The sequence below is a fragment of the Diplotaxodon limnothrissa genome, linkage group LG19 (genome assembly GCF_057381915.1).
Source record: "Diplotaxodon limnothrissa isolate DT_005_m linkage group LG19, D_limnothrissa_male_GT1.1, whole genome shotgun sequence".
Lineage (NCBI taxonomy): Eukaryota > Metazoa > Chordata > Actinopteri > Cichliformes > Cichlidae > Diplotaxodon > Diplotaxodon limnothrissa.
In genome coordinates, this window is record NC_140614.1 from 14,072,721 (window position 1) to 14,215,881 (window position 143,161).

Here is a 143,161-nt window from a genome sequence, read left to right on the forward strand (position 1 = left end):
TGCATGTCTGCGTTGTAAAAGTACAGCAGCCACATAGATGCGCAAATTCTAACTGCAAGGTGAAAGAGGTGACAACATGTATTTTGGTTAGAGAGGTAAATATGCATTATTTTATTAGGTGGTAGAGTTTGGGGGGGGTAGAATCCTTTGCAGAGTGAAGCAACTAGGATAGAAAGAGGGGGAGTTTTGTATCGATTATGACAATGATAAGCAGTTAATGAAATGGATAGGTTGTGGTTAAGGCGTGCTGGAAAAGAGACCTAAATGCTGAACACACAGGCAGGAAGAACTAAATGAATAGTGACATTTTTATAAATGAATGCAAAGGGGGGGGAAGTAAAACAAAATAAAAATCCAAACACAGAGCGAGAGAAGCATAAGAAATGAGAGACAGACACACGCGGATGGAAAAGGTAATCTGACACAGCTGGAAACAATCAAAGACAGCTGAAACCAATGAGGACGCTCCAGACAATCACAGAAGAGTGAAAGCAACAAAAACAGCGCAGCTCACAACAAACTACTCCTGTATCACTCCAGGCTCCCTCTACACATGCTGAATGGAAACTGCAATTAGTTCTAGTTGAACTGAAACATACGTTTTTTTGCATTTTTTGTGATGAAACATAAACTGCACCTAAAAAAGCCTCCAGGTGAGTGATAGCTAGAGGTAGACGTGAACAATAATTCAGGTTGAATGTATCTGTATATATGTGAGGGGAACCTGGGGCCCGTTCTTCGTACCTCGCTAAGTAGGTTAGCCGGATTAGATTGTTGACGATTTCGCGTGATCCTGGATCAGTCGGTTCCCCGAAGCTCATCCGGGACTTGCTGTCATAGCAACAGAGCCGTAAGCGTAAACCTGCTCGGGAGCAGGTTTACTTTATGTAAACAGGATTAGATCGCGGCCACTCAGGTATTTCCGCTTCATGTATACGAAAGCAACAGCGATATTTTACCACTGTTGTACCATAAATAAATAACATCAATGTAACTAAAGATAATGCAGCACTTGATCCTTTTATTGATGTCACACAGATACATACAGGTCATTTCCTAAAAAAGGGAAATGTACTATTAACATTCTATTACATGTATGTGATTATTACAGATGTAATTCATATTTCAGAGTAGTAATTGCAATTTACTTCGTGTAATCAAGATGGGAGACCACGGCTATAAAAGCGAAGGTGGATTTGGGAAGCCTGTTGCAGCCATGTCCTGTCTGTATACGCGAGCCACCCATTGCGGAAGGTGCAAGATTGATAAGGAGAGTCCTCAGAATCCAGCGTATATTGCGGGACAGACAGGATCCTTTAGCTCAGCGCGACAGTGTGCTCATTGAGAGATATCGATTTTCCCGTGAGGGTATTATTCACTTAACCAACTTGTTGACGAGGGGGTGCAGGACCACCACCTGTCTTTTTTTGCGCTGCCCTTTTCTTGGTTGCTGTTATAAACAAACAAACAGATTATTTCAGGGTCTCTGTCCAAGAGACGAAAAGCAATATAAGTGATAAATATTACCATTCTGTAGAATATTCTTATATTTCACTTTTACTTGTTCCCATGTTCTAGTGGGTCCTGTTGTGGCTCTAATGTGAAAGGGGATATAATATAACATAATGTAATATAATATAATGTAATATAATATTGGATAATATAGTGTGATATGATAAATCTACCCTACCACCTACTGGTGTTGGCCAGAGGGGCCGATGGCGCAATATGGCAGCCTGGCTTCTGTCAGTCTGTCCCAGGGCAGCTGTGACAGCTACCAGTGTGTGAATGTGAGAGTGACTGAATAGTGGCATTGTAAAACGCTTTGGGTGCCTTGAAGAGCGCTATATAGATCCACTCCATTATTATTGTTATTATTAAATTACTTACGAGTTTAATTTGTCAGCAACTTTCTGCCAGCCCTCTCTCCTTGCTTTTGCAGCCTTTGCAGTGTTCCCTTGCGTTTTAATTAGACTCTGAAACTCCTAAAATCCCTCACTCAAGAGTTCTTGCTCTGCTGCCGAAGAATACCGAGCGCGCTCCTTCGACATTTTCGCCGACCAATCAAAGGGTTGCCGATCAATGTTTCTACTATCGATGCGTAGCCCCTGTTGGGCCACCCAGTGATCTCACATTACTTCATCCAGCTATACTAATCGTCAACAACAGGTGTGTTCGGGGAACCGGATTAGCGAGCTCACGGTTAGCGCGATGATTTGATCTTGGATGTGTCATTTGATCTTGGATGTAGTAAGCGACGTACGAAGAACGGGCCCCTGGCTATCTTATAAACTTAGCCACTATGTTTACCTGAGAAGAAAGCTCCTGGTATACTGGGTCTGACCAACAAACGGCTCATTGGTTAGGCTGACATCATGTGATTGGACATTAAAAGTTGTTTAACCTGCCAGCTCCACGTGACACTAGTGCTGATCATTTTTTTAGTGACTGCTCCTCGCAACAGAGGAGCAGTCACCATGTCTCCTGCCTCATTCATGCTCTATCCAGGCAGCACGCTCATCTAAATGCAGTCCTTTCAGTAGTGAAATCACATCTTAAGCACGCTAACTCTGTTTGTGTATAAGGTAAGCAGATGCCCCTGATTTTTGTTGGCTGAAAATCTGCTCAGCCATGGTTCCAGAGGACATGTGCCTATGCATGCATACTTATTGATACCAAAAGACGACTAACACAAAAACAGCATCTCAAATAACCAATAAAAGGTATAAATGAATATCCGGTGATGATAAAAACAAGCTGTAAATGGCCTGTATTTATATAGCGCTTTTACTAGTCCCTAAGGACCCCCAAGCGCTTTACATATCCAGTCATCCACCCATTCACACACACATTGGTGATGGCAAGCTACATTGTAGCCACAGCCACCCTGGGGCGCACTGATAGAGGCGAGGCTGCCGGACACTGGCGCCACCGGGCCCTCTGACCACCACCAGTAGGCAACGGGTGAAGTGTCTTGCCCAAGGACACAACGACCGAGACTGTCCGAGCCGGGGCTCGAACCGGCAACCTTCCGATTACAAAGCGACCTCCTAACTCTTGAGCCATGATCGCCCCGCCCCTCGATTCATTCTAATAAGAAGTTGAAAAACTTGAATTCAAATGAAGCACAGCATATTTCTTCTTCAGTGTGTGTCTATGTCAAAGTTTCAAACTGTCTCTGTCATAAGCTAAGGCTATGGGTGCTTTTACAAAAGGTTACTAGGTGCACATCTATAATTATATAACATACAAGCATAAACTGACTAAAACGAACTTATCCTGCACATATTAGAAATAAAATAAAAGGCAGAATTAACTCAAATGTTCAAAAGACTATATTAATAAGGAGGAGTAGACTCGGTGCATGGATTGCTTCGGCTCAATCCTGCTTGCTCTACTATTGCTTGTCCTGGAAATATGCCGCTGCTCCCAGGATGCTGTCTGCCCATTGCAATAGCATTATTTTTATGATGTTTTTGCTACTATTAGCCCTTATTCCTGTAGATGTTACCTTTCGTGTTATTTTAACACTGCTCACAAGTTTCTGCATTCCAATCACACCTCCCCAGCCGATTTACTGCTGGTGTTTGACTACTGCGACAGCAAATAACAACAAAGTCCCATTCGCTGGAGAATATAGGGAGCTCTACATTTAGTATAGCTATAAGCATTTGACAGAATAAGTCAAAAATAATATCAAATATGTAATGTTGTGTCATTTTTGTGGCTTTGAGGGATTGATTTTGTTTCATCTTCATGTGGGGCTCTTAGAGAAAAATCTGACAGCATATTAGCACACATTAAGATAAGCCTGGTTGGATTTAATAAGCGAGGGCTCGAGAGGACACAAAGTTTGCAAGGCAGCTTGATTGCTATGCAGACAGATACAGCAATGTCTGTGATGGTTTCAGAATGTAAGTAAGTATTTTCAAGAAGTTAAGGTTTCCTTGTGTAGAGTGGGTTTTTTTTTAATGCATTCCCTGTGGTGAATCTTTCTGAGAGGCTTTGTATTTGGTGGTGGTGGAGGTCTGTTTTGTATGGATGGAGGCCAAAATGCAGAGAAAAAGATGTTGTTTCCAATTTATCTCCATTATTGTTGACATGGCTTCAGCAGAGCTCAGAGGGGGGAGAGGGTCAAACTATCACCTTTTTCTGCCCCCGAGCTCTCCCACAGCTGCCACCTCCATCCTAAATAATTACTGTCAGAAGCCCGTGTAACTTACTGCACACCCTTTCTTGCTCACGCTCATCAAGCACAAACCCAGACCAAGAACAAACCAGTAGAGGATGGAAAGATGTTGGCATTTCTAGAAAAAGCAACCCTCAGGCAGTTTTACCACTTGGCAGCCACTTTTGTAACGCCCCTGGCCAAACACAAAACCAAGGCCTTATTTAAAAGAATGGTGAGACAGCCATAACGGCAATTTCAAGGGTTCCCGGGACATAAAACATGCATTTATAGAGTCACCAGTCAATTTATAAATAAAATAAATGTTTAGTAACTTTGCCCCAAAGTAAGGTTCACTGTTACACTAAGTAGTAACATGCTTGGCTAGATCCTTCCCTGTTGGGTTTTTGAGGGGGTAGAAATGACTTTTGTGTTATGCATCAACCAGTTTGGCATTACATAATTTTCCCATAGTTTTCCATTCAGGATTCTTCCAGCGGTTTCTAGAAGAAGCCACACATTTTATAAACTGCTGACTTTTTAAACCCTCTTTCACTGTAGCCCAGGAAACCTTCTGTAAACTCCATCGATTTACCGAGGCGCACTTGTGTGGTGCTTGTGGCAGCTCTGATAATTACAGGCATGCTGTGGGGCGCTTGAACCTACTTTCATGAACGCATTAAAGCGGAGTCCCGAAAAGCCAGAGGCCAGGAAAAACCAGGTTTGATTTTTGGTCCTGCTTGATGAGATGCAGGACTTCCATGCCTACTTTAGTATACTGTCAGTACTGTTTTCAGAGGTGTGGTAAGACTTGACTGATGCGCAGAAGCCAGTCATAATGAGCCATAAACTTAGCGCGGGGCGCGTTAATCAGCTTAGAAGTTTGTGACAGCGCCTGAGAGTCAAATGGCGGGCTGCGCGGTAAAACCACAATGCATTATGAAATAAAGAGCTAAAGGCAGCCACTAACACAGTAATGTTATTGAGTTATTCCATAACAGGCTCAGCCAAATCCGCCTGCTGCACTTTGCTTAATGTACAACAGCTGGTGGCAGCTGGAGCCTGTGGCGGCCATAATGGATATGATATCATATCACAGTTCCCGCCCACTCTAACCTCCCATGATTCCTCATCTGTTGTCAGCTGCAGGAGAGTAGGGAGGGTGGCAGAATGAGTGGTGAGTGTCTGCAGCATAGATATCATCCACAGCTTTTTGCCTCTTCTTTTATTTATTTGTTTTTTTATTTATTTGTTTGTTTAACAAGAACAAAACATCGTAGCTGTCCCATTCAGTGTCTCTTTGCAGCATTCATCATATCCTTCATTTTTAAGCCTGACACCGTCATCATAGAAAATCCTAAATCACAATTTATATTCAAAGTAAAGAGTTCTGCTGATCATAATGTAAAGAAATATTTGACTCACGTGTTCATGTTACTGTGATCACAGCCAAGCAGGTTTGTTACTTTGCTTTAAGGTGGGGTGCACTAATTGTAAACATCAAATACTTTAGAGTACTACTGCATAAAGATGCAAGTGGAATTTCCTATATTAATGGAAAATTTAAATAAAACAAAAAAAACATGAAGTGTAAATGGCATGCTGGTGCATGGTTGTGCGATCGGTTGGTTAGCACTATTACCTCACAGCAAGAAGGTCCTGGGTTCAAATCCAGCTGTGGAGTTTGGATGGTTTGTCCAGGTGCTCCAGCTTCCTCCCACAGTCCAAAGACATGCATGGTTAGGGTAAGGTTAATAAGTGTACCCTGCCATGCATCCCATGACTTATAGGCTCCACCCAAACCATGACTCTGAACTAGGTAACTGGGAAAAAGTGTATGATGCAGGGAAGTGATGCAATGTTATGTATTGGATTAGACCCAGTTGCCTAATGCACGTAAATGTTTTGAGCAGCAGGTAATGAGTCCAATTTCTCTGTACAGAACAGCTTCAGCTCTAAGATGTTTGCTGGTTTCCTCACATAAACTGTTTGTTTAGGATCCTTCCTGACCTTTTGTGTTATATTGTGGTCAACACTTTGATTTGAATATTCTAAAACATCTTTATCCCACTCTGCTCTCTTTCCTAGGTCATCATTTTACTGCCATGTTTTCTTATTTATCCAGAAAGTGTCATCTGGTCTCTGTACTGACCATGAACAATATAAAAGATTTGACTCTGCATTTTGAAGCTGCAACATAGCTAGTAGTTAGATAGTTTGGTTACCCCAAGGTGGATCTGCATCTCTGGCTGGTATCAAACCAGCAACCTTTTACATAGCAATCAAACCATTGCAATATGGAACCGCTCCCTATATTAATATTAAAAAAGCATCTCTGAGTTAATATAAAGACTGGAGTGAAAAATGAAAATGTGAAAATCTACAAAACCTGAAGGTGTTGGTGTTGAATCTCCAAAATGCTGGTGGCATTCCTGTCCTTTAACATGACAGATATTTCTCCAAAGCCATTACTGCTGTAGCTGCTGTGTCATGACACCAACACCAAAGGACACTTTGTGCATAAGAAGGGGGCATCTAACAAAACAGAGTTAAACTACACCCGAGGAAGAGACCTCATTATTTTTCTCGTGTGCTGAGTGCAGCTGTCTCTCTTTGTGAACCACTGTTTATTTCACAGACAAGTATTTTGATACTTTCCTTTTGAATTTGCAGGTCTATTCAAAATTTGTAGCTCTTTACTTATGTTGAGCCATCTTGGCCCATATGTAGTACAACAGGCCTAAACCATGATACTACCACCGCTATCTGCACAGATGGGAGGCAAAGTTTCTTATGCAGGAAAAATGGATCATTAGCACTCAGCTTACAATATTGCTAACAGATGCGGCAAGACTCCAACACAAAAAACAATCTTCTGCCAAAAAGACACTTTTTTTGCTAGAAAAAAAAAGTTGTGTGAAACCTCCTGTGATTCCAGATGAAGATGCAGCCTTCCTGCAGTGAAAAGCCACAGAAAGTTTGAAAGTTAAAATGCTGACTCTGTGACTCAGTAGGCGACCGTGAGTCAACCTCAGCTTGGAAGTTTCATGATGGAGATCTGTGTGTGTTTGTTTGAAAGACTGCTGGTCTACTTTGCCCATCTATTCAAAGCCAGCAGACATGAAGTTCATCAGGTTGAAACTTCTCCATTCATGTGATCCCCATGCCGAATGAATTCCATCACTGTCGTCATGGTGTTGTCCTGGCAACCACTTAAATGCCTGTCATTGACGCTGCTGCTCAGTCAACAGGGAAAGTGAGCACAAGACAGAGAGTTGAGGTTGGGGGAAATGCAAAAGGATGGCAGGAGGAGGTCGAAAGGGGGAAAATGTGGAGTCGGAAATAACTCTGGGAGATTTACAGTAAATGACAAGATGAGAGTAAATATTTGATGCGAGCTGACCATTAAAACATTTTCAATAATGTAGGGAGCCTGCGAGCACTGGCTGACATGCTAGTGACTTATGCAGATCCTGTTCTGTTCACATGAATGTTGTCCCCACCTCTTTCCCCTGCAGGAATACTGGAAAAAAGCTGGGATGCACAGCAGGTACATGGTTTATTAATGATTATGACTCTATTTTTGGACTCTATGTGAAGAAGGATTGCCTTAGAGGGCAGAAAATGTCCGGATTATGGACTTCAGCTTATATCATGCAGGTTACATGGGTTTCATTCTTCTCCTTCTCATCGTTCATAATGCAGAAACATGAACAGAATCAAATTTTGCTTGCTCTTATAGCCAAATTGTCTTTCCTGTTACTTCTTTGCATTCCCCCCAGCTCCCAGTTCTTACTCATACAATCTCATAATGAAACAAATCTCTTTTATATTAATTTTTTGGCTTTGTTTTAGTTTTTCAACAGCTCACAAATGTAGCTACACATTCATATGCATATTTCACTTGTGTCGTGACATAAGAACGCCACTCTTCCCTCCCCTCAGACCGGGAGCTACAAGAATAATCCATTTGCACAGCAGCGGAGGGGAGAGAGGAGCGACCAGAGGGACCAACATCTAGAGAAAGGGGAAAGGAAAAGGGCTGTGAGAGAGTAAGGTGCACCCGCAGACGGTCAGAAATAAAGTCGTAGCTCATAAATGTTCTACACACAAACAATTATTAACTCAGTATTTGCAAAATAAGTAAGATGTTTGTGTGTGCAAAGGCCTGCATGGCCTCTGCTCTTTGATGAATCAGTGGATGATATATGACATGTAATGATGCAAGCTGATGAAAAAGTGAAACGCGAATGTGCTTCATGCCTGCAGGGAGCGCGTCAAGGGTGATGAGAGCTGTCTTTTCTATATGAGGCTACTGGAGAGAAAAAGTTACACTGGCTGATTCGATTTTGAGGAGTTTAATTGGGTTGTCACCTCAGTGGGGTCAGCGCCAGATAGAAAAAGAATCAGCTATAACAGAGAGGCATTTAAACCAAATTAATTCTAGCTGATTATAAACGTAATAACAGCTATGTGACTTGCATATGGCATAGATACAAGAGCATAGTTAAGTACACATTTGTTCTTGCATTTCCACGCCAGTAAACCGGAAGTTATAAATAAGATGCACAATAATTTGCAATGAAGTTAGCAAAGCAGGAGACATTTCTATATAATTAATCTAAGCTTGTACACTTTCACAAGTTACACAACAAATTAAAGCATAAACAACAACCCCTTAAGCCCAATTAACAGCCTGTAATGCATAACCATTTAAAAGCACCACGCTCATCATTTAATGTCGCAATAGTTACAAAACAGCAAAGAGTAAAAAACCTGTCAAGGTGCACAAATGGATATATGAACTCATGACACGCTGGGACTGATAAACTAATGAATGACTTCTTTCTAATTCCAAAGAGACCTGGGGGTATGAAGCAAATATCAGACACTTATCCCACACACTGTCTTCCTCCAGTGTCAGGATGAAGTGTGGAAGTAAACGAGCAATTAATAACCAAAACATTAGCTTGAAATTAGTTGTTAGTGCCATGACCTATTGCCTGTGTTGGTGATGTTCCAACAATGTCCATATCAATGGACTTTAATTGTGAGTTTTGCGACGTTTTAAAGCTGCACAGAAAATGCCCTCATTAGCATTGCCTACGTAATGTCTCTATCTGCCCCGTAATATAACTGACTGGTTGGTCACATCACGTAGGTGGTAGCTTTTAATTGTGTTGGCTAGAAAAACGCTTTAAAAGGCTCTGGCTTCATTTTGCATCACAGGCTTCTCTCTTTTACTATGAAACTAACCTATAAGCCGAACACTGATGCTGCACTTCAGACAGTGTCTGGGTTTTGTCACGTGTCAAACTCGAGGCCTGTGGGCAAAATACACCCTTTAAAAATTTCCTTCCAGCCAGCCCTTCAATTTAGGTTCTAGCTGTCAGCACACAGTCACATAGGTCCCATGCACCAAAATGACAGGCACACTTCAAACATACCTGCAAGTTAACATGCCTGTTAACCTAGAATGCCACCAAAAAGCTGGTGCTGAAGGGAGACAATCTCAAGAGCGATTTGAGACTCAGTATTTGATAACAGAGTGTAAAGTGGGACCCACAAGATATCTGTTTTCCAAGAAGGGAATTTATGCCAAGATATACAGCCATAAACACTGAACAGAGACTTAAAAAGTCACTGAGCTAAAGAGGCATGCAGCTACAGCAAGCTAAATCTCACAGTGATGGGGCTGAAAAGGATTTTTATGTGCAGTAAATTTTATGGCAAAAGGCCAGGATGTATGAGACAGGCAAATTTCTCCTTTTTATGTTTTTAGGTAACACTTTATAATATGGCCCATGACTATTACTATTACTATATTACTATTTTACTGGAAATTTACCAGAAAAACAAACAATATTTCCCAATCTTGCGCTGTTTAATATTCGTTATGTTAATTTGTAAGATTTTTCTACAAGATCAAAGTTCAAAATTTATATCTTTGTTGATGAAAAGGCGTAATGCTAGTAACTGTCATATTCAGACAGTCAAAACCAAAGTTATGATGGATTTGCAGCTTTGTTGATTGGTTGAGAGCTTTCTGTGGACTTCATTATATATGCAAAGTGTGAAATGGATTTTCTTGTCATTAAACTGCAGCGTACTATGTCTGGCCCTTGATGTGATTCTCATTTCCCAGTGTTGTCGTGGTCTGGGTGGTTTTCCACAGCATCAGCTCCTCCCCACTGGGTGGAGTCTTTGTTGTTCCTCACCTGATGGCAATCGGACCAGCAGTATTTATGACCGGCGCACTCAACTGGTCTTCGCCAGATTATCTGCCAACTTTAGTCAGTTCTCGGCCTCACGTCCGTTCCTTGGTGACTAATCGTGTGTATTGACCGTATCTCTGTTTTTTTTGTCAGCCTCTGAAAACCACCTACCAAGCTCTCCTGGATACCAGTTTGCTGCCACCGGTAATCCCTCTCCGTTTTGGAGCTGCCATTCTCTCCTGCCTGCCTCCCTGCATTGCATGCAGCACCCACCTGGACCTCTCCTGTCTCCCCCCTCCACGCAACCCCCACCTGCAAGCTTTGCCCGGGCCCGCCACAGTTTTCCCTGCCCAGTACCTGCACCCAGTTATCCCTGCCATCTAGTTTTCACCACAGTATTTTTCTCTCGCCTCAGACATCTAGTTTATGTTCATTGATTCTAGTCTGCACTTTCTGTTAGCCTCTGAGCATTGTAAAAAATAAAGTCTCTTTTCGTTACACCTCACCCCTGGCCTCCGGTTTTGAATCTGCGCTTGAGTCCATCCCATGTCCACGGGCCACTGCGCCTGACAAGTGTGGCCCTTAGTCAAACCAAGTTCGACACTCTGGGTTTAAGGCAGTATGTAAAACCGCTGCGTCTGTTTCCAAACCTCAACACCATTACAAACACCACTGATCAAACATGTAGTCTGTTTAAAATCCCACAACTCCCACACTGGCTTTCATCAGCACTGCCACATGACTGTCTGCGTAACTGCACGAGAGGCTCGGGCCAAAGCAAAGACAGGTATCTTTCCATTACGGCACTCTGCTCTCATTCATTATCCTCATCTGAAAGGTGCATCTTGCTATTGATTTCTCCCACCTGCCAAAAGCTTGGTGAACAGCTGCTCAATTGGACAGCCACATTACTCATCCTGGACACTTAGCAGATATCAATAATCAGCCGTTTCCCTCTTCTCTATTTGGAATAACAAGGCCATACATCAGGCCTAGCAGTCACTAGCTTGCTGCCAAACTGCTCGAGACTCCAAACTCTCTCAGCCCTTATAAGGTGATTCAGTCTCTGGTCGGACAGGGAAGAAGATGAGTCTATAGGTTGGGACGTTAGAAAGACACCCATCATTGAGAGCTCTTGTTTGTGTCCAGCTCTAAATGCTGAGATATTCAGCTCGTTAAGTTTTATTTCTCCCCATAGGCGAGCCATTACGGCCCTGAAACACCCTCTTGTTACACTCTGACACAGCAAATTCAGAAACACCCGTGCAAATGACACGCTCATCAATCAAGCTGAAGAAAGTGTCCTTGGCCAACCTTGAGTGTGTCTGTGTTAGTGCAGTGATGTGTGAGGGGGGTACACACAGGTGCGTAGTGAGTCTTTGTATTGAGCTGGATCCGAGCAGGACCCTCTGAAGATTTGAGGCGTTTAATGATAGCACTGGGACCGAGATAAAGCCAGTCAAAGCGCTTTGCTGCCAGTCATTAATTACTCCGGATCACGCTGACCTTGACGAGACCAGGGTCACACAGCCCATTACGAGGAGCGACTCGCCTCCACCCAGGCAACTTTCCCATGACACCCCCATAAATCTCCCTAAAAGAATCCCAGAGAGCATAAACCCAGGCTCCGCTGCACTGAAGACGCTTCTGTCTGCTAAACATAACTCGGCAACTGGTGTCAGTCAGCTTGATTTCCTTTCTCTGCCCACTCTCACACAACTGCATCATAAAAGTATTATGGTTTTGGTTACTTTTAAATTCAGGGAGATAATCTGACACCATGGAATGTTTCAGGAATGAGTCCCTTCGGGGCAAATTCTTAAGCGCATGAAAGAGGAGCCGCTCCACCATTAGCCAGAGTGACATCCATCATCAAATAGCCTTAGCAGTTCAACTGACCCTGAGGGTGCTATAAGCAAAAAATCAGCGCACAATGCACGGCGATCAAATCCACCCCTGCTGTTTGATCATCTCCTTGTGACATGTGCTTATCGCTGCAGGCATCTAGAGGCCAAAATCCAACCGTGACATCAATAAAGAGCTGACAATCTCATCAAATTATGAGCTTTTTTCTATCTTTTTTCTATCTTTATCTCACTCTCCGTAGGTATACGTATATAAAGGTGTCAATCATTTTTATTATGTTCAAGCAGATTATATTTCTGACAGTCCCGAGTGATGCCCGATTTGCTTATATGTTGGGTTACGCAGCGCCTGATCAAATGGTGCAGTTGGTGCCCTTGGCCCAAATACCACACCTGCTGTCACCCCTGTCTCTCCTGATGCTAAGAGCTTTATTGTGGACAGACGCTCAGGGTCTTCTAAATGCTTAACCATTGATCTCCACTCCCAGCTCATCACTGACCAATAATAACCTAGTTAGCAAGCCCCAGAGGGACATCACACAAAGACAGGATCTCCCTTTGGGGGAGTCAAATGCTCTTTTCTTCCCTCTGCTGTTGTTGAAGCAGGTGTCTTTCATATTGTGCTTGTCATAAGGAGATATACTTACACCATTTTGTTTTTTATGGATGGTATCTCAGCCTCTGACAGTGACCGAATGTATGAGAGAATAATATGGGCAGTAACAGTAAATCTTACTCAGCCTTTCACTCATTTTCCAATGATACCCAAACTTAAATAATGACCCACTGCACCTACTCTCTTACCTCACTACACTTTCCTCCCTGTCCCCTCTTTCAACCAATCAATCCCCGATCAATCACGCGCAATCGCTGTCACAGGACGAGCAAAGAGTTACAGGCTAACCATTCTGTCAGACAGTTAATGCAGACTCAACTGGGCAGTTTGGTCAAGCTAGCACAGATCAATGCTACCTGCCTCAGCAGGCCAGTGCAGATGAGATCAGCACGCACAGCCAGGCGGCTCTAGATTAATTCACGAGTCGAGGGGGAAGATGTCTGCTGGTATAGCAGGAGCTAATGCAACTGGGTTTCCAGTCTGATGATAGAGCTGTGAAGGCTGGCTTGAGGTCAAAGCAAAAAGGCAGGGTGAGATTTTGACAAGTGGCAGCCGTTGTCTTTGTAGCCTCGGAGTCGTTAATCTAATTAGGAGAGGGAGCCGTACACTGTTACATCCTTCAAGCTCGAGACTTCTAACCTCATTTACACAACTCACATCTGAGGTCTTAAGAGCAATCGCTCAAACCTACAGATAGACCAGACATTTAAACTGGTTTTAATGTAATCCTCTTCAGCTCCATATTTCTATTCTTGGACTCCATTAGACGTTGTTCTCTGGCTTACACTGAGCCTTGGTGCACCTTTTCAGTTCATTCAGTCTGTTTTAGAAGCTGGCACACTGAAGCAGCCATTAGAACAACATCAAACTGTAGGAGGTGTATGTTCAGATCTTAGCTGGCAGAAGCTTCCTATGTTTGATTTCAGAAGCACATAACATAAAAGGCATCATCACTCTAGTTTCTGTTTGAGTGGAATAATTCAAACGCACGTGTACGTACCAGGAAAAAGTCATATGCTCAGAATAAACTAAGACTGAAATGTGAATAACCCAGACTCAACAATTCACTTCTTCTCCTGAATTATTTAATAACTCACAAGGACTTTCGCGGTTCACAGGGATGTGCTTTTATGTAACCGTGTTTTGATAAACTGGACGGGGACAAGAGAGGGAATTGGGGGCAAGAGATAAAGGGGGCGGGTTATAAATAGGTCACTCACAAATACGCCGCAATGATGCTCCATGACAACCCAGCTGCAATGGCAGATGGATAAAATGGAAAAGTGGAGCAAAATGACAACCAAATAATGAACCGTGCCAAAGTGGAACAAGCAAGCAAAAGAGGAGGAAAGCATGCCACCAAGTCACCGTAACTGTACCCACACTTAGATGTCTGCGATGGGTGGGCACACGGGATAGGCACATTTTTACATAATTAATCCTGTTTTTACAAATGTTGGCTTATGAAAGTTAACAGTGGTAATAATCCTCAATTGGCAAACCTCCTCTTATGGGTTAAGAGCGTAGTTGATTGTGATTAAACGGCGAATGAGGAGTCAACAACAGAAGTGAGCTCCTTTTATTTTAAGAGGTGCAAAGTCAATGAATCCGACCACACGCGGCTCATTAAAGCACAATGGCCTAGGGTCGACTCTAGACATTTATTTATTTTTGCTGCAGGCCTTTTTCTGCACTCTGCCATCTCTACCATTCCTGCTGTGTGTGTGTGTGTGTGTGTGTGTGTGTGTGGTAAGAAGGGTGGGGTATATTGTTAGAAGTGGGCAGCACGATTTGACTTTTTGCCCCTGTGAGTGTGGCCATAGTTGAACCTGCAGTAACAACAGCTACACATACACACACACACACTTGGCAAACCTGCAGAAAAACATAGCAGACTCGGTATTACAGTTTTTGTGGGGACATTGATGAGCTTGATGTTTTACGGCTTCCACACGGATTAATAAAGAGCCATTTGCAAATAACGATCACTATTAATTTTCCAGTTAGTTTGACATGGTATTAGTCTATGACAGAGAGAACAACAACATGACCTCAGTGACATTAAGCTCATTATGTCTAGACAGAACTAAACGCCGCTGAACATCCTATTCTTCTCTGGATGAGATTAGTGTTGCATGGAGATGCGAGGAGGGGCGTGTCTGCCATCTTTTATTTCAAAATGATGATATCTAATGTCTGAGTCATGCGTAGAGGCTGAGGGGGAAACCCTCAAAGTTCTTTCTTCATCTCTTTTCTCTCTCTTCTCTTGGGCTCCCCTCCCCCCAGCCCACGCCGGGCAGCCCGCTGAGGCACAGCGGGCTGCCAGGTCATACTTAACACTAACCACAGCTTCTCCACAAACCTCCTCTCTCACCATCCCCCACCCGATTCTTAAATCTGCATTACAATGAAGATGGTAGAGAGGAAAGGAGGAGGTGGGGGTGGTTTGAGCAGCCGACGAAGAGAAAAAAAACTGATGGTGGGCTCAGAGAGAGTGATGATCTCACAGATTGGTCGAAAAAAAGCCCCACATAGCGGTTAACCCAAAACTGAGCTAATGAGTGTATCTGTGTGTGTGTGTTGGGTGTCTAGCAGTTGGGGGTAGATTCATTTGCATGTGGCTGCACGCAAGTGGTTGTTGTCATATATATTTCTTTGTGTGCAGCAAACAAATTGCACTTGTGCTGTCAGCTATTCCTGAGCAGCAGGGAAGATGTCCGTTTGATTTTGTATCAAAAGCAGCCCTTTTTTATGATATGCACGAAAGCTGTCACATAATATAGCTTATCATGTTTTATTTATCCACTTTCAGCAGTGTGTCAGCATGTCTATGCTTGTGCTCATGGGATTTCTGAGTGTCATAGGTCAGCTGACATTTTGCAGTTTTGACAGGAGGAGGTGTGGATTTGACTTTTCAAAAGCTTCATCGAGCTGCCTTCTGCCTGTTTTACACTGACAGCTTTTCTGAGACACACAAGGGCCATTACAGGAATAAAAAAACACAATAGCCCAATTTTTTAACATCTAACGCACAAGCCTAGACATCACAGGCTTGTGCCATGTAATGCCTATACTGCAAAAGATGACATGTAATGCTGTCAAAGCTTTAATACATAATAATTTTGCATGCTTGTCACTAGAACTTCATTCATTCTAAATTGTTTAGTGTTTAAAGTGATAAATTGTTGTTAGTAGGTGAGACCTTCTAATAAGATCCGCACTGTGACATTTATAGAGCAGGGTGTTTATTCACACTTGAGGCTGACACATTAAATGGTTGTCAGCTCAGCTGAAATGGTTTTCATGTCTGAACTTTATTTCCTATTTTCATGCTGATTACTGCTTGAAAAGGGGTTTCAACTTTCCAAGAAAGCCCACTTTTAAGTATGTAAGTCGCTGATACAGGGTAAATATAAATGTTGCTGAAGTCGTAACAAAAGCTCAGATTGCATTAAAATAATTGCAAGAAAGCCAAAGGAGACATGAGTATGGTACTGGGTCCGACTTGGGCACTAAAACAATGATTAGATTATGTGACAAACAAGCCATAATCTATGGAAGCCCGTTTCCGCCACTAAAAAAAAAAAAAAGATCCATAACTCAAAATTTCGAGTTATTTTCTCGAAATTTCGAGTTATTTTCTCGAAGTTATTATCTCGAAATTTCGACATATTAACTCAAAATTTTGAGAAAAGCAACTCGAAATTTCGAGTTCGCGCTGCCAATCAGTAATCTACGTGAATGACGTCATTTCCATGTTACCCGGAAGCTGAAGCCCTCAGCTACAAATGCTACAGCTAAGCTACCGGTATTACATCCAGTCGTGAATGCACAGATTGCTGAGTGTTTTCAGCCTGGCTTCACAAATGATGAAATCCCTGTGTTATTAGCTGAATCACATGGTGTTACTATCAGCAAACATACTTTAATTTGTTGGGATCCGTTTTTGAGTGCGCGGTCCTGCGCCATATGCTTCCGTGTAACAAGAAAGCGACCTCATTCACGTATATTTTTGATTGGCAGAGCTAACTCGAAATTTTGAGAAAAGTAACTCGAAATTTCGAGTTATATTTCTCGAAATTTCGAGATAATAACTCGAAATTTCGAGAAAATAACTCGAAATTTCGAGTTATGGATACTAGCTTTTTTTTCTTTTAGTGGCGGAAACGGGCTTCCATAATAATCAGTCACAAAAGTGCTGATTATGCACATATCCACAGCATCAAATAGGGCCGCTGGCATGGATAATTTATCCAAAAGGAGTTGTTTGGAGTGTGTGACGTGATGCACTGGATTATGGCATAAATTAAAGTGATCAGCCACTCCGAGTGCAACCCACATCACAAAAGATCACGGGGGAAAAAGCCAAAAGAAAAACATCAACTAAGACCCAAAGGCTGTCTCAAAAAGTCTGGAAAGGTTCTCATGACCATCCGTCCAAGCTCCTTATGGGGACTTCATGTAGCTGACACACGGTTAGCTGATGTATTATCTGCTACACAGTGATAAGCTACAGGTCTATGGTTAGGCTAATATAAACATATTAACACAGGGACAGTAATGCAGGATGAGGGTTAAACTGCTCTCAGCTAACATCCATGGTAAAGACAAACACCATCATATGGAAAGAATAAAACAATGAAGATGGAAGAAACTATTATGTCCCTGCATTGTTTGGGTTACTTCAGATCCCAAACGTAAAGAAATCTTTTGAAAGTTTTAAACAGCATATACATGTATCTTTACAAGAATGATCACTGAGTAGTTTTTGGAGAGGTGCTTTTGTCTAATCAGTTCAGAATCAGGAGTTATACAAACACAGCATTTACCAATATACTCTAAAATATAACGCTAGCGTGCTCATATGTTCAAGTTTGCAGTGATAGCCCTGCTAAGATTTATTTCTTATCACAACACAGTAGCATACAAACTGACAAATTTTAGCCCTCCAAGAGATTGCAGACCTGTCCAGAGTGAACCCTGCTGCTCGCCCTATGACAGCTGGGATAGGTCCCAGCCCACCTGGATGGATGGATCCGGTTAAGTTGACTGCAAGGATTTAACGGTAAATCATCCAGGTGTTGGTGTCAATGTCAATTGTTTTTCTTTTGGCTTTTTTGTCAATGTCAATGACATTCGGCATCGTAATGAATAAACAGTTAACTCTGCGCCTCCTGAGCAGTTTAAGCAACTACCAATAAGAGCTCATACTGATTGACACATGACAGGGAGGCAAAAACACCAGAGGGTAAACTAGGCAACCCGAGCCTGGATTATTCGCAATGCACATGCTTCCTTTGTGGACATCTCTTTGAAGTTAGCCAGCTTCAGCATAAATGTGAATATCTGCAATCTTATAAACCAAACCGTATTCTTTATGGTGTATCAATTGTACGTCCTGCTTTTGTAAATTACTTACTAATAAAAAATTAATTACAGACTCTGAAATGATCAACCTGGTCTGTTTAGGCTGATTTTCCTTTTGTCTCTGAAGCTTGGACGAGGAGAACAATCGAACCATAATGTGGGAGGGATGAAGAGGCAGAGCGGAGGAGGAAGAGCAGGTTGTGATAATGATGAATGAGATGATGGCACACTGACCTAGTAATGCAGCAGCTTCATTGCCAGTGGGGGTAAGCTGCCCTACTACTACTGTACGCCCCTGTCTGATACACACAGCCATTTTCCCTCTGCCTCACTCATCAAGCCTTTCTGCTCTCCTTAACCTCTCACCCTTTCCTCTTACTTGTCCTACCATCTGTTTTATCTCTCGCTCCCGTCGTACCTGCCCTGCATGTTATGACAACAGACAGAAACAAGGCACCGTTGGTGGAATTTGCCAAGAACGGTTCAAGCCTCGAGATCAGAGACAAACACAGGGAGACAATGAACAGGAGTCAACAAAGACAGAAAGAATTTATGATGAGGAAAACCAAAATAAAGCCTGGTGGGGAGGGTAGATGTTAAAAGGGAACCACGCTTAATTTCCCTGTAGTCACAGAGAGGCTGAGAGTCTTGCCTGCTTAAATTGTGGGAGTCATCTCAGATAAGCAAACCTCGGCAAAATGATAAGGCAAACAAACAAACAGAACGCCAAGGCCTTCCCTTCTCCTGCCTTTCCACTGAACTGTGTACCTTTGTAACATCGGCCAGAAATGTTGATAGAAGCAGCAGTTGCCATGGTAACCGACTCTGGCCCCCTGTCTGCACGCATACAGAAATGTAGGGTGGATTGGGAAGGGGGGGGAGTTTGTCGCGTCATGTCTGCCACCTTAGGCAGGGAGGTGTGTGTGTGTGTGTGTGTGTGTGTGTGTGTGTGTGTGTGTGTGTGTGTCTGAAGGGAAATCTACAGTAAACACATCCACTGTTTCTTTCCCTCCATTTTTAGAGCTTGTGTTGTTTTCCAGGCTCCCCCTGCGATGTGAACGACTGTTTTATCAATGAGGCGAGTCAAACATGCAAGCCTGGCTCAGCACTGGACATCCCTCCTGCATCCCTTCCTCCTCCTCCGTCTCCTCTGAGAGCCACTGCCAGACCCTGCACAAGCCCCTGGCCAAGATGGCTGCCATGTGCAGCTTTGTGGTTGCCTGCTGGTGAGGGCCTTTTTGCAGTCAATAAGCTAGTTGATCGAAATAATTAGCATTACAATGGGCTTTCTTTTAAGTCGACACGCTCGTATTCATGGCAGTGAAGAGGGCTGTGCACCTGATTGTCCTTGTAATTAGGTGCTTGGCAATGCAAATGCTGTGTTTAGGAGAGACATAAAATCGCATTTACAACTCGGCGTATAAACAAAGCCGCTTGGACGCCACTTTTGAGCAAAATTCAGTGTTGCATTAGCATTTTCGATGCTTTAAATAATATTATTTTCTACTCTGAAAGGTGCTGTACGATTGCATCAGTTATTTAGGTACTCGAGCTCTCAGCTGTGAGACAAACGTGAAGTAAAACCAAAGGAAAGCACACAGGAAACAGCCTGCACTCTTGTTTTTGTGATTTTGTATGCATGGATTGCTGACAAGCTGAGGAACCTTGGGAAATTACATATTCATCATGCTGATCTGCTCAAGTAATCTGTTCAAGGTGACTGTCATAAAGATAACTTTTTCTCCTCCCAGAAGCAAAAGGAACTCCAGAGACGTGTTTCTGATGCTGCTCCCTCGCTCCAGTCCTCCTCTCTCTCTTTTATTTTTTTTATCCCTCTCTCTTTCTAATTGTAATGCACAGTTGGCTTGCAGGGAGCGAGAGAGACAATGGGGGCTTTTTGGTGAGAACTCATCCCATGTCAGGGGATGAAAAATGGCCAGCAGCACAAACAGGGGCATTGACCGGCTCATTGGGGGGGGCACCACATTCTCGTTTTTCTCAAGGAAATCAGGACTTGTTATCATCACAGTGTGCATCCTACAAGTGTGCATGTGTGCTCTGCATAGTTAATAAATAGTAAGGCTTCCATGTCAGTGCCTTGGCTTTTTTTGTGCTTATTGCACTCTTAACGGCACCATTTTTCATTTTTAAATGGGTGGTTGGGGAAGGCCATTGCACCTCATTACCTGTGGGAGTTGTGTCTCTTTTCCGTTTGCTGAGAATGAGATGAGACGATTGATTCCACATTCAAACCTGCGAACCAATATAGAGTGACGAGCACTTTAAAAAGTGGGCAAACAGCCAGCGCAGCTCTCTTCACCCTGAAAACACTCCAATGTCACTTTTAAATTTGCCTAATAATTTATGTCCTGTTTTACCTCTGCACAAGTGGTTTCATAAGGACCCACATCCTTAAACTCTCATCATGCAACCGCAGCTATTGTTTCTTTTTTTTGTGAGCAGGGACCTTTACCTTTGGACAAAGGTATAGATGTAGGCTAAGCAAAGCCTTAAGTGCTAAGGGGGCAATGAGGCCAAGTAGGTGTAAAAGAAAGCATGCAGAGGATTTTAGAGGGAGAAAACTATTTCTTTTAAAGCTGAACCCTGGTGTTATAAGACCCGCTAACACTGAGTCTTTTCAAAGCAATAATGCTCATGTTTGGTTCCTGACTAGGAACCAAAATATTACACCTACTCTCAAGAACCTTTAGTGATTTCAGCCGTTTTGTGTGGGTTCTTCTTTCTCATTGCCAAGGCTTTCTCTGGCAATCAATTACACTCCTAGTACAGCTCTAAGATGTCACTTTGCAGTCTTTGAAAAGCCTCCCAGTCAGTACAGAGCGCCTTATAATCTTATGTCACTTTTAAAACTGCCGATCAACAGTCTGCTTCCTGTTTTTCACCTGCACATGCATGTCCAGTGTACATCTACATACAAGTAGAAAGATCCCTGTATTAACGTAATATTAAACTCTTGTATACACTTTCTTCTAATACCCAGGTCATAGTGGTTTGTCATGTGATACCAAAAAGAGGAGGGCCAGAGTGACATGCAAAGTCTGCTGGGAAACGCTTCAAGGGATCAGAAAACCACCTCAGCATTGGATTGAAACACAAGTTGGTTTGTGATTATATTTCTGTTTAACAAACAACACTGAAAGCATTCAACCTCTATTAAATACGGCTTTGTTTTATTTTCCTGTAACAGTTTGCAATTACACAATCTTATTAGCTACAGAAATGCAGAAAAAACATTCAGATATTGGATATTGATTCTATAAATAGTGAACAGGATTACATTGTGTACTACATACTAAGTAAGAGTAACGTCTCATACTTGGAAATAAAATACTCATTAAGGGGCATGCACCCTCTATAAGAGAAAAGAAGGTTAAATATATGTTAATTAAAATAATCATTACAATAATGGGAGTAGCTGTAACAATAGTTGTTGCTTCCACTGCTGATAAGACACTGTTATCAATCTGATGTAGGCAAGACTGCGAGGGGGTGTGAGAGCAGGAGGCCCAAAGGGGCAATTAACCTGCCTTTATACCCCCGCCCCACCATCTTTGAAAGTTTACAGATCAAAGTATCCCCAAAGTTTAAAGCATTCCTGTGTACTCAGAAAACCCACTTGCAAAAATCAGGCCAGAAGAATCTGGAAATTTGAGGTTTGTTTGAGTTTTTTCAAATTAAAGTTGACCTTTAAGTTTGTCACCCAGTAAAACACTTTTTTTTCTCCAGCCAGTGACTTTTTGACCTTCACTGCTTTTGAAATAAATCTGGGCTGACCTCGCCCCGCTAAGCTGCCTGACAGGGACTTGTTTGGATATCGTTCCTGTGCCGAGGACTCAGGGCCTCTTCCCAGTGTCTTTCTCATTTTTAATATTCTTACCTAAGAAATTTCTTATTGTTAATATAATTTTTACTCCCTTTGGTTCCAAATGCTTGATGCCAGACTGAACATAATTCCCACAGCACCACCTCACGGGTACACCTATCCTAGTGTTCCATATCAGAGCACTGAAAGGAACCACACAACCATAATTGAGCCATGAATCCACTGAAAGGTGAGACCGGGGGGGTTAAAAACATCATGTGTTTCTCTTTCTTGACTCAGTTTGGGAGAATGTATGGAGGTCGGTCAGGAGGGGTGGGGAGGTGTAGATGTTGAACCCCTCGGAGTGTGTTCCACTCTGGGAAGCTTGGCCCGCAAATGGCTGGGGATCATTCTCTGGGTGGTGTATGCATGCCTTGCATACCACAGCTGTGACATGTGTGTGTGTTTGTGTGGAGGGGGGTTGTTCTAGTGGGTGAACAGGGGGAACGAGACGGACCCACGTAGGGATGCTCTAAAAGAAGGAGGAAATCATAAATTGCACTTAATGAAGCAGGAGAAGGGGGCTCGGCGCCGTGTTTTTGTTAACGTGGGGTCCCATGAGGGATAAATGATGGGAAAGGAAATTTGACAATTAGGTTTAAAAGGAAGAAGCTGGTATACAAAAGCATGTATGCAGGATATAGAAGCTTTCCACTGGCTTTCATAACTCTTAAAACACATGACCCCTGACCTCTCGGAGAAAAAAAAACGCAGTGTCACTGCAGCGACCGTGGGATGCACGGTTCTAGCCAACGAGACCTCATTAATAGCCGACAGTCTGATTCACTGTCACGGTGTCTGTGTTGGTGACAAAGCAGCCCCAGTGCCATCTCAAAGTCTCTTCTGAGTGCGCTGCGTGTTATGTAACAGGTTTTCTCTTGGAAAGCCGGGCCCTGTCACTCAAATTCCAGAGGAGGCCATTAAAATTCCTCGCTTCTCATTGATGTGCTGTTGTTCTGTGATCATCGAGTTCTGCGGAGGGCCTCTTTGAGATAAAGGATGTTGCCGGGAGGCTGAACAGCAGATTAACGTGGGACAGCTCAGAGAGCTGGAAGTCCTAGGTTTGGAATGATCGAACTTTTTTAGAGGGATTCAAAATGTTTATCCATAACTAATGGCTTACTACTTCAACCATTCGGCTACTACTCTATTTACCAGATATTCAGTATGCTAGTGAACACAACTGCTTCAACTCCATATTTCTATCCTTAACTGACAACATCCACTGTTAGTCCACGTCTGCATTTTAGCTACAACTGTAACGACTCATCACCGCTACAGATGAAAAGGAACAGTTTTACTTGCTTGTGATGGAATAAAATGACTGAAATGCAGTGTGTTTACATGTTCGTGCTTATATGTTTACTCGTTTCTTCTTTCATCTAACTGTTAAAGCTGAATCTGTTTTTCATGTGTTTTGTCTTAAGACATATTTTATGTTCATTTTTCATCTTCAGGCACACAAACACTGATAAAAAATACTTTTAGTGTTGACCTTTATGCTACCTCTATTTTTTCTCACAGTTTATTGAATGGTTATGATTTACTGATCACGTCTTAGACATTATTTATTTGAGGAGAATATAATTTTCTATCCAATGGGTGTCATATATTAGAGTTTTTAATCAAAACAAGAGACACGTGCACATTTAGGTTTTCATTTCAAATAAAAGATAAAACGTCTTCTTTAAAATGCTTTGATGCACTTCTTTAAACTCCTTTATGTATAGCAGTGATGCTGTGCATGTACTCAGGACTTTTATTATTTCCACTGCTTGTTCTTACCTTCACTTAACTTTTCTGCTCACCTGTTCGGGTCAGACTTCTAAAACTTGTCTTGTTTTCCTGAACAGATGAATGAATTTTTCAATTTGTGCCAAATTATAAACAATTCACAAGAGAACAAAGTTTAAAATGTGTCCACAATCTTCCAGACATCTGAAGCAGCTGGAAAATAAAGTCTTGCTCATTCTCCAGCTGAGTGGCAGACTGTGGCAGTGACAGCCCGGAGAAGGAGGCCCATCCCCCCGCTGCAGATTGGACAAAGCCCGGCCGCCACGCCCAGGGGAGGGGTCTCCGGTCGATTTTGAGGCGCGGTTGAAATACTCACAGCCGTCTCCCTGACATCCTTTAATTTGAGCTCAGCCTCCGTGGGGTTCACACACGCTTAAGGGGGGGTCTTCTCGTTGACAAACCTTTGTAAGGGAGAAGGAGATCCTGTCGGATTTTCACCTCTGTTTTTTAGGCGGAAAGCTCTCACCTATCCCAGAACTGGATTTTTAAATCTCAAAAACTCGAGGGTTTTCTTTTTCGATTTTATTTTTTGTTCATAAAAACTAAAGGAAAGACAGAAATGGGAGCCCAGTTGTCCAAGGGTGGAGTAGCTGTTGAGGGCAAAGCCGCCGCCGACCCTGCTGCTGCTAAAGCCAACGGCCAGGTGAGTAAAGCGGGCCCGGTGCGCCCGAGCATCAGCGGGGAGCCACATGGCACCCGACGCCCACTGGCGGCATGGGTGCCGCGGTGGGGGGCTGGCGGTCGCTCCTTCGTGTCAGGGTTCGTTCATAGCTGTGGGGGGAAAACACTTAAAACTGAATTTAGCCTAAAATGAGGGCATCGGGAGACCTCCGGCTGGGCAGCCGTCGAGCAGCGCGCAGTTGCCCGCCTGCCTTTGTTAATTCCGCCTGCTGTCCCACTGGGGAGATTTACGCGCACATTTCACCCGAGAGCGTCGGATTTGGGTCCCCGTGTGAGTTTTGAGCGTGTTTTCTGTCATGAGTTGAGCGGATAGTCGCTCTGAGCGTCGAACAAAAGATGTGAGGCGAGCGGCGCAAAGGATGCAAATGCGCTCTGCTGGAGGCGCATTTTGCGGAGTTGCAAACAAAGCGCGTGCAGGCGCCAGTTCTGACCCCATTTCCCCCCCGGCTGTTACCCACACACAGTCTCTCTCTCTCACACACACACACACACACACACACACTGTGGAGTGGGTTTCCGCGTAAACTTTGAACAATTTAAATATGTTAGAAGTGAATTGTGCGTTTCGATTAGTGGTGTGTGACTGATCCGGTCAGGATACGCGTTATTACAGAGATGCCCAGATGAACTCATGTGACCCACTTCGAGACATGTAAAAACGTCCGTGTTGCTGCTGTTGGCGAGTGCGTGGACTGATTGTGGCTTTGTCTGAGCTGAAGCTGATGTGAGCTGTCTGCGCTCTTGCGTGGAGCTGGTAGATGTAGGATGAGAGCGCAGAGCAGGTTTCACGGGGATTCCTTTGTTCCCCAACTTGCTGGTAGTGTTGATGTTTTTGATGTAGCACTACTGCCCCCGTGTGCCAGCTCAGAGTAATACAGACAGCTGTTAAATCCCCCCCCCCCCCCCCCCCCCCCCCCCACCACCACAGTCAGAGCTGCTCTCCTGAAGAATAACATGGATTAACTGTAGGCATAAATGGGCTAATGTTAATGTGTTTACAGTGCGCTCATCTCATTATGCATAAATAATTCTTCGTTTCCGCAGGCAGTGTGTTTGCGTTGACCCACCTCCAGTGTTTTAATCTATGACTCTTTCTCTCTGCAGGAGAACGGCCATGTCAAAACCAACGGCGATGTTTCAGCCAAACCCGACGGGGAAGCAGCGGCCGCGGATGGAAATGGAACCGCGGAGCCAGCCAAGGAGGGCGAGACCAGCGCCGGAGACGCTATCGAGCCTGCTCCTGCGGCCGAGGGCGAGGCAGCCAAAGCGGAGGGCGAGGCTGCCAAGGAGGTCAAGAAGAAGAAGAAGTTCTCCCTGAAGAACTCCTTCAAGTTCAAGGGCATCTCGCTGAAGAAGAACAAGAAGGGCAGCGAGGAGGGCAAGGAGGAGGCCACCTCCCCTACGACCGAGGACAAGCCCGAGGAGAACGGCCATGCAGCCAAGGAAACCAAAGAGGAGACGCCGGCCACCGAGGCTAAAGAGGGCGAGGCCGCAGAGGCCGCTCCTGCACCCGAGGAAGAGGCCAAGGCCGCCGAGGAGGCCCCACCAACAGAGGCCGCACCCGCCGAGGAGGCCCCTGCCGAGGACACGACACCCGCAGCCTCCGAGGGCGAGGCCAAGGCAGAGTGACTGCACTCCAGCACGGCACCTGAACTGATTTTCCAAGATTAAAGTATATAAAAATATATATGAGAGACTCGTGCCACGCTCATAAAGTTATAAACAAAACTACAAAAGAAGACAAAGGATATATCACGTTTGCTGATTCAACCACCAGTTCACTGCCTTTTATTAGTTCTTCGACAGACGGAAACTCACCGGGCCCTCTCATGATGAAAGCGTTGGCTGGCGTTGCCCCCTCATGGTACACACAGGGACTGGCGTGCGGCGAAGGTAATGGATTGGATGTGGAGCGAATCAGGAATACTGACTTATTTTCCCAATTCATGGAGAACATCCTTTTAAACAGCGTGGCAGCCCTATAACATCTTATTTTTCTTTCTCATCTTTTTTTGGGATCTAAAAATTGTCACCGTCGGCGGAGCGGGGCAGACCATCTCCTTCACTCGAAATGACTGATATATGGACACATAAACCTTTCAGATCATCTTATTAATTTTTAGAATTCTACATTCCTATGTTTTACCCCCAAATTTCAAGTATTTTGTCATGTATAGGGAGGAGAACATCAAGGAGGGGAGGTGGAAAAAGATGTCTTTGTTCGTGCATTTTGGTTCTTTTTCTGGCTAAAACCACATTCGAGCTTCTTGAGTGTTGCAGTGTTCACATTTCAGAATTTATGGCGCAGGGGTTGGGATTGTGTACAAAAAAATGTGAGCTTTTTATCTGCAAACTGTCTCTGTAAATATGTTTTGGCCAATATTTTTGGTTCTCTTTATTTTGCTATCGTTTGAAGATGTTAATGGTTTTACTGTAACTTTTAATTAATAAGGGTAAATAAATGTTTGATCCCCTCTGTCTGTCTTCTGCCTTGTGATTCGCCAAGACCGGAAAATCTGGCTGCTTAAACCTGCAATCTGGACTGATTGCAGTACCACATATAGATGGGATACTATAAACTGGATTCAAACACATGATGGCATATTGACACCACATGAATAAATATCAGGTGTGCATGTACAGGTCATGACAGCAGTAGACACCCTGAGAAATTAAATTATTAACAAAAGGAAAGATTTAAAGCATCATTGTCATGCAAACATAACCTTAATGCAAGAGCTACACGACCTCATCTGGTCCAGTATGTGGTCATAAAGCATGCTGAGTCACGTGTAGCAAAGCAAAGCATAAATATACATATATCCTAATAACTAATTAACGTTAGGACGCAACATATGGGATACGCAGGCACTAGAGGCCATTTATTTGGCGACCCTCTAGTTGTAATTGGTGGTCTTTATCTCCCTCTGCTGGAGCGACTGCTGTACTGCAAGTGCCTGTGCCGCCTGTTGCCTTCCGGTTAATCATGAACGTTTCGTTTACACGTTGTTGGTGTTTGATGATAAATCGCAGTTGCAGCCTCCTTTTCCTCACAGCTTTGGTAAGCCTTTAACCACACGCACACACAGATTTAAACCGATCAGCTCGTCGAACATCGACGAGTCTACACAGTGGCTGCCACCCACTCATATGTCAATCAAGATTATCCTTCGCTCCTATTGGTAGTTGCTAAGTTGAGTTAAATTTAACTCAGCCCACTTTGTTACGTTTACTTTTTTTGTTTTTTTGCAGACTTTTTACAGTGAAAGCCGTATTTACTGTTAGAGTGGCGCAGAAACAAAAGCGAACATGGCGTCAAACGCTGCCCACCGTTTATCTATGTATCATGTTTGCATACTGGTCCCGCTGATGTCCAGACTCAGTAATATTCGTGCGGGTTCACAGACGAGGTGGCCGAGTGGTTAAGGCGATGGACTGCTAATCCATTGTGCTCTGCACGCGTGGGTTCGAATCCCATCCTCGTCGCAGTGAATGTTTTGTAGGTAAAACCTGAAATGGGTATTATTCCGTGTGACAGTTCGACTCGGATCCTTTTTTAACAACACGTTCCGTCTTGAAGTAAAGAGACATTTAAATTTTTTAAAAGATCTGTCGCCCTTTTTGGCTTTTTTGTTAAACTGCTTTGAAAAATTGGATGAAAACCGCATTACTCTTGTCTTTTAAATTCCTTGTGCAACAGGGGTGTCAAACATCAGGGTTGAGGGCCAGAACTGGCCCACCAAAGGGTCTAATTTGGCCATCTGGATGTCTTAGCAATGTGCTAAAACTATAGTGAAGTCATGTCTTTTTCTTTTTTTTTTAAATGCATTGCTTTCCTTTTATTGGGTCTGGCAACATTAAAGATGAGTAAAAACATAGTAAATGTAATTAATTTATAAATCCTGACAGGTTTTTAGTTACAAAACATGTAATGTGTCTATTTTCATGTGGATGCAATGATATTAAATACTGAAAGTAAACAGTTTAAAAGATGTTAAAATTTATTTTTTCATGCTGGAGTTTTTAACTTCATGAGCTGTCTGTGTTTCATGAAATAGAATTAAAAGTCTCACAATCATCATGAAATACCGCTGGTCACTTATTCGGGCAATTATACTGAAGCATTGCCTGACATACAAATAAAACTGTATGTAGTTCAAACAAATTTGAAGCATTATTGATATTAACTTTAACTTAAATGTTCATAAAGTGTGCAAATATGCAAATAAATGTCACATTTGTTCAATTTTGAGAATGCTGCTATCTAGTGGTAACATGTTTAAACTGTTATTGTTCCACATTTTGACTTTTTTTGCTCAGGTTTCAGTCAGATAAATATGACAAATGGTGTATTTGTGAAGTACTCTGTGTTTTTAATGAAAAATGAAACCTTTATTTGCTGTTTAAGCAACAACGCAGCAGCATTGTAGGATAATACTGCACATATACAGCTTCATTCCTGCAAAGAAAAGACAGCCTACACAAACAGTTTATAATCAGTTTCTTTTTTATTACAAGCAGATAAATATATCACTGTAATGTCAACAACAGCCTGTTATTTATATAAAAAATAATCTTGGACCACAGCATGTCATTCCAGCTGACTCATAGTCAGAGCAGAAGTGAGTGCGAAGATTAAACTAGAGATTAAAGTAGACATGTCTCGTAAAAATCACACAAAGACAGTAGCTAAGGTTCACACTCTCCACTTTAAATAGTAAAAATCTAATAACCGTAATTAAAGGTAAATTTTAAAACCTGGTGACTAAAGCTCATCTTAACAGGCCACACAGCAAAAATGTGTCTAAAACATGTCTCCCAGGTGTCCAGCAGATCACTTGTGTTTGCTTTCTAACCATTCCCAAACTTCAGCTCTGAAAACGGTTAGTGAGAGTCGGATATTTTCTTCTTTACTGTAAAACTTTGCTACCACCACCTGACAGCTACTCCGACTGACTTCTTTCCAAAAGTGGGATAAAAAAATGACTTAAGGATCATATTTCAAATTCTGTGGCCTTAACTTAACTCTTGGACCCAACTGCAGTAGTGGCCACAATTTGGATATCGCAGTCCGGCATTTTTGCCTGAAGGTCAAAGGGCCCAAGGCACAGTTTTTACACCCATCTGTTGCCATTTAGGTACCACCAGATTTGATAATCAAGAGCAAGCACAGGAGAAAAATCCATCCATCCATCTGCTGCTCCAAGCTAACCAGAGGAGCCCATCCTGTCCCTGCCCTTGTTCTAATCTCACCAGTGTGCCCCAAGGTTTTATCTCATGCTCCTCACTTAGAAGGCACCTACTTGGCACTTTAGTCTAATGGAGAGACCAGGCGCCTTTTCCACAATCTAATTTTTGGGACATAGATGAGACCATAGATGATGGTGGGAGTGTAGATCGATCAGTAAATCAACAGCTTTGTTTACATTTGGCATATTTTTCTGTTTAAGTATCAGAAAAGTCAGAAATAAAAACCACACCTGATGTTTTTAACTGGGGACAGACCTCCTGCCTCCATTGCTGCCCCGTGACATTACGGTGGCCTTATTAAAGCACAAGATTCAACCACCAGATGATGGCGCTAACAAAACGATAAAAATAGATGTGTCTATAATTAACACACATTTCACTGAATATTATTTTAATCTTTAGAATTGTATACAAAATTGTTAGATCTTTGTCAGGGTTGCAGTTTTACTGCAAAAACTGTGCATTAAATGCACCGTAGACCTCAGATCAGAACAAGCCGGGTGTATCTTAGTGTAAAGCAGGAATCTCAAACTCATTTCACATCCTGTGACACATCTTAAGTGTCCGAACCAGCCAAACACCCCTTTCTGTCAGTGTAAAGATGTTAAACTGCACAGTGCAGTTTCAACAGTGCAGTTTTAGATAGCAAGTGTTGTAATCTGCAATATTTACAATGGTGTGAGACAATTAATTAAATAGTCGTTTGCTGCAGATTCTTAAATCAATAACCTAAAATTAAATTCCATTTAATTCATCTTGTTGATACGGAATAACCTGAATGTTTGTCCTCGCATCTTTGTGACATAAACAGTGAAAAAATGCGATGTCGGACCGCTGACAGTCCTCTTCTTCAGCAGTGTTTTCTGGTCAGCAGCTCTAGGTGCCATTTCTTTAACGCAGCTGACATCATGAACGTTTCATATGCAGCTGGATGAGAGGATCATAATCCACAGGAACTAGGGATGGGTACCGGTATCCGGTGCCATTATGGCACCGGTTCTGTCATAAACGGTAGTAACCAGACCGAAAAGCAGCGCACATTTCGGTGCTTTTTTTTCCCTGAGATGTCATACACTTTGGATTCCAGCCAATCATTTTACCTTTGCGAGCGTAGTAGGTGGGCCCAGGTACGTACGTTCTTTTAGAGCAGAGCTACAGATTAGAAATGCCCAAGGCGAAGCGGTCAAAAGTCTGGCTGTACTTCACAGCAAAAGATGCAAACTCAGCAGCCTGCAACAAGTGCTTGAAGCTGATATTGTGCAAAGGAGGTAACACCTCGAATCTGATGAAACACCTGGCGACGTATAGCATTTTGTTAAAAGCCGAGAAATGCGCCGTATTTGATAGCTTGCTGCAAGAGCTCACACCGAGCACATCTACTGCGGGTGTGGTGCCTGTTATTGGACCCGGAGTTAGCAACATCCCCCAAAAACCCGAAGAATAGAGTCCTGGCCCCTAGCCCTGCCAGTGTAGCAGAAATGATGACGGATGATGATGCAGCAGCAGCCGTTCTTCTCTGCGTGAGTAGCTTAATGTTGTTCGTGTGTAATTTACGTTGAGTAGGCTAACCACGTTATTACATTAATGCAGGTAAGGTGAACTAGCAAACACCGTCGTAGTTACATGCGGCTGTCTTCTTGTTTGATGGCAGATACTCCCTTCACCCTGGCCAAAAAGGCTAAAATGACCAAAGAAAAAGTGGAAAACAGTTAAACATGAGAGGTTTTTGGACAAAGATTGTTTTTTCCATTGTTTAAGCACTGCTTCCAGCCAAGAGTGATACTATAAATCCCCTATAGCTGCAGAAAACTCTAACATTGTTATCTTTTTACAAAAAAACAGCTGAACATGAGAGGTTTCTGGACCAATTTTGTGTTCTCCATTCTTTAAGCACCGGTTCGAGCACCGTTTAAGCACCGGCACTGTTTCAAAAGTACCGGTTTGGTACTGGTATCGGATAAAACCTAAACAATACCCATCGCTTACAACCCTTTTTGATCAGTTTCAGTAGTCTTATTGGGTACTTTCTGTTCCTGTTGGCGAGCCATGATTGCAGCTTGCAGAATGCTAGAGTACTGTAGTTTTAGCATCCTTCCTCTTGCTTAACTCCAGCTCGCTGTCGGTCACTGTCGGATCTCTCCTGCTTCTGCACTGAGAGCGGGCTGGAGCAATGGTAGTGAGCTCGTGCTGGTCAGCGAAGACGAGCCTCTCGTTCTCATGTCGGATCTTTAATATTTTCATGATGCGCTTGCCGATGAGGTAAATCATTTCGAGGATACACATGAGGATGCAAACCGCACTGGAGATGACCATGAACAGCATGAAGATCTTTTTTTCCGTCGGACGGCTGATAAAGCAGTCAACGGTGTTGGGGCACGGCGACAGCTGACACTTGGACAACCTGACAGAAAAGAGTACAGCAGGTTTTAACGAGTTCAGAACAACACTGGTTCATTTTAATAACAGTAAGTTACCAGCATTACCTGGGCAGGTCATATCCATGATATAACTGAAACAGGATATAGAGAAAAGCTGAGTCAAATCCAGCTTTGAAGATCAAACTCAGCAGATACGTCCACCATAGGCCTCCTCTCTTCTTGCCAGGGTTGGCGTAGAGGTGCGAGCCCTGGTGCAGCTCGACATATTTCCTGTCCTTTCCTTCACGGAGTTTCACGTGAGCCATCACCATCAGAGACGGGCACGTGACAAAGATGAGCTGCAGCGCCCACAGGCGGATGTGGGAGATGGGGAAGATGTGGTCGTAGCAGACATTGGTACAGCCGGGCTGCAAAACAAAGTCGGGGTCGTAACTCGCTTAAGTAGCTCGTCTCACGTCTCAGATGGAGAAAATCAGCAAGAGCAAAGGATTTTTGCATTAAAGAGAAACTTGGAGAAAAGAAAGTGGCTGTATTTTTATTTTAGAGTACAGCTAATGCAGATAAATACAAACAGAGGGACTGTTGTGGTGTCAGAATGAGAAGCTGATGCAGAAGGTTTTAATGCCTCTGTATGACGCTAAAAACTGACGATGCTTTGAAACCAGTTTCTGCTTTTAGGGCATAAATATAAAACAAAAACAAAGTTTAAGACAAAAGATACAAAAAGAACCAGGTTAGTGAGACATGAAGTATTTTGCTTTTCTTTACTTTTTGCTTGCTTTCATTTATTTGAGAAGATATCCTATAATTATAATATGCTGTACACAATATGCTTTTAATACAAGGCTTTTAATGTAACACCAACACTAATTCAGTCTTACAATCTAATTTGGTAAATACGTGACAAATGAAAGGAAAAGCTCAAATAAACGAGTGACTGCAGAGGCTTTCACCGAAGTGCACAACTGAATTAACATTCAGTCGAGGTTTAAGGCAGGCATTGGAAATGCTGGGTAGGTTCTGTATTGATCGTGAGAGGAGAAGATCCCACTGATTAAATGGAAGACAAATAAATCGCAGCGCACAAAAGCTGCAAAACTGGCTCCTGTTTTAATAGGAACAGTGAGCAAAGGAAGGTTTGCCTTTATGATGTGTGGAAAAGTCATCAATAATTGTTTTGTGGTCACGTTCAGTGGCTGTGATGCTCGTGCATTAGTGTGAACAGTAAGGATAAACAGACCACAAGGTGAAAGTTCATAAACCCGTCCTATTGGTGGCATTTTTCGGCGCACCTGTACTCTGACAGGGAAGGATCAAATCACTACATTAGTGGCGTCCGGTGATTCTTGGAACACAAGAGATGGATTAACAGTATGAAAACGATGTGAGTCATATTTATGAAGTTACATTTGTTTTGTTCACGACCGCCGTTCATGTCGACTGAACTTTTTTACGATCACTTCGTTAGTGTCTTCCTGATGTTCGGTTCAACCGTGTTGTCTCGATGTGATATCTGTCTGTTGTTTTGACTTTCATCGTAGTGTTCGACTGTGTCGTGCTGCACATCACACACAGAGCAACACAGTCAAATGACATAAAGACTACATGCAAAACAGAGCGCTCACAACACGAGACCAAAGAGGTAAAGCTGCACTGACAGACCGAAGTCACTGCTGGGCAATTTTTCATCTTTTAGTTCATATGACAAAGTTTCAGCATTCTTCATTATATAACAGTTTCAAATTTAGAATAAAAAGTTCTGTATAGAGAAGACTGAAACATTATATCAGAAAGCTGCACTGAATTTATGTAGATCCCAGCCTGCCAACATATTGTGTCTAAGAGGGAATTTCGTCTTTTGCAGTTACCTTTGTTAGAAAAAGTTAGATGCATTCACTGAGTCATAGTACTTTAACAACGTTCTGAAAGAATTAAAAGTTCAACTTATGGGATAATATAATTAAATAAAATTTTGTATCCTTTAAAAAATATGCAGGATTACAGATTTCCTGCTACCGCGAAGGTCAAATACAAGGTCAGTATAGAGGTGAAATAGAGGCTTCATTAGATTTATGATGATACTTAATATATTTTACATTTCATTAAACTTGGATGAAGAGCAGAGAGGAAGGTTTCTTCAGTCCATTCAGGTAACGGGGTAATTAACCCTGGATCCCTCCCAATATGCAAGGACATGTCAGCGTATGTTTGTGAGTCGTCAGGAGATGAAAGGACAGAAAAAAACAAGTTCGTCCCGAAGACGAAACAGCTAAGAGCGAGCTGAGCGATGCAGTCACAGCTCGATTTGTGTGACCTTAACGTCTCATATGATGGCAAGGTGTGGCCATGGCTCACAGACATGTTCTGCCACTTTGAGATGTGTTGGCTACATCGGTTTCAGAAGCGCTTTGGCTGAACATCAGGATGCTTTGACAGGTAATTAACCATCAGGCACGATGTTTATGTGGGTGGAAAACAACCTTGTATGTGGAAGACTTGGTGAATCAAACCTGAGGAGGAGTGAAGCTGTTCTGGGCTAACATCTTTGTTTTCAGTTAAATTTCTTCACAGAAGCTTTATTATAATCCAAAATGACCCAATTAGACCATCCAAAGGCACTGTATGTGTGAGTAAGTCATTTGGTAGCTGAATCTTTTTCTTTAATCAACTGCTGGTTGGTGATAGTTTTCTGCATCAGTAACCAACACAAATTCAACTTTTGAGGACAGCTGACATTAATTGTCAGCCCATTTTCTTTTCATTTATCTATGCTTTGGACTGTAAAGCACATTCTTTCAAACCAAGACCACAACCACCATCACCACCTCTGAAGTGACTCGGGCAGGTTAACTTTCCAGTTTTAAAAACGTCTCTATATTGAGTGTAAATGTAGAAAATCAGTGGACCAGATTTCCCTGAAGGGCTTATGAACCAGTGCTGTAACATTCTCAACAACTCTTATTTCTCCCTGTCACTGAAAAACATTGGAAGGTGGGGTTAGTGACAGCCTTACCTGTCGGGTGTTACACACAAAGTCTTTGTTTTCGTCACCCCACACCCTCTGAGCTGCCACCACGAACACCAACACTCGGAACACGAACACCATGGACAGCCAAATCCGCCCAAACGCCGTGGAGTACTGATTGACTCCGCTCAGAAGATTCTCCAATCCTGACCAGTTCATCCCTGTCGCTGCTGGACTGGCCTTGGAGATAAATGCTCTGTGAAGAAAAACAAAAATACTAATTACCTTCCCTTAGATTTAGCTTTGCATTCTATTCTTATTCTCAAATTTGGTCTTGCTATCGTTAAGGATCAGCTGCAATGTGGGTCACATAAATACATGTCTGGGCTTGCATGAATTCATTCGTATCAGCCAAACAGGAGAGAGTACACATTTAGAAACACTGTAGGTTTGCACAACAGTACAACTGCTGATTCCCTTTAATGCCCAATAAATCATTATTTAGGCTTATTCATCTTATCTGGATCCTCACTAATGAAACTGCATGCTTCAGTAACTGTAACAAAATGTAAACAGTTAAAATAAAATAAAATAAGGGCCATAAAATGATGAATAAAACAAATCTACCGTTTGTTTGCATTTGCCTACATGTAGAAAAATATGACCACCACAATTTTATGTTAGTTTAAATTAGCTGTGACAGCTGACATCCTCTGAGATTGAAGCATTAAATCTAGGCAAACGTGCCAAAAACCAGCCACAGAAACAAGTCAGGCCCTGTGGACTTAGTTTAAAAACCCAAATTTAGAGCAGAAACAAGCACACTTAAGGCCAGCTCATTTTATTCTTTTCATAACAAATCTACAGGAGATTAACTTTTGTTTAACGCACCCATTTACAGTGTATACAAGGCTTAAAGTTATGTATTATTGTGGGCGTGGTTCCCTTGGTTGACAGATGGGTGCCTGCACAAGTGGCTAACGCTCTTTATCTCATTTGTCGTTTGTCATATTGGTGCCTTTTGAAGCTGACAAGTCTGTGTTCCAGTTTTATTGGTTCTAGTATTAGAACAAGTATCTGATTCTGAATGCATGCAGTTGACAGAAGCAGCTTGTTTATGAAGCAAGTGTTAAAGCAATATGGTCACATGTCCTTCAGCAATGTTTTTGGGCTGGTTAGAGCATCTAACCACTTGTTTACCTTACAAAATGTAAATGGAGCACTCAAAGTGATTTATATAACATGCCTCATTCACAAAAGCATTGTTTTTTGCTGTCTAGCTAACATTCACTCACATTCATGTTCCGATCGATGCATCGGAGAATGACTTGGGGTTTGTATCTTGCCCAAGGACATTTTGCATGCAGACTGGAGGAGCAGGGATCAAACCACTAACCATCCAGTAAATCTTTGACCTGCTCTAACTCCTGAAATGCAACCAACACATTTCTTTCTTGCAAAATGGATTATTGCATCTTTCTTAAGGACAAAACAAAGCATCACACACAAATGTGCAGGGAAGCTTGTGAAAATCTTGAATTGTATTAGAGTTATTGTGCTAATGCTTTTTTATTATAGACATTTGAGCTTCTCATATTAGAAAAAGACTCACGCTCTTCTCAGTTTGACTGTGTATGATGTCAGTGGCAGTGGATATACCCAATACGATCGTCACAGACACACTGCTCTGGCATTAAAACCTTAAAGGCAGATGAAATGGCTTGTTTCAGATAGAGGATAAATTCAGAGGCTGCCTTAAGGCTTGGGATAAGCCGAACAAGACTTATTTTGAGCAATGAATCCTCCAAAGTTACTCTGCTACGGTCCAAGAATAGAAATATGAAGCTGTAAATAACTGAAGGTGTTTCTTAAATATGTACACATATAATCTGAGCACAACATGACTGTATGTCTGTGTGATTTTAACACCTAGAGAGTCTTTTATTAACACTGTGCTCTTGGATTCTATGTGCTCACAGGTTATCTGTCAGTATCAACTGTCTGCATGTTTGCTGCTGCTGAATGACATTTATCAGTGAACACCCTAATGACATGCACCCCAGCTTATCTACGAGGCTATGGTTTCTGAACACTGTTCAGTGTGTGCAATCAAAGTGAAGTTTTCTGAACTCTCAGAGTTTCCAAAGCTTGCAAAGACAAAAACATGCTTTTGATGCTTTTTGCTACATTTCTGCTTAGATTTTTATGTGCTTCAGGCAAATGTTAAATGCAGAAATATAGGAGAAGAAGCTTAAATGGAAGGCGTGGGTGTATTCTTTCAAAGAGAAAAGGATGAACTTTCAAAGTACTGCAGTCGTTTAGAAGAAGGAAATAAAATCCATATGGTTTCTGTAACACGCACAGGCCTCTGTGGTTTCTGGCACAGTAGAAGGTCAGTCAGTGTTTAGAAAAGAGTTAAATATTTGGAATTTACGAAAGAGCATTGGCTCAGTTTGGAGGAGTTTTCTCTGTTAACACTTTAAACTCCAGATTAACTCCTGCAGCAGAGGCTGTTTATGTTGGGGTCAGTATTTTTGAATTGAAGGCAGTATTCCAGGATGAATTTCCTTTTTTTTAAGACAAATTAAATATTGTTTTAAAAATAAAGAAACTGTTAAATCTTTGTAGAAACGGGGCAAAAAGTATTTTAAGATTCAAACTAAGCAACAAAAAAGTCGATAATACAATGCATGTGTAAATCGTATTGTCATTGGGAGTGTACGGTCGACCTCTGACAAGCACAGACCAGCAAAACGGTGACCCAACTGAGACCATGAACTCAGGTATGGCCATTATTTTGGATGCTCAACACTGCTTACAATCAAACGTTTGACAGGTAAAATGCCACTAAGACACCTTCACCAAAACTTCCAGTTCAACCACTTTAACACCAATGGTTTACTCCTGGTGGATGGGAGTGGCATGCGTGGGAATGCAGGGAATGCAGATGTTCAGAGCAGCAAAGTGGACAGAAACAGGAAATAACAGGAAAAAAAACAGCACGAAAAGCACAGACAGTTCTTCAGTGGACATTTTTCACTTGAGCTACTTGTATGTTATCATTTCTGTCGTCTGCACAGTTAGCTGAACGATCAACCACAGCATAAGAGAGCAGCTGACATGCAGCTGGTTGTGACGCTGCCCCCTGGTGGCATTAATCAGTTATAACATGTAGGTGACAATCTGCAAAGCTGTCCATAGGCTCTACGTAAGACCAACACACAGCCATTATTAGCTAAACCATTGCTCTGACTTTTTGAGGGTCCAGTAGGTTTATGACATGTAGAGTAGCCAAATTTCATTCCCAGAGTGAAAACGTTTTTAACTTTTTATGAAATTCTGTTGCTTCTTTTTTCTCCAAAAGGATCATTTCACATTTAATTGTAGCTAAAATGACACAATTTATTTAACAATTGTAAAAAGAAAAAATTGTATTTAAAAATTGTATAACCATTTTTGTTATACAAAATCACTGATATCAGTATTTTAGCTGTGCGGAAGTGAAGAAAGGTTTGAAAGCTTTTTGGGACCTGTTGTGCTGTTGGACAACAGAAGCAGAAAAACATAAATGAGAACAGCTTTGATGGGATTTCAGCTGTATTTAAGTTTATATGAGCACAGAGAAGAGGACAGAAGCAAACAGCTTGTAATGTTAGTCTGTGCTAAGACTAAACTTAAAGGGATTTCCCAATTTTTGTGGGACAATTATTGTTTAATAAAAGGAATCAGTAGTGGTTTCTACTAATGCCACTGTGGACGTGCTTTGTTCGTAGCTTGTACAGTCTAGTTTAACAGTAGTGGACTGAGAAGCAGCTGATCGTTGGTGGCGGGCATTCTGACAGTTTGTCAGTGATGCAGGAAAGAACCAAAAGAAATACAAACGAGCCATCCCAGGATCCTCAGCAGCAGTGTTTTGTACCATAGACATATATTTGGTTACAGTCATGTAAGAGACTAAAGCAAAGAGAAAACCTAAAAGACATAAAGGAGGCACTTTAATAGAAACTTTATGTATCATCGGTGGCTACATGGAAAGTTTTTACTGTAATGTGAACCCCGCTCCACCACGCCTCGGTCTTTTTGATGAACCTAGAGTTGACCACCATTTTTTTCCCCTCATATTCTAACACTTAGTCATAACAAAAGGAAATGTTTGTTCCATAGCTGGTTATTATTTTAAATGAGTTTCCCTATTTTTCTAGCATATAAACAACTCGTGTTCACCTTTTGCATTACTTTTAAAAAGAACAAAAACATACTTTAGCTTGGCCAGGGGAAAAATGACAGACTCCTGAATACAGTTTCCATGTTTACCGCTCACTCCTGACTTTAGGATACAGTAAAATTATTGAAAACCAAACAGAGAAAGGAACTTACTTGGAAGTGAAACGCCACTTAAACACCCCGTGTGCCGACACCAGCAGGCGAAGACTAAGCACTGAAGGGAAAAGCTACTTTCAGCTTTTCAGCTCCTTTCTTTCCCCTGCTGCCTCTGTCTACTCATTCTTTCCTCAGAACGCCTGCCAAACCAGATTCAGCAGCGACGTCATGACAGACGCACACATGAACATCGGCTGTGTAGACTCCACTCCCTAGAAAACATGTAACCTAACACGTTATAAATAAGTAAAGCAACAGACACAAATTCTTCATTGAGAAGGAAGACAGAACATCCAGCTATGTCAAACAGAAAGCCTGGTGTGTGTGTGTGTGTGTGTGTGTGTGTGTGTGTGTGTGTGTGTGTGTGTGTGTGTGTGTGTGTTTGGGGGTTGAAGAGAGTAACTAAGAGAGAAAACGCCACACCCTGAATGCGGACAGCTTGTGGAAACTAATGCAAATATCCTCAGATGGCAAACAGCTTAGCAGAATCATAGTATATCAAACAGGGTTGGGAGCAGATTGCAGCAGTTTATCTCAACCTGTTTAATGATTGTGACACACAGTAGATTAACAGAAATCAGCCTGGATCTTTGATCTGGATAAACCTTTCAAGTTTGTGTAACCATGTGCGATAGGTGGCTAATCAAAACAGTTTACAGTATAGGAAAAGCCTGCTTTTTGCCCGTCTCATCCTCCAGTGTGATTTTCCATAATAAGTGTTAACTTTCTGTTCGGTCTGTCTGTGAAGGTTCTCAGTCATCGAGGTCATTATAATCTTAGCTTGGGAAGATAAGCGTCTGGACTTCTTTAAGTTTCTTGAATTGGTGGAAAGACACTCCCATAGGGCTTAAATATGAGACTCTCCACCAAGCTTCTCGGATGAGAGGTGAAATGTCTTCAAGAAACTTAAAGAAGTCCAGATGCTTTTCTTTCCAAGCTCCTTAAATTTCTGGTGTGACACTGGCATTTGTAATTTCATTCCTATAGCACATTGCATTACATGCAAACTCAGTGTGCTTAATAATAAAAACATAAAAACAGTTTGCATTTTCTGCCTGCCTCTGTTATCAGAGTACAAGCAACAGGGAACCCATATTCACTGCAGGTTTTCTCCATGTTGAACAAACCAAACAAAGATTTGGACTAAGGGTAAAATAAATTTTCTCAGAACAGAACAAAAATCTGTTTTTCAGCCCTGAAATTTCCATGTGGATATCCTCTTTATTTAAGACATTGTGAGGGCTGGAAAAGGTACGCTTCTTGAAAAAGGTCCCAAATTTTAGTGCAACCCTGTGTAGGTACTGTATTTTGGAAAAATAGTATATTGTATTACTTATGCTGAGATTACCAGAGTGAAATCGATTCTGAGGGGATTGAGTCGAAACCTTTTTCCAATTTGACAGATTTTATATGAAATAACCTGCATACAAAACAAATAGCAGGACATTTAGGTTTGGGGAAAAAAATGGTGTTGTTTTTTTTAACAGAGGAAGTTAAAATACATGTTTTTCTCTAATAAGTTATTTTAAAGGTAAAAAAAAAACTGTGTGCATGATCACATGTTTATTTATGGTTTTGTCTGAATACTGGTTTTCTGCAGGCCAGTTGATAGGTGGAAGGCTTCATGATAGCATAGGTGGCATAAAATCATATAAATTTAATGTTGTTGTTGTGAAATTAAAATAATGTGATGTTTCGATGCAAAGGGGGGGGTGAGGTGGCACCAATGCTTCACAGCAAGGAGGTCCCAGGTTTGAATCCAGTCTGGGGGTTTTCAACTTGCAGTCCAGCTTCCTCCCATAGTCCAAAGGCCTGCTTTGGGTTAAGTTATTGGGCTATTCTGAACTGGTCATAGATGTGAATGCTTGTTTGTTTCTATGTGTTAGCCCAGTGTCAGATTGGTGATCTGTCCACGGTGTACCCTGCCTTTTGCCCCATGTCAGCTGAATGGATGGACGCTTTTGTAAGGTGTTACAGGTGCAGACATGCTAAGGCTGGGTAATTTTAGCCTATTGTCAGTGATTGTTATGCAACAATGATTTCATAATACAGATAAGAACCCCCAGAGACCTGAGACCTGCAAAATTTACCTGTTTGGCAAGTTTGGCTGCTCAACTCTGGATCATGTAGGAAGAATTCACAGTAAGATCATGGTAACACTCATGTATTATAATGAACTGTATTCCAGTTAAATCCAGACGTGAATTTAAGTCCATACATACACAGTCTTAAACACTCAAGCCCTATCATTTGTCAAAGACCACATAGTACAAAATTATCTTAATAGAGCATTTTGGTCTGAGACTACTGGCTTATATCTAAAAGGCAGAGCCTTCAGACTTTCTAAGCTTATAATTAGGGCTGATCAGGTGAGTCTGAACCAACCCTGGGGGTTGGGGACTGGGGCTGCAGGATCGGCTTCCAATGATGCACTGAGCCTTTCTCTTCCTCTCTTTTCCTGATGTACTTATATGCTACTACTGCATGCCATCACTCTGTCGGTTGAGTTTTGTCCTCGTGTTCATAGCCTACCTGCCATTAACTCTTTCCTTCTTTCTTTCTCCTGACCACCCAGTCAGTTGACGCATATGGCTGCACCTCCCTGAGCATGGTTCTACTGAAGGTCATTTCTTCTTAGAAAGGTCTTCCTTCCCAGCATCGCCAAATGGGGACGTTTGATTGCTCTGTGATCTGGTTTTTAGCCTTACAATATAAAGTACCAATTTACCTGAACTAAGTTAAAATTTGTTATGTATTGTTTTGTATAAGACACAATGTTGAGGTAGAAAGGTGTCAGTTGTGAGGAAACACAGTGGAATGTGAATGGAAAAGTATGGATGGATGGAGGGAGAAGCATGCATGCATACAGTATCACTAACAGAAGAAAAGCAGGATTTGCTTCTGAACAAAAATCCACTTTTTACCTTCAGTTTTCTTGGCAAATGTGAGTCTGTTATCCAACAATAGTCCTAAGGACAAAAATCATCTGTTTCAGTTTTATAATCCCACTGTTAAGTCATCTGACTGTTAGGGCTAGATGCCCCGCAGATATGGAGAATGGTGATTTATGACAACTTTTCAGCATCTATTGGAGACCATAGACATACCCTAAGGAGTCAAAATCTATAGAAAGGGACATATGATGATGATGATGACGATGGTGAAGTACTTGCTCAGAGTGGTCATCTGATTGTTGAAATTCTCTCTGTATTATTGTAGCATCTTCCCCCACATTCCCACGCACACCCACTAAAAACAGACCTGCAATAGACACGTATTTATTATCAGTGAATAATAAGTCTGACCATATTGAGCCCACACACACTGATAACAACACAGCAGTAGAAATGATGACGCTGGCACAGTTTAACGTGGAGCTGGAGTCTGTTTACACACCGCGAAGAGCAAAGAGGCGGAGCTGTTACTGAGACAGTGAGCTCAGGTAGAGTGAAAAAAACAGCAGCTGTTCCTGTGATCACCATTAAAACCTTTACTGGGAAAAGGCTAGTGGAGTCCTTTGTCAAAGCACCTGATCAACAAACTGACACGACCAAAAGCAAACGCTGTAGCTGCTCCATCCACCGCTGCTCCGTTTGTTTTACGCAGTCAAAATCTGCAGTAAGAGTCCAGAAGTTGTATTAAAATATGCAGATGAAATGTTATTCATACAGCGTGCTGAATGCTGACAATAGCCGTCCTGTTTTATATGCAGCAAACAGGGGTGAGTATAAAGGGGGGCATTGGGTGTCCTAGACCTTATTAATTTCAAGGCTTTTGTAAGATTTTTAACACTGTAAGTGAAATAATATCAAATATTGTGTTAATTAAAATCCATTAATATTTAAAAATATAGAAATAAGATTTTTTCCACAAGCCAATAAAAATATAAATGGGCTATTAAACTCTGGTCCACTGACCTGATGGTTGTTAGGTTGGACACTGAATTATTATTAATATCTACACTAACATAGCATCTGTTTTCAGCAGCACTTGCTTCCTATTAAAGTCAGAAAGCCTTCCAAGAAGACAGAGTAAAGGTGCATTTCTATGCCTTAGTTTAGTTTGCATATATATCTTATTTTATTTGTGACTTTTGACTGTGCTTGAGATTATTTATACATTTTACAATTTAAGAAAATGTTTTCTTTTAAAAAAAATCTAATTTATTATGACATGTACATACAATCAAAGGGGTTTAGTTGTTTTTTGTGTTTTTTTGACAGATGTTATATGTAGTTAAACGTGAAAACATTGCAATTTCTAAAATGGAAAACAACGAGCAGTTCATTTTGAAAGACCTGTGTTTTTTCTCCTTTGAATGTTTATGATTGCTCATTAATAAGACAAAAATATTTCTTGTTGGATTACTCAGTGAATTGATGGAATAATTTATCGATTCATCGTTCACTAAAATAATTGCTAGCTACATCCCTAGTCTTTCCCCTACAATATAAAGCGACTCGAGGTGACTGTTGATGGCCTATGTGACAAAATACACCAAAAAAACAAAACACCAAAACAAAAAACATTCACTTATCCTTTGGCTTTTAAAAGTTGACATACCTCAGCTGTTCAGGCTCAGGTTACTTTTTTGTATCAGTGGGTAGATTTAGTCTGTAATACATGATCATCCCTTTGTAGATGATAAGCATAGGAAAACATACTGAAGAAATAAATATTAAACAATCTACATTTGGTTATGTGGGATATTAAAGCTACAATTTGTTCATCTAAGCCATGAGCTAACTCCTATATTTGTACTGTGTTGCTCTGCACAGGAGGAAACTTAAATTAAATATGCAAAAAGAGCAAGTCGTCAAATAAAATCAAACCAGTTAGCCATTATAATGGTCTATAATTAATGGTCTGTAATGTAATTGAGTTTGTGTTTCTTATGGATAAATATCCAAAGGTAAAGGAGGACGAGAAAATGGAAACTTGTTTCTAACAATTAAATGAATTAATAAAAAAATTGCAGAGAGAGGGAAGTTGAAATTTTGAGTTCTTTCAAATTGTTGACTTACTGACTATTTCTAAATTTCAAGATACATCAGATACAACACATTTTTTCCTAATTCACAAGGTGGTCAAATTGGAAATGAGAACATTTCTTCAAACACAACAGGTGCTGTTCAGTTTTGAGTAAGTGATTATCATTAAATTAAGCAAAACTCATATAAAACAACATAGTGTCATTGAGTTTGCGAATAATGGTCTTTCTTTTCATTTTTTTAAACCGGAACATGGGTCTTCAGCAGTTTTATTTTGGAAAGACGGTGACCGGTAGTCATCATGTCCTACGTTGCTAACTTGACGTTTTTTTGCAACATGTCTCCCTCGCAGGCTCTCGTCCATTATTAGAAGCTTCTGGATATTTTGTGAAACTGCTTCGTTTTGTAAGTGCTTTTGTTCACGCTGGGCGTTTCAAATCTACGCTATAGCCGTCGCTATTGTCCGGCTAATGTTTCGTTTGCTAGCAAGGTCACTTTACTCGCTGTTATTGAAAGCCGATGAGCGTTTTAGCCTGCTTTTTATTCTGCTTGTTGACCTGGTTTCTAACTGACCTGTCTTGCGGAGCATTTAATGACAGAAGGTGCTGTTGTTTAGTCCAGTAAGACAGTTTGTAAATAATATGCTGACATTTTCTCTTAATCTGCGTGTGTCATAATCGCTCTATGTGTGCCTTAAAAAAACAAAAAAGCCAGCTGGCTTCTCGGTAATTTAACTGTAACTGCCGTGTAGATTAATTTTAAACATGGATGCTCTCGTACAGGTATTTAAGTGATTAGCCTAGTTAAGTGTCATGCTTCCCGGTTTATTTTTCGTTTTTTTTTTAAAAGTCATATTGCGTTTGGTTATTGGAATATCAACATATAAGCTAAAACGCAGCAGCTGAAGTCATCGATAAATATCGACGTGTTTTCTTCTTATTCGCTGCAGGTTAGCACTAAGCTAACGGGCCGTTAGTCAGCCAGGACCCAGAAAAACAGCAGCAGCATCATCATCAATGGTGTGTCTACATCCCGGAGCCGTCACATTTTCCTGTGTCCGCTCAATGAACCATCTCCTCAGCTCTCATCACGGTGAGTATATCACCACGCCGCAGTTCGTGTTGGACTCGGGTAACCATATTTCCAGATAAATTACATCTGGGATAAGTTTAGGGCCGGCTAGAAACATTATGTGGGCAGCTTGGAGAAGGTAAGGACGGGAGATTAGCGCATCCAGCTGGTAACCTGTTTGTCTCTGTTCGTGTGCTGGTATCTCTGACATGAACGTCAGAATGATCTCTGACAGAGGTAAACAGAATAAACAACTTGGTTAGGCTAATATTAGATACACGTCTGTGTTTTAGGTTTGCGGTTTTACAGGCTGAATCATTTGTTCTCTGTAAGAGTAACACAGATGTACCATGAGATTTTGGGTCAGGTAGGAAGGTCAGACCAAGACAGCTACACCACTGAGTATTTCATATATCATTATTTGTCATCCCAAACTATTATCCAGATATCAGCTATCATGCACAGGTAGCTTTATTAGCTTTATTAGGTAGTCAATAAGCTTTATTTATGTCATTAAGATTGTTATGACTATGTTAAGACTACAGCTCTGTCTATAATCCTTCAGTATTCACAGTGGCAGTTCACCTATCAGTCTGCTTGATCATATGAAGGATAAATATCCTGTATTTTCTTTCCCAGCCTTCTAAATAGAAAAGGAAGCTACATTTTTTTTTCTGTACTTTTATGAGGTTGAAGGAAAACTCCCAAAAGTGCCTTAGTTCTAGACTTTTCTCTACAGGAGCACAACTAAATTCTCTAAGGTTTTCACACAAATGAATTGATATATTTTACTATATTTGGTAGTTAAATTCTCAGATATACTGGAATAGAGTTTGCAAAAAGTTCAAAACATAACCAAGCTGAATAAGAGATGCTACGTGAACTCGGTGGGCTCGGGGTTTATCCATCTGCTTGTAAAACTTGTAAAACACAGCAAGAATATCTTGATGCACTAAGGAAATGCCAAACTGTAAAAACACTCAAGACCGAGATCGCAGATTTCACTCTAGTGTTTGCATGGTTGTGTGTTCTCTCTTTGTTTTTTTTCAGTTGCTCCTCTGTCTCGTATCTTTGCTGGGTTTTAGTAGGGATGAGTCTATGTATCACTTTATTCTTTTATGAGCCACGTGTTTTTTGTGTTCACTTTTATAAACCATTAAATGGTTACAGGAGGACAAAGGGTGAAAATGTTGTGCACTCTGGTCTCATGACTTCATCTCTTCTTCATGTCTCGCTCTCAGGCTGCACATGTATGGCGTTGGCGAGGCTTGGAGGGGAGTTTTGCCAAGCCCAGCACCTGCTGCTTATTGTGGACAAGTGAAAAGGAGACGTCAGCTAGGCACACTCACTGCCATTCACGCACACAGGTGAGTGATAAAGGCAGGCGGTGCCTTCATTTGAAACTTTGAGGATAAAGTCTAGTCCTTGATGTGTTATCTCTACAGCATCAAAAGCTTTACTTCTACTGCCTGGCACCCATGGCTCCATTTTTGTACTTTTGTTAATCGTACCATATTAAAGCTTAAAGTCTTCACTTCAGTCTTAGAGTCCACTGTGGTGAAGATCGTCATGCAAATTCTTTATAAAAATGACTACTAACCATGATTTAAGGAATGCTTATTTTTTAAAACCAGTAAGTTTCTCCTGAAGGTGAAAGGGAATCAGCTGCATGCACAGCATGAATTCATACGCAATCCCTTCCTGAACTCGATGTCCCAATTTTTTAAAAAAAAAGCTGTTATGCAGCCAGAGCATGAAAAATAACTTGGTTCAATGTCAATAAAATACATAATTATCACACAGTAAAACAGTTCAGAAAGGTAAAAAAATGTCACTCAAAAAGGGGCTCAGTTAAACAGGATACAATGAATAACCTGTTTATGTTACAATAAGGAGCTTAACTATAAATGATGAGGTGGTAAAGATTTTCTGTATCCGTCTGTGTGGCAGTGGAGCTGAAACGACTTTGAGTGTTCAGCTGCATGTCCAGTAAAATGTGAACAGGACAGTCAAGCTAACTATCCACATCCGTTTACCACAGCCACAGTCCCATCAGCTGATGTAGGAATCCAATCAGTGCGTTGATTCAGATAACAGTCGCAAATTCCTTCAATGAGCGATACGGACGCGTTCCATCAGCTGGCAGTTCAGTATTTGCAGTAACATGGCTGGGATTGCACTGCAGAGATTACCATCTCTGTTTGTTTCCAAATGGGGCGATCGTGGCTCAAGAGTTGGGAATTTGCCTTGTAATCGGAAGGTTGCCGGTTCGAGCCCCGGCTTGGACAGTCTCGGTCGTTGTGTCCTTGGGCAAGACACTTCACCCGTTGCCTACTGGTGGTGGTCAGAGGGCCCGGTGGCGCCAGTGTCCGGCAGTCTGTCACTGCGCCCCAGGGTGGCTGTGGCTACAATGTAGCTTGCCATCACCAGTGTGTGAATGTGTGAGTGAATGGGTGGATGATAGGGGTGGGGGAAAAAATCAATACTGTGTAGTATCGTGATATTTTGTTTGCTAATAATGTATCGATACAGGGACAGCAGAAATCGATATTTTGTTACAAAAAAAGTTTTTGTAGACTGGAACTCTGACTTCAGAGCATGTTGATCCTTTTTCTGAGCAAGAATCCTGACATTGCTTGACTGTCCAAATGTGTTTAACTTGTTTTTTGGCAGCAATAAACATGACAGTTTACTTCTTTTAATTTAAGACATGTTTTATTTTAATTAAGTTTAAAACTTTTTATTTAATGTAAAATTATATTTTGTTTTAATTTACTTTCAAATTCTTCAGTTGCTGAATGGGCTGCATAGTTATCATAAATTGCATAGTTCAGAATAGCTATAATTGTACCAGATGATTGCATTCAGTTAAGTTGGACTAGACTGTAATACAAACCGTTCAGTTTGTCAACAATAAAACTGAAATGAGAGAAAGACTGAGTGTGAGACTTTGATATTAGATAAAATGAATATTGATAAAGTTTGCCTTTATGTACAGAATCTGAATATCGCAAAATATTTTAAGAAATTGCAATAATATCGTATCGTGGGATGTATGGTGATTCCCACCTCTAGTGGATGACTGGGGTCCTTAGGGACTAGCAAAGCGCTATACAAATACAGGCCATTTACCATCTCTGTTTGTCTCAAAAGTCCTGATATCACAGAAAATTCACTAGTAGACACATAAAAACTTGAATTTATAGAGACTTTAAAAACCATTTCATCACAGTAAAGCAGAAAAAATATATATATATATAAAAACATCTTATTTAGATGAGAATTACATTTAAAGTTTACCAGTAAATAAAAAGTCACAGCAAAGCTTTTTTGTTTTAAAGTGACCTAAAATGGCCGACCCTTCCTGTCCTCATAGGTCCCTACTGCCATCCCGTTCAACCCTTATGAAGAAGAGCCACCCTGCAGTCTGTGAGCTGTCTCGGAGAGAGGGGCAAGCATTGGTTTCAGCCTGGGAGTTTCCTCTCTGCTCTTCTTCTTTCCAGCTTTTCCTCTCCTCCTCCTCTTCTTCTTCTGCTGTGATTTGTACAAGTCTTCTCTGAATGGGCTAATAGAGTTGAAAGAAAAAGAGTTTAACTCTTGCCAAGCCAATTTTACTTTTACTTTATTGCCAAGGCAATTTACTTTTCTATTTCTCGACCAAAATTTTGTATTTTCGTGAGATTGATTTAGTAACATTCACTAAAAAACACAATTGTTTTTCTTTAAGTGGGAAGATTTTGTTTGTTTGTTTGTTTGCATTTTGTTTTTAACACTCAGAAGGGTTTTTCCTCAGACTCTGTTACTCCACTCTTTGAAGCACAGTACTTTCCAGACTTTTATTCTTTATTAATAAGCTTCTCTGGGTATAAAAATGAACCGGCCGGCTCCAGTGGAGATCTCCTATGACTGTCTGAGATTCCTCATCACGCACAATCCCACCAATGCACAACTCGGACGGTTTATAGAGGTAACACGTGTTTAAGATCTCTGCACATTTTCTCCTTTGGAAGACACAGAAGCAGGGTGTTGTGTTAAAATGTGTGATTTGATGTGTAGGATCTGAAAGCATTCGGAGTAAATACCTTAGTGCGAGTGTGCGCTGCCACGTATGACAAGACACCGGTGGAACAAGAAGGCATCCAGGTTCTGGTAGGTGATGCGTAGCAAACAGTACTTAGGCGGCTGTAAATAATCACAAGAGCAGTTTGTGAAGAGAGAGTCACACGTTGAGTTTAATGCAGCTACTGTCATTAATGGATTACGCCAGCTTCCAGTACCAAAGTCTAAAAACACACAGAACCTAAATCAAACAATAGAGTGAACGTCAACCACAAAGGGAGGAGTAAGAACATGATCTGCAGGGTAGTTAAAGGATTAATGAGCTGAAAGAAGAAAATTAACCTTCAGGTGAATGAGTTATGCATTTCACTGTCCTGCTGTGATATTTTCCGTGAATCCATGAATCTGTTCTCCCTCTTATCTGGTTCAGGTCATAGTTGAGTTGGAGTCTATCCCAGCAGATTACGAGTTTTTCAGTCTATTTTTCTACAGCTTTTAATGGTTTTTTACATGTACTGGTGTGAAGAGAGTTATGGAAAGGTGTGGGTTTATATATATTTTTTTTAATATTATAGACTTTGATTTTATTATAATGTCCCACTTCTCATCACTGCATCCTGATGTTTTCTGGTGAAATGTGGCTAGACCAGTACTGAAAGATATCCTAAAGAACCTGTTCTTTGACACCTAAGCAGCCAGAGCAGACGTACAAACTGCAGATTGTGCAAAGATGGATGTAGCCGTGCTCAACAGCTTTAAAAAATATTACAGTTTCCTAAGTTGGTATAATGTTCTGTTCAGTATGATGTAAAATGTGTGACCGAGGGCATAAACTCATCAGGAAGGTTTTTATTGAGGTGTCAGTGAGTTCAGTCTCTTTTTTTTTTTTTTTTTTTTTTTAAATTCTCCAGCATCTACTGGCCCCTTCTGGCCATACAACAAAGAATGAAAGTGTTAGGCTCTTCTACCTTGGCTTCACTTTTCAGACCCTATTTATGTTAGTTTACTTTAGTCTTACATCACAGCGTTTACAGCTTTAGCTGGTTTGCAAAGCTCATTCTTAGTTGGGTCTTTAAAGCACAAGAAAATCAATGTGTTATATCTCGCTTACAAGACCCAAGACATACCTGATGATTTCAGGTATATTTGTACAATGTTTGCAGTTCAGTTACCCAAATACTTAAAGTCTTGTGCTGAACACAGTTTCAGAATGTTTTTAAAAAACATAACTAATAGCATAACATTTTGGAATATCTGTAATAAATAATGATAAACAATTTAAATAGAATATTTAAACACAAATTATTTTTTAAAGAGAAAAATAATTTGTGTGTAAATGAATCCAATACAAAAAACCCCACTTGGTCATTTTAGTAGCTAAAGCAGCTTGGTTTTCAGACACAGCACATTATCCTCACATACACTATAGAACTATAATTATAGAAACGTCTCGTGCATTAAGGATGGTCACTAAAATAATTTAGAGGTATTTTAAAAACCTATGAACGCTGACTGGTCTGCAGTAAAACTGAGCTCAAGTTAATGCTTTACTCTTTTTCAGGATTGGCCATTTGATGATGGATCCGCCCCCCCAGACCAGGTGGTCGATGATTGGCTGAGCCTTCTGCAGACAAAGTTTCGAGACGAGCCTGGCTCCTGTGTGGCTGTGCACTGTGTAGCTGGATTGGGACGGTCAGTATGAAGCTGACACGTGATTTATTCTGATGTTTAGTACACAATAATTTTATATACAGCACAATGTGTTGTGCGTGTTTTCAGCTGCGTTTACTCTTCAGGTTTTGTTTGGTTAGTGTGTGTCTGCTTGATCTTTCCTACTTCTAAGCCTTAAACAGACAGCAGCCACTGTGCTCACACTTCAAGATAGTAGTTCCTATTTTGGTAATGAGCATAATATAAACAGTCAGTTTAACACACTTTAAGGATGACTGCAATAAAGTGACAGCTGACAAAAGCATTCATTTTGCTCTCGCTGTGGTAGTTTCAGTTATTTCCCACAAAAAACCTGCCAAGTAAGTCATACAGGTGTCAAATAAATCAGAGCTCTGGAAACCTTTACAACTGGCTGGCTTGTACTTGTGTGTAAGTTGGAGCCTAAATATATGGCAGTGTTTTTTAGCTGCAGGCTGCCCTTGGTGACTCAAAGCTCCAAATTGTCCGTCAGTAGTTGTCTTAGCTGCGAAGGCTACAAGTGTAGGCTCTTAAAAGTTACTGAGTTGAATTCTCTTGGAGGCAAATGATTAAACTAGGAAAATATCACCCCCAACAAATGCAACTGAGTCACCTGTTATAGTCTACCACCAGTCACATACAGGGGTTAAAGTTTAACTAAGGCTTCCTCTTGTTTGTCCTCAGAGCGCCCGTGTTGGTGGCTCTGGCTCTAATTGAATGTGGGATGGAATACGAGGATGCGGTGCACCTAATAAGACAGTAAGCTTTGATTCTGCTGCTCCTCCTTTTCTTGCATTGTATTTCGGAAACTGAGCCTAATGTCTCCTCCATTTTGCCAGGAAGCGCCGTGGAGCTTTAAATGCCAAGCAGCTGCATTACCTGGAGAACTACAAGCCTAAACTGTGTCTGCGCTCCAAAGATGCCAACGGGCAAAGCTGCTGTGTACAGTAGGACTCTTTGCAAAAAGAAAGTGGAGGTTTTAAAGTTTTTATTTCCGTTTCTTTGGTTTCAAACCTCCCCTGAACATGTAGCAAAAACCCACAAATACTTAAACAGAGATTTAAAAGCTTGTTTGTCTGTAATGTAAAAATAAAAAACCCCAATAAGATGTGATGAATAATGCAGCTGGCAGTGTGTTTGACAGTGTTCTATAGTCTGCAGCTTGATATTTGCTCTAAGCTAAATGCTGAATAAATAGAGGCTTGTTGGTTTATTGCACATCAATCCACACAGTGACTGAGAGTGATTTATTTATGAGTCTGTGCTCACTGATCAAATCAATGTCCTGCAACCAGAATGCCAGAAGAATTCAGTTTGAAAACACACAATATTTAAGATGAAAACATATGATGACATGTGTTCTCAGTGTGATGCAAATGTTAGATTATCTACTTTCCTTTTATGTCCCAAATCAGTCATAAGCTTCTGTAGAATAAACTTGTGTTGGCTATAAATATTTGGCGCTGACCTCCATGGAAGTGGACTAACATGTGGAAGAACAGTTGTTAACAAAGGAACATGTAAAGGCTTTGGTAGATTATCCTAGTAACTGACAAGCATTAAGAACATAATTAAAATCGTCCAAATATTCACATTTCTTCCACTGCATCATACACGTTTGTGGGCCAGTAAACAGTATGGGGTATTAATCTACCCGCTAACACTAAAGCGTGGATAATCTGCTCGATGAAAATCTGAGATCCACTCTCGGGTCCATTCAGACGCATTAATGTTCACTATTAGACGTTAGGGGATAAGTTAGCAACACAATCATTCAGATGATTTTAGAGCCAAAGTTCTTCTCATCTCTCTGATCAACAGGATAATCTCCCAAATACTTTATGTGTTCCTGTTGCAACAACCATGTAACGGCACTGTGGAGCCACAGTGGCTGCCACTGCAACATTACTGGCCATAGTTCTCATCCATCTCTGGCTCCACTTAGCTCTTCGGTCAGTGTTTGTAAGATGTATCTGGTCTTTGTGCCATTATTTTCTTATAGATTTTATTTTATTTGTTCCTTCCTGTACCCTGTATCTGTTTGTATCTGTTATTTATTGTTTCTTTGTGAGATGTTTGTCTGATGGATGGGGGAAAAAAAATCTTAGTCTTGGAAAATTAAAGTGTTTAGTAATCTTAACTGTTGGTTTTTGTATGTTTTGATGCAAAATGAGGCAATTTTGGCAGTCCCAGTGTTATTGTGACTTAAGAAAATACATTTTTTAAATTGTCTTTGGTATCAATTGATAAATTTGACAAATATTTAGAGTGATAGCCACATAAAGGAAACTGTAATCAGACCAAATTATCCGGGGGGATGCTGTGGTCCTGATCATTTCAGCCACACGTATTTTTTTTGTTTGTTTTTGGCACAAATATATTTAAGTTTAATTAAATAAACCCTTGATCAAAATGATATGCAGAAAATCCCTGCATTGTACGGGTTTAAAAATTTCAGACGTATTAATAATTTATCCTCACAAAGCTCTGGCCATCTTCCGCATCAGCTCAGCGGTTGGACTGTTACCCATGCCTGATTTCTGTGAACTCGCCATTGCACAAAGCGAGCCGGCCTTCGGCTGTGGTGGTGCTTGTCTGAGTGGAATCGCAGCATCACGTGGACCCTGTGGATGGCTGAAGGTTGATTGGTTTTATTGACTGACCTACAAAAAGAAAAACATGCACAGGAACTGACCTTGAACTGACGAGCTGCAGCTGATTGATAATAATCCACCAACCGTGAGGGCCGATTTATTAGGTACAGTTTACTAGTGACTACTGGGACTTTGACCTTCAGGACTGCCTCAATTCTTCATGCTCCAAATATGCTCTGTGGGACTGAGATTTGGTGACAGTGGGAGCCATTAGAGTACAGTCTTAAGAACTGTACTCTAATGGCTCTGTACTCAGTTGGTATGAACACTCTCAAGTGTGCTCATAAAGTGGGACGTGGGAGGGATCCATGCTTTCATGTTGTTTGTCTTAAACAACATGAAAGCATGGATCCTACAATTTGAACACTGGAGCTGTGGTGGTTCTCGCGTGCCTGGAGCGCTGGGACCCTCTGCTCGCACCGGGGTGGGCGGCCTTTACCAGGGTTGACTGCCTGTCTCCTCTGGGACTACCACTCCTTGGTGTGGGTGCCCCATCTGGGACCTCCCTCCTCCTGATGGGATGAGCGCGCAGAGACGTGTGGCCTTGCGTCTTTAGTACTCTTGGGGGCTGCGGATGGCCCAGTTCTCCCGGACCCATCTCTTCCTGCCTCTGGCTCCTGGGGGACGCTATTACAGCTTCCCACCTTCATTCCCAAGTATGTTTCATAACAAATACACACTCACACTCTGTCTCTTTCTGTCTCTCACACACACGCACACACTCTGCCTGTCCTAGCTTAGACATTGTCATACTGTGTACCACATATAATGTGGTACAAGAGGAGCCTATAGAGAATTTATAGAGCTAATCTTGGAAAAGCAAAATATGTTTGGCTCAGATCATAATTCTGATTGCAAAAGCTGCCAGACAGGATTTAAAAAACATAAATAAATAAAAATAATTAAGTAATTTTCACTGAGATTTAAAAGAAAAACCACAAGCTGCACTTTGTAAACCTTCAAATGCATTTAAAGCTTTGAACATGAAGGTAATTTCTGTTTACAAGTGATTGACCACATCACAGTAATAACAGGTTTTAGTTGATAAAGGCCTACAGCGTGTCAGAGGAAGCATTTCAATGAACTTAGGGCAGTAATTTAGTCGTTTATGACTTTAAAATGAGCATCATGGCTCATTGAGGACATAAATACATACACGGGCAGACAAATCGTCCTTGGCAGCAGAGGACAGCTCTGTGATAATCTGCTGAATTTATGGCAGCTGAGCATCTCTAAGCTCAGTGTAAGCTATATAAACTCTGTGTGCGAGTCCACGGCGTCCTATGTCGTCGTTTTTCCTTCTTCCCGTTTAATTTTGAAAGGGGATGGGAAATTTAAGACGGATCTTGGATTGAAAAAAAATATCTTGCCCAACAATTCTGCTGTTATAAAAAATTACAATTTTGCAAAACTGTAAAGTTTATTCAATATTTTAATTGATGCTGTAAAACTGTTTACCTAAATATTTTTATTTTTTTTGGTTAGGTCTGCAGAATGAGCTTAAAGAATCTCAGCTTTCAGACTTAGCAATTGAGACTCTTTATTCTGTATCCATGTACTCTCTTTCAAAGGACCAGGAAAACTGACTCCCGAGGTGTATAATGGACATGTTATTTCTTACATTAATTAATTAAACAGTCTGGCTTCTCTTCCAAGCGGGGCATCTGGTATTTTGATGTTGAACCGACACCAAAGTGTGATCAAAGGAGAAATGTGAAACCAGCCATCGTTGGGCTGCAGCAACAAGAGCCACCAAGTCAGCGGTTTGACTAAAAGTGGCTACATGTGCACAGAAGATGGCTCTAGTGGATGATCGCAGGATCCTTTCCATGACTGAAAAATCAATAAATAACCCTTTTCAGAGCAACCAAGCTAGAACACTCTTCAGGTGGCAGGCATATCTTGATGCACACCTACTGTGAAGATGAAAGAAAACACAAGCGATTCATCAGCCGCAAGAGCAGAAAAAGAAATGGAGCCAGAAGTTCTTTTAATGGTTGAAAATCAGATTAAGATGAAATCAGAGAGAAGAAATTAAATAAAAGGCCAAAAGATCTGAAGCCTACATCACTTTCTGTCAGACAGGCATGGTTTCTGGGTCTACATGTCAACTGAATCCTGATTGGTTCATTTTAAATCCAGGTTTCTGCCATATTTCTGCTCTCAGCTAGAAAACTTTACGCTATATGCCATAGTACATATATCTGCAAATTTACTCGTATAGTTCCATCTCAGACTCAACTTTGAAGTGTTGAGCCCATCACACATTTTATAGCGTAAACATGAAGAAGTAAATAATTTTGTTTTGACTAATAAAGCAGAGACATTGTAAGAAAGAGATAAACCTTTTAAAGGCTTATTTTATGGCAGAAACCTAGAATACCTAAGCTTAAAACAAAAAATTTAATTTGACTGGTGGTTCTTTACATGCAGTTTTAATGTTCTGGTGATCACTAAAATTAAAGTTAGAAAATACTTTACAATACCTTCCCAAACAAGCGTTTCTTATAATGATGACACTGGCTTTGAGAAGTATTTTTACTTCAGTTCAAGTTAAAGCTCAGCTAAACCAGCTATAACAGTATTTTACGGTTTAATGTGAGTACTTTTAAGTACCACAGTGCTTCATTCAGCACTGTACGTTCAGTGGAAATACAGGCACTGAAAAGTCCGAGTCACCGTGAATATACCTCCACATATTCTGCGTAGTTAGGCGAGTTTGCAGGAACAAGGCAGAAGGCACTCTGTAGTGTGAAACTTTTTTTGTTGCTCATGAGGCCGACAGAGGGCGCTCGCACTCAGAAATCAGATGAATTAACGCAAAATGATATGAAGCTTTACTTTAACGATTGTTCAGCCACCGATTTTTACTACAGGACTACTAGAAGAGGAGGAAGAGGAGGAGGAGAGCAGGGGTCAGATGGGAGGGATGATCAGGACGGCGACCCAGTTCACCCCGCAAACCAAACCGGACGACCGCCCACAGCTGATCAAAGGATGCAATTAGTGAGATTTTAAGGGTGATTCAAGTTTATAAAAACATCCAGCTGCATTTCCCCCTGGAGAGAGAGAGAGAGAGAGAGAGGGGGGGGGGAGGAAGGAAGGAAGAGGGAGGGACTGAGGAGTAGAGAGGAGCTGGAGTTTTAGGTTTCCCAAGCATCTGGATGTCTGGCAGGGAGAGACGAAAAAAGGAAAAGGGCTCGGATTTATGGAAAACTGTCCCGAAGCAAAGGTAAAAGGCAGAAAAAGCACGCGCAGAGGGGAGAGAAGAGGAAAATAAGGAGGAGAAAGTTGTTTTTCCAGCGGGACGGGTGCAGCATCGCAGCGAGCAGCAGGAATGTTACCGGTGAGTTTTCATTCATGAAAGGTTCCAGGAGTTTATGGATATGCAACTTCTGAACTGAAGAGTCGAGCTGAGGCAGCAGCCTGGAGCCTACAGCTTCAAACACACGTCAGACCCTTAGAAATAAGCTCATTTCACTCCTGCAATCTATGTCTGGATGAGGGTATAGTTTGTTTCAGTTCATTTATTAATTAAACATTTTTTAAACGTACTGTGTGCATTAATTTAAATGTGCCAAACCTCAATATAAATGCATGCTGAGCTTTCACTTGCTTGTGCAAGTGCAACTACTGATAGGCAGGATAAGGATAAGATAAGATAGGCTGGGATTGAATTTATTTATTCTAAAAGTTTGGAATTTCCTGTAACACAGCTGCCAAAATATTAAATACCGGTACTACTTCTAACAAAATAGTTGAAATAAGGCACTAATAGGTCATTAAGGTATTGATACCTAATAGAAAAAAAGAAATCAGATTCAGTGGGTTAAAGGCTAAAAAAATAAAAAATAAAAAATAATAAAAATATATAAATAAATATATATAATATATAATAAATATATAAAGCTATGTAAAAAGTTTTATTTCAATGCAACAAAGTGGCTCAATAGTTGGACTCAATAAAACTGTAGTTTTCTAATACATGAGAAGCTCAGCATGTAAAGTGCTGTGACAGTCCAATTTTTACCCTTGTTTTCCACTTAACTGTTTAATTTTCAAGAGCGGCACGAACTTGGAAACCAACGCACAGTTTAGGAAACGCTTTGAGCACTTCCCATGTCATCTCCAGGAATGTTAGCGGTGAATTTTCATTCAGAGACAAGGAAACAAAGAAATAACTAAACTGCTCAGCACTTCTCACATTCCTTCAACTTTAGTGAGTGCACGTCACACAACAGCCAATCATCAGCCAGAACCAACAAGACAGCTGATTATGTGACTGTATCCTGATATTTTTCACCATGTTTTTTTCCTAATATTTAAACATTCGTTTGGAATTGTGGGAAACATTTTTACACCAGACTTCATTTAGTCTGTTTGAGCCAGATGACTGCAAAGTGACTCAGTGCAATACTTCATGTAATTTTAGATTTTCTTCCCATCTCTGAGGGGGTCTAAGGGCACATCTTTCACCATCTTACAATGCTGTGATTGCAGCCATTTCCCAACTCTGTGAATGGAACTCACGGCCATTTATTAATGGTCACGACAGGATTAACAAATATGAAACTGAGATCGTGGTGCAACTGTACTGTTGCAACATCAGATGATGTTGAGGAAGTCATTGAAGATGTTTTTGACACTAAAAACTTTCCAACCAGATGAACAGAATCAAGTTTCTGTGACTTGGAGGAAAAATGGACATGACGACAAAATAAACTGTGGTTCACTGGTTTTGTGCTGAGATTTTCCACAGTTGTCCCAAATTACCTCCTATCAGTGTCTTCCTATTGGTGTCTAAGCAAAAGTCTTTTAACCATTTATAAAGCATTAACTACATCTCATTAACCCTTTATGAACAGCCTTATCATAATGTGGGTTATGCAGCAGACGCTGGAGGTTCTCTGTATGTACACACAGGAAATATCTGCAGTCGAGCGCAGAGTGCCTGAAGTGTTTTTGTACTGCCAGGTCCATTTGTGCTGGTTTTTGGTTAGGTGCCTGAAGCGGGGTCTGTGTTTAGCACCAGCTTGACACATTTTCACATTTTGTTCTAGAACATATAATCCCTGAAAAGATAAAAAAGTGCATTTTGGAACGGGTAGGTGCTTTACAGAGGGCGTGTGCTAACGAGGGGCATAATATTAGAGTCTTCTCATCATCCTGCTCTTTTCTGGTCCACTGATAGCGTTGCACTTCTTGCATTTGCATTTATATTTGCACTTCAAACATCACGACAGTGGCACAAGCCGTTAGCCAATGAGATCCACCCTTTGCTTTTGGTATCAGCTTTCAAAACACCAAGATAGTGATGGCGAAAACAGCCATCTTGAGGCTTGAAAATGAGACTTCACAAACTTAATGGGTGATGTGACAGTAGCCACCTCCATTCACTGTCTATAAAAAGCATCATCTGCTTCATCTACTTTGCTGAAGGTCCCGACCAATGTTATGTTTCCATTCACACAGTAGAGTTAATGTATATATATGTTTGCGTTCGTGCTTGTGTTGATCTGCATCTTTTAGAGAAAAAGTCTCAAATTACCAACCCTGAAATCGGTGGACATTAGTATTCCTGTTTCCCTTCCGTCCTTCCTCCCTCTATTCCCGTTTCTCTTTATCTCTCTCTCTCCCACATGACACATGGCAGAAAACACTACACCTCTTTGTGGCTGCTGTCAGCTCCAGACAATACTCTGAAGATATACAGAAGTGTTTACTCTATAGAGCGAGGCAGAGAAAGAGAGTCATAGAAGCCTGCTACTTTGACTTTTGACCTCACCCTGAATTTCCAGTCCTCCACCTCGGTTCAGGCGCTTTCTCTAACCTTTGATCCAAAGTACACCATCTCCTAGCTTGTTCTGGAAACCAGCCACTGTTCACTGTATTGTTTTGACAATTAAAGCTCTTTTGCCCTCGTGTCTCCAAACAGGGGCAGCTCACAAGACTGACACAACAAATTCAAAACAGAGCATGATATCATCTGGCAACTTCTTCTGAAATGTTGAGCAGCCGGCACATATTTTCCTGGGTACAGAGCCGGCAGCACTGCCGTCAGTATCTTCTTTTTCCACGAATAGCGAAGCTACAGAAATATTACAAACGCCGCACAATCTCTCATTTACTTTATTTTATGTTGAACTTCATGAAAAATTTTGCATCTTCCTCAGAATTTTTATTCAAAGCTTTAGCACAGAAAACCTATACTCTTACCTTAAAAGACTCATTTACAGCGCCATATTTTTGCTCAAATGCTGCTACTAGAGTAGCTTTGCATGATTCAGACTCATATATTGACATAGTAACCATTGGCGCTTTTGTTTACCTTATAATATGAAATTGAAAGGACAGAGTATAAGAAAAAGCTCAATAGCTTCCCCTTAAAAACATGTCTTTACTTAAAATGTAATGGTAAATACAGAGGGGGCGTGCCATGTTGTAGGCGTGCCATGTTGGTGACAGAAGTTACATGTAAACGTCACGGAGCAGAGTCATTTCTATTGGTTTAGGACGTTTATGTTAGAATTTAACTCTAAGTGCTGCTGGATCTAAGTTAAGTGTCAGAGACACACCTGAAATGCTCTAGGCTCTAAATATTATTTTATCTTTATTCGTGTATTTTTACCAGTAGCAAATTTAGCATTGTCCGTCGCTAATGTCTGTAATACATCACGTCTGGATTGGAAAAAACAACATTTTAAGCTTGGTGAAAATATTTGTAAATGGATCAAGTGGCTTTTTGCTTTGGAGTATTTCTTTATTTTAGTCAAATAACTGTGGTATTTTGTGAAAAGTTGTTATGCATAGACTTTGTAGAAAAAGAAAGACTAAAGAAAGTCCATGAAAATAAATGATTTATTAATACAGCAGCAGTGTATTGCCCCCCAAGTGTGAGAATTGTTTTGCTTCTCATTGAGCTGGTAGCTCATGTTTTACTCAATGCACACAGTCCCTATAGAGACGGTACTGACTGTTCTGTGGGTGTGTGGGTGAGGGGGTGTGGATAGTGAGAGTAGGGTGGCTGAAACACAAATCACCTTCAGCTGTCACTGTGGCCTACTCCCCCCCCCCCCCACCCACACACACACATACACAGAGGCCAAGATCTGGCAGTAGGGAGGCTGGTGTGACTCTGGGATTGTTTTTTGTTTTTTAATTTTTTGTTTTGTTATTTGTTGTTTATGCTCCTTGCTTTTTTTTTTATTTAGAAGCTTTATTCATTTAAGCGCAACACACCTTTAATAACCAGAGGAAACATTTTTGGATGCAATGAAACCAAGCAGCAACCTCCAGAGCTAAAGAACAGTCTGAGTTAAAATGCCAAAACATGCAGTTCCTGTAGTGGCCACTTGAGGCTGGCTCCAGAGTGAGTCCCCCACCCGAATTTACATATTTAACCCATATCAAGCACATTTACAGGTGGTACCACAAATGGTTTTGGCCTTTACAGACAGGTTAATCCTATCCATAAAGGCACCTTCTTAATATCACTCCTTCACCTAGATAATTGCCTTAGAGGCGTGGCCACATTCATTGACAGGCAGCTGGAGCCGATTAGCAATTTCTTGTTTTCATCTTCACTACTTTGAATCCTAAAACTGGACTTTCTCACTATATTTATGGTGTTAGTGTCTTTAAAATCATTTTTGAATTGAATTATCTGCGTGCTTCAGTTTTAGTGAGTGAAATCCTAGCATTGTATTAATCCTCTACCTAAGTTACCCAGACAGTTTATGAATGCTTGCGTTAGTCGATAAATTAACACTCCAGCCATTCGTCCATATCAGGTAACTTCTGGCTAAAAAGAACAAAGGAAACCCACCACGATGCTCCATGGAGCTTCTTTTATCTGGTCTGTGGTTAAAATCTCCAACTTTACAACAAAAGTGTTTTATCTGCAGAGGTTATAGCCTCTGCAGATAGTTTCCTACCTGTCTAAAAAGTCTACAGGTGGCTGAAGGACACCATAAACTGTATGATAGACAGACATCACACCATCACTTCACTGTGTATTGATGTTGTGGTTCTAAGAGTTGAGAGATTTGAGTGTGCAGTGTTCTCAGCTTTTCAAATTGTGACTTTGTTATCAAAGTCACTATGTATCCAAACAGAAATCACTTTTTTAAGCAGAAGAGTCGCCCCCTGTTGGCCTTTAAAGAGAATACAGACGTGGAAGCTACTTCCATCTTTACATCATCTGTTTACATGGTTTCATTCACCTGGATATTGGATTTAAGGGCGTGGTGTCCTGACACAGGCAGCTGTAGCTAATTGCTGTCTGTTAGATTTCACGTTGCTAATGGAAGCCACTGAACTAGATCTCTACGTCTGTTTTGTGCTCTGGGTACCTTTTGGAGCATTTTTAACGGTTTGCTTAATTGTATTTTTGAGTTAGCTTAAAATATGTCATCAGTCTGCCCTCAGTGAGCACTGCTCCATATCTCCTAGTTAAAGCTTTAAATCCCTCCAGTTTAACAGCAGGTGTTCCTTGAAGCTGCCTCTCTGGAGGGGCCGAGCTATTTTCTATTCAGTGTGCAACACTTTCCAAATTTTCTCCCCACCCACGTTGGCTGATTTATCCTTTCATGATTCATGATTAACAAGTAAACGCACTGTCGTTTGAAATATCACAGAAATTTAATTTAAGTTGTGTGGGCTGCTGCAACCAGCTGCTCTCAGATCTTCTTCCTGATTTAATTTAAGCTCCTAGACCAGAAAGATCTAAGGTGGAGGCAACAGTGTAAGAGCAGAAGCAGTCGCAGGACATGCAGAAAAAAAAGTGGAAAATGGTGCAAAACTTTGAAGAAAGGAACCACCTGCAAACCATTTCACTCCCCGGAGAACTTCTCTCCATGAACGACTGGTAGAGCAGATATAGGAACACTACAGTCCCACATCCCCAACACAGTCTATCATCATTCAAAACAGCAATGCAACAGCAGCCCAAACATCATCCAGTCACATTGGTTACATAATTCACAGGAAAATGACACACTTCCTGACACGGCCATTATGCTTGGTTATACAACTAATGCGGTGAAAGACAGACTCACAGTCTGTAAATACAAGGCCGTCTTTGTAGAAACTTTATATGTCGTAGGCATTCTGAACCATCGAGGCCTAGATTCAAATGAAATATGAACTTTCAGCTTCTTTGAAAAAGATGATGAGGAGGATTACATGGACTGTGGACCAGGCTATTTCTTGGTTGTTGGCATGCAAAGAAGTCATGCTCCCTCACCACCAGTCGCTTGGTCATAGACTGATGGCCCCAAAGCTAAATCAGCTGCAGTGTGAGGTCTGTTTTATTGTCTCAAGTGGTGGATTCCAAGTTTGATTAAATATCGCCAAAGTGAGTTTGATCCTTTAGAGATTTTATAGGGAAGAGAGGCTGGATTTCAAGTAACTCAGAATCCTATTCACGATTAATGGGGAGGGGAGCATGAGGTGGAGCGATGGATTAGTGTGGAAATGCAGGCATTTAACTGGCCTGCTGTGGTGAAGAGAGAGCTGAGCTGGAAGGTGACGATTTCTTCTTAGCAGTCCACTCTTAGCAGTTTCCTCTGAGATCAGCCTTAGACACTGGGTCAAGAACATCTGGTGGGATTAGAGCCACTGCTCCATATTGAAAGGAGCTGAGGTAGCATGTACATGCCTCCTGGGTGCGTACTATCTGTGCATACACGTCTGGGAGGACACCCCTGGGTAGACCCAGAACCTGCTGAAAAGATTATATATCTCATCTGTCCTGAGAAAGCCTTGGGATTCCCCGAGGAGGAACTGAAAAGCATTGCTGCAACCCCAACCTGACTTTGGTTAACTGAAAGGTAACGGAGGATGGAATTCCCTTTTTTGGGTTATTATTATCCTAGTATGATGAATTTTACTTTTTCCTCATTATTTTAAACAAAGAAATAATGAAGTTTGTAACTTTCTTGTTTGTTTTAAAGAAACACATTGGTACATTAGATCATCTAGAGGCTGAAATAAAGGTGAACCTGTGGCTGGATGTACGTACGTTCATAAAATTATTTAAACAAACATACTAAAATATTCTGATATTTACACACTCAGTCATGCAGTACTTGCAAACAGACACAAGTTAGTTTACACGGTATTAGCTCACTGAATGATTGTAGCTGTTTAAGAACTTATTGTAAGCACTTGTCCTTCTAGTGGACAGCTGGTGACAGCTGATAAACATGCCTCAGTGGTTTCTCATATGCCTTAGTGTGACGTGCAAACATGCACACTGCAGTCAGCGTACTTCCTGTAGAGCTGTAATGGACGAATGGTTGGAAAAGTGGGTGTGAGAGAGCCTGGTTGTCTCTGTTCTGTGCCTGTATTGTATGTTGTAGGTGGTTGTACATCACTGTCCTCTTTAGGAACTTGGACAAACATTTTGTGTATTAAATCCAAACTCATAGTAGATGTTCGTTGGTCTGAAGGCCCTGATAATACACGTGGCAGTTGCAGACTGCTATCATTTATAAGAAAAACACTGCCTGCTATGTGATTAAAAGTTAATCTTTCCACTTATCTATTAATGACACGTGTGACTGATGAAACGTCTTAATGATGCTCTTCACTTGAATTCGAGTATCTCTGAATATAACTCTTTAATCAAGAAAAGTCCTTCTCACTCATCACTGTCTGGCTCAAGTGTCTTCAGGCAGCAGCTGCAAAGGATTGTGGGGCATAAATATCAGTCAGAGTCACATGATAAATAATCTGTGTTGAAGATTTCTGATTACGCGTGTGCAAGAACAGGAGGAACAGTAGATTTAGTCACAGTGCATGTTAATGTAACGTCTCTTTTCTACTGAACTGTGTACTGATTTTCTGCCAATAGCTGCCGCAGAGACAGAGGGTATCTGTGTGTGTTTGAGCACATGCACCCAACATGTGACCTTGTGTGACAGGAACAGAGAGCGAGGGGTGAAGCTCTTCTGCCAGTGTACCTTCTGTGTCCTATCTGTGTGTGTGTGTGTGTGTGTGTGTGTGTGTGTGTGTGTGTGTGTGTGTGTGTGTGTGTGTGTGTGTCAGTGCAGTCATGCTGCAGCATATCAGTGCAGCCTCTCTAATCTCTGCCCTCCAGCTTTACCACTGCTGCTGCTGGACAGCTTCAATCCACACCACAGCTCAAATAATACAGATACGCTCATATTTCTGCAGATTTATAGTTTATTAGGTGGTGGTGTGGTTTCATTGTTATATTTAGGTGTTTCTCTTAAGTTGAGGTTTTTTAAAAATTTCACTTTGCAGTAATTGTTCAACAAACATTAAACTGACTGCCCGCTTTATTAGTTACACCTTGCTATAACCAACGTTTACCTCCTTTTTGCCTTAGAGCCGCCTTAATTCTTCATGGCATGGATTCAACAAGGTGATAGGATCACACAGCTGCTGCAGATGAATTAGCCACACATCCATGATCTATGATTTACACGTGTTCAAGATAATTTGAGCTTTGTGAAATGGCGTGTTTTCCTAGATAACCTAGCACCAGGATAACTGTGGCCATAAAGGGATTACGGTAACATGGCCAGCAACAGTACTCTGGTAAGCAGTGGAGTCTAAATGACGCTCAGTTGGTACCAAGGGGACCAAAGTCTGTCAAAAATATCATGCCATTACCACACCACCAATCTGAACAGCTGATACAAAGCAGTATAGAGCCATGCTTTCAAGTCATTTATGACAAATTTTGAAAATTATCCAATTGTTGGAGCAGAAATCAAGACTGAAACAACCAGGCAGTCTTTATGGTAAAATTTGTAGCCCCAGTTTCCAGTTCTTGGCTGAGAGGAACTGCACCCTGTGTGCTCTTCTGCTTCTGCATTCAGATATACTCTCATGCATACCTTGGCTATACTAAGTTATTTCAGTTACTGTTCTCTTCTTCTCAGCCTGAAGTATTCTGGTCTTTTTCTCCCGACTCTGGCATTAACAAGGCATTTTCAACCAGAGAACTGCCGCTCACTGATAGTTTCTCTTTTTCAGACCATTCTCACCCTAGAGAGGGTTGTGCAGGAAAATCCAGGCAGATCAGCAGTTTCTGAAATCCTCAGATCAGCCTGTCTGTCACCCCTAAACGTGACACACTTAAAGTCACTTAAATCACCTTTCTTCCCCATTCTGATGCTCTGTTTGACCATCAGCAGGTCATCTTGACCATGTCTACATCCCTAAATGCACTGGGCTGTTGCCACGTGATAGTTTTTTTTGACACGTGAATCACAATTGACAAAACTTGGAAGAGCTATTAGCTATATGCTTGGAAGGGCTAATAGCAGAGTGTTACGAGAGAGGGTTAACTCACAGAGTTGAGCTTTTTGTTCTTTTATAACCAGTTAGCTGAAAAGTACAGTGAGTGATAGACTTTATGCTTCCCTAATACGCAATAATTTACTCATTAGACATAAGAATTACTGCAATTACAGCAATTAAGTCAAATTAAAAGCTCATAAATGAGAAATTTATAACGTGGAACAAAGTCACATAGTGACCTCATCCTTTCCTCATCTTCTGATTTGCTCTGCTTCTGTGTGCATGATTTAAAAAACAAAAGGTTTGATCACATTGTCCTAAATAGAAAACATGTCATTCATAGTGCAACACCTGAGGTTATAAAATTCAGCTGTAGTTTTAATTCATCTAAAACAAAACTATCTGTGATGCAGCTGTACCAAATACCATCGTCTCGATGTCTCGAGTCCTCCCCGCTCGTACTTTGCTCCCCTCCTCCACCTGCATCCACGATGAGAGGGACAAGAATCAGGGATGGTCTTTGTTGTCTGTGTTCCTTCTTGGCTCCATCATCTATGTTCCTGTGCTTCCTGTCCTCTGCATCTAGCTACTTGATTTGTTTTTTTGTTACTTTTGTTTTAACATCATCTTTATATGACTGTGGTTAACAGATGTTCTTTAAAATAAAGCTCTGTTTTGTTTCCGTCAGGTCGAGTTGTATTTAAACCAACTGCAGCCTTTCACAGCAGCTGGAAGTTGGTTTACTTTTATCATGAAGAACTAAACTTTTACCTAAAACTGAATGGTGACAAGCGTCCGAGTTTTACAGTCAAACCTTTGACTCAGTCACCGACAAAAAAATAGAACCGCCCCCGTCATGCCAGATGTATGATGAACATATAACAATATCAGCTCACGGTCTACTCCCAACAACAGACACGAACAGAGTCTGGCCTTTCCTTTCTTATGGCTCATCTTCCTCACCCCCTCTCCTTATATTTACTGAAAGCCGACTCCCTTCCCTCCTCCCTCACTGACACCCTCTCTCACATTTGTATTCCCTGCTCCACGTACATTTCAAACACTCTCACCTACAGACACACTACCTTCTCTGTCTGACACCATCAATTATATATCTCACTCTCGCTCTCAAACACACACATGCACGCACACACACACACACACGTGTACACACGCTGGTGTGTGTGCTTCTGCTCAGTGATTTTCCAATGAGGCGTTTTTGGGGGCTGGTTTTGGAGCGGCTGGTGTTTCTGTCTGAAAACTTCAAACTGAGTAATTGCAGGAAACAGAAGAAGAAGAAGCAGCAGCTCCAAACCAGGAAAAGCAAACAGTGGGTGAGTGAGAGAAGAGCTCTACTTTGCTTTTTCATATATGTTCTTCTCAGTCTAACATGATGAAGTTAGTTGTGTGAGTTTTATTTAGTTTTTGCTAGGAAAGGTCTGGACGGAGTTTTCTGTACTTGAGTTTTGGGCCCTGATAGAGGCTAACGTGTTGTTTTAAAATGACTAATAAAACGAGCATTGATTGTTTCCTGCAGACACTAACACGGGCTGTTTGTCACCCTGGCTCACTCTTCCTCTATCTGACTTTCTGTTTTTTCCTTCTCTAATGCTGAAAATAGCCCGAGTCACTCCATTCAGCCCCACAGGCATTTCAGGAACTACAGCTCAATCTGCCTCTGTGTGTCTCAGTCACTGATAGCCAGGAAGGAACTGTCATTACTGTGAGGTCATTATGTTCACATGATCAGTGAGCACTAGTACAAGTGATTTTACTGATCCTAACATGCTGTCACGGTGCTTTTGAGTTTCAGATTCTTGATGAACATTTTTTTAGTTTGGGTTTATGTTATTATTCTAACGGTGAGTTCTGTTACTAAAGCTTTTATTCCTGATCTTTACATTGTGGTTTTCCTAGTAAGTTCTGGTCCCCGTGAACTTTATTATTATTCAAAGGTTGACTGTCAGTTCTTTTGGTTTCAGGCTGACTCTGCTTTAAATGCTTGCTGACATTAGGAAAGTCACTAAAGGTCTGTTAACTTTAGAGGTCTGCATGTGCACAAAGTATAGAGTTAAAGTTAGGACATAAATGTGCTGCTGCAAAATAGAAAATTGGAATTTCTGGTTTGTGATCTTTTGCTTTGTGTCACTGATACACATTTACCTGTAACTTCATTGGATACACCTTGCTTGTACTGAGTTGGACCGGCTCCTTTTTTTTCTTCCAAGCTTTCCTAATTCTCTGTGGCATAGATTCAACAAGGTGCCAGAAAAATTCCACAAAGATTAATCTCCATGTTAACAAGATTGACAGACAGACAGATAGATGGTGCATCATCCTGCTGAAGCTCTGTGGTCATACAGGGATGGACATGGTCAGCAACAGGTGCCCAAATTGTGCTTGTAGCCATGCTACCAAATGGTGAATCTACAATCCAATACAGCGCTATTATTATAACATGGCTGTAGGTATGATATATGGTACCTGGGACTTTCCGCCATTTTTTAGAAATGAAGAAGCCTCTTACATGGGAGGTGAAACGATATCATGAAACTTAGATATTTCTTAACAAAGTGGCTCACAAAATCTTTTTTTCTTTTCATGCTTCAGTTTGACACCATAATAAGGTTTTCAGTTCCAGGTAAACTGTAAAAGAAGACTGTAGTTTGGATGCAGGAGTTATGTGAGGACAGTATGTTAGACAGAGCTGGGACAGAATTTGGAGGTAAAAAGCTTTCTATTGTACGCGTCAGCTCGTGTTTTTATGCAGTGTTCATAATAACCCAGAAGAAGCTTTTGGAAAGTTTAATGCAGGACGACATCAGCGAAGTGCAAAACAGTGTTTGTTTTCTTCTCAGACATCGTGTCCAAGCCTTTAGCTTTAACGCAACATGGCAGCCTGTGAGGGATCCGAGAGCTCAGCTTTACCTTCATGCGATTGAACTGCTTCAGCAAATAAACTGATTTATTTATTTAAAGGATGAATTTGAGATCTCCTTTAATTGTTATGGTTTGAAATAATTTTGATACAAAATACAAATCATACAACTTACTTGCTTAGACCAGCCTGATCTGATTGTTTAACAGAAAATACAGTTTCATTTAAACCTTTAAATTATGCTTGAGTGAATCGTGTATTGCAGGATGCTAGCACCATAGATGAGCTGGAGGAAGCTCACCTACAGTATTTTACTGTTTTTACATTATGGCTTTGATTTTTATTCTTTGCTGTAGACTTGGTTCCCTCAGTGTTTTCCTCTCAGTTCCTCACTCTGTCTTTGGTCTTTGTATTTTGGTTTCTTTGCATCCCTTCTCAGGAAAGTCTGAGTTCAGATGAGCAACAGTGAGGTTTTAGTTCCAGAAAGGCTCATCAATCAATTCATCTTCTCTTTGTCTTTTATCAAAGCATCTGTTATGTTCCTGTCTGTGTTTGCTGCTTTGTTCCTGTTTGATTTTTCTGCATATTCAGTGTTCTTTTGATTCTGGTTCTGGTTGGACTTTTGTATTTGAGACTTTTGATCAGCCACAATAAAGGCCTGCCTCATTTTTTATAATGTTTGTGTTGTATCACTCGGCACGGTCCCTCATTTGACTTTCCTTTGTACATCAAGACTGTAGATTTGTAATAATTGAAACAATTTCTCGAGACACGCTTAAAATATTTAGATTACTAAAAGATCTGAAAGATATAACTGTTAATATGAGACGCCTGATTAATTACCAATAAATGACATTAAAACCAAAGGCCATGCTGGGAAATAAATGATCCCTCACAGGCCAAAGTTTTAGGAGAAACAGATTGTCTCACACCACGAACTTTCCAGTTTCACAATTAAAAACATTACAGGGCCACATGTAAATAAATAAGTGATCACACTCAGTCACTCGAAGGTCAAAATACAAGAAAATGTGCTGCAGACAGTGTTTCAAATACAGCATTTATTATTAGTGAAATTCACCGACAGCGTGTTTGCACTGCATTCGTCTTTGTCTGCTTTGTGTAGTCTTTTTTTATTAAATCACTTAAAGGAGAAAAGCACACTGGATGATTTGATGTTCTTTTATTGCAGCCGGCACCCCGTGAGTGTAACAAATGATGTTTCTGACCATGTGAAAAACATAACAGCGCTTCTGAGGCCACGATTAGCCTACTTTGAACGATTTGTGGACGAGTAAAACCCCTGGTGTGTTTGCAGGGTTTAGGAGTTTACTCGTGGGTGTATGTGTGTGTGTCTAATCCAAGCTTTAGAGCCCGTGTCTCTGCTCTGTCCATCTGCATGCAGCCAGAGATTACTTGACATGATCTGGGACAGGTATATAGAATACTGAGGATTAGTGTACAGAGTATACTTTGAGTGTGTGCATACTGTATCTGCACAGGAAGACTGTGTGTGTTTGTGTGTGTGCGTGAGAGAAAAAGAAAAAGCAACACTGAGATTAAAAAGTGTATATGTATCTGTGAGCGCTGTGGTGTGTCGATGCACTCCTATCCCAGATTACCCTAAATTTATCTTTCGACTGCCGGCTGACTATCTGGCGTGACATCACCAGTGACATCACTGACGATAACACAGGATGTCCTTTTCTGATTGACATTTTAATCTTTTGGCTGCAGAATATACAGGATTTGATAACAAAATTATTGAGAGGGGATCAGTACTCCGCAGATCACCTTTAAAATCATAAAGTGCTTTTTCTATTTATGTTAACAGAAATAAACGGACACTAAAATGAGAGTGAGCCCACGGTTCTCAGCTGGAACAAAGTGGAGTGCCCACCCTGGTTGGAGTTCAAGTGATCTGGAGTCTTGTTGATTGGTGACCTGGGGAGGAAGTGGCAGATTGGTGCAGCAGTAGTAAAGATGATCTTGCCCTCACCTATCCACAAGTTTTAGGTCGTGACCAGAAGAATGAGATCATGGATACAAGCAGCAGAAATGAGCTTTTTCCAGGGAAAGTCTGGGTTCTCCCTTAGAGATAGGGTGAGGTGCTCAATCATTCTGGAGGGGCTCAGAGTAGAGCTGCTATTCCACATTAAAAAGAGCCCGTTGAGGTCATTCATCTGACCCGATGTCTCCTAAGCGAGGTGTTTCAGGCAGGTCCCAATTGGTGGAGACCCACAGGCAAAGATGGAGGAGATACCTCTTCTTTGACTGCTGCCCCAGCGACGCAGACCCAGATAAGCAGGATTGATGGATGGATGGATTAGGCTGGGTTTGCCATTGTCATAGAGAGAATTGGCCGTGTGTGTTACTCTGTGTACAACCAGTTATGTGTCACAACTAATAGAGTAGGACAAGATTCGAAAACAAATTAAAGAGTCAGTCTTTACTGGGCCAAAAAGTAAAGAGGACGTCCATAAAAATCAGACAAGCAAACCCAACAAAGAGTATTCAGAGGCAAACACCAGAAAACAGAATTATAACACTAAAAAAAACTTCACATGGAGTACAAAGAGAATCTGCCACTGAAAGAGGGGAAGACACGCATTAAACTCACATTAAAAATGAAAGAAAAGAAACGCCAAAATAAAACAAGAAAAAGACAACAAAGAAAAACAGTAACTCAGGATTCAAAGTGAGACCTCACAATATTGATTTTGTGAGGTTATTAAGCTGAGATCAGTGTTGTGATGACATGGATGAAGGACTATATCATGCTTTTGTTGGACAAAATCTGCCCCTGCTCCTTGGTCACCTTCATATCGCCCAACATTAACATGTGTTGTTTTTTTAATACATTACTTTTGTATTAAATTTATTTTTCACTTGAATATCACAGCTGACTCACCTGTTGTCTGCACATAATGAAATCCAGCTGCAGAGGTGGTCTTGACTTCATACTGGGATTTTTAGCTTTGAATGTAATCATCGCTACCAGCCACAATAACTCCTTCAAAATAAGAGTTTAAATATGGCTGATAAATTAGTTATTTAATCAGCATTTGGAGATTGGTGATCTGATTCCAGCCAGTGAGTCATAGGAAACAATCTTACTGAGTTTGAGTCCATATAAAATAATATCTAAGTGATATTAACCTGATTTTTCTTTGATTGCAGGTGATCCTGACAGTTTACCTCAATGACACCCAGCAGATGCTAACTGAGGTCCCTGTCACTCCAGCGACCAGAGTTATCGATGTGGTGGAGTACTGCAAAGAGGCCGGTGAGGGGGAGTGTCACCTAGCTGAAGTATGGAACGGGCATGGTGAGTCCATTCATTGGTTGATAATGCTTATTGATTAGTATCACTTAAGGAAAGCAGCACATGCTGCAAATGCAAGACATTAACTTCATGAAAGCTTTAAAGTGGAGACACCGAATGCATTATTCAGCAGCTGCAGATTCACACACGGAGCTGAAAAGTGGCATCATTTGATCAGTGTCAGTGGCCCTTTTAGGTGCTTAAATTCTGTCACATCTCTGGTCCGGTGGTGGATGCTCATATTAAAACCAAACTTTCAAATAAGGAGGTCAGTGTAAGTACAAATAACCCCAGTAAGCTGTAAGCTCAGTTCTGCTCTGTTTAAGTCAGGTTTTCTGCTCTCGCCTCAGTGATGTCAAAGAGAGGGGATATCCCTAATGTATCCCTAAAACAACCCGCTATTCATATCTTCTGTTAACTTATAATCATAATCCATCCGTCCATCTTCCGCTTATCCGGGGCCGGGTCACAGGGGCAGCAGCCTAAGCAGAGAAGCCCAGACCTCCCTCTCCCCGGCCACCTCCAGCTTGTCCGAGTGAACATCAAGGCATTCCCAGGCCACCCAAGAAATATAATCTCTCCAGCATGTCCTGGGTCTGCCCCGGGCCTCCTCCCAGTGGGACATGCCCTTGAACACCTCACCCTGGAGGCGCCCAGGCTTATAATCATAATCAGTAAGAAATCTTGACCAAAGTTAGAAATCAGCCAAGACAAGACAGGATATTACATCTAGAAAATTAGCTGAACGGGACTGGACTATTCTCACAGTGCATCTCTTTATCCATACACTCGTCATAAAGAGTCCAGCTCATATAATTACTACTGGCAGTCTGTCTTTGGAGCATCGGAGCACTTGCATGATTATAATCTTGCATTAAGAGACAGGATAATCGACACGGCGTAACTCAGATCTGAGTCACTTGCTGTGAAGCTAATTATAAACCGAGTCAGACCTACAGTATGCTGCGGCTTCAGCTTGTGAAATCAAGAGTGCTGTGTGCTCCAAGTTTACTATATGAATAGACCAGCCCATCTCATTCACACACTGAGGGCGTCCATTAAAGCGTGGCCCACATTCATTCAGTCATAGCTGTCGACGCGGTGAAGCCTGCGCAGTAACGGCGGTGCGTTTGTGCGGCTTTGTGATGTGACTGAGCGGCCAGACAGGATATAAACGGCTCTAATACTACACCATGTCTTCGTGAGTGTCTGTGTAAAGCAGCACATAATAGATGGCGGCATAAATTGTGTGCCGAGTGTTGGTGCGTGACAACAGGCTGTGCCTCAAGGGCACAGCTGGCTTACTTCACTGTGAAAATATTGATTCTCTGGGTTTTTTTCTGGCTTCATTTTTCCACACTAACATTTGCATAAAAGGGTAAAAATAAATCCTTAAAGCCCCGCTCCACTCAGAAAGAGGTTTGGGGTTTTGTGCGTTTCACTGTCACTGTGCAGACAATGGTGATAGGTTGCTGTCTTGCATATGCTGCATATATGTTGCAAACCTTTCATGTGTGGCTTGATGTACAGCCAACAACAATACAGCTGCAATTTTGAATTCTTATTCATTATTCCAAAGCAAAGATTATTCATTCTCTTATAAGGAGCTTTTGCACAGTTTGTAAAAAAAGACATATTTTACAGTATCTATGTGTGGAGGATACGTTTATAGACAATTTTGGCCGTACACGACGTGCACAGGTAATTTTTTGAAACTAGTCAGTGAAATTATACATGTCGACCTGATAAAATTGTAAATGTGCTGTTTAACAAAGTAAGAATTCTGAATTATCTCTTTCTAGCTCTATAACACAATAGTGTGACGTTATGTAATTAGTGGGATCTTTGTCAAATGTTTTCTCACCCTTCGTCTGTTCTCAGAGCGAGTTCTCCCTCAGGAGTTGTTATTGTTGGATCTCCTTCAGCAGTGGGGAGCCAGGAGGCCCGAGGTCAGCTTCTACCTCAGACACTGCCCTTCCTGGACACAAGGTACAGCAAAACAAATACACATACACACTGAATTCATTAAAGCTCTCAGTAAAAACTACGTTTATATCCAGCTGTTGGTGTTAAACCAAAAAAAAAGGATTTGGGGGTATTATTTGAAGAGAACGTGGGAAAAACACAGTATAAGTGCTGTGCATGAGGTTTAGAGGTGAGTTCAGGGTCTCGGTCAGTAATTAGCCAGATAAGATGATTAGAGTTACATAATGGCAGGGGTGTGACGGCGAGGGGGCAGACAAATGCTGCTGAAACGCCAGGCGATATTCTGCCAAAACAACTCTTTGATATGCTGGCAGCCATAAAGAAGAACTTTGTGAAACCAGGCAGGCGAAATGACCCGATTTTCCCCCGTAAACTTCTTAATCAACGAATGAGCGATTGTGTAACGTTTGTTGAGAGTTACCGGCCAAAGCATTCATCAGCAGGCATGTACTGGCGTCACTGTAGCGCTGGTGTGTTTTTGTGCCTGCGTCTGGTGCTCCCCACAGGGACGGGACAACCTCACCACCTGCTGGTTCCCGTCTTGCCCCTCAGTCATTAAAAAGCTCAATTATCATTCATTAGAATCTCATTATTATCGTCTGTTAGCGAGCTGTGAAGTCTTTTCAGAAAAATGAATTAATCACCACCAAGTTTTTTTTCATCTTGGCTCAGCCCATTAAAGCTTTCTCGTGTCTGTTGAGATTTTTTCATTATGGTGTCTGGATCTCAGATTTTATCCAGTCGCAGTTCATATGCCAGGAGATCTGTGGTAACATAAAAAGAACAGCAGCTCATTTGGTCTGCTGCTGTGGAGCGCTTCTCTCTCCCTGTGGTCCGCCTGCTTCTTTAGTACAGATGTGGTTTTGAGCTGTGAGCGCACGTAGCTACAGAAAGAGTAACATCATCTGTGCTTGTAAGGGATGGATTTGTTGGTGCAGCCCCCTGCGGCAGCCAAACTGTCCCACACTTCTGCTGCCAGCTTGTGTTTGGCTCTGCACCTAATACAATAAAACAGCTTCTTAAATGAGCCAATAGCTCTCCATCTGCCCTCAGTGCCTTATTGAAGGTGCCTGTGGTGAGTTTGCACTTCCTGTGCAAGGATATCACTTTCCATCATCAAGACTTCTGTAATTAATCCACATTACCTAAAAATTATTGGTCCGTCCATGGAGAGCAAACTGGTCTTATTTGAATGGAACAGAGGTAACTTAATAGAAGCAATATGGCCCACAGCACAGATTGTATATGAGTGATGGATGTAACCAATGTGTGCTTGGTCACATCCATGGTCCAAACAAATATGTTTGAAAGAAGGATATAGGCTAACGTTTGCAAGATGCATGCACAGGCTGTGAGTATCACAGAAACACGACTAGAATTTCATTAAGCAGTTCGTTAGTTCAGGTTAGCATTCAGAAAACCAAATTATTTTTAGATATCTGTATTAAACTCCACCACTTGGTGCAGTCATTCATTCCCAACCCAGAGAAGCAACCCTCCTCACCTCAAAGGGCGCCATAGCTCATCATCAGACTAGGATACCTCCTGGATCCCTCTGAGGTGAGGTGTCTCAGCATGTCTGCTGAGTAGGAAATCCTGACACTTCTGGAGTGATTACATCAAAAGGAAGGTCTGAGCATTTCTTCTCAGACCGCTTTCCCGCGATAAGAGTCAGATTATGGATGGACTGATGGATCGATGTCCCACGGTGAAAACCAAAGTGCAGAGTACACAGTATATTTAGTTATTGATCTGCTTGATGTGAACTTTCTCTCTGCTGGTGCTTAAATACAATTTTAACTACTTTATTGAATGGGGAGTGCTGCTGTGGCTGCTTTATTGGCTGGAGGTGAAAGTTGGAGCTGCCTGGGATTAGCCCAGATTGAACTTGTCTCATTTGAGCTCAACTCTTTGAGCGATCGTGGCTCAAAGAGTTGGCAGTTCGTCTTGTAACCGGAAGGTTGCCAGTTCGAGCCCCGGCTCGGACAGTCTTGGTCGTTGTGTCCTTGGGCAAGACACTTCACCTGCCGCCTACTGGTGTTGGCCAGAGGGGCCGATGGCGCGATATGGCAGCCTCGTTTCTGTCAGTCTGCCCCAGGGCAGCTGTGGCTACAAATGTGAGTGAATGAATAGTGGGATTGTAAAGTGCTTTGAGGGCCCCGAAAAGCACTATATAAATGCAATCCATTATTATTATTATCTTAGTAGATCTAAGATGAATCCTGCAATTAATAGATTAAAAACAGATAAATACAGAGCTACATAATTACATGTAATTAAGTTATTTTAAGGTATTAGTAAGAGATCCAAAAATGTTGAATGATCAACATTAACATGAGTATAGATTTGTAGAGATGAAGAGGATCATCATCAGCATGCAAAAAAATATCTTGTTTGCACAGAATCTGTTTGAAGTGCTGTTGTACTATTATGGTTTCTTATGACCAAAATTGACAAAATTGATAAAGCCCTCTCCAAGTACAAACTCTTCTAAGACCTCAAATGAATAAGGCAACTCTACCCGATCAAAAGCCTTCTCTGCACCCATGGACATAATAAGCTCCTGTATCTTATTCACTATAGAAAACAGGATAATTATAATTTTCTCATGTTTGTAAGAGGTGCTCTGTTTTTAACTAAACCAGTCTGGTCTGATTTAACTAAGAGAGGGAGATAGTTCTCGAATCTTTTAACCAGGATTTTGGGGAAAGTTTTGCCGTCAACATTGGTTAAGCTAGTTGGGCGATAAGAGCCTCACTCGTCAGGGGGTTTATCTTTTTTGGATCTCAGGCTATAAAATTAACTTTGATAAAATCAAGAGCAATGCCAGTTGGTTTTATAGTAAAACTTCACATCCATCTGTTTCCCCTTTCTTCTGGACTGACTCTGAATTGACACCTTCTTGAGGCACAATTTGACCAGAGTGCAAAAAGAAAAAAAAAAAGGAAGGACCTTACAAGATGGATGAATCTGACAGCTTCATGGATGGGTAGAATAACTCTTATAAAGATGAATATCCTGCCAAGATTACTTTATTCTGTTCAGTTGTTACCACTATATATTTCTAAGATAGCAAAAGAGACTGAAAAAGACTTTTCTAAATTTATTTGGCAAGGGAGAAGACTGTGCAGCTCTCTGCAGAGGTTTATCCTTCCCTAACATTAGACATTATAATTGGGCATGTCATGGCAGGCTCATCCATGAGTGGCTTTACTGTTATCTTAAACTCCTTTTGAGAAATGGGGATGTAATGCCTTTGATTTAGTAGGAGAGCTTACATGTAGAAAATAAACCCAGCTTCAAAACGAAAGACAATCCAATTCTTCCAAACACAATGATAAGATGGCGAGATATAAACAGACATAAATTGGTAGGAAGGATTTAGTTACCCACATTACACCTCCTCTCAGCAAGAGAGATTTTCTCCCTGCTTGTATTTGGATCCTGGTGCAGAAAAGGTGTCAAACTAACAGCAGACCTGTTTGATGAAAATAACAAACTTATGACCTTTGCCCAGTTTCAAAATACCTTTGGCCTTCCTCAGAAAGATTTTTATGCATATCTTCAAATTTGTCACTATGTGACGTCGCAGGATTCCTGCTCACTTCCAGGCTCCATAGAAAATTATTGTGAAGTTTGCTTTAAATAAAGGTTTTATTTTGGGTTTTTACAACATCCTGCAGAAATAATATAATCACAATGCTGGGAATGTTCTCAGGATGATTTACAGAAAGCCTATGGTGAGGATATTTGGGAGGTTTAGTGTAAATGATCCCATTCCTTATTTCTAAGTAATAAATAAAGGAATTCAATATAAGATAATACATGGAAAATATGGTGTCCTGTGGTGAATCAAATACATTCCAACAGGTCACCCCCTAGGAATGTGTATTCACTGTTTTTGGGAATGCCCTTATATTTCCAAGTTTTGGAAATATGTAGTTAAAAGATAAGTGGAGTTGTAAAAAGTAAAGTTTGTAAAGATCCTGGGCAATTTTTATTGGGGCTGCCCAGTGATCTATGTGCTGACTAGGGATGGGTATCGTTTAGGTTTTATCCGATACCGGTGCCAAACCGGTACTTTTGAAACGGTGCCGGTGCTTAAACGGTGCTCAAACCGGTGCTTAAAGAATGGAGAACACCAACTTTGTCCAAAAACCTCTCATGTTCAGCTGTTTTTTTGTGAAAAGATAACAATGTTAGCCTTTTCTGCAGCTATGGGGCATATATGGTATCACTCTTGGCTGGAAGCAGTGCTTAAACAATGGAAAAAACACAAACTTTTTCCAAAAACCTCTCATGTTTAACTGTTTTCCACTTTTTCTTTGGTCATTTTAGCCTTTTTGGCCAGGGTGAAGGGAGTATCTGCCATCAAACAAGAAGACAGCCGCATGTAGCTATGATGATGTTTGCTAGTTCACCTTACATGCATTAATGTAATAACGTGGTTAGCCTACTCAACGTAAATTACACACGAACAACATTAAGCTACTCACGCAGAGAAGAACGGCTGCTGCTGCCGTCATCATCCATCATCGTTTCTGCTACACTGGCAGGGCTAGGGGCCAGGACTCTATTCTTCGGGTTTTTGGGGGATGTTGCTCCGGCTCCGATAACTGGCAACCCACCCGCAGTAGATGTGCACGGTGTGAGGTCTCGCAGCAAGCTATCAAATACGGCGCATTTCTGGGCTTTTAAAAAAAACGCTATGCGTCGCCAGGTGTTTCATCGGATTTGAGGTGTTACCTCCTTTGACAGTATCACAATCAGCTTAAAGCACTTGTTGCTGCTGAGTTTGCATATTTTGCTGTGAAGTACAGCCAGACTTTTGACCGGTCCTCCTTGGACATTTTTAATCTGTAGCTCTGCTCTAAAAGAACGTACGTACCTGGCCCCGCCTACTATCCTCGGAAACGTAAAATGATTGGCTAGAATCTAAAGTGTATCACAGCTCAGGAAAAAAAAAGCACCGAAATAAAGCACCGAAATGTGCGCTGCTTTTCGGTCTGGTTACTACCGTTTATGTCAGAACCGGTGCCATGACGGTACCCATCCCTAGTGCTGACATCCTTAAAGGAGAGCTTACATTCAACTGAAGATATTAATATGTCATAATAATTAATTATGACATATAAGGACAGATAAGTGGATCCCTTTTTTTCTTTTTGGGTGCAAAAAAAGGATTTTCTCTCTTTTTTTTACTATATTGTTATTGTTCTTTTTGTGAACACCAATTATGTCGTCAGTATTTGCTGTAAATATTCTCTATTTTGAAAATACAGTGTTAAAATAATAATAATGATTAGTATGCAGTGGACGGGAAAAGAAAGCAGATTTTCACATCCTGTTCGTTTATCCTTGCGATAAGGCGAACACGCGCGCTTCGGTGGTTAATTAAGGCCAAGGCTCTGTTTCTGTGTGTGTCAGTCACATGTCTGCCAGGTCACAGGGCTCAGCACACCCAGGTCCAGTTTTAATATGCTGTTTCAATATCTCTGCACACTTTTCTTTTCATTGTTCATTTATATGCAGGAAGTCAGCAGCCTTTGGAGCAGAGCTGGACCACAGCAGCAACAGCAGAAAGTGCTAATGACAAGGTTGGTACACACACACACACACACACACACACACACACACACACACACACACACACACACACACACACACACACACACACACGCACACACACACACATGAGGAACACGACAGGCCACGTTCTGCATCTCCAATTGGCTCAACCTCAACATCCAGGCTTTCATTGTCTCCTGAGATTTTGATTCTGTACAGTTACAGCATGTTTATACACACAGTCTATGTTTTGTATATGTAACTACAAAAAATATATATCATGCAGTTATTTAAGCATGACATATCAGAGGTTTTATTTCTAAAACTGCAGGATTCATACTGATGTGCATGCACCAAAAGAATATTCTGATTTATTAAACTGGGATTGTTTCTGTTCCTCTGAAGCTCCACGTTAGGTTCAGGTTTGTAAAATTTCATCAAAACACCTCTGTTATAAAATTTGAAGATGAGGACTCGGTGAAGAGCTGCAGCACACAAACAAACATCCACAGCTTTGAGACCATCCATGTCAGTTATGACTTCCTTGATTCCAGATAGCACACGGCCTCTTCAGGCCACAGCTTTGGGCTGTCTGTGGTTTAACCTGCAGCCAGTTTGGCATAGCGCCATCATGGCCTGTGGGTTTTGTCATTGTGAGGTTCAGGTTATTTCTCCTTGTTTAGCTTCTGTTTAAGGTTTTGTGTTTTGCTTGGATTTTGCGTTCTTTGAGTTATTAATCTTCTCCCGCATCTTCTTCGTCGTCATGATTAGTCTCTCGTGTTTTGTATTTAGTTTTACTTCTTTTGTATGTGATTAGTTTTAGCTGTGCCCCATTTCCCACCTGTTTCCTCTTCCATTGATTGCATGTCTGTGTGTTTGTATATAGCCTCAGTTTCCTGTTGTTTTTGTGTGTGTTAATGCCCTGTGTGTGCTCTTTCCAAGAGTTTGGAGTGTTATTTTTGTTGACTTAATTGAAGGTTAGTTTTCATTTACTTTGTTTTGTCTGCGAGTCCTGCATTTGGATTCTGCTTACTGCTAGAAACTGTGGCAAGAGCAACGACTGGAAAAGGAGGGAAATCGTGGCCTGTAAAGGTAAAGTATACTAGCACAGAGGTGACAAACATGCAGCCCGGGGGTCAAAAGGTCACCTGGATGTCTTTGCAAGAATGGAAAATGCAGTTTATTCTCATTTGTTTGTTTTTTTAATAAGCTGCACTGCTGCTCCTGGTGATGTCATGTCAGCAGTCTTTTGCATACATAGAAATATCTGGAAAGTCAATTCTAGATCTGAAATGGTTAGAACTCAAAATTCAAAGTCAACATGTTTTTGCTTTTGCAGATTCGCTGTGATTTGCAAATGTAATAATACATGCTGCTGAAATTAACTACTCGGGCTGTTTTTGTAAAATGATGAAGAAATGATGTAAGCATTAAAAGACACTTTGGTTATCATGCAGCAGTTTTACAGGTCCGGCCCACTTGAGATCAGATTGGACTGAATGTGACCCATAAACTAAAGGGATATCTGGCAATCTAAAAGGGTTAACCAAGCTTGTTTGTACCGCACATATTGGTGTTTCATGCATGGACCAATAGAGATACACTAAGTGTTTATTGGTGAGCTTTAAAGGTGGATTTGGTTAGTCATACCCTCTGTTTGCAGAAATGTTCCTATAATTTATTTTGATAGCTTTTGGGTTTGACTTTCAAAATAAATGCAAGAAATAATCCCAGTCAGCGAAGGATAAAAGACATCTGGCTCTTTAAACTTTCCTTAATAGCATTTAATTTGAGGAATACAAAATAAACCCCGTAGTCGCAGCGAAGTAATTGTATGAGTGTGTCTTTGTGAGCCAGTATTCCCACACGTACAGCACAATGCATGTGCACGTTTGCGTGTATGTATTTGTCTGTGTGTGTAGTGCAGCGGATTAGCCGGGGGATTAGTGACAGTGATGATTGAACTGTTCTACCAGGAACAACCATGCGAGCACACAAACACAGCACATGCACTATACACGCACACTGTAATTGCTGTTTATAAATTCACAAAGAGAAAAAAAGGGTAATTAGTCTTTTGTCACCAGCCTGAGTCAGTCCTTCAGCTAACCATGTTTTGCTTTGCCAGCGTGCCTTATCCTGTTATCTTGAGGTCATGCAGTAAAAAGAGCAACTGACCTCATGTTTGGTGCTTTTAATTTGTCACTAACAGCTATTTTGAACCATCCAAACCATTGTGTTTCAGCACAAACTGCACATTTGCTTTGTATATCTGGGTTAGGCCTCGGCTAGCCAGTCATAGACTGTTTTTGTGCGTATTGGTGGTGGTCAGTCTGCTGGATGGTTATCCTCTGTGTGTGTGTGTGTGGGTCAGTCAGTGAAGGTAGGATTAGCTTGGTCCCATGACATAACCAGGCTAAGAGGATTGCTAGTGAGCCAAACAGCTCCTCCTCCCTCGTCTCGTCTTCCTTTCACCTCACACACTCCTTCACACTCTTAAGGTCTCCGTGTTTCTTCGTCTTCATCCTTGAACATTTGCTTTAAAGCAAAAAGATCTGAGGCACAACAAGACAGAGGGGGTGAGTTTTGGTCCACTTCTTTTTATATGGGTGTGTGTGTGTGTGTGTGTGTGTGTGTGTGTGTGTGTGTGTGTGTGTGTGTGTGTGTGTGTGTGTGTGTGTGTGTTTGAAGCTACGTTGATGCGATTTCCACTTTTTTTGACCTTTTCACTTTAGATGAAACAGTAGAATAACTCCACCAAACAGAAGCCAATCTGAAGGTGACTTTGAGCGAGTGAATAATTGTGTATAAGCTTGTTTTCTCCTCCTTAAACTTCTGAGAGATATTCTCTGACTCTGGTTGCACTCACACACATTGGCTGGATACTTTACGAGCAGTTTGTCTATGTGTCAGGGTGGAGCGTTTGGCCGTGTGTCTCTCTGTGTGTCAGTGAATCAGTGTGGTTTACATCTTGTGAAAACAGGGTGTGGCTTCTTCTTGCTTGACTGTGTTATTTTGTCTGTGTGTGTGTGCGTGTGTGTATGTGTGTCAGCCTTACTTTGGGATTTGGAAGCGTGTCTCCGAGTTGGGGTGTAGCTGTTGGCGCTGTGTAATCATATCCAAAAGCGCTCACTCACTTACGCACACAAACGCACACCAGATGCTGTTTCTTGCCACAGGATGATGTAAAGATGACAGCGATGTGTGAAAGAGATCGGTGTGTAGTAGTTTTTAGAATTGTTATTCACTAATGAATAGTGATTCATCCTTTAAGTTTTTGACTGCAACAATCCAGGATAAGTGAGTATTCCCTGTTTTCTTTAAAAAGTAGACCAGACTTTGTCATTCTCCGTCAAAAAAGGACAAATACACGAGCTCCAAGAGCAGCCTAGTAAAGTCAGTCGAGTAAAGAATAATTTATATTTGATGGTTATATTTTACAGATTGTAGTGACATTTTTTACCTGTATTTGTGGTTCCTGGATGATGATTTTAGTTGTGATATTTTCATCTACGCCACAAGGTTTTCAGTCTATCCATCATTACGTGTGTGCACAGCTACAGAGAAAATCATGTAGAGTTTCATTTATGCCTCAAACTGCTCAGATTTTTTTAAGTATTTCTGAAGACTTTACCACAACAGCTGGATCCACATGTTTGATTTGGCACAGATTTATTGTTATATATTTTAGATGTTGGATGCCATTCTGATGCAGCATTTTCATTTATCTGAATTTGGGACCTGCAATAGAAGATGACTGGCTTGTGAGGCTGGGTTTGTGTCTCCTTCTGGTCTGAAACTGGTAATCTTTTGTGTGTAAGGCATATATATTAGGCCCCAATCACAGGAGTCTAGAGACCAGCCAGTGACGCCTTGACAATCACCAGTCATTAGGAATAAATATGTATTCCCCAACTGGATTTTGGCGCTGGACTTTCCTATCAGTCACTAAGTGAAATTGGTTGCAAAAAGGTTTGTAGTACAGCAATGAAAACCTCTTTGCAGTTGTTTTGGCCACTAGCAGATTGACCTGGTTGCCCACAGTTTGAAACACAAAAACACGACACATCAAGCAGTTGTGAAACTGTGAAAGGTGTGATGTACCTTTTGAATTGTGTTGATTGTAGCAGAAAGCCACACCTTTCTCTGGAGCTCGGAGAGTAAATGGCGAGCGTTTGCAGACAGGTCATCGTATGGATCAATGTGGATTATGGATCGATTTTACCTGGCCAGCAACCTCCTGTACCCACTCCCTGGTTACCGAATTTCACAGTTTTCCCCAATAATCTTTGGTGGCCTGAAGCCTTAACTACTGCAACACGGAGCCACAAGTCAAAAAACACTGATAGACATTTAATTGTAAACTGAAAGTTTTTGAAGTACTAACTCTGTTTGTTGGTAGCATATAATAGCTATTAGCATACACCAACCTGGTCAGGACCCAGCTAGTTTCTAACAGTATTAGGGAAAGGAGGGCATGGCTGTCTAATGACCAGTCCAGATGGGGCTGGTTGGGAAATGTGTTAAAATTTTATGCTCGCATCTCAGGGAAAAAACAAATCAAGAGGATTCCCTCTGACACATTTGGCATGGCTCTGAGTGGTGCATTTTGTTAGCATATACTGTCCTGCTGTTAGCCAATAGTACTGATGCATAATAAATTACAGATGAAATTAAATTTTCATGCTGACATTAACTGCATCAAGGAGCCGTCTGTGTCCTCAAACTGTGCCGCTCTTTGAAGGACTGACACATACTCTAAATTAGAGATGGTCGCTGTGTTGTTTCACTTTATTCTGTTTAGGAAAAACATGTTAGCATATAGTTTCTCATCTGACTGACACAGTGCTAGTTGCTCAATAAATGAGTAGCTGTTACTACTTAATGCTGGTGTCTTGCAGGCCTTTCCCTTTGCAGCACACTCTCTTACAAACCTCGCCCCTGACCTCAGAGTAACCACGAGGGCCGTCACACACTTTGAGTTAAGGCACAGAATTCAGTTTGCTGATCCTGCTCTGTGTAACTCAACCCCATCCAGCTGCATGTGGGAGCGCTGCTGTGGGATATATTAAGCAGTCAGGTGTGTCTGAGCGCTCTTGACCAAACACACATCAGGGGATGTGTTGATTTAAATTAATATGAAGCCTTTCAAAGTCCAGGGTCAGGGGCGTTTGCGGACTTGAATTGCCTCCTGTGACGCAAGTCCAGGTGCTGCTGTGCCGAAGCTTCCTATACTCTTAAATTAAATGCTGTTAACTGCTTTGCCCAAGGACACAGTCGGGTCACATGATGGACAAGTTCAAAGATGAGCTCTTTCAGTTATAGGATGTTTGCAGCCACCAGGCCACCCTGCTGTGTGGATGTTGGTTACTGAAGCTCTTCTGATAACAGAGCTTTCCCCTTTGGTCCGGCCTGGGGCTTCAGGAATGTCTGAAGGCTGTTATTGTAAATTTAGAAAAATATTTTTACTGGAGGTGCACAGCAGATGGGCAGGGGATGGGTTTTATTACTGGAGGGACCTATGATCAGAACAATGTGTGTGTTTGTATGCATAACTTTGAGCACTGTTGAGAAAGGCAGTGTGCACACACTAAGAAGGTCAAAATCTCCATGTGCTTCAGATTATAGGCACAGGCACAATTGCACCATGAGAAAGTAGTTTACAGCTGAAAAACACACACTGCTCAGGTTGCCAGGGTTGTCTGACACCAAATATTACTATCCAAGCCTCAAAGCCACCCCCTGCTGTCATCAAAGTAGCCCAATTTTGTTTGCCCTAAACTAGGACTTCTCCACCAGTTAGAGCCAACAAAACTGACAACTGAGCAAAGCAGGTGAGCACCCACATGGTTGAGATCAAAACCCAGATCACACACTCTACTGCCATCCAGGCATGTAGATGTTTAATCATTTTTTCAAGAAGGAAACGTGGCACAGCATAAAGAGCACGTCAGAAACTTCAGTCACCTTCAGATCACTGTTTTCCACCTGGACCATGAGTGAGAAAGCAGCTCCTCTGTCTATCAGGAGTCCACGGCACAAATTGCTCTTTTCCAGTCTAGAACTGGTTCCACATGTTCTCACCAAAAACAAAAAGTTGGGTAACTTCAATGAAATGAAAATCAGGACAGATAAGTGGATCCAAACTTCTATTAGTAAATATTTTGTTCTCGTTATTCTGTAAATGTGGGCTGTTTCTGAAAAGACACCAAGACAGAACTGGCTCTGCACTGGCACAGCAAAGTGTTGGTGGAAAAGGGTTTTGACAGCCAAAATGTGGATCCTGGAGCCAAACAAAGCACCAGAACACCTCCATCTAAAAGCAAAGTCCAAATATGGATCTTTGAACATCCTAATGTTGCATCTATAACACTGTATCCACAAAAATATTGAAGCTCTTTATTGAAATCTTTGTGTTATGCATTATTAAATGAGTGATGCAAACCTGAAACGGACTATTCACCTGCTATAAAACATTTAGAACAACAATACAACAATGCAGGCCGCAACAAGAAAACACTTTAAATGTAATTGATGTTTAGTTACAGAAGTAACTAAGTTAAAAGCTCTGGTATCTCCCTTAAACTTACCCAACTTAGAAGAATGCCCTGTGATCCTCTTCTTAAAGTGGCTGCAGACTGAACTCATTGATGGCACCGGTGCAATAGTTAATGTTCTTGGTGTTTCCATTGCAGTCTGCAGATACTAGCGTCAAGATTTCCATTTCCTTAAAAACCCAAGTAATTTTGCCAACCTTCCCGGAGTCACTCATAGAAAAGAGGTCACGTTTTAGTCAAGTTTGGAAAAACATTGTAAGAATTAAATTATTGGGAGATCTGAGCTTCAACTATTAAACTGTTAAAAGTAACATTTTTGCTATTTTTTGCTATTTTTTTTTTCCTATTTTTGCTATTTTTTGCCACAACAACCTGGTGCTGAATGCCCAGAAGACAGTGGAGATTATTGTGGACTTCAGGAAGCACACAGCTCCACTCCACTCCACTATAAAGCAATAAGCAACTGTTGCAGTGACAATGATACAAAGTTTCCATCCATTATAAAGAAATAACACTCACATCCTAAAGTACAACATGTTAAAATCAGTGTTGCTGGTTATAAATAGTTGACATAGCTCAATATACTATACACACAGCACAGTCACGCCCATGGAGGGCTGCACCCAGAAAAGGAGGAATAACAAATGTGTTTGTCTGTGTGAAAGATGAAAATGTGTGATGCAGCAACTGAGTCACATGTCACTCTGTGTGTGTGTGTGTGTGTGTGTGTGTGTGTGTGTGTGTGTGTGTGTGTGTGTGTGTGTGTGTGTGTGTGTGTGTGTGTGTGTGTGTGTGAATGAATGAAAATATGACGCAGCAGCAGTCAGCTGTTAACTGTATAGTGTGTGCGCCATGCATACTACCACAGCCATTGATCATCTTCACCTTTTTTACACCACACATCTGGAGCAGGAGGCAGAGGTTGATGAGAGCAGCTAGTGCCCCATCAGGCTGTGGTGCAGTGATTTTCCTTCTGAGAGAAAGTAGGAGAAAGAAAAAGGGAGGTGTGAGAGGAGAGAGAGGGAAAGAGAGTGAGAGAGGATGTCGCTGCAGCAAAAAGCCAGCTGCAGAGAAATGACAAGGACTGAGAGAAAGAGAGATGAAAGAATACAGATATGGAGAAAGATGGGGCTTAATAAGCAGAGAGAAAAGTGAAGGAGGAGTGGAGACGAATAGATGAAGAAAAGGTTGAGGTCGAAGAGACTGGAAACTGAGAGCAATAACAGAAAAAGAGGGTGATACTGAAAGAAAACAGAAAACGAGGGCGGCGAGGAGTTCCTTCTCTCGTTTCGCACCTATTTGTGTTTTTTCATGTTTACTGTGGCAGTTGAAAGCGGTGTCACATCGGTGGGATTTGCTCTCTGTAAAAACGTCACATGAGAACGCACTAATAATCGAGAGTTTTTATGAGAGAGAGAGAGAGAAAGGAGGAGAAGGGAGGGTGTGTGGGCCGAGCGAGTGAGGGAGAGGAAGAGCGAGTGTCGTAAATCTCAGCACATCACCAGGCGGACGAGAGGGAAAGTTGTGATAAGGATCGCTCTCATTTCCTCCTCTTTAAGCGGTTCTCGTGCAAGCCTCTGGCAACGCTTTTCCATCAGAAAGCATTAAGGTCCGGCGTGTCTCTGAGACGCTTGTGAGGATGGAGTGGAATGAGGTAGATTTGGTGCAGGAATTTACTGTTGAAGGACAATGCAGCAAAATTAAAGTCCGCTCCTGCAGGATCACATGGGACAGCCTGCAGGTAAATACAGCACAGCGGGATGCTGGTAGGAACTGCATGTTAACGTCAGCGGGGGGCTCGCAGCAACACAGTCTGCAGGATGTGTTAGAGTGTCTTAACAGCATGAGCGGCATGACACTGTGGCTAAGTGTCAGGTGAATTTTTAACTTTCCTGTAGCTGGAGTGCATGTTCCCATTTGAATCAGTGGAAAGCTAGAAGCTAAAGCATTTAGAGGACTTCAGTGGCAGGAAATCCCAGGAAAACTGTCTCACACACTGCTTTGACTGACAAGCGATCCTCAGCCTCAGTCCTGCAGACGGAGGTTTTTAAACTGAGGAAGTCAGCAAAACTGCTCAGGGTGTTTACAGAGCAATACGTATCATGTTTGCTTTTCTGAAACCAGCTGCAGTCGAATCTTCAGAGCTTTTTTTAGATGCTTCTAAAATGTATTTGCGATGGCTCCAAAATGTGAAAAGTGCTGATGCATTGCAGGGTTCTAGTTTAGTACATTTTCAAATAACACACACGTGTACTCCTGTGCAAACACTCGTGATACAAAAGCAATAGAAAGAAAACAATTACTTTTCTTGCTTAAAGGTAAAATAGGAGCAGGCTCGGCTGTGATGGAGAGCAGAGGCAGAAAAAAGATGACAATATAATTTAATGAATAACGTGAAAAATGGAACAAAAATCATACACGGCAGGAAAAATTTTACTAAAACATATTCAAATGAACAGCTCTAAAAGGTCCTCAGTGCTGGCAGTAGTAGGATTGTTATGCATGTAGCATGAGAAAGAATGCTGGCAACTCATCCAGGTGACTGTACGGGCATTAAGCTGCAACTGGAAACGAGTCCATCATCATGCATGACTTTGAAACTGACTGCTGGTCACTAGTGGGCATTTTAGGCTCTGGTTGCCTTGGTAAGCCACTAATGTATTTACCATGAGGTCATATGTCAATCAGTGGCATCCTGCACTCTGTGGAAGTTGAGAGAATTTATCTCAGGTCCTGCCACATTATGTCACTAGGTGCCTGAAATCTATATATGGTCTCTGGACGGCTTTATATCAGAGTAAAAATGAAGTGTATACTCACTTTAGGTGATCAGAGCTGTGCCTGAGCATGTTTGACCCCCAAAGTCAGACCATCCATCCGTTCTGCCCTGTCTGACTTTAACAGGTGGGTCCGAGAGGACACGTTGTGCATGTTGTAACTATGTAGAACTTCAACATTTTGGCACCAACAACAGCATTTCTGAAGTTTAACTGAAAATCGCCATGTTAACAAATTCATAAATCAATAAGGCAACGAGAAAGGCCGATGTGAAATGACACCAATTAAAGCATAAATACATAAACTCATGAACCTCACGATGCTCTGCAAAAGCACTTTTCTTCATGATAAAAACGCAGAGCGTGCACTAAAAGAACGAGGAACTGAGAGGAGAGAGAGAAAGGAGCAGTGGTTTCAGCAGTGGCCAGAAAAGACTGAAGCATGCTGTTGCACAGTTTTAGTTTAGTCTGTGTGGAGGGGAGGCTATCAGGCTCAGGCATGGCACAAGACAAGTGTGCCTAGTCTGACTGCATCCTTCATCAACCACGTATGGTTACTGCATGTAAGCATAAAAACTGCTTTTTGCTGCTTGTCTGAAGCCCCACCCTGTAGTTCCATCTATGCATTATATACATTTTAAAGGGATATCAGACTGAAAGGGCTTAAAAAATATAAAAAATCTTAAAGTGTCTTATGCTGATTGGCTCTGAAATTACTCTTGAGATATGAGAAAACAATGCAATTATTGTTGCACATCAAAGTGAGGAACCACAGGATCCCAAAAGTCAGCAATTAGCTAATGATATGTGGCGACACTGCCTGGAAAACCTTGTGTATTGTGCATAATGTCACTGTCTAAAACATGATGTATTGCAGTGGAATACACTATGTGTGCATTATGTTTTATGTAGATTTACATAACTCGGTCCACGGTCTATAGCACAGTGTGGCTGTCAGGGCTATTAATCACCAATACTGATATTTAGCATAGCACTAGTGCTGCCAGAGTTAGAGCTTCCAGTAGTTAAATTGATGATGATTTTAATTTGTTTCACTGATTTCATAACTTGTGTCATAACCCAAGGGCGCTGTTCTGGGTAATGGAGTTATTCATCAGCGCCTCCCTTACTCATGGCACATCTAAGTCTCCACTTAGACATCAATATTTTTTCACACATTTAACAAAATTTGCAGTGGCCTCCGTCCTCTTCGACCCTAATTTAACGTTTGGAAACTATTTCTGTCTTATCACTGGGAAAAAAAATCATTTTTACTTGAACTACTCAACCCTTACTCCAAGTCCCATTAAATGCCAGTAACAACAGACTCTTCTGTCTCCAGTTTCTGTGTCCGATAATCGGAGCAGTCCCCAAATTCAGGCCACTGAAGTACTGCCAATAATCATTTCAAGTCAAACAGACACCAATGTAGCTCTCACAGAGAAGACTGTAGATTATTTAGATAAAAAGACTGATTTGGGATTTTTTTTCCTTGAGCGCCATCAAAAAAAAAAAAAAAACGTCCATGGTTTCAAGCAGACATCTGGCAAAAACCTGCAATGATCAGAACTCAGAACTCACATAAGTAAAAATGTTTTTAGTGCACTGAACATAGATGAACTGACCCTTTAAAACTGTGTATCCAAAGACTGAGTATAAAGAAGGAAGTAGCCACTGTAATGTCAGCCAATAACATTGTAATCGCTGGTTTCTGAAGCATTTTGGCCATTACCATTTCAGCTTTTTGAAACCAGATGACACAAGTGAAAACACATGACAAAGAAACCGAAGGACATTGCATACTCAAGGTCTCAGGGTCACTAATAAGGACCATAATTTATAAAATGAACATCATGTTTTATTACATTGGACTTGAAACTAGTGATTGAGCCCATAAACTCAAGAGAAAAGGGTTTACTAAAGTAATCACGAGTCAGTTGCCAAGAATTTTATCCAATCTGTCTTGTTCTTGAGCAACCGCCCCCTGCTGGCCTTTACAAGCGATTCCCATTTAAGGCCCATCTGCACTGGTTTTACTGTTTAGACCTCTGTTACTGATACTCTGATACTCCCTGTTTGTGAGTATATCATTTATACTAATAACCATCTTAGATTTTGCCATACTCGTTTATATTACTTATAATGTTGTCCCACCACAATCTGTTAACTCTGGTATTCCTCAGGGTTTCATCTCAGGTCCCGACTGATTCCTTTTAGATGATCAAACTGCCCTAATAGATATCTGTGCCGTATAAGTAATCTACTATACTAATCATATAGTGTTTCCAAGGCTGACCAAGGAAATAAATACTTCTTGGTGATGTAATGCAATAAACTAAGCATAACTGAAAAGTTCGCAGTTTTTAAAAAATTATTCACAACTCACATTCTCGCCCGGTGATGTGGGCAGATGGCTCATATGTTAGGGGTTCAAAATTGGAAACAACAGTCACACGACGAGTCTTAAAAATGGAAGATGTTGATGGGAGCAAATTTCAATAGATATCAGTGTACAGAGTCTTCATCTTTAATGCTCATGCATTCATTTGCCCATAAGACAGTTTCTGTTTTTGTAGAACATCATCTGAGTCATTTTGACATTTGGAAAAGCTTCAGATTTGAGATTAACTTTGCACAAGAATACAGTTGCAGCACAATAGGCGGAGTTTGTTCAGCCCAAATGGGAGTGATGGATGATATTCATACGTCAATGTTACTCTGGATGGGGGGTTAAACTAAATGAAGCTGTAAGCCTGTCTGAGGTTTAATAGTATGATCGCATTTTTAATCCCAGGTTGAAACTCCATTTTCTCTGTCCTAGGATGGCTTAAGTTGATGTAGTGTATTATGTCATAATCAGTCATTCACACGCTGATAGTAAAATATCTCCAGAGGCCAGACCTTTCTGGTGTTGTAGGAGTCAAACTGTCAAACAATAATTATTAAATATTATAATACTGTACCGCAGTCTGTTGAAAAGTATTGTAATCGTGGAGCCGTGTTCTGATAACCTGGCTATTAAAGGACAGATGTAGTCATATCCAGCTTGTCTGACTTCACTGTGAACTGGAAATGAATATAACACCCCAGGTGCAGTGTGTGTCTGTGTGTGTTCATAAGTAAATGTGCACAATAGTAGGATGTAGCTGGGTTGAAACCTTCCGTTGTTGACTGCTAAAGGCATTCCTCCCCGTTTCCCACCCTCACACGTACACGCAAACACACATCAGTCTCTAGAAAGATATTCCTGAACAAAGCACTCTCCCAGAGATGTATCTGTAAGGAAATGCTGTGAGGGAAAGGGGATGATTCTGGCGATTTTTTTTTTTCTTAGCCCTAAACTATAATTCTGTCGCTCTTCCAGAGCCACCAGCTGCCTGCCTAATAACATTCAGTGAAGCTGCTCAGTGACCTAAAATGTGAGGTGATATATGTGTGCAGCTGTGCTTTATCTCCTGTCACAGTTTGGGTTTTCATCTCGACAGCAACAGTGAGACGTGTAATGGATGGAAACTGTGGGAAAACACTGTCTGTCTCTATGTACATAATGTATTAATGTATAACCCCTGTGTGCCGGTGTAGGTTCCCCGTGTGGAGCTGACCCTCTCTGAGCTCCAAGAAATGGCCACAAGACAACAACAACAAATAGAGGCTCAGCAACAGATGTTGCTCGCCAAGGTAAAACACTCACTCATACTGTACACGCACACAGAGCTGCTGGATGGATTGCCTGTCAGTTAATGTAAGGTTAGCTACATTAGAGTCTGTCTGAAAAGATCGGCTTTGAGGCCCCTGGAGCCTCAGATGAATGTGTGTGCGCATCACATCACATGCATCTTTTTTTGTGTGTGTGTGTGATTGAGTTCAGGGTTTGAGGAACGACGTGAAAGATTGGCTCTGGAGGAGAGATGTCGTTTTCAGACATAGGCTGGGGAGAATTGAGTTAAGACTTTTTCCGAGGCTGCAGTTTCTTACATGCACCACACAGGAGATAGTCTGGTTTAGAAATACTCAGTGAGGTTTACCTGAGGGAGCTGCCTGGGTGGAGCGTGCAGGAGGAAGCGCACATGACAGCTGCTCTCCAGACTATTACCAGCGCTCTTCTCACATCAGCACAAATCGATGAAAACTCGCACAGTTGAAGGTCACAGTAAGTTTGTGCTGGGGAGTTTGCACGTTAACCCCTTAAGCCCAAGGTGACATGGGTCAAAATATTGCTACGCCCAGATTAAGTTTTTTTGTCGTTGTTTTTTTCAAGTACATATATACCCCGTCAGTTGTAGATGTGCACACGTTGTTGATGTTGAAGGGAGACAGTTTGAGCAGATCTGAGAGACTGGACAGTGTGGGTCTTTACATAGTGCGTCTGTTTTGTCATGAAAGAGTTTCTGTTTTAGAACAACATAATTTGGGTCGTTTGAACATTTGGAAAGCCTTCACATAGGAGCTGAACTTAAAAATAGGAACGCAACTACAGCACCACAGGCTCAGTTTGTTCTAGCCCATTTCAGAGTGTTGGAACTGTAAACGCAAGTTTTGTTTTTCCTTGCAGCCGGCTTTGTTGCAGAAGACTGAGCTATGGATTTTTAGCTAGGCTGACCATAAAAAAGAAGTTAGACTTGTAGAAATGTTGTTTGGTGGACCTTGCTAGTGCTGAGATTTTGGTCCATATTGATGTGATAGCCTCACACAGTCGCTGCAGATTTATCGGCTGAACAACCATGATGCAAATCCCCATTCCACTACATCCCAAGCATGCTGTAGTGGACTAAAAGTGAACTCATTGTCATGTAAAAGAAACTAATATGAGATTAATTAGAGTTTGAGATAAGTACACTGTGGTCATAGAGGCATGGACATGGTCAGCAACAACGTTCAAGTAGGCTGTGGTATTTAAACAATACTCGGTTGGTGCTACCGGGCCAAATGTGTGCCAGGAAAATATCTCCTGCACCATTAAACCACCACAAGCATGAAGCATTGATACAAGGCAGCATAGACCCATGCTTTCATGTTATTCTCTCCCCCCTCTTTCAGTCACTTTAATTTAAAAACTGTGTAATTTTAAAACTGTATATTCTGTGTATTTATTGTCTCACTCTTATTGCTTGTTCTTATTGTCCTTCTCGTCAACGTTATGCTGCTCTGTTGTATGTTAATTGCCCCTTGGGGATAAACAAATACTGCCTGGATTCAGAACAGAGGTCTTTATCAAAGAAAGGGGTAAAGATGTTTCTTTTTTGATGTGGTGTGAACTCGACTTTTTCTCACTTTTGACTCTTTTGGCTGATGTTTAGAAAGCTTCAGGGCTGCAGCACATGTGAGAAAATATCTGGAGACACAGATCATGGTCATTCGGCCCCATCCCCAGATTCAGGAAGTGGCCTTCTGAGTTAGCAGGAAATGAGTTCAGCAGGGATCTACAGCTGCTGGGAAGTTTACCCAGTATTGTACTCCAGGAAGGAGTCAGGAAAGTGAGCCAAACGGCATTCATTTGGTAAAGTTTTCGATAAAATGCATCAACCACAAACTTTTATTTGGCCATTTTGAGTTTTTCAAGACTGCTGTGGAAGTGATTTCTTTTGCCTGTCAGTTTAATGCTGATATCCAGCTTTTTTTTTTTTTTTAAAGCAGCAGTTTAACTGCTTCTGTAATTTGACAGCTATTAAGTGTTTCCTTCCAGCTTGCTCAAGCATTTCCTTGCTGGATGAAAAAAATCCCAGGCGCTGATGTAGAAACATTTTCTGTCTTCTCAACATTAATATAACGAAACGTAGATTGATGACTTCCTGGAAAATAAAAAGTCGAAAACATAAAAACTTTTATTCCTGCACTACGTCTGTAATTAAACACCCTTCTCTTATGTAATGTGTTAGCAGGGCAGCTTCCTGCCAACATGCCCTTTTCTCCTCCTCTTTGTGTGTTTATGTGAAAGAGAGAGACACACAAACGCATGCACACACACACACACGCACACGCACACACACACAGGTCAGCCGTACTATGTACCTGCAAAATACAGAGTGAGTGGTGTAAACTGCTTCAGTCAGCATCACACATCACAGCCTTTCTCTGTCTCCTCACTGTAGTTTATTGTGTGTGTCAGATACATAGATACACACAAGCTTAAATGAAAATCAATAGCAGCTGATGGTCTTCGGAGTTGGATGTGATGATCGGGTGAAAATAAACTGCATGCATGGCAGTTATTATAGTATTATGCTGTTGACTAAGGATGTGCACGGCCAGATGATTAAGTGTTCCTGCCCTCACTATTCAGCACTGAAAACACTTCTCGTTTAAATGAATAATTCATATTTTATGAATGCAGAAGACCAGCTGACTGTTAGGTCTAACACATGGGCATCCAACATGTGGACCACGGACCAGTACTTGCACACCAAAGGGCCCAGTTTATCCCACTAGATTTCTTTGCAGTTTGTGGAAACTGTACTTAAGTCATTAAGTACTCCAATTCACTGTTGCTCCTGGTAAAGTGATGCCAGCCTTTAATTAATTCCTCATTAATGAGGAATCTGACATTCTGTTCTTTGGTAAAATATTAGACGAGTGGGGTAACTGGTGTCTCCAAGTTTGACTTACAGTTTCAGCTTTATTAAGATCTTAAGGCTCAAGTAAAGGTTGAGGTTGAGATAGATGACGGCTGTGTGTAGCTGCAGATGTGATGGTCCAGAAAATGCATGTTTTATGTAGAGTAAAGATAAACACTTAAACACGGCAATAAGCTGCTGGTGCTAGTGCTGCTGATATATATAATCTGGTATTATGTGTGTACAACAGGATGCATGGTATGAAGCGGCACACTAATCTATTTCACCAACATTTGAAATAAGATTTTATTTATGAAAAATAAGATTAACATGCAGGTGTGCAAAATGAGAGGGAACAATGTGAAAACACATGCATGTGTTCTCAAAGCACCAAAAACCAGGAAATATTATCCATCTTTCCATTAATCTTCTTAACCACTCAACCAATTCAGGGTTGCAGTGGGGGTCTGGGGCCTATTTCATCTGTCACAGGGCGAAACGTTGGGCACTCCCTGGAAAGGTCACAGAGGAAATCAAATTCATGAGCACCGTGAAATAATTCTATCATCAGTGCATAAACTGAATGTGATTTGTTTTTCACTGAGAACTCATGAAATTTTTGAATGACAGCTTGACAAATAATGAGGCAGACAGCAAACTGGCCAATCAGTCGACAGCACCGGCCTGAATTCATTAAAGACCCAAAATATTTGTGTCAGAGGCTCTTTTAAAACCACTTGAAACGTAGTTTTCATTTCTATAGTCATTTAGTTGGATTTAACAGCCAGTGCTGAAAACGTAACCGAATAACACCAACACGTTTATCAAATTTGAATTCTGCTGATTGAAGTGCTGGAACAAATGCCACTGTTGCTCCTCTGTTTGTGTAGGATCCTCCTCAGTCAGTGAGCTGATTCAGAAAACAGGCTTTCAGGTTCTCCAAGTGAAAACGGGCTCAACCTCGCTAAGTTTAGTTGGTATACCAGATAATCTTATTTTTATAATATAAAAATAGTATTTTTTAGTTTTTTTCTGGCTGGGTTTGCAAAACATGATTTAGTTTCTTTAAAACTGAAAATGCCATGCCACTTTTCAAATGAAATAAATGAAAGTCTGGAAATGACTCTACTTTCACTGTACTTTTGTTTCCTGCAGGAACAGAGACTGAGGTATCTTCAGCAAGGAGGCAGATCCAACCAGGGACAGTCACAGGTGCGATCCACACCTCTGTTAGTCTCCTTTGAGTCTATACAGCACAAGGACACCCTATTTAAAGTTTGCTTTGTTGCTTTACTCACAATTGTGTGAGCAATATATTCATCAAACTAATACAGTTTAAAATACAATGATCTGCATACTGCTTCCTTTATGTGGTTTATATCTAATAATGTGACTGCAGTCTAACCTAGAGGCCAGTTCGCTGAAGGTTAAGTTTCCTGTTTGTCTGTCAGAGGGCTAAATGTTAACAGGTGCTGAAGCTCTGTCTGTTGATTACTGCTGTCTGCAAGTATTTTCCAAGTAAAGCAAATACCTGCGCTTTCATTGGATAACCTTCAGAATTCATTTGAGCATCTTCAAATTAAACACATTGTAGGCATTTATTCCTGAAACTGAGACAGTAAATAATCAACTAAAACATGTATTTTTCTGCATCTTGGGTCACATTTTAGTTAAATTACAGAGCAGGTATCCTTTCAGTATACCTAAATGACTGGAACTGCCACCACTTGAGTGTATGGGGAGTTTTTAACCACTTTAAACACTGACTTCTCTTTTTCAGTCTGAAGCTGAGAAGCTGCAGCGGCTCAAAGAGCGAGTGGAGACGCAGGAAGCGAAGCTGAAGAAGATCCGAGCCATGAGAGGCCAAGTCGACTACAGCAAACTGATCAACGGAAACCTCTGTAAGCCTAAACACTCTGTAACACTGTAGAGTTGGTGACTGTGGATTACAGGCCCTGAAGTAAACGACTGCATATTAAAAGACCATGAATTTAACCTCATAAAGCCTTGATGCTGCAGCGTGAGGGATTTTTTTTGACCATTTACTCAGTCCCTTACAGCGTGCTCGGTGTTTATATGTATTTCTGTAGAATCTGAGCACTAAAATCTTAATAACTACAGCGATGTAATTTCAATCTGACGTCCTGCTCTCTGTGTGTAGCTGCAGAGATTGACCATGTGAGCAGCCTGTTTCAGGAGAAGCAGGCGGAGCTGCAGACTGCGGTGATCAGAGTCGACCAGGTATGAAAATTTATTTGGTTTCTATAAACTTTGAAGCAGATTTGATTTGATAAGATATATGTGCACATATATGTATTTAATTTTGGTCTAACAGTTGACTCAGCAGCTGGAGGATTTGAGGAGAGGACGCCTGCAGCTACACTCTGGTGCACCAGGTCAGGGGGCACCCACGGGACCCCAGGGTGCAGGCACTGGTCATAAGGGATCGCCTCTTTCAGGCCCTGCAGCTCTGGAGCTGAGGAAACTTTACCAGGAGCTGCAGGTAAACTATACCCTGAGCAAACACTTGGCCTTTGCCAAGCAATCTTTACGGCTAATTGAAAAGATGTGTAGTAAATGTTTATGTCTCAATCTGGTTGGAAAAACAAAGGACACCTGTTCTACCAACACCTCCGCTGCACCACCAAACCATCTAAGCATGTGGGAACAATATGTTTTAGAAGCTCATGCAAATAAGCAATGCAATAAACACTGTGAATGCCATGAGGTTATACTAGTTTGGTACCTACAGTGGATATAATGTGGCTGTCTGATCACAGCTATTTTAAAACCAATCAAAAACATAATAAAAATATTGCAGAAAAAAAGATGTTTAGTGCGACCTTCTCCTGCCTGCTTTGGGTGTCAGAAATCATAAATGTGAGTAAAACGTTTTGGGGGTTTTTAAGGCTCGTAACCGGCACAATCTGGAGCAGAGCAGCAAGTTGGCCCAGAATAAGGAGCTGCTGAACAAGAGGAACGCCCAGGTGACCGTGATGGATCAACGCATCGGTGACCTGAGAGAACGCCTGCATAAGAAGAGAGCAGAGGTGCAGTCTGCAAAGAAGTCTGGTCTTTCTTTATCATGTTATATGAGTCTCATTCTGGGTGTCTGTGTGTGTCCACTTCAGTTAAGTCGTATGAATGGAGGCACTCTGTCCTCCCCTCAAAGCTCTTCCCACCCCGGTGCTGGAGTTTCGGGTCGAGTGGCAGCTGTCTGCCCCTACATCCAGGTTCCATCCGAGGGGAGACAAGAGCCAGGGTACCCGCTCCCAGCTGACCCACCGCCCAAACCCACCCCTCTCAGCCACATTCGCTCCCTCTCAGGTTGGTGGATGTTTATTTTGTTTTGTTTTTTTCCCCCATTTTAAGTCTCTGTGCTTTACCAGACTTGGTTTGTCTTTATCACTGTCTGACCTCTAACTTGCTCTTCTTCCATTTCTTTCTCCTGTCGTGTTTTTTCCCTCTTCCCCTTCTCTGTCGGTGTTCTCTCCAATGTTCAATGATTTAATGTGGTGGTTCTGTGATTGCTGTTTTGTAATGTGTTGTGGTGCTGGTGTGGGTCTCGCTGTTGTTTTCGTCATTCCGATGTCATGGTGGTGATGTTTACGTCTGTGCTGTTGTTTGGTGGGTGTTACTGTCTCGTGGTTGGTGTTGTCTGTGGTGGTGGGTGTGGCCTTACAGAGGAAGAGAGGAGTGCCATCAGGAAGCCTCCCAGCCAATGGAAAGAGTCAGATTTAGACATCGTCCTATCAGAGCCCACTGAGCGGTGGGAGGGGCCTCTGTCCCCTCAGGGGGGCGACAGTAACAGTGAGTCCAGGAGAAACCACTAAACACACTTACTCACCGCTGGGTTTATTGGTGATAGCACGATGCTAGCAGCACCTTCAGCCTTAACTCCTCGTTTTTACACAAAAACTAAGTTGCTCAGTTGCCAAAAGTCACCTTACACAAATCCAAGTGTAAAGTATCAAAACAGTGTATGGGATAGTAGTGAAAATTAGTTTATAGGTTATAATATTATTTCAACATAGCACCACATGTTTATGTGAAAAAGAAGGGGATGACCACTCGAAAGATTCACTTAATAGATTTTTTGAGCAGACGTTTAAACATTCTGTTATCTAGAAACTGCTTGTGTGAGTTTTTTAGGGTGAATATTTGGTGGTATGGCTCTGTAAATATGGCCTCTAAGGAGGTCAGGGTGCTGCTCTTGAGAGTAACTGGAGACATGCAGCTTGAGTTAACATAGAAAGTTAATGTCAGATGTGTGATCTGAGACAGCAGATTTGGAGCCTTGTAGAAAACACAGTTTTGCAGGTAGGAGACTGAGATTTTGTGTACAGCTCCTCATATACAAGGCACATAACATTCGTTAAATCGGTTCAAATCAGGTCAGAGGTTTCAAATCTAGGGCTGACACTATTTTATATATATATATATTTTTAGAAAGATCCAGTGATGGTGCTCATTCAGAGCAAGATGTTTTATTCGATTTATAAACCATCCCAGTCCAGCAAGAAGTTATTTTTCTGTCCAGGAATAAGTGTGTGTGTGTGTGTGTGTGTGTGTGTGTGTGTGTGTGTGTGTCTCTGTGTGTGTGTCAGAAAAACATGTTCATGAGCAGTTATCATAGACTGTATTCCTGCTAATTAGTGCAAGTTAATTAGGAGGTTAGTCCAGCAGTCTACATAGCGATCACTGTCATTTTCAGATAATGGATTTTAAAAAGATTCCAGTATGTTCCAAAATGCCACAGATGTAGTTGAGCGGTTCAGTTTAAGGAACTGAGTTTACTAAAAGTTGACCTCCGTTATTGTCATGAAGGGGAAATTTAATACAGAGAGCTTAAAATTTCTGTGTATGTGGTTCTAAATGTGTTCATATCTGCTGTAAACTTGAACATTTTAACACGGGAGTTTATAGGGACTGACTCACTTTTGGAGCCAGCTGCAAAGACCCAAAATAGAAAAGGGCATTCACAGCACACATTTTCTTAATCTGACTCCCAGAGTGGATGCATTCAAACCGAGCACGCTCGTGTTTAAACCGCTATGCAGACCAGATGGTAAAGAGACAAAACATAATTGAATCAGCTGCTCAAAGGACCCTAAATTGTAAAGGTCGAGTGTACAAGGGTGCAGACATGCCATCTGATAGCCAACAGCTGCTCAGGGTTAAGAAGCACAGCTTCAGAAAATAAACCAAAGTCTGGCTTTAGACTCGAGTTTATTTATTCCGACATCTCTTCCTACACAGTGTGGAAAAATACAATTTAAACTGCCGATATCTATTTTTTTCACCTACACTGAAGTAAAATAAAGAGTCTTCAACCAGCTTTGTTTTAACACCCATTGTGTTCTTGAATCCCAAAGCAAATGCCACAGTTCTATTAATGTCGCTGCTTATGTAATGCGGAAAATTCGTAGTTGTAAATCAAATCAACAGTCTACTGGGCAGGGGGCCATTGCACATGAATGAGAGAAAGCCTGAATTGTAGCTATCTTTAGTACGTGTGATGAGTGTGTGAGGGAGTCGGATAACAAGAGGTTTTAGGTGAGAGGGTGATGTCATCGGGGAGATTAAGCCCAGAAAAAAAGCAAAGCAAGGAATCATTTATTTGTTTAAAATATGTTAAACAAAACTGGCTCATATTTGCTAGAAAGTGCTGAAACGATGGATATTTATTACACTACTTTTTATAATAATTTTATATTTGGATCTAAAGCTTTCTGTTGTGCATCCTGATGGTTGGGTGAAAGATGTCGGATCTGTTTCTGGTGAACTCCTTCAGTTCCTTCTCATTACGTGAGGCCATTTGTAAGCAGTTTTTGTAGTGTGACTGTATATGAAAGGTGGCTGTTGAGTCTGGCTCTGAAAAGCTGCATTTTTATTCATGGCCATCAGGGTGCGACTTCTCCAGCTGTAAATAGAAGTCAGATTATATAAAAGTCTGTGAGAAAATGATCGTGATCCTCTCTTATATATGTCCTCAATAATTGTGATGTGTTTAAAAAAATCGTTTTTCTCCGATTCAAATCGATTTTAGTTTGGAAAAATACAATATCGATTCATTAAATCCTGAATTGATTTTTGAATATAAATGTATTTTGCGAGAAATGCCAGCATCTCATGTTAAAGCTCACAAAACTATTTCAACAACCAGCAGAACTATTAAAGAGCAGGTAAACGGATTCCGCAAAAAGATGTAAACACAAAGTGTGGACCGTTCACCTGACGGCACGTCCACGGACACGCTGTCGGGGCTGAAAGCTGACACACAGATTCTGAAACTGCAGCTTTGGTCTCTCTCCGACCAAAATTCATTGAACCAGCAGCAAAAGAAGATCAAAATTACGCTTCACGTTTCAAAAACATTGTCGTGAATTCGCTCTGTTTTTAATACGAAATGATTTTATCTTGTAAAACATGTTCGCATTTAAAGAAAAATAGACTATAAATCAGGTTATGCTTTAGCATGTGTGCCTGTTGATTTCATTACTGTATGAGCGTGCAGTTTTTCAGCCAAACCTTTATTTAAACAGGAAGTGAAATCTCTCTTGTGAAAGCGTCCTCACAGCATCAAATTAGATGTTTTTAAATGGAGAGAGAAACTGGAGCTCAGAGGGGAGAACTCAGAAACAGAATGGTCTGCCTGGAACCACAGAGCCACCATGATGCTGTTCAGATACAGAGCTGGGCTGTTATCTACGTCAAAGGCAGGAGGAGAGATTTCTCAGCAGAGCATTGCATTTAATCATTTGTTTGCATTAAATGCTGTGGCTGCTGATTATGGCAACATCATATTTTACAGACAGAATATCAAACTCAAACGCTTAAAAATGGTGAACTAAAGAGACTTGAGTGGTGAGGCTGAAACGCTTTACTGCATGACCCGTTTGTCGTTTGCACCAGGACGTACCGTGACTGTGCTGTAAACTGTCTTTCCTCTATAACACTGAGTGACTGCTTCTAATCTGGGCTCTCAGGGGCAGGCGGCCAAGTTTCCACCTCTCACAGAACTGACTGCTTGTTTCCTGTCGTGACTGTTTTCTTCCTGAGGTCAGCGGGTTAAAGCAGCCAACAGGTTTCGCAGCACAACTTACTGTACAGACTGCGTGGCTCCTGGGTTGAAGAGTTAATCAGTATTAGTCTGGTATGAGCCAGGACTGTGACGTGACTGGGCGAAATGGTTAGGTAACAGCTTGTAAATGGCTGCTGGAGTTTAACATTATGTGGAATTTTATTTAGCAGCACTTATTTAGCCATTTTAGCGCCACGGCTTTGATGGTGGATCTCCATCAGTCATTTCTTCTCCACTTCTGCAATACCTTGGAAGATCACCTGACTTCTTCACAAAGCTATTTCCTGTTAAATGTCTTCAAGGGTGTGGCCAAGTTGCCATGAAATTCCAAAGCATTGAGCTAGGCTGTTGACCTTAGCTGTCACAGACAACAGTGGCTGAAGATTTACTACTGTGACTCTGCACTGAACTGAGCCAGTTTATTATGTAACAACACCTCTGCAGAGACAGAGGCTGAGTTAAACTTCACATTGTAGAGTTTTGTTCTGTTTTAAACCCTGATTGTAGCGGCTTCCTGTTTTTTAGAGGTTTTATTCTTCTAGTAAAAATAGTTTAACTGCAGCCACGAGTCATTTTCTGTGACTGCTATTGTCAGTCACTGTGCATTATTACAACTTAAATTATATTGGCTACAAATTTTAAGTATTGATGAGTTACCTTTACTTAGTATTGTTATTTTAGATGTCCTTTTCAACCATTCATTCTTAATTTTCTCACTTTTTCTTGCTAAGAACCCTTTTTTTTTAATTTAATTGTAACTCTTGAAAAGTGAAAGGTGTAAGCGCCTGGAGTACGCCTGGTTGGGAATCAGTGCATTGTCCGCTTGGATTTATGTTGCCGAGTAAACTACAGACATGCTCTGTGTATGCTATTTTAGCAGCATTAAAATATACATGTATATGCAACAAATACACATTATATACACTCCCTTTAACCGATCATTTTTTTAGTTACTTAACCGTTCATAGTATCTTTTTTCATCTGTCTTTTCCATTTGGATTTATTTGCTTCTTTCTCACTTTAATTTCCTTTCCTGTTTTGATCCCTTCCTCGGCTCCCTGACTCTCTGCCGCTTTCTCCCTTCAGCCAATGAAGCACCGTGGCCCACCATCACTAAGAGCGTAACAGACTGGAGGACCAACAGTCCAGAACAGGTACTGGTGTAATTCTCAGTTATATTAGTTATTCTCATGAATTCTGTGATCATAATAAATAATTTATTGCACTGTAAGCGATGTTATAGAGGTATCAAGGCTCGCTTGAGGCTTCTGCTTAGCAGTGAAGTGATGGTGTGAACTTTTCAACTCAAAATGTCTAAGGAGGAAAATCTCCATGGAAAGCAGTCATGAATGTCTTGGTGTAAGAAGAAAAAAAAAATAGGTTATGCAGTTACAGTGGGGCAAAAAAGTATTTAGTCAAATACTCTGTTATTGCCAACAAAGGTTATGTTACAAAGTATTGAGTTGTATTTTTGTTATTGACCAAATACTTATTTTCCACCCTAATTTACGAATAAATTCTTTACAAATCCTACCATGTGGATTCATGGATTTTTTTTTCACATTCTGTCTCTCACAGTTGAAGTGTACCTCTGGTGCAAATTACTGACCTCTGTCATCATTTTAAGTGGGGGAACTTGCACAATCGGTGGCTGTCTAAATACTTTTTTGCCCCACTGTATACTTCATATCTGTGTCTCCCTCCCACCAGCTTCCCTCTGGTTATGGTACGTACCCCAGTGCCACCCACCAGGCAGCTGCACATCACTGCGCCACGAGCTCCCTGCCTCGTTCTGCCCCTGGTACACTGGGTTGGCCTCGATCCGGTGCCGCCTCATCCCCCCATTCATCATCCCCCTCTTCACAGCAAATACAGCACCGTATTTCTGTCCCTCCTAACTCAAGCCAAGGTAATAAATAGTTTTATTTATTAAAATAAAAGCTTATCTTCTTCTTCTTCTTTCAGTCCTGTTGATTGTATAACTTTGTTTTTCTGTTTCTGCACTTAGGTTCTGCCACCACCTCCCAGCCCTCCCCGCTGTCCCCACAAACAGAGCGGACAGATCCCCCTCCGGCGGTGGCCGTACGTCCCTACGTCCCGGACCATCCCTCCAGGCCACAGTCCCCCAGGAAGGGCCCTGCTACTATGAACAGCAGCTCCATCTACAGCATGTACCTACAGCAGCCTCAGGCCAAAAACTACGGATCTCTGAGCAACAGGGCTACTGTCAAAGCAGGTGATTAAACAGCAATTACTTGTTTAGACAGTTTGACAGCTTCTGCAGGTGAAAACAAACCATAACCCATCCTTTTTCCTGTCTCTCCACAGTCTACGGTAAACCCATCCTCCCCTCCTCCTCCACTTCTCCATCCCCTGTCTTTTTCCTCCAGGGGGGAGGAGGAGGAGTAAAAATATCAGGGGAGGAAGCTACAGATAAAGATGGAGGAAAAGGAGAAGGAGGAGAGAGCGGCGAGGGCCAAATTCAACCTCCACCCAGTGTGGACAACATCCCTCGTCCCCTCAGTCCCACTAAGCTCACCCCAGTTGGTAGGTGCAACCAATCACCAATAAATGTTACCTTTCTTTGTTAAAATGTTTCTCCTGTATGTGTTTAATACCAGAAAACACATTTTGTGTTAAAATAAGAAGAGTGATAAAGATGCTGAACGCTGGACCTCGACAGGAGGAAACGAGAAACACCAGAGAAAAGATTCACAGATGTAATGAAAGAGGACATGCAGAGGGTTGGTGTGACAGATGATAGCCAGGGATAGGATGGAGGCAGATGATGGAGCAGCACTTAATGCACTGTCACATTTTAGGCCAAACTTTGTGCTGAAAAAAAAAGTATATTTGTCTGCACACTGAAAAAGATGTCACATCATGTTAAATACGACACTAAGGATTGAAAAAGCTCATTTCAAGCAATCTAGATATGCAAAAGATGTATAAATTAACGCTCTTTGAACTATAAAAAATGCATTTGTTTATTTTCTGTTTGGGTGTTAAATGCATGTCTACACACTTTAAAGTTTATTACAGTAACCCAGTCACTTAGTCACACTGGCTGCAGAAATATTACTCGCATAGTTTCATAAATTTCCCGTGTCTTCACTGGTCTCTTTGAGTGATACTCTTCTTATTAGCTTTTTATTCTTACTAAAGCATATTCCAGCCTCCTTCACCATTTAACCACAAATTTTATGTCAGTTGTTCAGTCAAGCATTGATTTCCTGGGAGCAGCCCTAGAATTGAGTCAGAGGACCTTCCTTAGAAAGAGCTAAATCAGCCATTCTCAAACTGCAGCCTGCTTCCAAATCTCCTGAAACACACCCAAACCTTTAATCACGTGAGCCAAATAAAATATATTTAATTCTTTCTTTTTCCAATGATACATTTAGATCTTTTTGTACTTAACTTTTTCCCTTGATAACAAAAATAAGATGCGAGAACATGTTAAAAAAAGACATTTAAAAAATCTATCTCTCTTGGCCCGCTTGAATTGTAGCCCACACCTTGGAAATCATTAAAAGCAGGACCAGATTTTTAAATCCCAGAATATCACATTTATATCTTTTTTATACTGTAAGTCTTAAAGAAAGTTCTCATTAAGTTATGGTAGTGTGCTTATCAGTCACAGATCACGCTATCCTGAAGAGCTTTTGGGAATAATTTCAGCAAAAGAAAAAAGATACAATCTAAGAAACAGGAGCAGAAAAAAATACATTTTGCCAAGAACAAATGACAAAAGAAGAAAGTAGCTTTAAAGCTTTGTCCCCCACAGCCCACTCTCAGCTCCGATACCAGAGCGATGCAGACCTGGAGGTTCTCCGCCGCCGCTTCAGCAACGCGCCGCGGCCCCTCAAGAAACGGAGCTCGATCACTGAACCTGAAGGCCCTCAGGGGCCAAACATCCAAAAACTGCTCTACCAGAGGTTGGTGCTACCACATGTTTAACTGCACCAGGACAAACAAAAAACTTTCAGGAATTTAAGACAGAAACAGAATCAAAATGGAAAAATGTAATTTGTTTTTGCCGTTTTTTTTTGCAGGTTCAACACATTAGCAGGAGGCATGGAGGGAAGCTCAGGTAAGACACCGACATATGATGGTCAGGTGACATCTGTGTGCCTAAATATATATAGATTTAAGTTCCTTCTTTAATTCTAGGCAATACTTTCTACCAACCGGACTGCCTTTTGGGAGACATGGACAACATTCATTCAGCTAATGGAAACGTAGAACGTGGAGATAAACAGGTCGCTGCAGCAGCCGCGGAGAGTGAAGCCCAAAACCTGAATTCGGATTCCCGCCGTTCGTCTCCTCCTGCAGTTACGACAGAATTATCCAAAGAGACAACAGCAGCGGCAGAGACTGGCAACGGCGTCTCACCATCGACCCAATCAAGCCCGATTCCTGTACCTGAGAGACCAGAGGACCAAAATAATAACAACCAGAGAGGCTCTAGTCCTGCTCAAAACTCAGTTGGCCACATCTCTCCTTCACCATCTCCTCCTGCCCCGCCCACTCTGCCTAAGGTATGTATACAACAACACAAAGCATACACATTAAACCTGGGCATCTGTCACACAACAATACACCAGGTTCATTTTCTTTACTGTTTCTCTTATGCTGTTTGCTGCAGGTAAAGCGAACCAACCTGAAGAAGCCGTCATCAGAGCGAACCGGTCACGGCCTGAGAGTCAAGTTTAACCCTCTGGCTCTTCTCCTGGATGCGTCATTGGAGGGAGAGTTTGACCTGGTGCAGAGAATCATATATGAGGTAGATCAGAACATGATGTTGTGCAATTATAGTGCTCTTATAACACAGTCTCACTTTTCATACTTGCAAAGATTACTGTGTTGCTTTGCAAAGGTAAAATTAAGTTGAATATAATTTATTTCTATAACTACATCAGCCATAGTTCCAGATGATTCCTAAACGCTGAAGCTAAAACAAGAAAACTGACTCACAGACATTTGAAAGCACTATTTCAGTTTCATCACTCATCAAAGTGACCTCAGTTTGGCCGTCGGTTTGGATGATGCTCTTACCTGGATGATTGAGCAGGCATCAAGACAGGTCTTTGAGGACATTTTTGATGTGGTCAGTGATTAAAAAGCAGAAGCACACCGACTGTGATCAGGTTGGAGCACTGATGAGACACGAATGGATCGCTATCATTTAGGATTTGGGCCAGAAGCCGATATCCAGCATCCCACTGAGCCCAGAAGAAGAAGAAGAAACTTATTGTAGTGAAGACACTGAAATGTGTCAGAATGAGTGATGAGGCTTGAGATATGCCCTACTGTAAAGAGACAGTAGATATGATCTGCATCTGGAGAATGACCTAAACCACAGAAATCTTGTGTCATACAACAGTAAACTTAAAAAAATAACGAGTGCATTTGAACTCAGAAGCTGTCCTGATGATATTTTCTTTAGTCCTGTTGAACAAATAGTCTCTGAAGTGCGAGGTAGCAGCTGGTCAACTATGGAAAGCTGGCCTTCTTAGAAGACAAGGGAAACTTCTGCAGAGCCTTCAGATTTTGAGATAATTTTTAAGCAGAGCTGAAAATCATCACACAATGTGGTTACACTTGTAAAGGTTACTTTTTTGTGTTGCATTAAAAAAAACATTGGGTTATGCAACAGTGTAATATTTTTACATGCCAGTAATTACACCCACATGCAGACTGCCTCAACAAATTTGCCATTTACCAGGCAGTTTTAAAGCATTTTCAGTACCTTCCTGACAATACTTCCCTTTAATCTGTGCCAGTAGAGAGGAGGTCTCAGCAGGGAACTGTATAAGTTATAGTCGGGGATGCACTCTGTAGCAGCAGAGAAAACAGAGCCTCACATCTTTCGATGGAAACCCTGCCATCACTCACGGGAGAAGAGAGTCCTTACTGACTTCTTAGGCTTTAAACTGAAGTTAATGTTCTCAAGGAAACAGTCAGATCCACAAAAAGCTCAGTTTGATATTATTACACTCTGAGGCTGTGAGACTCAATAGTTTTCAACCTGCTCAAAACATGTTGTTTCCTGACTTTTGCACTGAGATCATTCTCAGCTTCTCCAGGCTGATATCACCGTTGTGGAGGTGAGCAGCTAATAACTTATTCCGGCGTTCTCCAAGTCTAATATTTCTTTATACGCATCTCTTTTTATTTCAGGTGGAAAACCCCAGCATGCCCAACGACGAAGGCATAACACCTCTTCATAACGCCGTCTGTGCTGGTCATCACCATATTGTGAAGTTCCTGCTGGACTTTGGAGTTAACGTGAACGCAGCCGACAGTGACGGATGGTCAGTGCCTTCATTCGGTCTGTGCGTCATGCAGTAATACAGAGACCAATAACAGAGCAGCGGCTGCATGAAGGACTTGAGGGAGTTTGAGTAATGAGCACGCTTTGTGGTGGCGGTGCTGGAGCTCGGCTCAGAGGCAGCAGTGACAGAGATAATTGACTCCACTTTCATTTTGGCTCAGCTGCCTTAGCAGTATTGAAGGAGGAGATTACAATATGCAATTAGGGTCTGTATCCACAAGTTGCTTGATTTAATTACTGATGCATTTGATTCTTTCGTGGTTAGTTTAATTTAAACTGTAGTTGTTTTAAAATGCATTACAGGAACATCTTTTCTTTCTTTCTTTGATTGGAAGTGAATGAACTTTGGTAAAAAGAGAAATGTTCATGTTGAAGGAGGACCTAATCCTTTTCTTTATTTCCTCTCACATGGAATGTGCGCAGTGCTGTGAAAAAATCTAGCCCACGATTCAGTAGCTTGCAGAACCACCTTTAGCAGCTAAACTAAGTAACTTGGAGAAATCGTTTTCTGTAGGATTTCATTACTCTCTCACATCAGTGTGGAGGAATTTTGACCCAATCTTTCTTTTGGAGGTCTGGACTTTGAATGGGCCATTGCAGCTGTTGTAGATTTCCTGCTGTGCTTAGGATCATCGTGTTCCTGCATGACCTAGTTTCAGTGACGCTTCAGCTGTCACGTTTGACTCTAGAATACTTTGGTATACAGAGAAGCCCTTGGTAACTCAATCCTACAAGGTGCCCAAATCATCATCCCTCCACCACTGTGCTTGAGAGCTGGTACGAGGAGTTTGTGCTGATATGCTGGTGTCTCGTTCTGTTTTTATAAAGGTGCTAACGCTTACCCTTCTAATTCCTATGGAAACAAACAGTAATGGTGTACTTCATTTTTCATAGGACTGCATATACTGACCGAATTGCGATGCTCATATTAAACATAGGCAACGTTTCAGATTTCAGATACTGCTCTAAATGCTTGGTATATGCAGTTTTTTCTACTTTTAGCTCAATATGATATCAAAAGAGGGGATAGTCCTAATAATAAGGGGAATTCATGAGCCCAATACTGGCTTATAAAGCTGGATCAGACCCACCTATGGGTGAATCTATTTGTGAAGGAAGCTAACAGCAAAGGGACAGCAGTTTGGTAGTTTTGGATATCTGCTATGCTAACAGTTTTTTTTTTTTTTTTTTTTGCTGTGAAGTCACAAACTCTGCCAGTCATACAAAATTTGATCAAGCGAGTTAAGGCGACTAAAAGCTCAGCTGACTCTGCTTTAGATCTACAAAAGATCTTTATTGCAATTACAGTAACATAATATATCATCAAATTTCCTTTTTTTCTTCCTTGCAAGGTCCCTTTTAATGTTGTTGTCTTCACAGGACCCCGCTGCACTGTGCAGCTTCATGTAACAGCGTCCACCTCTGCAAGATGTTGGTGGAGTCAGGGGCGGCCATTTTTGCCACAACGATCAGCGACGTGGAAACAGCCGCGGACAAATGTGAAGAAATGGAAGAGGGCTACACCCAGTGTTCCCAGTTCCTTTACGGTAGGAAGATACAGACGCACTCACCTGCGTGTGCAATTACCATAATCGCACAGGTAAACGTCTAAAGTCATCGTTGTGTCTCTCACAGGTGTGCAGGAAAAGTTGGGTGTGATGAACAAAGGTTTAGTCTATGCCCTGTGGGACTACACAGCCCAGCAGTCTGATGAGCTCTCCTTCAGCGAAGGTGATGCTATCACTGTGGTGCGTCGCCATGACGACACTGAGACAGAGTGGTGGTGGGCGCGCCTGAATGACCGCGAGGGATACGTGCCCAGAAATCTGCTGGGGGTGAGAGAACCGAAACCAAAAGAGCGACTCTGGTGAAAATATCACAGTGAGAAAGTTAGACATTAGTATAAGAACAGGTACAACTCAAGGACAAAAAGAGAGAGAAAGACTTCAAAGGAGTCGATGATACTGTGAGTTTTATCTCCTCAGGCAGAGTAGAGTGACCCTGATGATATAAACACGATCACCTTACTTTCACAGTGCCAGGAGGACCCAGCTGAGGATCTAAGCCTGTAAACATATTCATATGGTGCCAACAGTTGTGCCATGTAGCAGCAAATCATAAAATCAACTCTAAGACATACAGAAGGCCAGTGGAGAGAAGCCAGATTAGGGGTTATGTGAAAGTAGGAAGTGGAGATGCTGCTCTGTGGGAGGCAAGAGAGAAACTTTTCATGTGTGTTTGACAAGGATTTTATTTCAAAGAATAGTCCAGTTTTATTCAAAGGTTAGGGCTGACTGAAATTCTGCTCTGAAGTTTCAAGCAGCTGGTTTCATGTTAGCATATAAGACGTCAAGGACACTTAGAAAAGATGAGATTTCTGATTTTGAGCTATTTAACTGCAGAAAAGTTTGCCCCATCCAACTCTTGGCGTCACATAGATGGTGTAAAAGAGCAGCAAGAGTATGTCAAGTACCTGTCTGTCCTATGTTCTGTTCAGTTTATACCACACAGAAAACATGCAAATGCAGGAAGACCTTCTTCCCACACGATGCCCCTCAGTCTGCTGGCCTTCAGATGTTCAGGCACCTTGAGAACATGTTGACATGATGTTGTGACCTCACCTACATCCTCGCTTGCTCTTTCTAGCTCTCTGTGTCTGTCTTGTTTTCTCTGCAGCTGTATCCAAGGATCAAACCCAGACAACGCTCACTGGCATAAAGCCCAGATCAGGAGCCTCATGCTCGAAGAGGGGGCATGCATGCAGGAAAGAAGAAGAAGAAGGAGAAGAAGGAGCAGAATGAGGGGAGGACAAAGATGGAGCCACTTTCTTCTATTTGTGTGGATGCAACAGAGCCAAATCGTGATAGATGCAGTGTGCATTTTCACCAAGATGTTGCAGAGCTGACGTAAATTCATAACTCAAAGTGTTCAGCTGCATGAGAAATGCTGAATGGAAAAAAAAAAGAGTATTAAAAAAGCAATTAAAGCTTTTTTAAAGCTCCACGCAGCTTAAAATATGAAACAATGAGCTTGGAGTCATAAAGCTCTGTCTGATATTCTCCAAATATTCTTTAAATGTCGCTTTATTTTTGTACTGTGTTAATTTAAAATAATGCCAGCCTCATCAGCGACATAGCAAAGGAATGCGCTCTTTCTCAGCTACAGTGGAAACACCTTCACGCTGCACGGCGTGAAGATTTGTAAATGCAGTAAATTTACAGGCTGAAAGTACGTGTGAGATGTGAAATGTGAAAGTGGAGCCGGAAAGAGGAAAGTGAGGGGAGGGTAAACAACGTTAACGGGAGTCAGGTTTCGGCAGAAAATGAATCAGAGGAAAAGAGTTGGAAGTGCAACCACAAGACTGTGACACGTGGAAGCTGGGATCTGCATCCACCCACGCACGGTGAAGCAAAAAGGTTTGAAGTCAAGTCAGAATAATGGGCTGTTTCTGAGTTCATAATCTGACATTCAAGCATTTGTCAACTATTATGGGATGAATGCACGCTCTCACATGTACATGTGTTCAACTGCCAAAATGGTTGTTGAGGGTAAAGGAGGAGAAAGGGGGAAAAGAGGAAGGAAAACAAGAATGAGGAGAAAAGGGTGTGAAAGTGAAGGATGGGTGATACTTTTATTTAGAGGAGATAAAAAAAAATGCTGCTAGTTGTTGCATATTTTTCTTCAGACTAAAGATACCGACCCTCATGTAAAAACTGACGATTAACCCATTAATTAAACGCTACTCTGTCAATCTGCTGTTAAATGTGTTAAATTAAAGGTCCTGTGGCTGCTCAGAAAGGTGGCTTCAAGGAAAGCCCAGCCTAATTCTGGCCTGGGAAAGAGAACCTGTGTCAGTGTTGAAATGGGGCTAAATTAGCCGTGAGTGGAGGAAGAACTGCTTCCACTGCTTCTGCTTCTGGCCCTGATTTATATTGCTTTATTTAAAACAAAACATTGCTTTCTATTATTATTTTTCTCATTACTAGCACACGCTGCTCCTGTTTCTTTTCATGTATCAGTGCTGGTGCTGCTCACTGCTGCCACCTAGTGTACAGGAAAGGTTTGCCACAAAATAAAGCGCCGTTTTCTTCAGCACGAGCTGTGTAAAATATGAAGCAATAAGATGTTTGGTGTGAGAGTGAGATATTGTTCTGAGAAGTGCTTACCATCACTTTGTGTATATGCAAACTGTAACTATACAGCTACTGTACAATATTAATAAAGAAATTATAATCCCTACAGAGAAAAATAACAATGACTCAGCTCGTTTTTGTTTTTTTTTTGTCAAACAATGCACAGCTGGAACAGTTACAGGCAGACACACGTGAGCTTACATAATTACAAGCCTCAAGTAATAAACCGTGGACTTTAGATGGGAATTAAAGTTCAAAGGTCATTCAGGAGAGCCAGCACCGACAGAAAGCTCTTCAGTCGTAAATTTTTTCCAGATTAAAATCCTAAATTCAATCACTGTGGCGTTTGTTATGTAATTTAACTCTAATGCAGGAACTGAACTACAGAAAACTGTCAGCCTTTTATTTTGTAATTTCAAAATAAAAACACTTGGCAAACCGATCTGTGGGGAAATTTCAAAATCAGTTGAGTTACTTGGGCAGTTTTCCAGTTTAGTTCTTATTGTTAAACTGTTCACTTCAGTTAGTTTTATTAGTTGGAGTTTAGAATGTATTCACTGTGAAATGGATGTTGTTTGATGAGTTCAGAACTGTACAAAATTACAAAACACTACTAACACACATACTCATACTCATGTAAAAACCCAGTTTACATGCCTACCAAAGCTGGCTCAGAGTTGGTGTGCTGACATAGTTGGCGAAACTGACGAATTGTTAAGACACTTTTTAGACAATTATGTTATTTAGTTTTGTTATCTTGTAATTTTATTTGTCTAAAATGCTTTTTTTTTTTTTTTTTTTACACTTAGTTTAAGTTTATTTTAGGCAAACGTAATATAATCTTGTTTCCAGCAGTAAATTCACTTTAAGTTTCTACAGTCATTGGTTTTAATCAAACACTTATTTTTGAAGCAGTGACCGGAAGTAGTCTTGTTACTATTGGATGCTTTTCCGGTACAATGTGCTACATTCGTATGTAGCGTAACGTCTGGTGAAACTGTAATACATTTTCCAAAAGAAAACAGTTGATTAATTTTTGTTGCGGGGCTCATTCACGAAGACATTTTAACCGAACGTAAGTCAGAGGTTTATATAATGGTTTGTATTTGATATCCCAAATTACAACGTAGCATTTCGGACGCTTTATGTTAATTATTGCTTTGTTGTGTTAATAAAGTTCCGCTGGCAGACAGGTTTTTCTGCCACAGAGGCGAGAAGATTCGACCCCTAAAGAGAGCTGCTGAAGATTAAAGTGAAGAATATAAATACCTGATTTTCCACTTTGGACAATTTATTTTATTATTGAAAGCAACACTGCCCATGCTTGGTACATAATTCAAACGGTGATAGTAGTTAATATTAAAAACGAACCCATTTACAGTGTATTTACACAGGCAATAGACCGGGCATTCCAAGAGAAATACTAAAGAATTCACACATTGGGGTGTTTTTATGTGCTCTGGCACGTTTGGTATCATTGGAAAATGTGAGATTAGGTTTCGAAGGAAGCCAAGGAAAATAATTTAACACTCGGGTTTATCAGGAAAGAAGCAGAAACTGAAGGTGGCAACAACAATGGAAAGAAGGAAGTGAAGGATGGTGGTTTTACAGATTTCGGTGGAAAGTGGGAGAAATGATTTGTGCAGTAATAAACAGAATAGATGAGATTAGAAAAATCAAAGTTACAATATTCACAGTAGGTGAATACAGTACACAGAGAAGGGGGGGGGGGGGGGGTGATATTCTCATGGTTACTAATAAAATATGATGCAGTTGATTTTAAATCAGATCAGAAAGATTAAAGTGAAATTACATGTGAAAGACAGTCTACCAATGAAAAATGACTCAAGAGTTCAGTGCCTTAAATTAACACAAATTGTGCAGAGGCAACTTCTTTGTTTCTTCTCTTTCTTCAGCACTGCAATCTGAGAGCTGGTGATAGTTGTGCTCTGACTACCAATAAACCTAACAGAAGATGAAAATGTGTATAAAAGATGAACAACTTTTCCACTGTACCACCCACTTGCACTCTGTGGAGTTTTTACTGCTTCTCTTTCATTGGCATCTAGGTGCACCATGGCAGAGGTTTTCCACCTGAAGACACCGCTGCTGGAGAGCATCAACATGTCCAAGAGGGTGGGAACCACTGTCTATCTAAAAATGGAGAATGCACAGCCCTCTGGTTCCTTCAAGATCCGTGGCATCGGGCACCTCTGCCAGCAGGTGGGAATCTTTACAGCCCCCCTCACGCGTGCTCCCTTTCTTCAGATCCACATTGTCACACAGTGACTGTTTAATGTGTCGTTGCAGCTCGCCAGACACTCCAAAGGAGTAATCTGCTCTTCAGGTGACTCTGTCCTGTTAAACATCATATTCTCATTACAATGCAGTGTCATTAGTGTGTTTCTTTAGTATTGAAGGTGGTGTTTTTTCAGGTGGTAATGCAGGTATGGCTGCAGCATATGCAGCCCAAAAAATGGGCGTGCCAGCCACCATCATAGTTCCCTCCTCCACTCCTCCATTGGTGGTCCAGAGACTCCATGATCAGGGTGCTACTGTCAGAATTGTAGGCAAGGTGAAGCTCACTGATATGATGGTTTAAAATCCAGAATTTAGATTTTTTTTTTTTTTTTTTTTTTAAAGAAGACTAAGACTCTTATCTTTGCAGGTTTGGGATGATGCCAACGCAGAGGCTCTCAAACTGGCAGAAACTGAAGGGTTTACTTATGTTGCTCCATTCGATCACCCCTTGCTATGGTAGAGAACCTCCTCATTAAAGCACAGGGCACTTTAAAAAGACTCACTTTCAAACTGTACCTGTGTCCACGCACTCACCCATACAGGGAAGGCCACGCCAGTATGATTGCAGAGGTCACTGCCTCTCTGGGTCCCAGCGTGAAGCCCGGAGCTGTGGTGGTGTCTGTGGGCGGAGGGGGCCTCCTGTGTGGGGTCATCCAGGGCCTCAAGGATGTGGGCTGGACAGACGTGCCCATCGTCGCGATGGAAACAGTGGGGGCACACTGTTTCAATGCTGCAATTAAAGCGGGGAAGTTGGTCACTTTAGATGACATCACCAGGTTTGACTTTAAAGGAGTTTAAAAGTTTTTTGCAATGAAGTGTTTCGAACGTACCCTCATCCATCAAACCTACTGCCTCTCCACAGCGAGGCTAAATGTCTTGGAGCGAAGACAGCCTGTAAACAAGCCTTCGACTACAGCCAGAGCAGCGAGCTGACAATCATCTCTGAGCTGGTGACCGACCAGCAGGCTCTGCATGCTATCCAAACATTCCTGGGTGAGTGTTTTTACCTCTGAATTTGCCTTTAAGCTTGGTGATGAGTGTCAATTAATGAATCTGTAATAGTTTTTTTTTTTTTTTCATATTGCATCACATTTATTCTCACCAAATGCTATTAAGTCAGTGTCCAAATCAGCATGGTAGACTTTTGTTTCTATCCTGTGCATCCTAATACCTCCAGTTTCCACGGTTACTTTGATAATAAGGAGTATAAAGAAGGGTTTTTGCAGAAAATTAGAATGAGGTTTTACTCTGTAAAAGACTTCCTGTACATAAATGCTTTCGTTTGGCTTCCCTGTACAATGTTTTTCTTCACTTCGAGCTGCTGGACAAGCATGTCTTTATGCCCCAGAATGAATGAAATTAACTGCAAACCATACAGGCCTGTGGAAGCCATTTTCTGCCCTCTTGGGGGCAGAGAAAGTCTAATGATTAATGATAGAGCTACAGCCAGGGGAAGGCAATAATTTATTAGCACATTTATTCAAGCACTATACTTGTTGGTACTTATTATTAACTTATACTGAACAACATCAGTTGTAGTTAATTTATCTAATACAACAAAACATATACTAATCTTATATAGCACAACACTTTGTGAAATATTAGACTAGGGCTGCTTTGCACTATAAACTTAAATATGTAACTAAAGAACACAGATCTGTGCAGCAATACTTTAAATTCTTCCCTCTCACATTAATCTTCCCATATTAATCTGGCAACCTCCAGTGCAGCCTGTCCTCTGTGTTTTGCAGTAAAATGCTGCCTAAATTTCCCTCATAAAATGCAGTGTCACAAAAGCCCCTAAACATGCTAATTTATCATTTTATAACAGAACAAACACTTCTCCATTGAGACTTTAGAAACATTTTGCTGTCGGTTTTTTTGAACTTCATATCTGTATGAAGTCAGGAGCCCTACCCAGCCAGCCAGTCAGAGGACAGTTTAGGCTTTAAAGGGTAGCAACACTTTCTGTTCTTCCTGGAGATCCTGAGGTATTCCCAGACCAGATGAGATGTATCGTCTCTCTAGCTGTGTCTGGGTCTACTCCAGGATCTCCTCCCAGTTGGGTGTGATTGGAAACCTGCAAAGAGAGAAACTAGGGAGGCATCCTAACCAGAGGCCGGAGCCACCTTCACTGGCTTCTACAGAGGAAATGTGAATTGTACAAAGCGGGTCCACTTTAAGTTGGTTTTTGGATGATTCACGCATGCAAAGAATTCAGGTGAAGGGTCTGAATACCTCTACCTTCAGTAACTATGGCAACAATGTTCACACCATGACAAAACTTTTTAATCAGTAACTTTTAAGCCTGCTGCTTTGTGGCTTTGCTGAATAGTGGAAAATGTTTGAAAAATTATGCACAACTAAGTGGAAATTGCACCAGAGTTAATGTGATGGCATGCCGGTTGCAGATGAGGAACGCGTGCTGGTGGAGATGGCGTGTGGAGCAGCGCTGGCAGCTGTCTACAGCGGTATCATAGTCAGATTACAAAATGAAGGTAAGTCCTCACCTTCCTTCTGTTTTCTTCATACTGAAGCAGCTGATGAGTACTTCAGTCCATCAGGCTGAGACAGTTGAGACCTTCTCAGTTCAGAGAAATGACTACATCAGTTACTGCTTCTCCTCATTTTAGGTCGTCTGCCAGCTCTCATGGGCCCTCTCCTGATGATTGTGTGCGGTGGCTCCACCATCAACATGGAGCAACTGACCAACCTGAAGCACAAACTGCAGAGTTAAACTTTTGTATGCGTGCAGGTGTGTGTGTGTGTGTGTGGGCAGGGTGTGTATAACGATGAAAAAACTTCAGTGAATGGAAGGAAAAATAAAGAAATGTGCAGTTTTACTGTAAATTTAAAAGCAAAAGTCTCTTTATATAATTTAAAAGAAAGTTTATAATATTTTAGTGTGATTATATGTTAAGTAACTGAGCTAAATCTTTATAAGTTATTAAGTGTTTTAATTTAAATGTCATTTTGAGTAATTATTGCTTAGCATGCAGTTACACAGTTTTGTCACATGGTGGTGTCACAGCTCTCTAATCAAAAGTGCCTCAAAGTTAGAAACACTTCAGACAAGTATTAGCATCTTTTTTTCCATTTTGTTTGTCAGAAAGCCCGCAGTAAGTCTCAGTGAAGTGTGACACTGTGTTTACCCACATGTGTGTTGACAACAAAATGAGTATTGGTTGGTGACTCTCGTAGCAAGAAACGGCACTTGCTCACTGATAGTATCTCTGCTCTGATCCCTGTGGTGTTCGGCATGAAAGGAGAGAGCATCAAATATGGACAGTTTTGACTACATGCAATGAAAAAAACAGTATAAAACCCAGAGCAAAGCAACGAGATAAAAATAAAGTGTTTGCCATGCATAACTGAATTCATGGGTCATTCATTGAAATATCCATCACTGCCTTGTCCCCCCAGAATCAGCTGATAAGGACACTACACTGCACTGAGGTGTCACAGTTTAGTAAAGTGCTATGTTAAGCAGAAGTGCCAAAATAGCAAATTGCAAAGAGAGGCTTGGAAATTTTTCATATTATGAATAAATACTAGTCGTGTGCAATGCTGCATATTTTGGTATCGATCCAATAGCGATGCTGACTTGGTATCGATACAATCGATATTTGGATCGATCTGCCCACCACTAATAAATACCTATACATCCATATTCTTCTGCTTATCCAGGTCGAGGTAGTGGTTGAGGTGGAGCTTGTGATAGGGTGAGGGTAGGGGACACCTCAGAGAGGTCACCCGTCTTTCGCAGGCCTCACAACTCGCACTGTAAGGCCACAATCAGTTGGTGCATTCAAACCCTCACTTGCTGTGAGGTGGTGGTGGTGGTGCTTCATTGCCTTCCTCTGCTGTGCATTTCCGGCACTCCCCCGTGCGTTTTGGGATACTCTGCTGATTTTTCATGCACGTGTTACTGCACATGAAAAATCTGCTGGTCAGATTGTTTTTGCGATCGGATTGGTTTAACTCTTACCTCTAACCCTGACAGCTGGGAACAGGTCCAGCTTGTCACAGTACTGAAGTAGACACGCAGTAAAAGAAGATATTAGATATTTTAAAGGGCAGGATTTACTATATTTTACATTTTTGAAGTTAAGGTGGGGTTGCAGGGTGGTTAAACCCATGCAACCCCCCCATTATTTCCTAGGCTGTTGCTTTGATTTGCTTTAAGTCAAAACAACAGACTTTGTTGTTCATGTCACATTAAAATTAGCAGTCAGGTCACTTTGTGTTGTGTGTAGGCGGCTATTACTATGGAAACAGCTCCTCACTGCTCTGTGCAGAGTTCATTTTAACAACTTGGAGATAGTGTTTGCCTTCTCAGCTCTCAGACAGTTGCATAAGATATCAGGTTCTTCACAAAGAGCACTGGCAGATAATGGGCTTGATGTGAACACTTACATAATCCTGTGTATTTCTCTGCATTGTCTGTTCAGAAGCAGCCCGAGCGACAAAAGATTGAATTTTAAAATAAGAACAGCTCCACGTGTAATCTTGTGGAGGTGAAAATGGGAGTTTTTCGTGATGATAAAATGATATTTATGATAAAGGTGCATGTTGCAGTGTGTGTTCTGGTTCAATCTGCATTTCAAACAGCCTTTGAGGCATTTGTTATAGTTTTATAATGAAAATATTAGATGGTTTCCTTTGCAGAATAACCGGCAATATTAATAAAGACTTATGCAGTTTGAATAGCTGCATAGACAGAAGAAAAGCCTGGAAAATAAAAAGGCTGTGGCATTGTATTAATGAAAGGTCTGTATGCTACAGGCCAGCAAAACTGCTCCTTTTACAGAGATGATCATGCTTGATGACAATCAGTTAATCAAGTGCATTTGGTGACCAGCACCTGCCTGCTGCTTATCTTATTAATTCCCTTAGAAGAAGTAAGCATGTTCTTCATTTTTTTAAAGCATGACTGAATAACAGTTCTAATAGCAAAACACCACAATGTCTACATTGTAAAAGAACACAAACAAACGTTGGTGCTTTGGAGGGTGGGGGGGGGTCTGTTTTCTGAAAATTGACTGGCAAAAACTGCATTTTGGGTAACCATTCAAACATTGAACATTCAAAGGTCATATATCCTGTGGGTTAGATGGCTGCTCAAAACAAGCTATAGCTGGAGCTTGGTCCCAGATCGCAGCTCTCACGCATGGATAATGACCCTCAAAGCAGGGTGGGTGCAGGACCAAAAGTGCTCATTGCCCCTTTCATTTGGTGCATTACTCAAAATTGTGCAACACATCAAAAACTAATCAGCACAGTGTTTTTATTATTGAGTATGAAACAGTGAAAATCGTCTTCCTGTTATGCTCCTCTGAACAGCACTCTGCTTGGTTTTTAAGGACATCTGTTGCTGAAAATTTTAAAGAGGTTGAAATCTGCCATCACGTCGTCCCTATCGGATCTAATTCAGTAACAAAGGAGCAAATATAAAAGCAGGTTATCTCAGGATTAGCTCAGACAACATTAAAGTATATGCTTCTCATTCAGCTGCAGTCTCTGATTGAAAGCAGAAACCAGTTTATTCCAGCAGTAACCCTGAGCAGTCTGGTTAGACTAGGTAAATCCCAGGAGCGCAGTCGACACTTCGCACTTCAAGGTCACACATGGTGCGGACATGATTGTGTTGTAAATGCTGCTCACTGTGACACAACAGCCTCACAGTCCATTCAGACGACCGGGAGAAACCGGTACGTGTCGCCTCACCTGCTCTGTTAACGGCTGAACAATTTTCCGCTCTGTTCCCACATGATAAAGATTCTTGGTCTGCATCATCCATCTACCTGACCTGCAGCTGTGCTCCCACCTGTGATCTGGGAAGCGGACTGACAGAGGAGCTAATGGTCGCAGCAGCCCATTTCTATGACAACAGAAAGCTTTGATGAGCCCAGCAGAGGGCATTTGAACAGAGCTGCGGCTATAAATAGAACAAGTAAACAAGTATGAGCAGAGGAGGTGGCGAGAGCGGTGCATGTCTGTGTATGTGTTATGCACATCTCTACATATGTACATGTAATTTGCACATATTTATTTATGCGATTAATGTCCCATTTATCCTGTCCATTAGTCCCCTCCATTTTCCCCTGTCAAACTCTTATCCCACCTTATGAACACAGTTTCCCACATGTGAACAAAGTGAGTGTAGAAGTATTCTTACAGTATATACTCACCGCATCAGCAAAGGATGCGGTTAGAGGTGACTTCACTTCCACTGACTCTAAAAGAAATTATTTAACAATTTCTCACCGGGATGAAGCTGTTTTGTAGCATTCAGATAAATGAAATAATAAAAATAAAAGAGACAAAATATATTTCTAATTGCAGCTGAATACACAAAGAAAGGAAGCTTGACATTTTGTCTACTAATTAACGATTTCTGTATGGGCTCTCTTACTTTACAAAGGTCTTGCAGCCTGTTTGTCACGTACTGCATGTGGCAGTGTAAAGGTCACAGTGAGTGGTCAGTCCTGCTGGGCTGAGCCGGCCAGTGATCAACATTTTTCACCCCTTTTGTTTTCCCATTGTTGAATGTACCCTACATGCACAGGCTCACTGCAGTGAATGCTCTGTAATTGATGTTCATGTCAAAGAGCGCGGTGTCCCGCGAACACGCTGCTTTTAACTCATGCCACACGCCGTGAGGCATCGCTCCTTTATTGCTGAAAAACTGTGTTTCTAAAATTAGTAAGAGGAGCAGAATGAGGATGCAGAGACGGCGTGTTATTGATGCCTCGATTTGGGAATGTTTGCTCATGTTTTTTGACAGGGAATCACAAGGTAGAGCTGAGCAGCTGCTGCGTGTATCCAAGGCAACCTGATGACGGCATAGGAGCATATACTGAATCTTAATATGAAGCTTGATGAGTTGAGGATTTCATCATGGCAACAGGTTCCTATTAAAATACTTGTTATTCAACAGCTGCTCGGTTTCATGGGTTTCAGGAAAATTCAGATACTTTTTATACTTGTCCTATCATCCTATACTTTTATACAGGATGATCTTAACTACAGTTTAATTTTGATAAAAATGAATGAAGGTTGGTTGAGCTTCATCAGTAAACGGGGCGACTGAAGCCACACAGTGAGCTCAGGTTAGATCAGATACCGTGGCCACTTTATTAGGTACATGTTGTTTGTAAAAGATTGGCTCTCTTCTGCCTTCAGAGCCGCCTTAAGTCTTCATGGCATAGATTCAACCCTCCTCTGGGATTTTGGTACATATTGACATGATCACACAGTTGCCCCAGATTTCTCAGCTGCACGTTCACAATGCAAATTGGATCTGGTGTCTGTGAAGGCCGTTTCAGTAGAGTTTACATCAGTCTGAGATGATCTGAGTTTCAAGTGCCATGGTGTGTTAAGAAGGTGATGAGTACACTGTGGTCATAAAGGGATGGACATGGTGAGTAACAATGCTCGACTGGTACTCAGAGAAGAAAATATCTCCCACACAACCCCAACAGCTTGAACTGTTGATATAAGGCAGGATCGATCAATTCTTTCATGTTACGACAAACTCTGACCTTAACATCTGAAAGTCATAACAGAAGACTCATCAGGTGAGGCAAGGTTTTTCTAATTCTCCTGTCGCCCAGTTTTTGATGAGCCTCATTTTCCTTTTCTTAGCTGACAGGAAGGACACCCAGTGTGGTATTCTCCTTCTGCATTCAGAGAAGCTCTTCTGCATACCTTGTTTATAGCAAGTGTTTATTTCACTTACTGTTGCCTTCCTATCAGCTTGAGGTAGCCTGACCCTCCTCTGGACCTCCGACTTCAACATGTCATTTCCTTCCAGAGAACTGCTGCTTGCTGGGTATTTTCTCCTTTCCAAACCATTTTCTGTAAACTCCAGAGATTATTTTTGGGGAAAATCCCAGCAGGTCAACAGGTTCTGAAAAACTCAGACCAGCCAATAAGTCAACAACCTCCATGAAACATTCAAAGTCACTTACATCACATTTCTTCCCCATTGTAATGCCCAGTAGTGCTTTAGCAGCTTGTTTTGATCATGTCTACATGCATAAACGCACTGAGTTGCTGCCATTTGATTGGATAATTAGATGTTTGTGCAAATGAGCAGTTCAACAGATATATCTAATAAAGTAGTCAGTGAGTGTAAAGTCTTTGGACCAGCTGTAGGTCACAACAAGTTTAAATTAGTTTAGGTAACATCATTGACGATGCTCTAAAAGGCCCCAAGGGGGGTGCCTTGGTTTTGGAGCCCGCCTCAAGTGGTCATTAGAGGAACTGCAGTTTTTGCAACTTCTGGATTTCAATTTTCAGCTCCAGAGGTTGCTGTTTATACATAGAAGTTTAAAGCAGGGTATTTGTGGCTTGTAGGATTTTAGTACAATAGAAAATTACAGTATGTCCATCACACCCCAGGCAGCAGTGGTTTTCATTTCAATAATGCATGCTGTATGAATATTTCATCTCAGTGCTGTATTTAATACCTGACCTTCAAGATTCACATCGCAGGGAGGCAATGATTTCACACTACACTACACTGTGTAATTGTTGGTAAATCCAGAACAGTTCGGGTGTTCTGATATCTCCTGGAAACTCAAAAGTGCTTTTTAAGTACTCTAACAGAAATGATCAGCTTGCCTAAAAACACTGGAAATAACTTATTGCTCTGCGACTGCTGTACCATCAGTGATGATACTGATACCTGCCACTCAGGTGAGGGATGTCAGTGGGCTGTGTGTTGAAAGAAGCTCGTTCTTTGTATCTGAAGAGCTAAGACAAACACTTCATGTCAGTGTCAGTCTGTTCTTAGAAACCAGAGCCCTCCTGCTTTATTTTTGACATTCAAATTCAAATTCAAATTTTATTTGTCACGTACACAGCCATACACAGTACGATATGTAGTGAAATGCTTGGACAACTGCTCGTGACCTAAAGAAAACAAAAAAGGAAAAGGCTATGAATAAGATAGGAAATAAATATGAAAAATTAAAAAGGGTAAATTTAACTAGGAAGGAATAGAATATAAATTAAGGTTAAAAATGAAATAACTGTACAACACAAATTAGAATGAAGGGTAAATTTAACTGGGAAGAATAAGATAAAGATAAATATATAAATTAAAGTTGAAAATAAAATAACTGTACAACAAAATACACAATATAGAACTATATAAGAATGTATGAAGAAATCTAAATATAAATAAATATATACACAATAACAGCAGCTGTACAAGTATTAACTGGAAATGAAGAATATAGTGACCAGTGTTGTGCAAAAAAACAATGTGTGCAAAAACAAAGTCCAGAAAGTCCAGTGTGTGTAAGAACCATATGTGTGGGTCAGTACTGTGTGGTGGTGTGATTGAGAGACCGTATCGCCTGCGGGAAGAAGCTCCTCCTCAGTCTCTCTGTGTTGGTCTTCAGGGAGCGGAATCGCTTTCCTGACCTCAGCAGAGAGAACAGTCTGTTGTTGGGATGGCTGAGATCCTTCACGATCTTCCTGGCCTTGGTCCAGCACCGCCTGCTGTAGATTGAGTGCAGGTCAGGGAGCTCGGAGCGGATGGTGTGCTCAGCTGACCGCACAACCCTCTGTAGAGCTCGTCTGTCCTGCATGGTGCTGTTCCCGAACCAGGTTAAGATGTTTCCCGCCAGGATGCTCTCTATGGTGCACGAGTAAAAGTTCCTGAGCACCTTGGAGGGCAGTTGGAAGTCTCTCAAGCGTCTGAGGTGGTAGAGACGCTGTCTGGCCTTTTTCACCACGGTGTTGATGTGACAGGACCATGACAGGTCCTGCGTGATGTGAACTCCGAGGTATTTGAAGCTGTCCACTCTCTCCACTGGGCACTCGTTTCAACCGTCAGCAATTGGTGATTAAGATCTGAGGTGGTGGGTGAAGCAGCACTGAGTCATGTGAAGCACTGCTGTACTGAAAAATCAATTTACCTGCAGATGTATCAGAAAAAAACAACACCTAAATATTTAAAATGCAGAATACTAATATCCATTCTTTACACTTTACATAAAATTTAAGTAAATGGCATGCGATAATTAGCAGCTGTCAAACCAGCTTAGAGGTAGATTACAATCATCTACAGTTGACACCTTTTTTATTGATTTCCACTTACTGACCTGTGAGCCACACCATTCAGCAGGTGGAGCCTGATCCACAAATAATCAGTCTTCAGGTTAATCACTTTAGGGGCTGAACTATTCAAAATACTTCCTACCTAAACCATCTAAACTAATCTGTGCTTTCTTCCTTCCACAGGTCTCCATCAGCATCAGTTGAACATCTAGTGGCAAGAAATCAGATCTCAGCAGAGAAATGCTAAATGAACATAATCTTTAATCTGTGCTTCCAATTATATGTTACCAATTAGATTTATAAATGACTAAAATGAAAATCGGTGACATGTTTTACCGAGTTAATGAAGAGGCCCTTAATTACACACTTCTACAGTTTGGGAGCTAAAAGCACATGCTGCAGCTTTTCAAAGCAAAATTACTGTTCAAGCTTGTTTGAGTCAGGATTTCAGCTCTCAACAGATCAGGGTCTCCTGTGCTTTTCATGCCGACATGTTTCCATTGGGTGACAGTTCAGGACTCCAGGCAGATGAGTATAGTATAGTATAGTCCCTCGATACAGAGGAATGTGTGCAGAATGGAGAAATAAGCAATAGCACTGTCTGCAGTATCACAGCATATTCTGTGCCATATGTAATTACCTTGTACGCATGCTGACTTTTTGATGTGCAGTGACAATAAAATATGACTAATTATCATTAAGGTCCAGTTGAATTATTATTTGATTGGACCAAAGGGCAGGCTTTTGAATATCTATCTTTTGTCTTTGGACTGCGGAGCTTTAAACAGACTTTTCAGCTTTGTCTCTGCATAGTTTTCTCTGGATTTCCTGAATCTTTCACATATTTTAGGGTCAAAAGTGCCGAATTGTCTTAAATGTATGACAGGGCCTGATAATTCAGGAAGAAGGATATGAAGTTAAATTCTGGACTAAACAGGACTGCAATTCTGTTTATAACCATGTGCCAGTGCAGTATTTCAGAGTGAACCGCCCTCCTGTCTTTCAGCGCTACCAATTAGGTTTTCCATTGCACTGAATGCACTGACGATACTGTTACCCAAGTATTATACTAATAATGGCTCATTTATTGTATGCATTGCCTTAAAAAGGGGGGGCGGGGGGGGGGGGGGGGGGGGGTTGAAGCACACTGGAACATGCAATAGAAAAATGTCCGTTAAACTAAGATGATGAAATACATTAAAATGATCGAAGTGAAGTTTATATCTGTCCTCATTCTGAGCACTGCTGTACTGCCAGCTTCTTTTTTACTTTATAGATACTGAAAGCCTTAAAGGCAAAAGTTAAAGTGGATAATCTCTTTAGCAGGATTGGAAGTGTTGCATAAAATGGAACAAATGGGCCAAAACATGTAGAACGCACTGCAGAGCTACATCTAAAATATCTGTCCCATTAAGCAGCCTCTCTGTGTCACTGGGATCTGCTGCACTGCATTCTTTTCTATTTTGGAGTTCTGCTTCTCATTTTTATTGACCTTATGTAATTTTCTATTGAGGTTAAGCAGCACTGCTTAAGAAAAGATGTAGGAGGGATTTTTTCTTTTTACTGTTTAACTAAATTCTGGAGCTGCCAATACAGCACCTCCCTACTTTCACTGCATTTCCATCGCCATGCAGGGTCCATCACATTAAGTGCTGTTCCAAGCCAACTAGTTTTAAATGTAAGTGGGTTGTAAAAGCCCTCCAACAACCAGTCTGCATCACGGCTTACTAGAATAAGCTCACAAAACTGACATTGCTTTCATGTCTCAGCAATGAACAAAATGAACCAACTTTCAATATTTATAAAAAAGAGTTAGTTTGAATCTAATTTCTATTACTAAAGATAAAATTAAGACAAAGCAGGGTATGAATGAAAATTAATTGCAAAAGATAAATTTTCAATAACCGATGATCTCAGTGCACTATCTGATAATCTAAACTGCTCAAGCTGCAGAGAAAGTTTCTGTTTGCATCATAGAAAGGCGAGGACATCCCAAAGCGTGCCTCTGTATTTCTACCACAACACCTTTTAAGACTCTCCAGTGGCTGCATGTGTGACTCCACATGGAGTGGGATGGTGTAGGAGCTGGACTGGAACTGGACCTTCAGCTGCAATCAAAGAAAGTTATTGTTCAAGCTGGACGCTATGGAAAAAGGTCTTTCCATTTTCAGGTATTTTTTAAGAAGCTTAAACAAGCTGGTGTGTCTGTTACATGAAAACATGAGAGTGAGTGTGAGACTGATATCACTGGAGTTATCACTAGAGCTGTATATTTCAGTTTTTATATCTACTTTATCTTTAAAATAGACCCTTCAAATCAAAGTGAGAAAGCCTCAGTGATCAAATGATCCCATGTCAACAGCACTATGGCAACAGTGGGAAGACAGAACTCCATTTTAACAGAACCACACTCAGATTGGCATCAGTTGAGGGGATAAAAAGACAAAAGAGAAGCATAGAGAGAGAAGGACAACAGAACATAAAACATGAAAGAAGAAATTCTGAAATTCTTCAGGAAGAAGGAGATTACATTATATTCTGGATTTAACTTGGGGCCATTTTTGTTTTATACACAACTTTGCATTTCATCATCAGTTATTATTAATCTCTGGTACTTTTCCACAGTGTTTCTGCAGTCCTGTCTTCCTCCCCTCTCCCCCATCCAGTCGCGGCAAACTTACCCTCGCTGAGCCTGGTTCTGCTGGAGGTCTCTTCCTGTTAAAAGGGAGTTTTTTCTGCCCACTCTCGCCAAGTGCTTGTTCATAGGTGGTCATAGTGGGTTTTCTCTGTACTATTTAGTGTCTTTACCTTACAAAATAAAATACCTTGAGATGACTGTTATTGTGATTTTGTGCCGTATAAATAAACTGAATTGAACTGCGCCTGAGCCAAAGTCCCTGTTGGCACTCTTGTGCGACCTGTGTGCTGCTTTGATATTTTCAATCGCAAATATGTTTTCTACCATATATTTGTCAGTCTGTGATTTTATTGTAATAGCTGCGCAGTGAACTGCGGCTAACAGACGCAGACGAGCGAGATTTCTTCCTGCAGAAACCTTGAGGCAGATACTTGATGCCCAAAGTGACAATAAAGGCAGTCAGTCATTTTTATATGAAAGGAATTAGCTGCTTTCACATAAAAATGACTGATGATGAACATTTTAGTATATCTGCATAGAAGCAAATGAATTAATATGGGTATGATAAACAAGCAGAGCAATTAAATGATCCCATTCTACCATTTTAGCCCCTATAATGTCTTGTGAACCAGAATAATTTATATTAACACAACAGATTTTAGATTCAGATGTGTCAGGATCTGAATAATATTAATATATATAATCTAATTAGTCATGTTAAGCGGACTAGCAAAACTCTGATAAGTAATAGAATTCCTGATCATATGATTCAGCCTGTATCCTCTCAGCTGTGTGTGGTATTTGTGCAGCAGACGTTCAGCTTCCTCCCCGAGCATCTCACGGACTGTACCACACCGTGGGTTCCCCCCTTTCCTCACCCTTGCAGTGGGCCGCTCCCCCTTCTTTACCGCCCACTTTGGTTGAAGCCAAAACAGAACATCATGGCGATTGATGGTAAGTAGGCCAATAACGGCTCTCCTCTCCTTTTAATTAACTTCAGCTGGAAATGATACGTGTCAGCGGTGATTTGCCTCTGCTTAAAAGTGTTCGTGAGCTCAGGAGATGAGTGCTTGGTTCGGCTGGAAGCAGTGAAAGTTGTTTTTCTAATTTTCTTTAAGGTGGTAATTTTCCTTTGCAGTGTGATAGAAGAGAGGCAGGAGGAAGCTGGAAGCGGCGCTTTCTCTGTTTGTAAAGGTGGTGCTGAAAGGAAAGCTCCACTCCGCTCTTTAAACTGCATGACATTCATTCAGACCGAGCGTGTGTGTGTGTGTGTGTGTGCGTGTGTGTGTTAATTTCACGGAACTCGAGCTGTCATTTGGTTTGCAGTCTCGCTGCTGCACGCCTGTGCTTTACAACTCGGAGCAGAGCTCACACAAACCACATTAACGCACTGTTAATGCGGATAATGAATGCGTGATTTCTATTCCAGTGTCCACCGTGTGCTTTTACTGCTCACCTTACTCCGATTATGTAACTTTGCAGGTTGTAAGCAGCTTTGGTGCTTAGTTTGTTTTATCACTTTGGATCCCATGCTCACATTGCTGCGATACATTAAATGTCACAGGAAGGCAGACATACCATAGCTTAATGATAGATTTTTATTATTTTTTTATTAATATAGAGTTCCCTTTTTTGTGTTGATAAGACAGAACCTTTTCTTTATCCTATCAAGTTATGGACCAGTACAGTGAAAAGCTAGAGTCTGCACTAAAGGTGCAATCCTACTAAGACCCGAACTCTTCCACGGCATGCATTTTTAATTTCTCTTTGATATTTGGGCATATTGGGGCCCGATGAATGTAAAAACAAAGAATTACCAGATTATTTCTTTTACCTTATTTTTGTTTTTAAGAAAAATGAGAGCCACATATGAGGATATTTGTTTAAAATTTTGATAGAACAGTAGCAGTATAATGTCCCCGTAAGTGGACATTATACTGTTGCTGGTAAGGAGGAAGGGCCAGGTATCCAGTGATTGTAAAGTTGTTGGTCCTGCCCCAGTCTTTCAGTCTGCATGCTGACGTGCCTGCGAGCATGGCATTTAATCCCAAATAATCTGGTTTCTTCCTGTTTTGTGAAGGTGCTGAATGCATAGGATGAAATATTGTATGAGTGTGTGCGGATGAGCATACAAGCCAGTGTTCTCCATTGTGGAGTCTTTACAGGAAGTTGCTGACATTTTTTAATTGCATTATTTGAAACAATTCTTTATAATTTTTTCAGCCTCAAACATAACAACATTTTTCCGCACTGACTCCCAGGCCAGTAGATCAGAGTTTTACTAGCCTCTAGTAAGTACAAATAAGCTCATTTAATTGCTTTACACACTGCTGGTTTAATCAGCACAAATATTTCAGTGGTGAAAATTCATTAAATTAAATTCCTATTCCAGTTTTAGACTTGTCCCTGCAGGCATCGCTGCTAAAAAGAGAGGTGGGCAACTGCTCTCAGCCTGCGGCAAAGTTTTTGTGTCAGATTTATACAACACTAAAAATGCAGTCATTTGTAAATCTGACAAACCCAGATTTTATCCAAAGTAAAACATAGAAATCAAATCAAACGACTGTGAAAATCTATCATTGTAAGAAAATTTGAATTTGAATTTTGTATCAGGCAAGAATGGGACACCTTTCTTCTCCCAAAAGTCCAGCAGGAGGTCTCCTCAGTTCCCAGACTGTCTTGAATGGTAAACATGGCCGGGCCCCAACTTTGAGACATGTTGCTGCCATCAAATTCAGTCTAATCATTTGAAATGACTTTTAAGTTCTGCTGTGAATAAAATCTGGGTTCATGAGATTGTCAAATCATTGCATTTGGTTTTTATTGATATTTTACACAGCATCACAACATTTTGGAACCAACTTTTCACAGGCATGTTCCCAGGTGCAGCGGTGCTGAAAAACCCACACAGTCTATGAAATGCAGAGACAAATAAGTCAGTGTTAGTCCTTTTAAATTGATGTGTTCAGCATTTCATTGTGTGACTGTGTGAATATATGCTGGAGGATTGATTTCAGTTTAGTTAATTTAATATGTTTGATACAGTATCCTCTCCTGCTGTGTTTCCCTTTTGTTTAGTATGTAGAATATCAGAGTTGGGGATGGAAATTCAGAAATGTTGCCCACCTACCCGGGCAGTATCCAAGCTTATCGATTCTTGATTCTTTGCACAGTACACAGAAGATAAGAAGCCAGATGCTTTTTATCTTTCTACTATTAAACCTGTAAAAATAAACATATGTGGACCTACGTTTTTCAACACAGAAAACTGAGGCAACATAAAAACATCACTGATAATGGCACTGGTGTCATCTAAATCTTATTATCTTAGCATCTGAAACTGTAAAGTTATAAAGTTCTCGCTAGTCTTTGGAGGGAGGTGATAAAATAATAGGTCGTGAGGAATACAGGACAGCAGAGATCACCTCTAGAAAACAGCACAGTGACGTGAACTCCAGCTGTAATCTAGGCAAATAGACCATCCATTCTCTTTGGGCCTTCGGGCTCTGATCAGCACATAAAGTAAAGAAACACTTTAAGCGTGTGAGTCATTCATGTGTGATGGAAGAGCTAAATTTGCTGCTGCAGCTTTGTCTATCAGTTTGCTTTTTTTTGACTAAAATTTTAACAACAGGTTCAGACTTTAAACAAAACAGTCACGTGGATGAAACATGTCAGAAAACAATTAGTGGTCACTAAATATATTAGAAAGGCGTAGGTCACCGGCTCTGTTCTGCCACCATCATGCCTCCTCCTTCATGCCATCTGACATAGAGCTTTATTCAACCACACCCGTAACCTCAACTTCCTCACTAGCATTAGTCAGCAAAGTGCCGTTTCCTGAAGAGTAGTGGTTTGCTGGAGCTAGTCGGCCCCGCCGAGATTTATGGAGCAGCTGTGGGGCTGACTGACACCTGCAGCATCCAGGGATCGGTCTCTCGGCACCAGTGGGAGGCTGTGTTTCTGTCTGTACTTGTGATGTTAGGTTGGGTGAACGTCACGAGGTGTTGGAAAACACAAGTCGATTAATTTCAAGGCAACGAATTGAGCTGTGGGGAAGGCATTGTTTAGATCACAGCACATCATCTAATTTAAAGGGATATTTCTGATGAATAATTTACGAGCTTTTAAAAGGAGAATTAGTCTCTCTGTAAGAAACCACTTAAAACTGAGCCCCAACTAATGGACCAGATTAAACACCGGCCATGCTAATATTGCATGTGTCTTTTAGATGAACGTTTTCAGTAATCTCTGAAACTTGCGGCATTCGTGCTGTTTATCAAGTTACACGTGCACAATGTCAGCTACGTTTGCAGACTGGTGTTCAGACACCCGCGCAGACTGTTGTTACTTGTCTCTCCGCTCGCATTATGCAAGTTTTACTTTATATCACCAACAAACAGTCGCTCATTTTCTGCATCAAAGTGTACCGGTTTGCACAGCTGTCATCTACTTTTCAACCCTCCTCGGAGAGGACGTGTCAGCCGCCTGTTGGGACAGCAGCTCCAGCTAATGGCAGGAGATGGTGTAACATCTTAGAACTAAAAGGCAAGCAAGGCTGCTGTGCTTCAATAATATAGGAAAGATTTCTTCAACCAACTGTCATTTCTGGTGCAAGATAGTAGAGCAGTGTTTAAACTGCTGGTCGAGGAATGACGCACAACTCTTAATATCAAGATCACTGGCCAGTGAAACTCCTGTGCTGTCAACACTTTTAATAATGTAGTGTATAAATCACTTTAAACCGCAAAGACATGCAAAGGATTTATTCTTGAATTAAATATTAGAAAAAGTGGTGAAAAAAACAAAACAAATTTAAATTTATTTTCAGTTAAATGTCTAAAAAGAAAAGAAACAAAGGGATATCAGCAACTTTACTTGGGCAGTCTGTCTGTGTGTATTAACACCTATCCAGGTATATTTTGCAGCTCACGTTAGCTTTTTATTTTAATGATTAATCACTGGGTAATTCTCTTTCTTGGCCTGCAGCTGACTGGCCTTACTGTTTCTCCTCTCGTGATCTGCATTAAGGAGGGTCAGTCTAACCACGACCTGCTGCAGGTTGAGAACTGGTTCTTATGCTGCTCCATCAGTTTTACCAGAGCAAAGCAAAGATGAACATGTTGCACGTTGCAGACAAGAATCAGTTATTTTTAAATCTTTCATTTTAGAAAGCCTGTATGTATTCAGCTTCTCATACACCCATCTCTTCATCTATAAACACAATAGGAATCTGTGGGAAAAGCAGCAAATTCTCACATTTAAGAAGCCGGAGGGAATCAGTTTGCAGAAGCTTTTGCGCACTTGAATGGGAGATGAATTTAAAGAGGAAACTGGCAGGAACATTATAAGCATTGTTAATTTTTTCATTTTTAGCCCGAAGGCTTGAGTGAAGTGCGGCTCTCCAATTTCACCTACCTTGATGCCTAAAGGCTACTTTAGAGAGTACTGGGAGACTTTAATAATGTATTCAGTGACATTCAGCTTTGTCATCAGCTCTGTTTATTTTACTAATGCGCCGCTGAATCGCCTTAAATCACCATTATCAAAGCCTGCTGCTTCCCAAATGTTAGAGCTCCTAAAGCATCACTTTTGGACATGCCCGGCACGCTGTTTGTGAAAAGATCACTGAGCAGTTTAAAGGAGCTTGTGAAATTTTAAAAATCTCTGAAAGTAGTCTTTAATTTGCTTAAAAGGGACCAATTTTGCAGAAACCAAATGTTATGTCGACGGGCTCCACTGCATGCATCAGCTCCTGCAACAAGCTGTACTCAGATCGACTGGAAAATGGATTTCACATATCCTGGTTAAGTCCGGCTCTCTGGCTGGCAGATCGAAAGCGGGCAGCTCGCGTGCGTGCTGTTCTGTCTGCGCGGCGTGCATGAAGACTTGTCGAATCCTGAGCTAGAGCCAAGTGCAGAGTAGGCAGGCCAGGGTGTGTTGAGCTGTGGAAATATTATGTGTTAAGTGGAGCTCTACGTGCTGACATTTAGACTTCCAAATCGAAGTGAAATCCCTGCCAGGTCACTTTGCTTCTGGCACCTTTTTTCCACCGGTTTTGCCAAATATACGACTGTTCCATATGTCATTTTAGATCTGATAGACAAAACATCTGAAAACATTAGGCCCGTGCTTCCTCTGGACTGGAGACTCCATCTCCATTTTCCTCTCCATCTTCATGACATGCCACTGTTTGTTATTGCAGAGCGAGAAACAGGATGTGAGGCGATGATTGCCAGTATCTGCCGACCATTTGAGATGAAACAAGCTGTGAGACAGTGTAGCTGGAAAAGAGCACATGCTCCTTGGAAAGCAGTTATTATTGTTAATTCATTATATGATGCTCCAATTAAAGTTCATCCCATATTTTTAGAAAAAACTGGATGAACTGACCACGTGAGGTGTTGCATGCAGTGAGAAACCTGTGGACAATTTTCACCTGTTGATTTGCTTTAGCTGTTTTTGCTAATTGGTTTGTTTTCAGGTCAACTTTAAGATGCAGTGTTTAAATCTAACGGCACGAGGATTTCTGTTGTCTCCACGAAACATTTGAACAAATCTCTGGTTAACACAACTCAGCATTACCTGCTAAAAATATCTCCCCCAACAGCTGGTAGAGTCCAAAATGAAGTTTTTTGGTCCATATTAACATAATAGCATCACACAGATACTGCACATTTGTCAGGTGCTCATCCATGATGAAAAACACTCAGACCAGTCCATCTGGCACCACATTCAAAGTTACTTAAAGGAGCAGTCCCCAACCCTCGGGCCATGGACTGGTCCCGGTCTGTGAGTCGTTGCGAGAGTTGAGGCTCGGGTTGACATTTATGGTTTTCAGGGTTTTTATTGTTTGTTTGTTTTTTAAATCGTTTTTATCATTAACTCAGGTTCCCTGGGTCTTTTCCTGTGCATCATGAATAAATGTTCGTTTTTTGTTTTTTTTTTGGGTATCAGCACTGGTTTTATTTTGTTGTATTTATCTGCAACACTTTAAAGGCCGGTCCGTGAAAATATTGTTGGACAAAAACCGGTCCGTGGTGCAAAAAAGTTTGGGGACTGCTGACTAAAGTACTTTTTTTTTTCCTCCTGAAAAGAAGGAGGAGAGGGACCTGCTTTGAACTTCAGCAGATCATGTTGACCAAATCTACATGCCTAAATTATCTGATCAGCTGCCATGTGATTGGCTGATCGGATATTTGCGTTGAAGCAGTTGAATGGTGTACTGACTGAAGTGGCCAGAGAATATGTTTATCTACCTATTTTCAGAGGTGGGAAAAAGAAAACATCACCTAAACTGCCAGCTCAATTGACCGAGCAAAGACGTTGTATTAATGTTAAATTGTCATCTTCACTGTTGGAGTATTCAGCATTATATATTTGAACTTTGATGGTGACTGATTTTGTCATTTATGGTACGTAAACAAAAGTTAAAATTGTTAATGAGCTAACAGAAATAGTCTATCTGGACTGAGACAGGCTGACAGGAACCTGAAAGGACTTTCTGTTAAATCTGTTTAACAGATTAACTAAATTAAACTCACTGGTTTGATTAAGAACACTGTCAGGTGTCATTATCAGCTTCCAAGACTTGATTAATCCTGGACTAAAAGGAAAGACACTGAAGGCTTCCACAGAAAAACTTTGACTTGTTTATATTGTAAGATGAAGATGAAATGTGGACACAGACCTCACTCTTCTGCGTGGTTTCAGACTCTTGTCTTTAACTGTTTATCTCTCGCAGGATGGGAAGCTTTTAATGAGCAAGCAGGTTTTTTCCAGAGTGTATGTTTCCCTTGGACACGCTCATGTGGTCCATGTGTTTTACCCGCTGGCACAACAAAGATACAAAGATGAATCAACAATGCTTTTGCTGTATATTTGATTTTCCTGTCATTTCAGCGCTTGTTATCCATTTGAGGCAGACTGAGGGATTTGTTACTGGGAGGATTTTGTGCAGTTTAGCGACTGATTGGCTGTCCACTTGGCATAGGACCAACGAGGGAGGCTGGCAAAAAAATAAAACCGATTATAAGCAAGTAGAGCAAATGTTAATTCATAGCTCATTGTGACATCGACAGACTTTGTTCCAGCAGCAACATCCAGAGACAGATTGAGGTTTAAATATAACAGCTGTGGGCTGATTTGGAGATAATTGTCTGTCATCTTAATTTCATGTTCAAGCTATTAACATCTTATGAGTGACGCTAAATTAGGCAAATCAGGTCTAAAAATAAAGAATCAACTTTAGTATGTTTAAAGAAATGTTTCCATCCGCTGGGATGCTACTGTATTAAAAAGCTGTGATTTCACACCGGGAAGGAAATCCAGTTCAGCAGACCATGCTGTGGAGATGTAGGTATGAAGGAAACTGGTGCTGCTTTGCCATCTTAGAGCTGAGCTCTATCTTTATTATACTGTATCAACCAGCAGCTAATTGGCTTAGCTGGAGCTTATTCTGAACTCATCGCAGCACAAACATGTTTCATGAACAGCCTGATGTGGTACGACTTTCCCTCCTGGAGCTTCAAGAAAGACATTTAGTGATTTTCCTGCACGTGGCTCAGTTCCCTATGTACACTCAGTTGTACTCGCCTATTTTTGGCTATTTGTTTAATATAATTTATTAATAAACGAACCGAAAGAGTCATTCAGCATTTTTTCACATACACATTAAAAAGTCAGGGGATTTCTGGTGAATAAAAAGAAAATAACCTTCTTGCTACTTGTTTAATTCAAACATTTTTGTATCAGGCATACCAAATATAACTTTGATTGTTAACAAGAGAAACACAACAAGTTTGTCTCCCTGAGTTTTCTTTTCATAACACTTCCTTTTCTGCACCGACCTCAAACAAGAAAAATTATCTGTCCGTTTTTGTTTTAGCTGAACTTTCTGTGCTGCAGCCTGAGTTCATCCATCTCTCCTGGCCAGACACGTACGCCTCGGCAGCCTGATTACAGGAGGCAGGTCGAGGAGATTCCTTAAAAAATCTGGGACAAACTCTATAAATGCTCCCAGTCTGGCCCCAGACGTCTGAATGAGGAAAGACTGGGAAGCCACAGACTTCACCTTGATTTAGTTTGCAGTAGCAAGACATGCTCCCTGGTGAAAGAAGGGGGATAAACAAGAACCTCAATCTTCATGCCGTGTTTTAATGACAGCGGGCAACTTGTTTGGAAATCATGTGATCATGCGAGCTTCTATGTAATGACAAAAGCCTGTCTGTCCTTTTACATCATCAGCACACCTGTAAAGTTACTGCATAAATCTGATTTTTTCTTCTCATTTCTGAATTGTAATATTAAAAGTGAAGTTTACACACTGAAGCTTATCTGGAGTCTCTTATCTTCACATACGTCTGATTGTATGTGAAGAACTGGGGAGGAATTTTCTTCAAAAACTCTGTAGCTACATCATCCATCGTTTATATTGTCGACTGTGCTTGTCATGAGTTGCGACAGGAAAAGGGAGATAATAAACGGACTGGTAGCCTGTTAATATGCTGCTCTGGTTTTTTTGCTTGTACTGAATAAGTGCTGTTGGACTACAACCCAAATTCACACACATTGATGCGGAGCTTTATCGAAGCTTTAAAGTCACTTTTAATGTATCACAGAAACACTGAAACACCAGTGGATTCCTGTAATCTGCTTTGTAGTTGGTTGGTAAAGGTTTTGCTTTGTCATGGAGAGACTAGTCAGTTTTGTGACATGAGCATTGGAATGCAACAATGCCAACTGAAATGGCTGTTTCAAGTTTTTATCAGCTAAATATTTGGCTGGTAGCGCGATACGAGCAACCAGCACTGCGGACTGGCAACGGGGAAAATGTTATTTTTGACAAACATGAAGTCTGTGTGTGTTTATTGTGTTTGTGTGTTTGTGTGTGAGATGAGTGAAGGAGGAATGAAAAAGGAGCATCCTCCCACACACAGCTGCCAAATCGAACAGCAGATCCGTCCTCGGCTGCTTGTTTGGCAAGAAAGATTTCAGGCGCTTTCTTAACTTTCTTAAGAAGCTGTGTTTACATGCAGTAACTATCTGTCACACACCGGCTCAGGTCTTCAGGTTTTATCAGGTTTTCTGTGGCATTGGGTTAATGGATTGATAGCACTTCCTGAGGCTGTTTGAGCAGCGATGAGTTGCTTTCATGTTCACGGAAAACTGATGGTGGTGCTAATGATGTTGCGTGTTAGCTGTAACAGTGTGAGAGCTGGATGTGGCCATGTTAGGAAGCCTGAGGTCTTTACTGTGAATCGATTTCAACATAGCCAGGTTATCTCGATGCTATCTGAATTTACTTGCCATTCAATAGTCAAAGCGTTTATTGTCATGTGTGCACAGAAAAAGCATTTCTCTGTACAATGAACAAATAGATAAAATACAAATAGCATGGATAAATAAATGGAGACCAAAAAAATTGAATTTGAAAATAGATTTATGTGCAAAACAATGGCAATCAAAATAAGCGGTGACACTGTTCATAACTTCCCTTCAACTCATTCATGTCACCTAAAAGGTAAACCTGTTTCTCCATCACCTGTTCAGCTCTGATGATTCAGTAAGGACATCTCCTGGTTTCATCTTCATGTTTCCCTCTCACCACATATCCAAACCGACATAATGATCAGCAGCTTTTACAGCTGTGGCTCCAGCAAACATCAGCTGATACTAGAAATTAATATTAAATAAATTCTAACAACAGCTGATCAAGCTTAAACGTGCTGCTGTTGTTTACCGCGACATCCGCTGGTTTCCTGTTTCTGGCGCAAAGTGGGCGATAAACAAACAAGAGAGAAAAGCCGATCAGCTGATCACTGATCACTTTCATGATTGAATGAGAGAAGAAGAGGCAGCTGTGCTCATAAAGACGCAGAATAAATCCAGCTTTGTGTCTTTTTTCATTGTAGCTGAAGTCCGGGACAAACTGTGTTCCTTTTCACCTCGATACGAAACGTGTAATATTTTCTCTGAATACGAGACGATTCCGTTTTTTAGGGGACGGGTCACGGTTGGCAACTCTACTAACTAACCTTATGAATAAAATAAAGTTCACTATCAGTAAAATCATAGCACCCACCAAGCTGTATAGAAACTCCGTCATGCTAGCCAGTACACAGTACGAGTTATTGTAACTGACGGTAAAAAGTCAGCAAAACGAAAATAAACTCCACCTAAACTTGGTTTATATCTGACCCAGATAGACTGCAGGTCATAACTTCTTACATGAAGTTCAGTTCACCTGACATTCGGACCGGCGGCTGCCTTGGGTCTCTCCTCCTCCTGCCTCCCCTCTCCCTCATCCACCTGGCCTCTTGTGGCAGCTCCGCCATAGCCACCACCAAACAACCAATCCACCACCTCTCATTGTTTATACTGTTATAAAAAAAATAAAAAATGAAACAAATCATTGGCGCATAAAAACGAAAAATCACCATCGGCCCACCGGCCAGTCCAGCTATGGTAGTAATATATAAATACACTTGTTTTTGACCTGGCGAGCTTTGACTCTGACCCTCTGCTGGCCATCAAAGGGAAGGCAGGTTTAAGGTAATTCAATGTTGGCCTCTCTCTTGACCTCTCTGTTTAGAGAGGACCTGGCGTCCACATATGTGGACATCACATTTTGGGTTGTCTAGACCAAAATACTAAATTTTGCTCTACAAGGGCCTGATATCCACTTAGGAGGACATTATACTGCCACTGTTCTATCGAGATTTACAACGAATGGCGTCTTATTTGGATCTCATTTTTCTCAGAAACAAAAAACATTAAAAAAACAAAGAACTTTTACTTTTGTACACTTTTATATTTTATAATTTTGGCATCCCATTTTAAAGTAGCCTTTTTTCTCATTTGTTGGATTTAATTTGATACGCTTTGATAGTTTCACATCTTTTTCTTTTTTTTCACTGACAAACCGACCTGGACCTTCCACCGTTTCATTGTTAGCTTGGTACAAGTAATGCTCTGAAGTAAAGGTCTAGATTCTTTGGCTTTACGCTGCTGTGATGCCTTTTGTTTCAGTGCTTTCAGCCTTTTGTTGCCTTTGTTCAGCCCTGTACAAACCACTACACTGTCTGAATTCAGCCAGAGCTGCTCAACCTGTAGGCAGATCCCAGAGGCAGCCATTGAGCTCAGAGACCGGGAGGCCCTCACAAGTGTGAGTAATAGTTCTGAATTACAGTCACCGTCTGAAAGGCCGTCTGCGGCAGAAAGCTGCTGTGAACTCTCTGTAAAGAGTTTGAAAAACAGTGACTGGGTGTCTACCTCATGATATACTGAAGCTTAGGTGGGTGCCCACTGCTGAGCTCAACGTGGAGCTGCCATCCATCGAGTCCGGCCCGCTGGGCTGACAGAGTGTTGATAAAACTCAGACCGACAGAGAACGTCAGCGGCTGAACTGTTGTCTGATGCCAGACTTTCAGATCAAACTCCCTTAACTATTTGTTTGGTTGTTCCCATTTTTATTATGATTGAATAACAGCATGAGATACTGTATTGTTTATGCAACAATCAAACTGTGATACACGAGTGTGTGGTTTATTCCAGGATATGCAGAGGGATTAAAAGACACCCTGTGCTTCCAGTTTTTTTTCTCATGGATAAGGATCAGTGGTGCTTTGTGCAGTCAGATCCATTTTCAATCCATGTTTAGTGAGCCAGCGAGCTGCAGTCAGATGGATTTAAGGATGTTTTAAAATGTTGAGCCTTTGTTTTGCACAAAGATACACAGTTAAATATCTTACAATCTTATGTTGTGGGCTTTTTAAATGTCAGAGGGGCTGCAGACTGACTGCATGTATACTCAGGTTTGGCTTTGAAGGTGATTCCTTACAGGTTTAATGCTCCCTAAAAGAAAAGTCTTTAGAGTTTTGTTGTAAGCGAACATCTTAAACCACTGCACATTTCTAATGTTGTTTTAATATTCAGTTAGTATGTTAAAGTTTGTATAAGTAAGGACGTAATGATGAGTAATGATGATAGATTTTTTTAGCGACTGAAATAAATAAAGGAATAAATAATTTATATTATGGCTGAAATGTAAGAAAAATGCTAATGCAGTCATGAAATCAAACCAAGTTTATTCTCCAATTGGTGTTTTCAAAATGTTAAGCACTGTCCCTTCCACTGTGACCCCTCAGCACAGGTATTTAAACTGGTATTTTTTTCTCTTAAACTCTTCACTAAAGGTGCAATCATACCCAAAAATAAAAAATAAAAAATCATGTTACATCTCGGAAAACTCGTGTTGGAAATAACTGATTGTTAGAGGCTGAAAATGTACACAAGTAAAAGCTTGATAATTATTATAATTCATTATTCACATTTCATTTCAGAAGATTTTTTTATTGAATGATGATACACAGTGAATGTTTATCATGAAGGATGGTAAACAATGAAAGGATGACATATGTGTTTAGACACTGAAAGCTGGTAGGTTATAATGATGAACCAGGGAACCAGTGAAAAGTACTCTGCAGCACACTTAGCTTAGCATAAAGTCTGGAAGCAAAAAAACAATTTCTACCCATATAAATTAAATGAACGATAAATATTGTGTTAATTAAAGATAGAGCTGGGCTGGAATAGTTTGTCCACTTTAAGGATTCGTGCTAACCCTTCTCCTAGTTTTGAACAGTTGTTACATATTTACTCATTTCTTTTCAGTTCTTGTGTTATTTCCTGTGCTTTGCCTGTTCAGAGTGAGACTGTGCAGGTAAAGTAGATGATTCAACTCTGGGCAATGTGCTGTAAGCTCCACACATGTATGCACACCACACACTTGTGGTATGCACATAAGAAACACAAACCATGCACATTGCGTACAAAAATAATAATAATGTAAATACTGCAAATCCATGTACATGTTGTAATTACTCTAAAGGCTGCTCTTGTATCAGTGTAAATGACCCTGCTACAAGTGTATGTGTATATATATGTTGTGTGTATATTTTGTATATACATACGCATACTGTTTGGACTTTGGATTAGATGGCAAACTTTCATTGTTTTTAGTAATGTACTTTTCAATGACAGTCTGACTGAATGTAGCTTAATTTAAAAGGTAGTGAAGTTAAGCTGAAGCTCACATAACCAGCTATTGTGCATAATTGTGCAATAAAACTTTAATAAATGCAAGAAGGATGTTTCTGTGTTAATCGTCCACATCCAGCTGTCACCATCCAGTCACTGTCTGTGTCTTCTATCCGTGTTATTCCTGTCCTTCTGTGGAAGTGTGTCCGAATGCGTCTCAACATATTTAAATGTGCGGCTGTGATGTTTTTGTCTTGTGTTCCCTCCATCGCGGCGTGGCTCATTGAAACTGCATTGTCTTTCCAGGTGGCGAGCGTAACTGTGGAGTACATGAGCTGATCTGCGTCAGAAAAGGTAGGGCAGATCAGAGCTCTGGGAGGTTGACCTTTGACCCATGCACTGCACCTCCCCCTCCACCTGTCTGATCATTTATCACCACTGAAAAACATCTGTGTGTTTGTTTCTGGCTGTTTCGAGTCGCGTTTATTGTTGGTCTGCTGTACTCTTTCGTTCTGTGTGCTCACTGCTTGTTCATGGTGTTTGTAAAGCTTGTAAAAGGTGATCAGTTAGAATTATCTGATGTTGCATCTGTGATGTATAAACGCTTGTGACACAA

The 143,161-nt window shown here is 41.2% G+C and overlaps 5 protein-coding genes and 1 non-coding gene across 7 annotated transcripts; 5 read left to right on the top strand and 1 right to left on the bottom strand.

The window, feature by feature from the left end:
* The first annotated feature begins 24,261 nt into the window (after positions 1-24,261).
* Positions 24,262-27,057, top strand: marcksl1a (MARCKS-like 1a). The gene is made up of 2 exons (XM_085342780.1): positions 24,262-24,551; positions 25,694-27,057. The coding sequence occupies exons 1-2, from the start codon at positions 24,468-24,470 to the stop codon at positions 26,216-26,218; spliced, it is 609 nt and encodes a 202-aa protein (XP_085198906.1). The 5' UTR covers positions 24,262-24,467; the 3' UTR covers positions 26,219-27,057.
* Positions 27,058-27,993: 936 nt separating this feature from the next.
* Positions 27,994-28,075, top strand: trnas-gcu (transfer RNA serine (anticodon GCU)). Its single transcript has one exon. It is a non-coding gene; the product is annotated as a tRNA-Ser (tRNA).
* Positions 28,076-31,906: 3,831 nt separating this feature from the next.
* On the bottom strand, positions 31,907-35,403 carry LOC146611900 (gap junction beta-3 protein-like). Its single transcript, XM_085343698.1, has 3 exons — positions 35,231-35,403; positions 32,323-32,624; positions 31,907-32,240 (listed from the first exon to the last, which is right to left on the bottom strand). Exons 1-3 carry the CDS (start codon positions 35,399-35,401, stop codon positions 31,907-31,909), a joined length of 807 nt encoding a protein of 268 aa, XP_085199824.1. The 5' UTR covers positions 35,402-35,403.
* Positions 35,404-44,884: 9,481 nt separating this feature from the next.
* LOC146611901 (protein tyrosine phosphatase type IVA 2-like) lies at positions 44,885-53,461 on the top strand. Its single transcript, XM_085342363.1, has 8 exons — positions 44,885-44,958; positions 45,503-45,645; positions 46,866-46,991; positions 49,001-49,591; positions 49,681-49,773; positions 51,245-51,375; positions 52,057-52,131; positions 52,212-53,461. Exons 4-8 carry the CDS (start codon positions 49,496-49,498, stop codon positions 52,321-52,323), a joined length of 507 nt encoding a protein of 168 aa, XP_085198489.1. The 5' UTR covers positions 44,885-44,958; positions 45,503-45,645; positions 46,866-46,991; positions 49,001-49,495; the 3' UTR covers positions 52,324-53,461.
* A 13,907-nt stretch (positions 53,462-67,368) lies between these two features.
* On the top strand, positions 67,369-113,594 carry LOC146611902 (apoptosis-stimulating of p53 protein 1-like). The gene is made up of 24 exons (XM_085379166.1): positions 67,369-67,633; positions 72,358-72,505; positions 74,384-74,491; positions 80,021-80,085; positions 92,973-93,068; positions 97,097-97,153; positions 97,722-97,842; positions 98,103-98,182; positions 98,277-98,444; positions 98,851-98,991; positions 99,073-99,268; positions 99,626-99,751; positions 104,112-104,179; positions 104,736-104,934; positions 105,034-105,261; positions 105,354-105,572; positions 106,810-106,960; positions 107,078-107,115; positions 107,196-107,563; positions 107,671-107,808; positions 109,206-109,339; positions 110,740-110,906; positions 110,995-111,194; positions 112,036-113,594. The coding sequence occupies exons 1-24, from the start codon at positions 67,508-67,510 to the stop codon at positions 112,075-112,077; spliced, it is 3,384 nt and encodes a 1,127-aa protein (XP_085235292.1). The 5' UTR covers positions 67,369-67,507; the 3' UTR covers positions 112,078-113,594.
* An 882-nt stretch (positions 113,595-114,476) lies between these two features.
* On the top strand, positions 114,477-119,152 carry sdsl (serine dehydratase-like). 2 transcript variants are annotated; one of them, XM_085342694.1, is made up of 9 exons: positions 114,477-114,567; positions 115,562-115,715; positions 115,803-115,839; positions 115,928-116,067; positions 116,161-116,249; positions 116,336-116,569; positions 116,656-116,786; positions 118,205-118,291; positions 118,427-119,152. In XM_085342694.1, exons 2-9 carry the CDS (start codon positions 115,569-115,571, stop codon positions 118,528-118,530), a joined length of 969 nt encoding a protein of 322 aa, XP_085198820.1. In that variant the 5' UTR covers positions 114,477-114,567; positions 115,562-115,568; the 3' UTR covers positions 118,531-119,152. The 2 variants fall into 2 exon arrangements, with proteins under 2 accessions (XP_085198820.1, XP_085198821.1); XM_085342695.1 differs by lacking the exon at positions 114,477-114,567 and having other exon boundaries at positions 115,515-115,715.
* The last annotated feature ends 24,009 nt before the right edge of the window (positions 119,153-143,161 follow it).

Bases quoted from the DNA above. Each gene is read 5' to 3' on its own strand.
- marcksl1a (XM_085342780.1), top strand. From the start codon at position 24,468: ATGGGAGCCCAGTTGTCCAAGGGTGGAGTAGCTGTTGAGGGCAAAGCC. The intron at 24,552-25,693 runs GTGAGTAAAGCG...TTCTCTCTGCAG, and splicing joins CTGCTAAAGCCAACGGCCAG to GAGAACGGCCATGTCAAAAC.
- LOC146611900 (XM_085343698.1), bottom strand. From the start codon at position 35,401: ATGAACTGGTCAGGATTGGAGAATCTTCTGAGCGGAGTCAATCAGTAC. The intron at 32,625-35,230 runs GTAAGGCTGTCA...TTTGTTTTGCAG, and splicing joins TTGTGTGTAACACCCGACAG to CCCGGCTGTACCAATGTCTG. The intron at 32,241-32,322 runs GTAATGCTGGTA...CTTTTCTGTCAG, and splicing joins CATGGATATGACCTGCCCAG to GTTGTCCAAGTGTCAGCTGT.
- LOC146611901 (XM_085342363.1), top strand. From the start codon at position 49,496: ATGAACCGGCCGGCTCCAGTGGAGATCTCCTATGACTGTCTGAGATTC. The intron at 51,376-52,056 runs GTCAGTATGAAG...GTTTGTCCTCAG, and splicing joins TGTGTAGCTGGATTGGGACG to AGCGCCCGTGTTGGTGGCTC. The intron at 52,132-52,211 runs GTAAGCTTTGAT...CCATTTTGCCAG, and splicing joins GCGGTGCACCTAATAAGACA to GAAGCGCCGTGGAGCTTTAA.
- sdsl (XM_085342694.1), top strand. From the start codon at position 115,569: ATGGCAGAGGTTTTCCACCTGAAGACACCGCTGCTGGAGAGCATCAAC. The intron at 116,250-116,335 runs GTAGAGAACCTC...TCACCCATACAG, and splicing joins TTCGATCACCCCTTGCTATG to GGAAGGCCACGCCAGTATGA. The intron at 116,570-116,655 runs GTTTGACTTTAA...GCCTCTCCACAG, and splicing joins ACTTTAGATGACATCACCAG to CGAGGCTAAATGTCTTGGAG.
- LOC146611902 (XM_085379166.1), top strand. From the start codon at position 67,508: ATGAGGCGTTTTTGGGGGCTGGTTTTGGAGCGGCTGGTGTTTCTGTCT. The intron at 74,492-80,020 runs GTACAGCAAAAC...ATTTATATGCAG, and splicing joins CTGCCCTTCCTGGACACAAG to GAAGTCAGCAGCCTTTGGAG. The intron at 105,262-105,353 runs GTGATTAAACAG...GTCTCTCCACAG, and splicing joins CAGGGCTACTGTCAAAGCAG to TCTACGGTAAACCCATCCTC.